Source organism: Eucyclogobius newberryi, unplaced genomic scaffold, assembly GCF_026437365.1.
Source record: "Eucyclogobius newberryi isolate DKJ021-1_F unplaced genomic scaffold, fEucNew1.0.hap1 SCAF_13, whole genome shotgun sequence".
NCBI classification, from domain to species: domain Eukaryota; kingdom Metazoa; phylum Chordata; class Actinopteri; order Gobiiformes; family Gobiidae; genus Eucyclogobius; species Eucyclogobius newberryi.
In genome coordinates, this window is record NW_027315757.1 from 31,105,965 (window position 1) to 31,245,939 (window position 139,975).

At 42.4% G+C, this 139,975-nt stretch overlaps 13 protein-coding genes across 20 annotated transcripts; 11 read left to right on the forward strand and 2 right to left on the reverse strand.

Annotated features, from left to right (window-relative positions):
- Nucleotides 1–9,653: 9,653 nt before the first annotated feature.
- On the forward strand, nucleotides 9,654–15,484 carry LOC140358561 (phosphoinositide 3-kinase regulatory subunit 5-like). The gene is made up of 17 exons (XM_072443475.1): nucleotides 9,654–9,883; nucleotides 10,619–10,719; nucleotides 10,815–10,883; nucleotides 10,954–11,092; nucleotides 11,161–11,230; nucleotides 11,495–11,672; nucleotides 11,877–12,042; nucleotides 12,189–12,257; nucleotides 12,344–13,098; nucleotides 13,368–13,481; nucleotides 13,559–13,690; nucleotides 13,755–13,848; nucleotides 14,522–14,598; nucleotides 14,694–14,787; nucleotides 14,870–14,940; nucleotides 15,020–15,135; nucleotides 15,293–15,484. The coding sequence occupies exons 1-17, from the start codon at nucleotides 9,763–9,765 to the stop codon at nucleotides 15,438–15,440; spliced, it is 2,514 nt and encodes an 837-aa protein (XP_072299576.1). The 5' UTR covers nucleotides 9,654–9,762; the 3' UTR covers nucleotides 15,441–15,484.
- A 2,614-nt stretch (nucleotides 15,485–18,098) lies between these two features.
- Nucleotides 18,099–23,952, forward strand: pik3r6b (phosphoinositide-3-kinase, regulatory subunit 6b). The gene is made up of 19 exons (XM_072443476.1): nucleotides 18,099–18,261; nucleotides 18,324–18,416; nucleotides 19,022–19,125; nucleotides 19,205–19,273; nucleotides 19,415–19,550; nucleotides 19,623–19,686; nucleotides 20,387–20,570; nucleotides 20,662–20,809; nucleotides 20,884–20,973; nucleotides 21,406–21,751; nucleotides 21,897–21,996; nucleotides 22,068–22,187; nucleotides 22,268–22,372; nucleotides 22,791–22,896; nucleotides 22,978–23,045; nucleotides 23,114–23,201; nucleotides 23,265–23,317; nucleotides 23,572–23,672; nucleotides 23,751–23,952. Exons 1-19 carry the CDS (start codon nucleotides 18,246–18,248, stop codon nucleotides 23,893–23,895), a joined length of 2,136 nt encoding a protein of 711 aa, XP_072299577.1. The 5' UTR covers nucleotides 18,099–18,245; the 3' UTR covers nucleotides 23,896–23,952.
- Nucleotides 23,953–26,129: 2,177 nt separating this feature from the next.
- On the forward strand, nucleotides 26,130–28,054 carry mfsd6l (major facilitator superfamily domain containing 6-like). Its single transcript, XM_072443477.1, has one exon. It carries the CDS (start codon nucleotides 26,130–26,132, stop codon nucleotides 27,774–27,776), a length of 1,647 nt encoding a protein of 548 aa, XP_072299578.1. The 3' UTR covers nucleotides 27,777–28,054.
- A 1,010-nt stretch (nucleotides 28,055–29,064) lies between these two features.
- On the forward strand, nucleotides 29,065–31,270 carry LOC140358565 (bMERB domain-containing protein 1). 2 transcript variants are annotated; one of them, XM_072443478.1, is made up of 6 exons: nucleotides 29,065–29,171; nucleotides 29,681–29,801; nucleotides 30,200–30,273; nucleotides 30,733–30,847; nucleotides 30,966–31,036; nucleotides 31,105–31,270. In XM_072443478.1, the coding sequence occupies exons 1-6, from the start codon at nucleotides 29,096–29,098 to the stop codon at nucleotides 31,227–31,229; spliced, it is 582 nt and encodes a 193-aa protein (XP_072299579.1). In that variant the 5' UTR covers nucleotides 29,065–29,095; the 3' UTR covers nucleotides 31,230–31,270. The 2 variants fall into 2 exon arrangements, with proteins under 2 accessions (XP_072299579.1, XP_072299580.1); XM_072443479.1 differs by having other exon boundaries at nucleotides 29,095–29,171; nucleotides 29,684–29,801.
- A 6,625-nt stretch (nucleotides 31,271–37,895) lies between these two features.
- Nucleotides 37,896–47,380, forward strand: tom1 (target of myb1 membrane trafficking protein). Of its 4 annotated transcripts, none has more exons than XM_072443480.1 (16): nucleotides 37,896–38,033; nucleotides 40,080–40,164; nucleotides 40,234–40,312; nucleotides 40,584–40,733; nucleotides 40,817–40,951; nucleotides 41,044–41,178; nucleotides 42,390–42,506; nucleotides 42,655–42,788; nucleotides 42,861–42,903; nucleotides 43,400–43,532; nucleotides 43,611–43,656; nucleotides 43,768–43,825; nucleotides 44,686–44,751; nucleotides 45,036–45,098; nucleotides 45,784–45,823; nucleotides 46,759–47,380. In XM_072443480.1, exons 1-16 carry the CDS (start codon nucleotides 37,982–37,984, stop codon nucleotides 46,851–46,853), a joined length of 1,431 nt encoding a protein of 476 aa, XP_072299581.1. In that variant the 5' UTR covers nucleotides 37,896–37,981; the 3' UTR covers nucleotides 46,854–47,380. The 4 variants fall into 4 exon arrangements, with proteins under 4 accessions (XP_072299581.1, XP_072299583.1, XP_072299584.1 ...); XM_072443482.1 differs by having other exon boundaries at nucleotides 42,658–42,788; XM_072443483.1 differs by lacking the exon at nucleotides 41,044–41,178.
- A 364-nt stretch (nucleotides 47,381–47,744) lies between these two features.
- Nucleotides 47,745–51,903, forward strand: gcat (glycine C-acetyltransferase). The gene is made up of 9 exons (XM_072443485.1): nucleotides 47,745–48,033; nucleotides 48,713–48,843; nucleotides 48,922–49,023; nucleotides 49,286–49,432; nucleotides 49,629–49,783; nucleotides 49,858–49,940; nucleotides 50,416–50,587; nucleotides 51,225–51,346; nucleotides 51,425–51,903. The coding sequence occupies exons 1-9, from the start codon at nucleotides 47,817–47,819 to the stop codon at nucleotides 51,574–51,576; spliced, it is 1,281 nt and encodes a 426-aa protein (XP_072299586.1). The 5' UTR covers nucleotides 47,745–47,816; the 3' UTR covers nucleotides 51,577–51,903.
- Nucleotides 51,904–52,537: 634 nt separating this feature from the next.
- Nucleotides 52,538–57,733, forward strand: mcm5 (minichromosome maintenance complex component 5). Its single transcript, XM_072443486.1, has 16 exons — nucleotides 52,538–52,777; nucleotides 53,470–53,596; nucleotides 53,682–53,810; nucleotides 53,885–54,057; nucleotides 54,586–54,741; nucleotides 54,861–55,030; nucleotides 55,111–55,282; nucleotides 55,383–55,494; nucleotides 55,657–55,800; nucleotides 55,876–55,941; nucleotides 56,014–56,190; nucleotides 56,260–56,372; nucleotides 56,454–56,582; nucleotides 56,702–56,844; nucleotides 56,918–57,045; nucleotides 57,465–57,733. Exons 1-16 carry the CDS (start codon nucleotides 52,605–52,607, stop codon nucleotides 57,564–57,566), a joined length of 2,214 nt encoding a protein of 737 aa, XP_072299587.1. The 5' UTR covers nucleotides 52,538–52,604; the 3' UTR covers nucleotides 57,567–57,733.
- Nucleotides 57,734–57,941: 208 nt separating this feature from the next.
- hmox1a (heme oxygenase 1a) lies at nucleotides 57,942–60,617 on the reverse strand. Its single transcript, XM_072443488.1, has 6 exons — nucleotides 60,511–60,617; nucleotides 60,368–60,417; nucleotides 60,082–60,193; nucleotides 59,552–59,767; nucleotides 58,754–59,026; nucleotides 57,942–58,139 (listed from the first exon to the last, which is right to left on the reverse strand). The coding sequence occupies exons 2-6, from the start codon at nucleotides 60,415–60,417 to the stop codon at nucleotides 57,987–57,989; spliced, it is 804 nt and encodes a 267-aa protein (XP_072299589.1). The 5' UTR covers nucleotides 60,511–60,617; the 3' UTR covers nucleotides 57,942–57,986.
- Nucleotides 60,618–61,924: 1,307 nt separating this feature from the next.
- foxred2 (FAD-dependent oxidoreductase domain containing 2) lies at nucleotides 61,925–66,304 on the forward strand. The gene is made up of 9 exons (XM_072443487.1): nucleotides 61,925–62,133; nucleotides 62,229–62,534; nucleotides 62,634–62,885; nucleotides 63,112–63,420; nucleotides 63,567–63,733; nucleotides 63,988–64,153; nucleotides 65,075–65,298; nucleotides 65,369–65,539; nucleotides 65,839–66,304. Exons 1-9 carry the CDS (start codon nucleotides 61,925–61,927, stop codon nucleotides 66,072–66,074), a joined length of 2,040 nt encoding a protein of 679 aa, XP_072299588.1. The 3' UTR covers nucleotides 66,075–66,304.
- A 447-nt stretch (nucleotides 66,305–66,751) lies between these two features.
- On the forward strand, nucleotides 66,752–69,710 carry ankrd54 (ankyrin repeat domain 54). The gene is made up of 8 exons (XM_072443495.1): nucleotides 66,752–67,327; nucleotides 67,583–67,630; nucleotides 67,702–67,800; nucleotides 68,025–68,096; nucleotides 68,446–68,493; nucleotides 69,166–69,290; nucleotides 69,387–69,494; nucleotides 69,583–69,710. The coding sequence occupies exons 1-8, from the start codon at nucleotides 66,934–66,936 to the stop codon at nucleotides 69,655–69,657; spliced, it is 969 nt and encodes a 322-aa protein (XP_072299596.1). The 5' UTR covers nucleotides 66,752–66,933; the 3' UTR covers nucleotides 69,658–69,710.
- An 854-nt stretch (nucleotides 69,711–70,564) lies between these two features.
- On the forward strand, nucleotides 70,565–75,539 carry hmgxb4a (HMG box domain containing 4a). Of its 4 annotated transcripts, XM_072443490.1 has the most exons (13): nucleotides 70,565–70,656; nucleotides 71,316–71,370; nucleotides 71,456–71,592; nucleotides 71,689–71,764; nucleotides 72,434–72,991; nucleotides 73,609–73,815; nucleotides 73,890–74,065; nucleotides 74,180–74,264; nucleotides 74,337–74,401; nucleotides 74,474–74,585; nucleotides 74,733–74,893; nucleotides 75,080–75,202; nucleotides 75,285–75,539. In XM_072443490.1, the coding sequence occupies exons 2-13, from the start codon at nucleotides 71,349–71,351 to the stop codon at nucleotides 75,327–75,329; spliced, it is 1,767 nt and encodes a 588-aa protein (XP_072299591.1). In that variant the 5' UTR covers nucleotides 70,565–70,656; nucleotides 71,316–71,348; the 3' UTR covers nucleotides 75,330–75,539. The 4 variants fall into 4 exon arrangements, with proteins under 4 accessions (XP_072299591.1, XP_072299590.1, XP_072299593.1 ...); XM_072443489.1 differs by lacking the exon at nucleotides 70,565–70,656 and having other exon boundaries at nucleotides 71,301–71,370; XM_072443492.1 differs by lacking the exon at nucleotides 70,565–70,656 and having other exon boundaries at nucleotides 71,301–71,370; nucleotides 74,474–74,570.
- Nucleotides 75,540–76,180: 641 nt separating this feature from the next.
- Nucleotides 76,181–79,436, forward strand: LOC140358573 (GTPase IMAP family member 7). The gene is made up of 4 exons (XM_072443493.1): nucleotides 76,181–76,283; nucleotides 76,544–76,683; nucleotides 77,566–77,911; nucleotides 78,950–79,436. The coding sequence occupies exons 1-4, from the start codon at nucleotides 76,262–76,264 to the stop codon at nucleotides 79,420–79,422; spliced, it is 981 nt and encodes a 326-aa protein (XP_072299594.1). The 5' UTR covers nucleotides 76,181–76,261; the 3' UTR covers nucleotides 79,423–79,436.
- A 22,205-nt stretch (nucleotides 79,437–101,641) lies between these two features.
- Nucleotides 101,642–102,872, reverse strand: foxd7 (forkhead box D7). The gene has a single exon (XM_072442225.1). The coding sequence runs from the start codon at nucleotides 102,606–102,608 to the stop codon at nucleotides 101,772–101,774; it is 837 nt and encodes a 278-aa protein (XP_072298326.1). The 5' UTR covers nucleotides 102,609–102,872; the 3' UTR covers nucleotides 101,642–101,771.
- Between the last annotated feature and the right edge of the window lie 37,103 nt (nucleotides 102,873–139,975).

Here is a 139,975-nt window from a genome sequence, read left to right on the forward strand (position 1 = left end):
GTTTGGGGGTAATGCAGTGTGGGGGCCCTGCAGTGTGGGGGAACTGCAGTGTGGGACCTGCTTAGTCGGGGATCTGCAGTGTTGGGGACCTGCAGTGTGGAGGACCTGCAGTGTGCGGAACCTGCAGTGTGGGGGAGCTGCAGTGTGAGGGACCTTAAGTGTGGAGGACCTGCAGTGTGGACATGCAGTTTGGGGGACCTGTAGTGTGGGGGACTTGCAGTGTGGGGGACCTGCAGTATGGGGGACCAGTAGTGTGGAGGACCTGCAGTGTGGGGGACCTGCAGTTTTGGACATGCAGAGTGGGGGACCTGCAGTGTGGGGGACATGAATTGTTGGAGACCTGCAGTGTGGAAAACCTGCAGTGTGGGGGACCTGCAGAGTGGGGAACCGGCAGTATGGGACCTGAAGAGTGGGGGACCTCCAGTGTGGGGGCCCTGCAGTGTGGGACCTGCAGAGTGGGGGACCTGCAGTGTGGGACATGCAGTGTGGGGGACTTGCGGTGTGAGGGACCTGCAGTGTGGAGGACCTACAGTGTGAGGGACCTGCAGTGTGGGGGACCTGCAGTGTGGGACCTGCAGAGTGAGGGACCTGCAATGTGGGGGACCTGCAGTGTGGGACCTGCAGAGTGGGAGACCTGCAGTGTGGGACCAGCAGTGTGGAGCACCTGCAGTGTGGGGGCCCTGCAGTGGTGGGGAACTGCAGTGTGGGACCTGCAGAGTTGGGGATCTGCAGGGTTAATGGGCCTGCAATGTGGAGGACCTGCAGTGTGTGGGACCTGCACTGTGGGACCTGCAGAGTGGGGGACCTGCCGTGTGGGACCTACAGTGTGGGGGACCTGCAGTGTGTGGGACCTGTGGTGTGGGACCTGCAGTGTGGGGGCCCTGCTGTGAGGGGGCCCTGCAGTGTGGGAGACCTGCAGTGTGGGACCTGCAGTCTGGAGGACCTGCAGTGTGGGGGACCTGCAGTGTTGGGGACCTGTAGTGTGGAGGACCTGCTGTGTGGGGGACCTGCAGTGTGGGACCTGCAGAGTGGGGGACCTGCAGTGTGCGACCTGCAGTGTGGGGGAACTGCAGTATGGAACCTGCAGAGTCGGGGATCTGCAGTGTAGGGGACCTGCAGTGTGAGGAACCAGCAGTGTGAGGGACCTGCAGTGTGAGGGACCTGGAGTGTGGCGGACCTGCTGTGTGAGGTACCTGCAGTGTGGGGGAACTGCAGTATGGAACCTGCAGAGTCGGGGATCTGCAGTGTAGGGGACCTGCAGTGTGAGGAACCAGCAGTGTGAGGGACCTGCAGTGTGAGGGACCTGGAGTGTGGCGGACCTGCAGTGTGAGGGACCTGCAGTGTGAGGGACCAGCAGTGTGGAGGACCTGCAGTGTGAAGGACCTGCAGTGTGAGGGACCTGCAGTGTGAGGGACCTTCAGTGTGAGGGACCTGCAGTGTGGGGGACCTGCAGTGTGAGGGACCTGCAGTGTTGCGGTCCTGCAGTGTGGAGGACCTGCAATGTCAGGGACCTGCAGTGTGAGGGACTTGCAGTGTGGCGAACCTGCAGTGTGAGGGACCTGAAGTGTGGGGGTCCTGCAGTGTGAGGGACCTGCAGTGTGGAGGACCTGCAGTGTGAGGGACCTGCAGTGTCTGGGACCTGCAGTGTGGGGGACCTACAGTGTGAGGGACATGCAGTGTCGAGGACCTGCAGTGTGAGGGGCCTGCAGTGTGAGGGACATGCAGTGTGGAGTACCTGCAGTGTGGAGGACCTTCAGTGTGAGGGACCTGCAGTGTGAGGGACCTGCAGTGTGGAGGACCTGCAGTGTGAGGAACCTGCAGTTTGGAGGACCAGCAGTGTGAGGGACCTGCAGAGATGAGGACCTGCAATGTGGAGGACCTGCAGTGTGTGGGACCTGCACTGTGGGACCTGCAGATTGGGGGACCTGTCGTGTGGGATCTACAGTGTGGGGGACCTGCAGTGTGTGGGACCTGTGGTGTGGGACCTGCAGTGTGGGGGCCCTGCTGTGAGGGGGCCCTGCAGTGTGAGGGACATGCAGTGTGGGACCTGCAGTCTGGAGGACCTGCAGTGTGGGGGACCTGCAGTGTTGGGGACCTGTAGTGTGGAGGACCTGCTGTGTGGGGGACCTGCAGTGTGGGACCTGCAGAGATGAGGACCTGCAGTGTGAGGGACCTGCAGTGTGAGGGACCTGCAGTGGGGAGGACCTGCAGTGTGGGGGACCTGCTGTGTGGGACCTGCAGAGTGGGGGACCTGCAGTTTGGGGGACCTGCAGTGTGAGGGACCTGCAGTATGGGGGACCTGCAGTGTGGGACGTGCAGTCTGGGGGCCCTGCAGTGTGGGGGACCTGCAGTGTGAGGGACCTGCAGTGTGAGGGACCTGCAGTGGGGAGGACCTGCAGTGTGGGGGACCTTCTGTGTGGGACCTGCAGAGTGCGGGACCTGCTATGTGAGGGACCTGCAGTGTGGGGGACCTGCAGAGTGGGGGACCTGCAGTGTGAGGGCCCTGCAGTGTGGGGGACCTGCAGTGTGAGGGACCTGCAGTTTGAGGGACCTGCAGTGTGGGGCACCTGCAGTGTGGGACCTGCAGAGTGGGGGACCTGCAGTTTGGGACAAACCGTGTGGAGCACCTGCAGTGTGGGGGCCCTGCAGTGTGGGGGAACTGCAGTGTGGGACCTGCAGAGTTGGGGATCTGCAGGGTTAATGGGCCTGCAATGTGGAGGACCTGCAGTGTGCGGGACCTGCAGTGTGGGACCTGCAGAGTGGGGGACCTGCCGTGTGGGACCTACAGTGTGGGGGCCCTGCAGTGTGGGGAACCTGCAGTGTGGGGGACCAGTAGTGTGGAGGACCTGCAGTTTGGGGGATCTGCAGTTTGGGACCTGCAGAGTGGGGGACCTGCAGTGTGGGACCTGCATTGTGGGACCCGCTGTGTGTAGGACCTGTGTGACTATCAGTGTGGAGGGCCTACAGGGTGGAGGACCTGCAGTGTGGAAGACCTGCAGTATGAGGGACCTGCAGTGTGGAGGACCAGCAGTGTGAGGGACCTGCAGTGTGGAGGACTTGAGTTTGGAGGACCTACAGTGTAAGGGACCTGCAGTATGTAGGACCTGCAATGTGAGGGACCTGTAGTGTGAGGGACCTGCAGTGTGGGGGACCTGCAGTGTGGGGGACCTGCAGTGTGGGACCTGCAATGTGGGGGCCCTGCAGTGTGGGGGACCTGCAGTGTGAGGGACCTGTAGTGTGGGGGACCTGCAGTGTGGGACCTGCAGAGTGGGGACCTGCAGTGTGGGACCTGTAGTGTGGAGCACCTGCAGTGTGGGGGACCTGCAGTGTGGGACCTGCAGAGTGGGGGACCTGCAGTGTGCGACATGCAGTTTGGGGGACCTGCAGTTTGGGGGACCTGCAGTGTGGGGGACCTGCAGTGTTGGGGCCCTGCAGTGTGGGGGCCCTGCAGTTTGGGGGATCTGCAGTTTGAGGTACCTGCAGTGTGGGAGACCCGCAGTGTGGGACCTGCAGAGTGGGGGACCTGCAGTGTGGGACCAGCAGTGTGGAGCACCTGCAGTGTGGGGGACCTGCAGTGTGAGGGAACTGCAGTGTGGGTGACCTGTAATGTGTGGGACCTGCAATGTGGACGACCTGCAGTGTGGAGGACCTGCAGTGTGGGGACTTCCAGGGTGAGGGACATGCAGTGTGGGGGTCCTGCAGTGTGGGACCTGCAGTGTGGGGGCACTGCAGTTTGGGGGAACTGCAGTGTGGGACCTGCAGAGTCGGGGATCTGCAGTGTTGGGGCCCTGAAGTGTGGAGGAACAGCAGAGTGGGGGACCTGTAGTGTGAGGGCCCTGCAGTGTGGGGGTCCTGCAGGGTTGGGGACCTGCAGTATGGGACCTCCAAAGTGGGGGACCTGCAGTTTGGGACCTGCAGTGTGGAGGACCTGCAGTGTGAGGAACCAGCAGTGTGAGGGACCTGCAGTGTGAGGGACCTGGAGTCTGGCGGACCTGCAGTTTGAGGGACCTGCAGTGTGAGGGACCAGCAGTGTGGAGGACCTGCAGTGTGAAGGACCTGCAGTGTGAGGGACCTGCAGTGTGAGGGACCTTCAGTGTGAGGGACATGCAGTGTGGGGGACCTGCAGTGTGAGTGACCTCCAGTTTTGAGGTCCTGCAGTGTGGAGGACCTGCAGTGTGAGGGACCTGCAGTGTGAGGGACTTGCAGTGTGGAGAACCTGCAGTGTGAGGGACCTGAAGTGTGGGGGTCCTGCAGTGTGAGGGACCTGCAGTGTGGAGGACCTGCAGTCTGAGGGACCTGCAGTGTCTGGGACCTGTGTAATGGCAGAAAATGGGTCATGTCATGTCATTCTAATGTTGTTTTAGGCCATGACATGTCATGGAATTAATATCTTTGTTGTTCTCCTGTGTGCAGATGGGATAAGAATATGAGGTCCTGATTATACTGAATATCTACTGTCCGACGCCTCTTAATCATCAATTAATGAGTCAGGACCGGATTCAGTGTGGAAATGGTCTTTGATTAAACCTCTGAAGAGATGGCTGGAACCGTCACAGACGTGATAGTCTGGTCTATCTCTTTTTGAGCTGATTTGGGTTGTGATTATGTTATGTTTGTTACCACCTATAAAAGGTGTACTTTGTAATTGTAAAGTTAGGTAGGGACAGAACGAACTTGTCTTAGGGAGAGAGAGGGTGTTTATCCACTGTGCACGTGAATAAACTTCCACCTTTTGAGAGAGACCGAGAGACTCTGTTTCTGCTTCAAGTTATTGCCTGGTTACTCTTTACTTGATCATTGTTTACAGGAAACTGCCGTAACACCTGCAGTGTGGAGGACCTACAGTGTAAGGTACATGCAGTGTGGAGGACCTGCAGTGTGGAGGACCTTCAGTGTGAGGGACCTGCAGTGTGAGGGACCTGCAGTGTGGAGGACCTGCAGGGTGAGGGATCTGCAGTTTGAGGGACCTGCAGTGTGGAGGACCTGCAGTGTGGAGGACCTGCAGTGTGGAGGACCTACTCTGTGAGGGACCTGCAGTGTGGAGGACCTACAGTGTGAGGAACCTGCAGTTTGGAGGACCTGCAGTGTGAGGGACCTGCAGAGATGAGGACCTGCAGTGTGAGGGACCTGCAGTGTGAGGGACCTGCAGTGGGGAGGACCTGCACTGTGGGGGACCTGCTGTGTGGGACCTGCAGAGTGGGGGACCTGCAGTTTGGGGGACCTGCAGTGTGAGGGACCTGCAGTGTGGGGGACCTGCAGTGTGGGACCTGCAGTGTGGGGGCCCTGCAGTGTGGGGGACCTGCAGTGTGAGGGACCTGCAGTGTGGGGGACCTGCAGTGTGAGGGACCTGCAGTGTGAGGGACCTGCAGTGTGGGGGACCTGCAGTGTGGGACCTGCAGAGTGGGGGACCTGCAGTGTGGGACAAAACGTGTGGAGCACCTGCAGTGTGGGGGCCCTGCAGTGTGGGGGAACTGCAGTGTGGGACCTGCAGAGTTGGGGATCTGCAGGGTTAATGGGCCTGCAATGTGGAGGACCTGCAGTGTGCGGGACCTGCAGTGTGGGACCTGCAGAGTGGGGGACCTGCCGTGTGGGACCTACAGTGTGGGGGACCTGCAGTGTGTGGGACCTGTGGTGTGGGACCTGCAGTGTGGGGGCCCTGCAGTGTGGGGGACCTGCAGTGTGGGGGACCAGTAGTGTGGAGGACCTGCAGTGTGGGGGATCTGCAGTTTGGGACCTGCAGAGTGGAGGACCTGCAGTTTGGGACCTGCATTGTGGGACCCGCTGTGTGTAGGACCTGTGTGACTATCAGTGTGGAGGACCTACAGGGTGGAGCACCTGCAGTGTGGAAGACCTGCAGTATGAGGGACCTGCAGTGTGGAGGAACAGCAGTGTGAGGGACCTGCAGTGTGGAGGACTAGAGTGTGGAGGCCCTACAGTGTGAGGGACCTGCAGTATGTAGGACCTGCAGTGTGAGGGACCTGTAGTGTGGGGGACCTGCAGTGTGAGGGACCTGCAGTGTGAGGGACTATCAATGTGGAGGACCTGCAGTGCGGAGGACCTGCAGTCTGAGGGTCCTTCAGTGTGGAGGACCTGCAGTGTGGAGGACCTGCAGTATGAGGGACCTGCAGTGTGGAGGACTTGCAGTGTGAGGGACTTGAAGTGTGGAGGACCTTCACTGTGAGAGACCTGCAGTAAGAGGGACCTGCAGTGTGGAGGACCTGCAGTGTGAGGGCCCTGCAGTGTGGAGGACCTGCAGTGTGAGGGACCTGCAGTGTGGAGGACTTGAGTGTGGAAGACCTACAGTGTGAGGGACCTGCAGTATGTAGGACCTGCAGTGTGAGGGACCTGCATTGTAGAGGACCTGCAGTTTGAGGGACCTGCAGTGTGAGGGACCTGTAATTTGGAGGACCTGCAGTGTGGGGGACCTGCAGTGTGGGACCTGCAGAGTGGGGGACCTGCAGTGTGGGACCTGCAGTGTGGGGGACCTGCAGTGCGGGGGACCTGCATTATGAGGGACCTGCAGTGTGGGGGACCTGCAGTTTGAGGGACCTGCAGTGTGGGGGACCTGCAGTGTGAGGGACCTGCAGTGTGGAGGACCTGCATTTTGGGGGACCTGCAGTGTGGGGGACCAGTAATGTGGAGGACCTGCAGTGTGGGGAACCTACAGTGTGCGACCTGCAGTGTGGGGGACCTGCAGTTTGGGGGACCTGCAGTGTGAGGGACCTGCAGTGTGGGGGACCTGCAGTGTGGGACCTGCAGAGTGGGGGACCTTCAGTGTGGGACCTGCAGTGTGGGGGACCTGCAGTGCGGGGGACCTGCATTATGAGGGACCTGCAGTGTGGGGGACCTGCAGTTTGAGGGACCTGCAGTGTGGGGGACCTGCAGTGTGAGGGACCTGCAGTGTGGAGGACCTGCATTTTGGGGGACCTGCAGTGTGGGGGACCAGTAATGTGGAGGACCTGCAGTGTGGGGAACCTACAGTGTGGGACCTGCAGAGTGGGGGACCTGCAGTTTGGGACCTGCAGTTTGGGACCTGCAGAGTGGGGGACCTGCAGTGTGGGACCTGCAGTGTGGGGGCCCTGCAGTGTGGGGGCCCTGCAGTGTGGAGGACCTACAGTGTGAGGGACCTGCAGTGTGAGGGACCTGCAGTGTGAGGAACCTGCAGTGTGAGGGACCTTCAGTGTGGAGGACCTACAGTGTGAGGGACCTGCAGTATGGAGGACCTGCAATGTGAGGGACCTGCAGTGTGAGGGACCTGCAGTATGGAGGACCTGCAGTGTGAGGGACCTGCAGTGTGGAGGACCTACAGTGTGAGGGACCTGCAGTGTGGAGGACCTGCAGTGTGGAGGACCTGCAGTGTGAGGGACCTGCAGTTTGGAGGACCTTCAATGTGAGGGACCTGCAGTGTGGAGGACCTGCATTGTGGAGGACCTACAGTGTGAGGGACCTGCAGTATGGAGAACCTGAAGAGTGAGGGACCTGCAGTGTGAGGGGCCTGCAGTGTGGAGGACCTGCAGTGTGGACGACCTGCAGTGTGAGGGACCTGCAGTTTGGATGACCTGCAATGTGAGGGATCTGCAGTGTGGAGGACCTGCAGTGTGGAGGACCTACAGTGTGAGGGACCTGCAGTATGGAGAACCTGCAGAGTGAGGGACCTGCAGTGTGAGGGACCTGTGTTATTGTATGTATGATTATAACAATAACAAGAATGTGTGTATAGCATGTTTTCTACTCACATAAACTCAGTATTTCATGAATTTCAGATTTCACACAAACCAAAGCCCTGGTCTACTAAAATAACAGAGTTATACAATGGTTGGCACAAAGTACACAGGGTTCATTTCAAGGTTTAAATTCAACCCACTTTAGCTCGAATCCCAAAGGTCCAAAGGTCATTGATGCACCATGGCCCATTTGGGCAGCTGCAAATTTTGGAACTATTAAATATTTTCTATATTTGGTCACATTTGTGATAAAAGGTAAGAATAATAATAATAACAATAATAGGCTAACAAAAACTGACATTTGTTACTATTACTTAGCTAATACACGTTTTGTAGTGATGAAGAAGGGCCAGATGAGAACGTTTTAAACCAAGAGCATCTCATGACTTCAGCTCATGGTATGTTGTGCCCTGGGGAAGGAGTTAGGCTGCTCAAATGTGAATCACCATAGGCAAAATTCACAAAAGGTGCCTTTATGGTCAACAAATGGTTAACACTTCCCCCCTTCTCTCTTAAATATAGACCAGACACTTGACAGAGTATTGAGAGTAGTGCAATCATTCATTTCTTCTTTTAATGGTGAGGATGTGGCCACTGCAGCGTTTCCTTCTCCTCTGCTCATTCTGGAATGATTGTTGATACACATTTATTGGTAAGACTGGCAATTCCTATAATTTATGCTAAAACTGCAACCACAAAATTACCACAAAATAATCTTCATATTTCTGGCTTTACTAATTTTATGCATCAACTATTGTGCTTTTACACTGTTATTTTACTGTTACTGTGAGCTAAGCGCATTCTATGTGCATCTCAAGATGGGTGCTATTCTCTCATATTAGGCTATTATAAGTCATCTTAAATGTGAAATACCATTGCGGCGGGTATTATAGCCTCATTAAAGTCCTCTAACGTCTAATGTTGCGGCACTATGGTTCAGCACTTTTGCCTCAATGTCAGGTTCATTCTTTCAAATGAACCTTTGGTTTCCTTTGGTGTTCTGGTTTCTCTTCATGTTCTCTCACCAAAACATGATTCTGGTGTAACATTTAATACACAACCCATCATCAGTATTTGATATTGAGTGGATCATGGCTGTGATTTAAAAAATTGTAGCACATTTGACTTCAAGCTTTCAACCATGTTATACTTGTTTTGCCCAAAAAAACCTGGGCCTCATCGGACTAAGAAAACGGCTTTTCTTTCCCAGACAATGGACAAACACCTGCTTCCTCATAAACAGCTGTGACTGGATACGTAACAATACACACATCCTTAAGCGAACATATAGATCATACGTGCAGAGATGGAGTTGCTGAAGGAATACAGAAATGACATGCAATAAAGGAATGATGAAGATAACTTTTTTAAAGGTGCACTCCTGGAATGTTCCTCAGTATGGCACTAAACCTATTTATATTGCAGTTATTCAATTACAGGAGTTTAAATTGCAAAGAAAATACCTTGAAATGTGTACATTCTTACTGTGATCAATGTCGAGTCTCCACAGATCTGGCCCGGTGATCGCATAGTTAAGTTCATTGTCACACTGTGGAACATTCCAGGCACAGCAATAACGTAACGTGGGTACAAGCATGTGGCGTAACATCTACCAGAACAGTTACATAGAGCATCTTTAACATGAATGTGTATAGGCAATGTGGCGAATCAAGAGTTCAGACGTCCACAGTGTGATTTGGGGTCACAATCCACAAGTTGTACTACTTTAATCATCACGCAAAAAAGCATGCTGTAAATGCATTTTAAGGAAAAACAGTAGCTATGTCAATTCCTACTTCCTAATGATCCATTTGGCCCATTTACAATTCAATGTCCTCAGCTGTTTCATCAAGTAAAAACAGAAGTAGTCACTCGGGCCTGCTGTCTGTTCAGACCCGCATTCTGAGTCATGGTTTGGTAAGGAAGTGGCATTATTTCCTGTCCGCACACTTCTGCTGCTCAAGTGTATAGACAACACTGACGCACTGGGTTCATGTATTTTGGCAGCGCTGGTTGAGGTAGTTTGTCAAGGCACTGGATGATGGAGACGCTGGAGCAGACAGAGCCGAGTTCGTGCACCGAGGATCGCATTGAGCACGTTCTGGAGAGATGTCTCTGTGACCTCGGACTAGACACTCCTGATAAACAACTCTGGAATGGTATGTTCGCTCGTGGAAAAACAGCAACAACAGATTTGTTACTTTGATATTTAAAAGTATCCACAGGTTTCTCACAATTCAACAAAATACTGTTAATGTTTCAAAAGAGGCGTGAACTTTTCTGGTGAAGGTTTCGACAGCTGCTTGACTGCACGGAGATGTTAATCGCATTGTCTGGAATGTTCTGAAATGGCATTAAACGTGTATTTCTATGGAGATAAGCAGGTGACGCCAGCAGGTCAAGTTACGGGTCAGATCTGTGGAGAGGCAAGCCCTGTCACTGTGAGAACGCATGATTTTAAATGTGTTTTTATCAGCCTGTATTCAAACTATGTACGTTTTATGTCATACTGTGGAGCGTTCCAGGCAAAACAGGGACATCTTTATTGAGACAAAAAGATGGCGCACCCTCCACCAGAACATGTATATAGTGCACCTTTAAAAAGAGGCAATGTAAAGCTTTAATATATTTGATTATCTGTTCAGCTTCTCAAAATGGCAGTACACGTATTTCCTTTGTTATTATTTTGTCTGCATTCTTTGTGTGGATTGTGTTCCTTCTTCCACCTCGGGTGAAAGAAGGAAGGAAGCAAAAATATTGAATGTATTTAATTGTTAGCACTTATCCTATGTTCTCAGAGTGAACCCAGAAACTCCATGCCATGTACTTTGTGTCTTACTTTGTGCCATGTACTTTGTGTCTTACTTTGTGCTATGTACTTTGTGTCTTTTAAGCTGGACTGTGCATCAACCGCTGGTGCTTAGAGGAACTGGTGAAGAGAGACTCTCAAAACGTTGTCATCCTCCTGAACACAATACTGCAGAAAACTAAGAAGGTCCGACACACACTGCTCTGTCACACATTAGTTATTTTATTTCCTTTTTTGTTTTATTAAAGTGTATTGTATGAGGATCTTTTTATCTGTTTCAGGTATTAGAGCGTTGCGAGTACGACCTGGTGGTGCCTCTCACTCTCCTCTTCTCTTCTACTCTTCTTAAAGTGAGAATACAAACACTAGCTCCATCTCAAATGTTTGTTTCTGTGATATTTGAGTGCCTCTCCGCTCCAGGCTCCTCACGTGCCTGCAGACTGTGGACTGCTGCAGGAGGCTTACTCTCTGTTCCATTGTTTCCTGTCGTGGCCTGAGCCCTGCAGCTCAGCCTGTCTCTGCCTGCTGCTCACCATCCAACAAGAGCTCAGAGCACCAGGTACAGATGCTAGATGGTGTATAAAGTGACATCTTGTGGGGTAGAAGTTACAAGTTCAAACGTTACAGGTATATCCTTCCAAAGACTGGTGAGGACAGAGCAAGGAGTTCCCAGTAACACTCACAGCTCAAAAACGCTGTAAGTATGTGAAATGTTGTTTGTGCAAATTACATGTAACTGTAACTATATAAAAAATATTTCGATATATATTTTTGGTTTGTCTTTTCCTTCTTGATCAAGTTCAGTCAAATCTCAAGTGTTCTGTTTGATAATTTGTTTAAACTATTATAGACCATTTATAAACTCTGTGCTGAATTGCTTTACATAGTTTGGGACAGCTTCTTGAAGCATTAAATTTTCAAACCAACCAAGTTCCAATAAGCATTTCTGTTTTTGAATCAGGACGGTTCTGTTAGTGAGTCCAGATGAGGAAACTCCTCCGGAGGTGCAATGTGCCTCCCTCCAGCTCAGTACTTCCCCATCCAGCAGTAGCAGAGACATCTCCATCACCCTCATCCTCCAGGCTCTGCAGGCTGCACGAGGGGCTGTGGACCTGCCAGCTCTGCACTCAGAACTGCAGGTCACTACTGACATTTTGACAATGGCATTGAATCAAATCTGTGCTTTATTCTGGATTTGAGATTAGGTTCAAACTTGATCACTTAATGTAATTAACTAGGCAATTCTCATTTATGGGCTATAAGAATGATCACCGGTAGTATTATACCCATAAGGTGGATCATCAGTAGATGTTGCCAAAATACATGTTTGGTGATCTTTTCAGAAAAAGTCCACTGAAGAGTTGGAGCAGCTGCTGGAGACTCTAACTGTCAGTTTGGAGCAGAGTGCCTGCACAGACGACTTCTCCAAGGCCAGACGGACCCTGCACCACAACATCAACACACTTCATGAGGGACTCACTGGAACGTCTGAAACCCCCTTCAATACAGGTATAAATAATTACTAGTGCTGGAAGAAGACATTGCTGTTGATGAGTACAAAGTAGATGTGATTTTTGTTTTAATTGAATAGAAGAAAGATTGAATAACTGTTCTTCTGCTGTAAGGATGATACTAATATAACTGCCTCTCATTAGGTACAACTCAGGGTTTGATATTACCTCTACCAAAATGTCACATATGGACGTGGGAAAGCGAAAACTTTGGTAAATAATACTGTTCCGACACACTCCAGAGCAACACTGTGAACGTACAACTCATTGGCCATCTTTTCTCTTTCTCTGTTCTCCAGACTTTCTTCACGACATCATCATTGGTGATGTGTCTGACCCTGATGCCCTGGAGAAGTGCTTCTTGAACGGAGACCTGGACGACGCTATTGTGGACGAGGAAGATGAGAAAGAGGCAAACCAACACCATTACTTTTCAAACAACCGCATCTCTACTGTGTCGTCTACGTCTGGAGACTCGGTGTTCTACGGCCACTCCTTGTCCTCCAGCTGGTCTGTGTCCACTACGTCATGCTCTTCTGGGGTGGACAGCGACTTCAGTGAGGAACGAGGACATGAGCAAACTCAAAAGGAGAGAAAGAAACCCACTAAGAAATCCAGATCATTTCTTGGTGTGGATCGTTTTTCCTCGTTGTTTAAGACTCCTCGGAGCCCGTTGCCCTGTCGCCGGGCTCTGAGTATTGGCTGTCAGACTGACCTCCCAAAGAACAAACTACAATCCAATCCATCTTCCAGACAGTTGCCAGCATCAGCTGGCTCTCCACAGAAGCACCTGTTTATGCGTAGGAGGCCCATTCTGAGCTTTGACCTGACGGAGGAGCCTGAACAGGTGGTTCAGGTGAGAGTGGTGGTCTTTGGAGGGGATAAAGAGTTGGGGAGGCTGGCTCGGGCGTACACAGACCTCCAGCATAGAGACAGTAAACACGGTCCACTCACAAAGAGATGCAAACTACACTTTTACTTTGTTCCTACAAGACGACAAAATGTGGGAACACAAGCGTTTGGAGAAACAGCGGATGAGAAATCAACTTCTTTGGTGAGAACAATAATCATTCATTTGTTTTATTAACTTATAGTAATACTTATTCTATGAGTCATCTTTTCAGTGTGAAAATTGTTGGTTTAACCGTAAGGAAAAAATAACAAATAGTTGAACTTCTGAAGCAGTCTGTAAGATCATGTTGTGCCTTATTGTGTTTTTAGCTGAAAAAAGGGGAATGGTTTTGAACTGGAGATAAAAATATAAACATTCTCTGCTCATTGTTTATAATGCCTGATCTAAGTGTTTTTATTTTCATAATTTAGGATCTCATTCCAGAAAGCAACAGTAATATAGCTCACATGTTGGGAATAGTGGACCCTTGGTACGAACGCAATGTCCTCAGTCTGCTCAGCCTGTCTTCTGACATTCTCTGTCAGGTGATGTTTTATTTGGCAAGTGAAGCAGGGTCTATTAAACATTGTGGTACATGTATAAATGTGTTTTTGTGTTCCAGAGTGCGTGTAAAGATGGAGATGAGTCGGGATGGTGTGGCTCTGTAGCGCGTCCTTCTCTGCTGACGGAGCTGGTTCTGTACTACTGTCGACACGCAGCTCAGACTGTCCTGGTGCAGCTCTACCAGGCTGAGGTTAGACCAGCACTGCACTCTGTGAATGTGAGGACTCCGTTTGACTGACGTTACCTTATCACAGCTGACCCTGGCTGGAGGAGAGAAGAGAGTGGAGGTGTTTGTTCATTCTCTGGAGCTGGGACACTCTGCAGGGACCAGAGCGGTGAAGGCCATGGGTCAGTCAACTCACATGCAGGAACACCATTTTCTCTCAAAGCAAAACATTCAACCAATTGGTGTGATTGCACTGGCAGGCTCTGGTTCATCAGTAAATATGCTTTAATTTAATTTGATCAACTGTATTGGTTCATCCAAGTTGTTTTTGAGTTGCTGTAGGGTTAAAGTTAAACCCCACTGCATGGTGGGACTGGCTTTACTTGCTTGTCAAGTCATGGGTAAGGTCTGTGAAGAAGCAAGCCAGAGTGAAACTTCTTAATTTCTTAATGAAATACTTTTTTTACTGTCTATTTGTTGTCAAAATATAACTAAGAAGGGCTTTGAGGTAATGGGGAACGTCCCAGATCCCCTGAGCTCTTCTCTGTCCTCAAACACCTGACTTGGCTTTTTACTGGGCTGTGGTGGTGAATGTTTTGGTGAGATATAAATTGAGACCGTTATTGTTTCTGTTTGTTCCTAAAAAATGCTACTTTATATTATATTATGTATATATATATATATATATATATATATATATATATTTTTACTCATGAGTCATGATGTTAAAAACCTAGTGGATAATATGTTGTCCCCGCCTGTGACAGTTCACAGGGCTTTTGATTGATACTTGGTGTCCAAGGTAAAGCGTGTGTGTGACTTGATTTTCCATTTTAATTTTCTCTATATGTGTAGGTGCTGTCAGCAAACGCTTTGGGATAGATGATGAGCAAGAGGCTGCACCTATAACATTAGGCATCGGTTACAATAAGGTACTGTTTTTATAAAGTTGCTGCACTAGACTGATTTGTTTCATACATTAAAATCTTCATGTCAGGTATAAATTAATGATCATAAACAATTTCAGGTTACTATAAGCGGCAGAAGTCAGTGGATTGAAGTGGATAAGGTTTGCACATCTATAAACCTATACAAATCCTGCAGAAAATATGAGCAGCTGGGTATGTCACACATCAAATCGATTTCAATCACCATCATAAATTGTTATCAAAATGATGTAAAGAATATATATATTATACCCAGAGAGTCTTCAACTGGTGATAGCAGAGGTTCTGAAGAGGCAGTGCTCCAAGTCTAAAAAAAGCTTCAACCAGGTTAGACCAGTTTCAGTAAATGTAAATAGTCAGTACTTCCTCCTCACATACTGCTCTCATTCATCCTCACACGCTGCAGTTCTGCATATCAGAGACCAAAGTTGATTGGGTCCAGGTACATGCTGGGAGTGAAGGCACTACGTTTGCTGTTTGTCTCGATAAGGATAAGAAGAAGTTCTTTCAAAGTGTTGTCAGGTACATATAAATGTATAAAATAACTAACATAATACGTTTACAGCCCAAATATGTTGAATATAATATTACAGTATTGAATTGTGTGTGTAATATTTTTATGTATTGTATTTTTCAATTTAGCAAATCAAACGAATTGTAATACTTCCCGTTTTTGTAGGTGCGAAGTGTCTCTGTGCAGTAAACCAGGCTCCTTTTCAGATTGGAGGACCTATAAGATATGTCCAGGACAAGTCCAGCCTCTGCACCCGTCCTACTGCTCTCTGCTTTGTTTGCCTCTCTGCTCCTTCTGCCCCTCTCAACACTGATCTGCCCCTCTAAACACTGATCTGCCCCTCTCAACACTAATCTGTCCCTCTCAACACTGATCTGCCTCTCTAAACACTGATCTGCCCCTCTCAACACTGATCTGCCTCTCTAAACACTGATCTGCCCCTCTAAACACTGATCTGCCCCTCTCAACACTAATCTGTCCCTCTCAACACTGATCTGCCTCTCTAAACACTGATCTGCCCCTCTCAACACTGATCTGCCCCTCTAAACACTGATCTGCCCCTCTCAACACTGATCTGCCCCTCTAAACACTGATCTGCCTCTCTAAACACTGATCTGCCCCTCTAAACACTGATCTGCCCCTCTCAACACTGATCTGCCCCCTCTCAACACTGATCTGCCCCTCTAAACACTGATCTGCCCCTCTCAACACTGATCTGCCCCTCTAAACACTGATCTGCCCCCTCTAAACACTGATCTGCCCCTCTCAACACTGATCTGCCTCTCTCAACACTGATCTGCCCCTCTAAACACTGATCTGCCCCTCTAAACACTGATCTGCCCCCTCTAAACACTGATTTGCCCCTCTAAACACTGATCTGCCCCTCTCAACACTGATCTGTCCCTCTCAACACTGATCTGCCTCTCTAAACACTGATCTGCCCCTCTCAACACTGATCTGCCCCTCTCAACACTGATCTGCCCCTCTAAACACTGATCTGCCCCTCTCAACACTGATCTGCCCCCTCTCAACACTGATCTGCCCCTCTAAACACTGATCTGCCCCCTCTAAACACTGATCTGCCCCTCTCAACACTGATCTGCCTCTCTCAACACTGATCTGCCCCTCTCAACACTGATCTGCCCCTCTAAACACTGATCTGCCCCTCTCAACACTGATCTGCCCCTCTAAACACTGATCTGCCCCCTCTAAACACTGATCTGCCCCTCTCAACACTGATCTGCCTCTCTCAACACTGATCTGCCCCTCTAAACACTGATCTGCCCCTCTAAACACTGATCTGCCCCCTCTAAACACTGATTTGCCCCTCTAAACACTGATCTGCCCCTCTCAACACTGATCTGCCCCTCTCAACACTGATCTGCCCCTCTAAACACTGATCTGCCCCTCTAAACACTGATCTGCCTCTCTAAACACTGATCTGCCCCTCTCAACACTGATCTGCCCCCTCTCAACACTGATCTGCCCCCTCTCAACACTGATCTGCCCCTCTAAACACTGATCTGCCCCCTCTAAACACTGATCTGCCCCTCTCAACACTGATCTGCCTCTCTCAACACTGATCTGCCCCTCTCAACACTGATCTGCCCCTCTCAACACTGATCTGCCTCTCTAAACACTGATCTGCCTCTCTAAACACTGATCTGCCCCTCTAAACACTGATCTGCCCCTCTCAACACTGATCTGCCTCTCTAAACACTGATCTGCCTCTCTAAACACTGATCTGCCCCTCTAAACACTGATCTGCCCCTCTAAACACTGATCTGCCTCTCTAAACACTGATCTGCCTCTCTAAACACTGATCTGCCCCTCTCAACACTGATCTGCCCCTCTCAACACTGATCTGCCCCTCTAAACACTGATCTGCCTCTCTAAACACTGATCTGCCTCTCTAAACACTGATCTGCCCCTCTAAACACTGATCTGCCCCTCTCAACACTGATCTGCCCCCTCTCAACACTGATCTGCCTCTCTCAACACTGATCTCCCTCTCTCAACACTGATCTGCCCCTCTCAACACTGATCTCCCTCTCTCAACACTGATCTGCCCCTCTAAATACTAATCTTACACCTTTGTAATTGTCTAATGATGTGATTAAACACCTATTACAAAAACTAAACTGACAAATAATTGTATTGTCATTTTTCTTTAGAAATAAAAAGTGTATTCTCTTAATTGTAGAAAACAGTTAATCCAGGCTACATTTCTTTCAGTTCTAGATTATGCATATAATATGGTGATATTATATGCATTCTACAGTCCTTTATCATTCAGCTTGAAGGTTCATTACAGGAGAAGGAGACGGAACTCACCACTGTGAATTACACCCCAAAGGACGATGTGAAAAGAGAACAGCAATGCATTGTGTTTATTTCTAAAGCTCTCATTGGAATCTTTTCTGAGTATTTAACAAGTTTGTTGGCAAGTATTTGTCAATTAAGATCTCAGGACATTCTTATTTTATAGTGACACTATCAACACGGAGCGAGGGAAAAAGGCTCCGGGCTTATGGAACCAAATACAAACACACTTTAAATTGAATGATTTTATGCATTTTAATGAACTCAAAGCACTGGAGTTAGAGACGACCCACAGAACCAGTGTGTTATTAGGTATTTGTTGTTTTAATGTTTTTTTTTTATGTTTTATTTGCATTTTATCAGAATATCATGCGTTTCTTTTCTTTTTTTCGTTTCTAGACTGTCTCTCTATCCGTCTAATGTCTGCTGCTGTTTTTGCTCTTTTTAATATCACTATTGTAAATAAAAGAGAAAAAGGAAATTGACATACTATGACTTTGCTCAGTTTGTTGTGTCTGCTTTTGTTTGTGTTACATGTGTCACATACGGTTGCTTAGTAATTGCAACTTCCTTGTCTCAAGTTTGTCCAACCAGCTTTGAAAGAATTTATCTTCTCAAAGTCCAGTCATTGAGCACTCGACTGTTTTTATTTCAGTGTCATTCATAACTAGTGCGTCTCAGTTTGTTGAAGTAGCAGACAGAAGCTCATTTGTTACACAGCAACTTGCCAAAAGGGATTTATGAGGTTTGAACAAGTTTGGAAGTTAAAATCTAGCTCAGGTTTTACTTTAGAATCATGGAGAATCCCACAGGTGAGTCGATAACTTTATGTGACACAGATTACACTTATAATAATGTTTGTTTTACTTTGAAGGAGATGTACAGCCCTCGTCTGAGGAAGTCAATTTAAGAAACATGGTACAAGCTTTGTTTAAAGAGAAAAGCCATAGTTCCTCCTCAGAGAAAGGTTAGTAACGTGTGTGTGTGTGTGTGTGTGTGTGTGAGTGTGTGAGTGTGTGAGTGTGTGTGTGTGTGTGTGTGTGTGTGTGTGTGTTCTTTTTAGCGTATTATTATTATTGTATGTGGCAAAGCTGAGCAGGGCAGGGCCTGGACAGGGCCTGGTCGGTACTTGGATGGGAGACCGCTGGAACACCAGGTGCCACAGGGGGGCGCTAGAGGGAATGTCCTTGTGTACTTGGGCCAGACACTTCACCCACATTGCCTAGTATGGATTGTGAGAGTGAATTGTTGGTGGTGGTCGGACGGGGCGATGACGCAGATTGACCGCCTTGCTTCCGTCAGTCTGCCCCAGGGCAGCTTTGGCAACAATAGTAGCCACCACCAAGTAAAGTGAATGAACAATCCAATGTGAAGAGTCTTTGAGTGTCCTGAAAAGCACTATATAAATGGTATGCATCATTAACATTATCATTATTATTATTTAAGAGACCCTTATTTATTGTTCCACTTAAATACAAGTTAAATAGAATTATGTTTTAGTTACATAATTTTAATATCACACTATCCATGTTCATTTTTGGAGATATTATTGATTGTTTGATACTTTTGCAGGAATGCTTCGATGGAATCTTCACAAAAAAGCGCAGACCCATCCGCCCTACACAGTCGCACTAGTCAAAAAAATGCTCAAACAACTGCAAAAGTGTGTGGATAAGGTGTGCGTCTTCAAGTGGGATTTGTTTGTACTGTTGCTGCTTTGTTTTTTTAATGAAACTTTTGCGTTGTGTTTGTTAGCTACAGATGTGTCAGTCCAACGTGCACCTCATTCCCATCCTCCACACGCTCTACTATGTGGTTTTACAGGTACAACCAGCACACACGCCGCGCAACATGAAATACCATTCATTCCTTGTAAATAACGTCCACGGACCTGAGAAAATGCATTGGGTTGATGGCTCTGCTGTTGTCCATGTGTTGTCATGTTGTTGTTTTGCTTGTGCTCAGTCGCCCTCAATGATTTCGCGGAAATACTACCAGGTTATGTACGGCTGTCTGATGAAGCTGCTCATATTACCTCTTCCTCATTGTGCTGTTGCCCTGAGAACACTGAAGAACATCAGGACAGAGTTGTTCACGCCAGGTGCGAATATTTACCTGTGCACAAAACACCAAACACAAAAAACGTCAGTGTTGTGACTGCATTTTTATTCAGGCTCTTTGTACCACAGAAGAGTCATTGCAGAGCAGAGCCTCAAAAAGGACCATTGTCAAGAGAGGTGAGCCATTTGTGTGCATTTTATACTTCATATTAAACACTTTATTTTATTAACCCACTCCGCGACCCCTAACGGGAACAAGCGGTAGAAAATGAATGAATGAATGAATTATTACCTTTATTTCATCCAGGTAAGAAGCCATTGTGCTCGAGACCTCATTTTAAGGAAGGAAAATATGATAATTAAACCATTTGCACATTTAAAACAGATATTTAAACCATAATCGATATTTAAAAGCACAGTTTACATTTAACATTTTGCAAACTTCTTGCTCTTTGTTCATTAAAACCGTGAGACCAGTTATTGTTACCTTAATTATGACTGAAAGGATTTTCCAAGCTGTGGGTGCAGCATAGAAGAAGGCCTAGTCTACATCTATCAGTCTATACCAACAGGTTACAAATTAAGCATAATACAATTTGGAAATGGAGCCCTGAGGAAAAGAGAAGAAGCTCCTGCCAATTTAAAACATTGTGATCAATTTGACAAATAATGAACAAACCAGTTCAAGGCTTGTTCAGAGATGCCATGTTGATTTGGAGTTTTAATCAAAAGAAGAGGGTCAGCGGTGTCAAAAGCCTTCAATAGATCAATGAAAATAGCAACACGATCTTTTTTCAGTCCCAGGGTTGCAGAAAATGCATGTGATCCTCATATTATTTTCCTATGCATCAGTGTGAGTGACTGTCTCTCCTCATAGAGTGTTTCTGCTGGTCGACCCGGAGCTGTTCTCAGGCCCGCTGGAGGCCACAGTGAGGGCAGACCTCGAGGTGGCCAGCTCCCTCACAGAGCCTCTGGTCCAAAAGAGAAATGTAGTGCTGAGATTACTGCAGTTTGGGCTGGGCTCTGATTGTCATAGCCCCACACTGCAGCAAGCGCTTGAGGTGAGCCCTTTGCCCTTTGCCCTTCAGTGGCCACAGAGCCTCATGTGGGAGATGCTGCAACAAACGTGTTCATGTGTTGTGATTGTTTCAGTGCTTAGCAGACCAGAGGCTGGAGGACTTCTTTCAGGAGACCATACTTACAGTGGAGCAGAGCGTGCAGAAGGGGCCTGACGGCTGGACAGACTACATCGACGATCTGCAAATGATTTATGCCAAGATTTTGTCATCCACTGACAAATGTGAGGATACTGTGTGAATGAAAAATGTTCAAAGCAACACTTTTACTTGTATTGTGTATGATTTTTTTTATCAGCAATAGGCCATGAAGACAACACATTGTACCCCATAACCATGCCTTACCCTGAGATCGAGTTCATCCTGTGGAACGATGAAGAAGATCTGTGTAAGTTTATCATTCAACAGTTAAGCCTACTATAAAGACTTTATAAAGTAGTCCTGCTCTCAAAACATTGAGCAAGTAACAAATAGGCAACGCAATGACTCTGAGAAGTGTGTTTCAACAGTAGGACTTTATAGATCTGCTGTCCTGACCACAGGATCTCATCTCTGCTGTTTGCAGATGATGTTGCGCTTCTTTAGAGATAGGATGAGAAGCGTGTTCACTCAGAGGAGCTCAGAGTAGAGCCATTGCTTCTCCACATACCTCCAGGACAGCTCCCTTTTGAAGTGTTAGCATCTCCCCTGGGAGAAGACCCCAGAGTTGAGGTCTTGACCTGTCCATGACCTGTCCCCGAATAAAGTGAGAGAAGATGGATGGAGGTCCCTAGTCTTGATTTGTGTCAGATTTTATTGCCTGTCATTATTTTCTTCACAGGGAATGTGCTGACAAAGTTCACCCTGAGCTCATGCTTTGACTTTGATGGGAAAAGTCGTAGTGCATCACTGCCGTCCAAGAACAGCCACATCGAGGACCTGAAGGAGCACGATAGTGACCCTCCCCAATCGCCTCAGATGAGTACTAACCACCTGTCCAGGAGGAGGAACGCTTACAAGAACAGCAAATCTGGCAACAAGCTCAGTCTGATGAACGACAAAATGCAGAGCCCCATCAATAACTCCCCCTCCTCCTCCAGAGAGCGGTGCATCCGCACGGCCCGCATCGTCGTTATGGGAGACGACCGCATCCTGGGCAAACTGGCAAATGCATACCGCAGCATCCGGTTGGTCAACCATATTGTCTCAACCATTGGACCTCTTTGCCCTGATCTTTAAGTTGAAATAATGCTTGGATTATGTGCATGTCAATACACATCCGTCATTATGTTTGGACTCAAACTCAAAGCAGTTTTCTGGTTTCTCCAACAGGGAAAAGGAGGCCAAATGCATGATGCTGACTCAGAAGATTAATTTGCAGTTCTATTATATTCCAGTCAACGATGTAATGCCATCTGTCACTCTACCGCCAGTGAGTTTCCTTGAGAAAACTAAGTGGCTGTTGAAAAAGTTAACATTTCCTGACAGTAGGACACTTCACAGGACGCCTCAGTTCAAGAGGAAGCCAGGCTGTCTGTCGCTTCTTATTTGGGAAAAGTAGATTCCTGGTATGACGTCAATATCAACATCCTCCAAACTGTCCTCCCCAAAATGGCTGGAATGGTAATAATTGATGAACAGTGATTGTGAACAGTGAGATTTATGACGCCGTTTAAATGATGAATGTATTTCATGTGTCTCAGAAGCACAACAAACCATCCGAGCAGAACCTCTTCTTTCTGGACACTCTTACTTACTATCTGCGCTGTGGAATACAGAGAGTTAACCTGCCGCTTTACAAAGTTATAGTAAGAACATTCTGTATCTAATTAGTATTGTCGATCATATAGTTGACATAATTCTTCAACTATTCTTAAATATAGTTAATGGTGAAACAGATTAGGTTTAGATTTAGAAAGAGTAATTTATGAAGCAAAACATCAGTCAGATTTGATTATCATATTACACTTAAGGAAGCATCTTTTCACATAAATATGAAAATAACTACTTATTCTACAATAACAATGTTAGTCAATAACAATGTCTAGTCAGAATTGACTGAATTCCACTCAAATTCTCCTTAAATCATGATAAAGGTTTTAGTTGTAGCTTCTATTTTTAACCTTTAAAAAGGGACTGTAGTTTTGTTTTGTTGTTTTAGAACTTTGTACAGTAAAGTAAGGTCCATTGTTGTTATTACTGTTTTTGCTTTCCATTTTTCCTCAGATGACCCGCTGTAGCACAGACATGAGCTCAGTCATTGACCAGGTTTTTGTGTCCAGCCTGGAGGCAGTGGTGACCGAGTTTAAACATCTCAAAGACAAAAGTGCCAGTGGGTATTTTAATCTTTCTTTCTTTCCTTCTTTTTCTTTTTCTACTGTATGCACAAGCTAAAATGCATGTGTTTTTACAGGAACATTCAATCGAAGACAAAGGTCAATTCAAGTGTTTGGAGGCGTTATGTCAGTCAGTTACACTCAGGTATGTATTTTTTTTTCTCCAGCAAAATTATTTGCTTTTCATGTTTTTCTGTTTTCTTGTCACGTAAGACATTTGTAAGTAAACGAGAGGAGTTGAAGGGCGTGTGTCCAATGGCGTATAGCACTGCCATCACCTCTGAGCCGTCTGTAGCACACGGTGAGTCTAATTTAAGGTTGCTTTGGTTGTGTTTACTACGTTTTAATGCTGTGTTTTGTGCAGGCGAGGGCAAACTCAGCATCAGATTTAACTCCATGAACCCAGAGGAGAACACGGTAAGGGCCTTACAGTTAAGCTAAATCATCAAACCTGCTCAGTCATATGGAGTTTTGAGGCATTCATTATTTCTAGAACCAACAATAATTTAATGTTTATTATTCTTCGTTATATTGGTTAATCGCGAATTTGTTTTTTATTATCATTAATTTATTTTTTTTCATTAATACTTTGGCCAGATGTAATGTCAATGATTGTATAACCTTCGGATATTCACATATTGTAGTGAGTTATTATTCTCTTTTGTGAATAGAAGATCTTCACTAAAGCCATTAATATCAAAACAATGGAAAACAGGACACTGGTGGTATGTTTGGACAAGGACTCCCGCAGGACATACAGTGACATCCAAAGGTACGAACCATTTCCATTGCAGTGTCATGTGGGGCTTTGTACCCTCTCGTTTTAATAATTAACGTGCCTCTTTCCCAGGATTGAAGTATCGCCTTGTGTGGACCCAGGGTGTAACATCCGGAACCGGTTTAGCATGTCCATGACCAAAGATCTGCCTCTAAGAAAATACGTGGACAATTACTTATCTCTACCAATTAACACCTTCAGTGGTGTGACCAGCTGAGGGCCTGCAAACTATACTTACTGCACCCATTTTAATTCTACACAGTGTACATTTTACCACTAATAAATATGGTCAAGCTATCGACTCACCAGGACGTCAGTATGATGTTAGTGTAAATATGAGCTTTTGTACAGATGAATAAATAAAATACTTGTAAATAGGTTGTGTGATTTTTATTTATTTTATTATGTATTATGTATTATGTATTATTTATTATTTATTATTTATTATTTATTATTTATTATTTATTATTTATTATTTATTATTTATTTTATTATGTATTATTTATTATGTATTATTTATATTTTTATTTATTATTTATTATCCATCCATCCATTTTCTACCGCTTGTTCCCTTTCGGGGTCGCGGGTGACTGGAGCCTATCCCAGTGACTTCGGGCCTTAGGCGGGGCGGGGGGTATTATTTTTATTTTTATTTTTATTTTGTATTAAAAGATATTTCCATGTTGTCTTGTATGTTGTCGTACTGCCTCCTGGTCGCTAGAGGGCGCTTCTGAGTCTACAGCGCGAGGGCAGGAGCCGCGTCAGTGAATGTACACGCGGCAGACGCAGGTGCAGAGGTGAATTAAAGTAGAAATAACACATACGGGTCGAGATGGAACCGAATGGATGATGAGCACGACGAAATACACAGGACTTAACCGGGAAAAGTTAAGAGTTGTTTCATCAAAGCTGGATCTTTTGTTGTATCATCACGTGGACTTTAATCTGCAGAGAAACAAACACGGGACAGGTGAGAGACAGGTGTGCAGGCTGTTTACAACTTTGACATCTTTTACGTCTTTTAATCTAATAGAACTGAGAATTTAAAGCAAGATTCAAATTTTAATGTTGTCAGAACCGTGTTTAATCATAATTAGTTCAGTTATATTCTGATTGATTCATGTTTTTGAGTAATCCTGCGTTGTCCTGTAACTGAGGCTCAGATAATTCCTGTTTTCACCCACCACTTTGTCCTGGCCAGAGCTTCTCAAAGTGTGGGACGCGCCCGTTTTGGGGGGCGGAGACATGTCTGCATTGTGCCTCACATGCACTTCTGTCCTGGTTCCCTTCACGCTCCTCCCGCTCCCTTCTTCTTCTTCCTCTTTGGTGTTTTACTGTGGTTGATATCTATAAATTGTTTCATTACCGCCAAATACTGTTGTTGTACGTCAAAGTATGTGTTTTACGCTATAAAAACAAGTTGAGAGAGTGAGTTGTTGTTGTTGTTGATGTTGTTTTATGGCGGTTGGCCTCCAAGCGTTGCATTACCGCCAGACTTTATTCCTCAGATCTTCTTCCATTACTTAGTGAGTGCGAGAGGGGGGGAGAGAAAGTGAATTTGATTTCTTTCCGCTTTGATCTCATTGGCTTTGAAGACAGTGACATACAAGTAAGTTGATGATTTGCTCTATTCCTCCCTATTTTTCTGTCTTTTTCATTTAAAAAAACAACGGTATAGCGTAAAACACATACTTTGAAGACGTACAACTACAGTGGGCGGTAAATGCACATTTTCAGTTGGCTGTCAACTGCCATTAAAAGTAACACAACAACAAGTAAGCCGAATTAGATCACTATTGCAGTTTAAAGTGGAAAAATATAAAATTATGATTTACTTTGGTCAACTGCATTTAAAAAACATAACATGTTTCCTTTTTGAATAAAGTGCTGGTCCAATCAGCAGGGACTACTATACACACTGTTCAAACTCTCAGTTTTTGCTGTTATACTCTTAACACAAATATATTTTAGAAGTTTACAGGGTTAGATGCCGAAACTACTATCAAAGCGAGAATAAGTATTGATACAGAAAGAAAGCACTTTAACAGGACTCAATTTTAATTTTTTTCTTCTATCAGATTTGTATATGACCACACGGTAACAGGCTTGTGACAACACGAAGTTCAGAGCAGACAGTATCCTCATGTAGAAGAGATTGAATTTAAATGACATTCTAGCATGCCTAAAATCAGTTTATATTCTATCAGCGCGTATATATATAAAATAAAGAAAGATCATAGTTTAAACAAGCATATGGTTAACTTTGCTTTCATTTCTATTTTGATCCCACAGTCATAAACAGTGCTCAGGTCGACAATTATATTATGAATAGATAATAGCCGATCGAAAATGTTGATCCTCCGCAACTTCCAATTCACGTGTCTGTGGTTTTGCTCTTCTGTTTGCTGTGACAGCGGCGCCTCCAGCTCCACCCGCTCCGCCTGTCGCATCATGCGGAGTAACCGGCAGATCAACGTGTCCCGTGCTCTGGCTCTGGCCGCTGCCTTCAACTTCCTGGTCTCGGCGGCCAAATCATGTCTTCTTCCCTTCCTCACGCTCTACCTCCGCCACCTTGGCCTCACCCCCGCGGAAACTGGCCTCGTGATGGGCGCCAAGCACCTCATCGCGCTAGTGTGGAGCCCCGTCGCCGGCCTGCTGGCCAAGCACTACGACAAGAGGCGGGTTTTGATCGTCAGCTGCCTGGCGGTTTCTGCGATCGTTGCCCTGGTTATTCCAATCGTCCCACCCGCGGATGTGCACCAATTAAGTTGCAATACTAGCGTTTTGCGGGTTCGTCCGACTCTAAGCGCAACAGACGGAAAGCAAACACAAGCCAGTTCGACCAGTCGTACAAATCCCGGCGATAATATATCTACGGAAGCGGCTGACTCGTCTCAAGAAGTAGAAAATAGCACAACAATACAAACGAGGACGAGGAAATCTGACGTCGGACCAGAAGACGATCGTGATAAACAATCTAAATCGACAGGCAATTTTGACATCCTGAGCAGCTTAAGCGTAACGGACGTTCAACACCAGCTGTTCTTGCTTATCCTCGTCGCTGTTTCTGTATTGGCGGCTACTCTCGCTCCGTTAGAGTGGACCGTGGACGACGGCCTTTTCGAGTACTTGGATTTTGCGGACGCTTCCGATCGCTACAGTAATTCCAAGACGTGGAGTTTAGCCGGGGCAGCGTTTGGGGTGGGAGGAGCTGGAATAGTCGTAAGTTGTTTAAGCTGCCTTCTAGCCGCCGAGACGCCAAGGAGCGCTGTCTTTTTTGTCTGTTTTTCAGCCGTCGCTCTTGGGACCGTGCCCGTCGCAAGTTTTCTACCATTCTATCTCAACAAGAAGAGGGCGAGGGCTAACGGCTTGGTTAAAGGACTGCAGCTGGTGCGCGGCTCTATCCGTGCTCTGCTTTGCGCTGTCACAATTTTGCTTGTTGGAGTTGTAATTTCAACCGTGGAAAACTTCTTGCTTTTGGAAATGCAGGATAATGGAAGCAACGAGCGACACATGGGGTTAGCGTTAGCACTTGGACTGATTGCCCAAGCGTCATTCCCTTTATTCGTCGTTAAAATATCAAAGATTCTCAATCCTGGAAGGGTGTTGGTCCTTGCCGCTGCCATCGTAGCTCTGCAATGTTTCTACTTTTCATTCCTTTGGGGACCTTGGGCCGTCCTTCCTGCCCAAACGCTGAACGCTCTGAGCTTCGGCGCTCTGTGGTGGGCCGTCCAGGTTCAGTGTGACGACATCGCCACGCCAGGGACTGAGAGGAGCGTCGCCAGAGTGTACAACGCTTTGTCTTTGGACCTGGGGCGAGCTTTGGGGAGTGTCTTAGGAGGACTAGCGGCGCAAACGTTTGGCATCGCGTGGATGTTCAGGGGTGCGGCGCTCGGGCTGATCGTGTGGTGTTTCATCCTCGCTCTGCTACAGGTCAAAGCCCCGAGACAGAGACGGATTAACTATTCGAGGTTGCTAGCGGCTGATGCAAGTGAGGCGAGTGAGTCTGAATCAGAACAAGAAAGAGATTGGTTGGATAAAGCCATGGAGGACGATGGGAGCAATAATAACAATAATGGAAGGAGGATGTACCATTGATGCAACGTGGAAACAACTTGACCAATAGAATGCAAAAGACGTCCCCCCCATCAGGCCAACGTAAGCTGAAGAAGCGTTAAAAAGAATCCAATACTAAAACATGTAATACATATTAGGGCTGCAAGATTAATCGAATCGAAATCACAATTTGACATATCATAATTTCCTCCACAAACCAGAAAATATCCCGTCTTATTCTGCATAAAAACGACTAATCTGTATAAACACAATTGCAATTCTTCCTTGAAAATTGCAATGAGATATTTCCCCCAAATCGTTCAACTAATATGTATTATTTAATTTGTAATGTAGCAAAGGTCTAATTCTCCATGCGACACCTGCTCAGCCATGTTGACTTTTAGCTCTCATTACACTTTTATTTCTGTCTTATCAGGAGCCACGTGCTCAGATGGACAGGCAGATGAGAGAGACTTCTTTCTTCACAAACTCGTATTGCATAAAATATTATTTTCTGATGCAAACAAGGTAGCACTATAGGATATGTTATTCTAATTGTACAAAACAGAATTAAAGTGCCATTAAATGTCTCCATCTCCAGTGTCAAGGAGTAGCATTTAGAGATACATTAGCAACAATGTAAAGTGACTTCATTGAAATGATGAATCGTTGTTGTGTTTGCCAAGATTAATGGCAATAAAGAAAGAAGCCAGTCTTTTGAAACTGTATGCAACTGACCTATGACCAGTGTTTCCTGACTGTTTGTAATTGTAAATGGAATAAATGTGTAATGCTGCTACCTACTGGAAGAAGCTTAATGTAATGAATATATTTATTTGTTTATGTACTATACCTGCAAAGTAAATCTTACATTCTGAATAAACAATATGATATTTGGATTTGCGTGTGCTCGTATTTCAAGTCTTTTATCCTTAACCTAATTGTACCGGCAAAACTATAAATAAACAAATTGATAGTTGGTCTAATAATTTGTGATTTGATTGCTTCTTTTTTCAATTTCTATTACACTTGTGGTTATAATGTTCCTAGTATCCATGACTTTCACACTGATGTAAAACTTTGCACAGTTTCTAGAGCAATTAACAATTCCTCCTGAAAATACATTCCTCAAAATGTTGCCATGGATTCCCTCTTTCCTCCAGCAGAGGGCGCTACTGAGCTTGAGTTCCTCTGAGACTCGCAGATGTTTGTGGAGCGTCTCTTTCTCAGCATCAGCGACACGGACTTGGAGCATTCTAGTTTGCTCACATCAGAATAATATAAGCCTTTAGCTCTGCACAGGGACATGCACTAAATATATACATATACATTTTTAAATATATACATTTGGGTTAGGCTACATGGAGGTAAGAAGATACTCTCAACAGCACGGCTCCTTGGAGAAGAGGTGTGTGGAGAAACATGAGGAGAAACCAGGTGAGTGCCTCAGAGTGAAGGATTCAAATACTCTGAGTATTCAAATACTGTGAGTTGGGGTCTATATGGATTTGTTCACTCATTCTGTGATGAACGTATGAAGTCTGTAATTTCCCATTGTGTGACAAATAGTTTATTTCTTGATCTTAAGTCTGTCCCAGTTGTCACAGTGAAACTGACAAAAGCTCACTATACATTTGAATGATGCTCCCAGCCTGATTGTGGCAGGCCTGTTATATACTGTTTGGTGTGCCCCAGGAGCCTCATGTTGGTGGTGGGCTGTGCATGAATGTACGTGTGTGTGTGGAGCTTTTGCAGTGCCATGGTAATTAAAAGCCACTGACTTGGCTGCTGCATGACTCATCTTGAGGAGAGGAGGGGGTTACTGCAAAACTTGTACACCTCATTCTGTTATGAACTGGGAAATTAATTGTGGTTTGTTATTTTTCCTTCAAACATCTATGTACGGCGTTCTGCATTTTGTCTTCACCCTGTCTCTTGTTTTCCAGCAGAAGACGTGGTGTCAATGGCTGACTCCTCCATCACCATCGTGGACATTGAGGGGGAGCTGTCTCAAATCGAGAGCATACGGAACATCCTGGTACGCAGAGAGTCGGAGCTCCGATACATGTAAGATAATACATGTTTAGTAGTTTAATATAGGTACTCTGCATATTTTGCTGTAGATCACTGGGAAGGGAATGATTATGTCTATGACTGGGTGGAGAACACACTAGAATAAGAGGAGACCTGATGGTGTAAGCTGTGGTCCATTATAACTCTGAGGGGACGTTATGCACACCTGGCTGACTACACTCTTATATATACAGTAGTTATTGAACCTTTTTACTCAGACTTATTGTCAGTGTGAGCATTGTGGTTCTGCTAGAGCATTTTATTACATGTAGTTGATGGTAATAAACTCTGTTACAAAGCAACAAATATGGCAAATGCAGTAATTTGCCTTGACATCACTATAAATGTATATTAAAACATCAATTAGTACTTGTTTTGTGTTTTTATTTCAGGATGGATGATGTTCAGCTCTGCAGAGAAATCACCGAGCTGAAGAAAGAGCTACAGAAGATTATCTCCGTCCCAGGTCACTTTGAAATTGTGTTCGATTTTAGGAGAGAAAGGTCTAAAATTAATTAAACCTTTTTGTAGTGTGATGTGTGTTTAGCCCTGGTTGTTATGGGTCTTGAAATGCACTCCCTCAGATTCCTCCCTTCATTACATTTCGATCACTGCTCTAATAAAGATGAAGGTTGCTGTGGTAACTGCCGAAATCAAGAAGGTTGCACTTTTATATCTGTCACAGAAAACTGCCACGTATATACACCACGAGGCACTAACTTAATTGGTTTTATTCAATGCTTTTACAACATGATTTCTTACAGTATTTTATGATTGATTGTACTATAAACATGTGTTGCTGCTTTATATAGTTTTTTTATTATTAGTGGGTGTAAATCTGACTAATTAAAGTGCAGATTACAGAGGCCTGTTCTGTGTAAAACAGTGGCTGGTGAGAGTTAATGACACTGTCCTTGTTTAACAGAAGAAGATAAGTCCAGGGACAACAGAGAGCGAGAGGAGGAACTTCTGCAGCAGCTCCACAAACTGGTGGAGACACGGGACTTCCTGGTGGAGGATGTGGAGTTTGAGAGGCTCAGGTACAACATTAGTTTGCAGTAAAACTATATTGGCCGAGGACAGTGTAAAACATGTTCTTATTTTATCTGATCATCTAATCATATCTTAATTCACATCAAAACGTTTTCTTCACAACAGAGAACGAGAAGAAGACAAAGAAATGGGTGCCTTTTTACAGTCAAAACTTACAAAGACATTGGCTAAAAAGAGTAAGTCATAGACAATTTCTGATCAATTAAGAAATGTTTGTACTTGTGTGTTCTTGTGTGTCATTCAGATCATTGTCTGCAGAATCAACACGTCCCAACACCACCGTCCCGTCTGAAACCTGGCCCTTATCGCACTAAAACTGGACTAACTCTGCTCAAAGACTGCTGTGGGCTCCGCTGCTCAGTCATGTAACTGCTACTATTAATTACTGAAGGAATTCTCAACATTTATCTACAAAACATGTGCAAAACAATAGTGTGGTTTGGCATATTTCACAGCTCGTCCCGTGTGAATAGCTTTATGAGATTATTTTTGTGTGATATGGACATTTGTGGAGCTGTCCTGAGTGCCACGCTTCCTATAATAAAGTGGCAATTACAGTGTGTTTAAATTATACATTGTTTAGGTTTATATACGCCATATATTACTTTTATACATTCTATGCCTGGGACCTTTGCTGTATAACCTTGTCAAATTCCTAAAATATTGTAATGTTTCAATGTTCCATGTTCTTTTTCTTGCATAATTAGATTTTTTCCTCACAATTTATACATTTAATTGTGCAGAAATATCACCGTGGCTCCAGTGACCGCAAACAGCTGTGCTCTTCCATGTCTAATTAAAGATTCATGATGTCCAGAAATGGCATGTGTACATCGCTATGACAACAGGGGGCGTGCAATGTTGTATGAAATGGTACTGTTAAAATAAATAATAAATAACTATACTAAGCTATTGATATTTTGTGTGAAAGTTTAAATGCTGGGTTAGATTTGTAGGGAAACTGCTATGGATGCCTTAAATTATTGTTATATATGTAGGCCCGAGCGCCACAAGCTGGTGAGAGGCCTATTAATCTCGTAAGGCCGTGCGAAGCACGGCTGCGAAAGTGCGCACGTAGTGCGCACGAAATCGAGCGCAAAGCGCTCGCCCACTTCCAAACACTCACTAACGCACTCCTTCACTCATGCACGCCCCGTGCATACTAATTAGTAGTAGGAAAATGGAACATTATCGTTGTAAAAGGGCGAAGCCTGTGCAAAAGTGCGCACTAAACGAGCACTTTACATTGGGATATATAAAGCACTCATTTGCGCTAAGTAGCTCACGAATACGTTCCCCATATCTTGCATGTCCCGTGCATATAAGCATGTAATGCAACAATTGAACATTATTACTGTATAGAGGGCCAAAAACACAAAGTGGGCGGAGCCCACTCAAAATTAACGAAAGTACCCGTCAGTGACTGTAGCAAGAATTTCAGAAATCTCCCAAATTTTACATTTCTGCCGTTTGCGCAGATAAAGTCCGAATTGCGTCAAATTAGAATCAGTTGTTAAACTCTTTGCCCTAAACCTACTTGAAGTGAAATAAATTAATTTGGAGCCACAGCGCCCCCTACAGATTTTATATGGAGGTTAAATGTTTAGTTTTGCGAAATTATATGAAATTTGACACACAACTCAATTTTGCCATCCCCATCAGAAAAGTCAATGAGACCCATGTCATAATTGTTATGGCGTAACGATGACCGAAACCTTCCATGTTATTCCAATGGGGAAATCGCCAGAACATGTTTACACTTTAGACTTTCACGAACTCCTCTCAGGGCGTTAGCCCTATTAACCTGATTTGGTGAGACTCATCTTCAGGGGTGGACCATCAAAAGTTATCCACATTTTTATTCAAAGAGTCACGGTGTCTGTGCGGCAAAGCCGCACATTTTGCCAAGAATTCAAAATAGAATTGCTTTTTGATGGTAAAACAAAGGGGAGAAGATGTGACAGCGTCACAGATTCAGCAGTAGGCGTACTAAAAGGACAATTGGGGCGCGTTAGCGCCCCCTCCTCTTGCGGCGTGGCGAGGGCCGATCATTAATAATAAATCATATATTTATTATTATTTTCCTTTAAGCTTACTTGGTTAAAAACTATAATGAAAATCTGCTATATTTTGTTTTCACTGCAAAAATTCTCAGTCTGTTGCCTTTTGCCTTCAAAATGAACCCTTTTGTTCTGCATATTTCTCTATAATGCTTGACTTTGTGCTCACATTCGCCGAAACCTTCTTCTCCGTGATGGACTCCATGTCGTTCTGTGGCTGAGGAGGATAATCAGCAGACTCCACATTGTGACTGAAGACACGCCCCCCGTCAACCCCCTCTAATTGGATCCATCTTCTGCCGCTTTATCCGGGGCCGGGTCGCGGGGGCAGCAGTCTGAGCAGGGACTCCCAGACTTCCTTCTCCCCAGACACTTCCTCCAACTCCTCCGGGAGGATCCCGAGGCGTTCCCAGGCCAGCTGAGAGACATAGTCTCTCCAGTGTGTCCTGGGTCTTCCCCGGGACCTCTTCCCGGTGGGACATGCCTGAAACACCTCCCAAGGGAGGCGCCCAGGAGGCATCCAGAACAGATGCCTCCTGCGGGTTGTGGGCCGACGGGAGGGCGGCCCCACGTCGCTCCTTCGGGCTGTGCCCGGCCGGGCACTATCGTGAAAACATAATAGTGTTTCAGGGAATGTCACATTTGACCAATTAAAGACCAGTTTAAGTTTGAATGTGCTTCTGTTTGGCGCCGCTTAATATTGTCAAGCAGAAGACATTTGGTGATGCTCATGCAGAAGCGGCTTAAGAAGTTCATATTTGGAGAGAGAGAATAAATTAAACTAATAAGATAAGATAAGATAATCCTTTATTGTCCCACATGGGGAAATTTCATTGGTGCAACGCAGGTAGATACAGAGGTAGATATGTGCTAAAGAATAAAGTCTAAAGAATAAAGTCTAAAGAATAAAGTCTAAAGAATAAAGTTTAAGACGTACAACTACATTAAGTAGAGGTAATGTTACAGGAGGAGGAGGAGGAGGAGGAAGAAGAAAAATAAGAAAAAGAAGGAAAAAGAAGGAAAAAGAAGGAAAAAATAATGTGCTAAAGTGCCAGTGCCTTTGGTTTTCCTTCGGTCACTTCTGTTTCCTTATCAATCTAACCTGTAATTCATACTAAATATAGACATTTACAGTCATTTGGGTTTATTCACATTTGCAGCGAGATGTTTAACAAACACGTAGCATTTACAAAGTTCGCTTTTTTCATTCGAAGGCCCGGGAATGCACAGTTGGTTCATTTGTGCTTCTCATACTAAAGAGTCGGCCGGCTCCAGACACAATGCACTGACACCCTTCACACGGGCCTCCTTTTGAGCCCGTCTGCTGCTGTCTTTAAGCTGCTCACAAACTACTTCCTTTAGTATGTTTGTGGAGGCACAGAGACCTGTTATTCTGGGGAGAATCTGAAGCTGCAGTGCGAGCAGTTAGGAACCAATAAGAGCCAGATGTAGAGATGTGAATGTTTTGGTAATTGCTAAATAATAGTTGTCACATAGTTTCTAATGACTAATAATGTGTGATTCCCCTTTTGTGTCGTATCTGTCTTGTATAGAAACAACTGAGTCACAACGTCAATTCATGAAAATATAAGGTTGTTACAACTCACAGTGCCTGTTCACACACAGTAAGTCTAACCTGAAGCGTTTAAGATCAGTTCATCATGACACTGTCCTCGTTGATACAATTGTCCTGCCAAAATGTACTGATCCTAACGATAGACTTTACTGTAATATAAAGAATGACAATCTCGGACTCTGAGGACCTCAGGGACCGGCCTCCTGCTGATGCCCAGAGTCAGGACTAAACATGGGCCGGCCTCCTGCTGATGCCCAGAGTCAGGACTAAACATGGACCGGCCTCCTGCTGATGCCCAGAGTCAGGACTAAACATGGACTGGCCTCCTGCTGATGCCCAGAGTCAGGACTAAACATGGACTGGCCTCCTGCTGATGCCCAGAGTCAGGACTAAACATGGACTGGCCTCCTGCTGATGCCCAGAGTCAGGACTAAACATGGGCCGGCCTCCTGCTGGTGCCAGAGTCAGGACTAAACATGGACCGGCCTCCTGCTGGTGCCAGAGTCAGGACTAAACATGGACCGGCCTCCTGCTGGTGCCAGAGTCAGGACTAAACATGGACCGGCCTCCTGCTGGTGCCCAGAGTCAGGACTAAACATGGGCCGGCCTCCTGCTGGTGCCAGAGTCAGGACTAAACATGGACCGGCCTCCTGCTGGTGCCAGAGTCAGGACTAAACATGGACCGGCCTCCTGCTGATGCCAGAGTCAGGACTAAACATGGACCGGCCTCCTGCTGGTGCCAGAGTCAGGACTAAACATGGACCGGCCTCCTGCTGGTGCCCAGAGTCAGGACTAAACATGGGCCGGCCTCCTGCTGGTGCCAGAGTCAGGACTAAACATGGACCGGCCTCCTGCTGGTGCCAGAGTCAGGACTAAACATGGACTGGCCTCCTGCTGATGCCCAGAGTCAGGACTAAACATGGGCCGGCCTCCTGCTGGTGCCAGAGTCAGGACTAAACATGGACCGGCCTCCTGCTGGTGCCAGAGTCAGGACTAAACATGGACCGGCCTCCTGCTGGTGCCAGAGTCAGGACTAAACATGGACCGGCCTCCTGCTGGTGCCAGAGTCAGGACTAAACATGGACCGGCCTCCTGCTGGTGCCAGAGTCAGGACTAAACATGGACCGGCCTCCTGCTGATGCCCAGAGTCAGGACTAAACATGGACCGGCCTCCTGCTGGTGCCCAGAGTCAGGACTAAACATGGGCCGGCCTCCTGCTGGTGCCAGAGTCAGGACTAAACATGGACCGGCCTCCTGCTGGTGCCAGAGTCAGGACTAAACATGGACTGGCCTCCTGCTGATGCCCAGAGTCAGGACTAAACATGGGCCGGCCTCCTGCTGGTGCCAGAGTCAGGACTAAACATGGACCGGCCTCCTGCTGGTGCCAGAGTCAGGACTAAACATGGACCGGCCTCCTGCTGGTGCCAGAGTCAGGACTAAACATGGACCGGCCTCCTGCTGGTGCCAGAGTCAGGACTAAACATGGACCGGCCTCCTGCTGGTGCCAGAGTCAGGACTAAACATGGACCGGCCTCCTGCTGATGCCCAGAGTCAGGACTAAACATGGACCGGCCTCCTGCTGGTGCCAGAGTCAGGACTAAACATGGACCGGCCTCCTGCTGGTGCCAGAGTCAGGACTAAACATGGACCGGCCTCCTGCTGATGCCCAGAGTCAGGACTAAACATGGACCGGCCTCCTGCTGGTGTCCAGCTGTTCCTGAGGCTTCTACTCTGACGATGTTCAAATTAGGGCTGTGCTCAATATTTTCATATTGTGATATATTGTTACGGACTTATTGGCAGTACGTGTATTGAGATGTGTATCGTGATACTTTTAAACAACTTGAAGTCATTAGAAATTGCTGAGTTCTACACTTCTGAACCTACAGAACCCACAGACTGCTGAATCTGAGAAGCTGAAAATGTGACTTCAACATGGGACAGTTGTATTCTCATATTACGGACATTGTGAACATGAAATTCTAGGGTGTTTTACTTTTAACACCGGTTTTAAAGGATATCCATGAATCAGGACGCGTATCGTATCGTATTTATATACACGTTTATATGAAAGAGGAACTTCACGAACGATCAGGACACGCACTGGAATCGCTTTAAATTAACTTGTTTTGACTTTATTCGGCTGGATTGAGTGTTTTCGTCAGGTCGTTGCGATGTGTCTTGGCTCTGAGTCCCCCGGCTCCGGCCCCGCCCCCCGGCTCCGGCCCCGCCCCCCGGCTCCGGCCCCGCCCCCCGGCCGGCGCCGTACCGCGTTTCCACAAAGGAGGAACTCATGAAACTGCGGAGAACAGTCCTCTTACCCGGAGATCGTCACGTTATCCCGTCGCAATACTGACCTAACCTAATACTGATGTGCAATTCTGTCGTATGTGCAATTGCTGTTGGAATTCATGTGCAATTCATGTGCAATTACTGTGAAATTCATGTGCAATCTATGTGCTGTCGTGACACACATTCATGTGCAATTACTGTCGGGATCACATGCAATGGTATTTATTTATTTATTTATTTGTCTATGGGAGTTTTTATTTATTTATAGGAGATCTTCTACTGAAAATGTTTTTCAGACTTCCTATAAGTGATCTGTTCTTCTGTATCTACCTCTGTATCTTCCTGCGTTGCACCAATGAAATTTCCCCATGTGGGACAATAAAGGAATATCTTATCTTATCTTATCAAGTTCCATCAGGATTTGTGTTGTATCGTGGACTCTGTATCATATAATACACATTGTAGTGTGAAGTAAAAGGCAATACCCAGCTCTCGTTTAAATCTAAGGTAAAAACAGTTTTGTTTAGCTGTGCATATGACAGAAATGATTTTATTTGCACAGTCCTCTTTCTTTTCTTTTCTTTCTGTCATGTATGTGTGACTTTGCTGTATTTTTTCCTGTTGTGTGCAGCACATTGAATTGCCTTGTGTTGGAATTGTGCTCTACAAATAAACGTGTCTTGCTATAACAACTATAATAAAGCTGTCAGTAACAATTACAATAGTGGGATTGGGTTATTTTATAAAGGCCTAGGCTAGACCTGATGTAACAGCAGCCTAAACTGAAGATAATGACTGCCTGAACCAGTCGGAACTGTCCTGTTGCGCTCTATTTAATCTGTATCAACAACATGACTAATGGGCTCATGACTATTATGTAATCCAGGAGTAAGCAGTGCATAGGCGTTAAATCCATTGTTATAACAGTGTAACAGGTGATTGATATCCACGTCCTTATTAGAACCGGAGTGGGTCGGACCGGAGCAGCCCTTGGTCCAGCCGCACATCCACTCCTCAGAGGGTCCTCTCCCTTTAAAGGTGACGCAGCTCAACTAGTGCGCGCTGTGTTGTCGCGGCACCGGAGCGGACGCGGAGCGGACGCGGAGCGGAGCAGCGGCGGGAGAAACGGGCTTGATCCTCGGCGGCGTGGCCCGGGACGTCGGTGCAACGCCGGGTCCTTCTTTGTCGTCATCATGGAGTTCTTTCTGGGCAACCCGTTCAGCTCCGCGGTGGGCCAGCTCATCGGTGAGACTCCGCCAGCTGCGCTTAGCTTAGCGTCGCGTTGAAATGAGCAGAGATGCGGCGTTAGCTCCGCGCGGTCGTCTTCAGTGACATTTTGCGTCTCCGTCCGAACATTTTTTGGGTTTATCCGATTACAGTGCAAGATATTTACGTATTAATCAATGCACATGAATATGGTTCATTTTTAAATTTCGAAAAACATAGGAAAAACCCCAGAGAGATGCATCGGCTTATACTTTGATTGGCACGGCAGCTGCTCAATGACATTGCGGTATCGGCGGAGGGGCGGGTCTTAAAGACACTTATTCCCACGCTGATTGGTTGGCTGTTGCAGACCACTTTACCGGCGAAGAGTGGGCGGATAGAGAGGTCTGCATCCTCCTGACCCAAATTAGATTGTTATTGGCATCATGTCGCTGATGAGTGTGGTGAACGCCATTATATGTTAGCTCTATGTTAGCTCAGCCTGCGAGCAAACTGGAAAGAGCTGTTTAAATCACGCTAAGAGCCTAAAGTAAGGTATAGAATTAAACCCAAGTCCTAGAGGTGCCATTAGAAGATGCTTTATTGTCTACAATGAATTTCCCAAATGAATAGATGTCGACTTTTTGAGAGAATTAGATTTATTTTGACACAGTGGCAGAAACAATAGACATTCCCACTGACTGACCGAGGCATCTTCTTCACATTCTGAACACTGCCCATCAGTTAAAAGAGAAATAAATCACGCCAAGAGCCTAAAGTAAGGCTTAGAATTAAACCCAAGTCCTAGACGTGCCATTAGAAGATGCTTTATTGTCTACAATTAATTTCCCAAATGAATAGATGTCGCCTTTTTGAGAGAATTAGATTTATTTTTGACACAGTGGCAGAAACAATGGACTGACCTAGGCTTCTTCTTCACATTCTGAACACTGCCCATCAGTTAAAAGATAAATAAAACAAGCAAATAGCCTTAGCATCTATGTAAATGTAATGCCCTTGGTAGCTTTTTAGTTATTTTTATGCAATGACAAGGCCTGTTTGTAAAGGTGACGCTGGACCGTTGTCGTAAACATGTTTTTTGAGTTGCAGTCGTGCTCATATACCGCAGAGAGGATGACGCTTTGATGTCCATTAGGAGCCTTCTCTTCGTTCTGCTGCTCAGCTATTTACTTGACATATGGCGAGGCTTTGAAATGGCCAATGTATTGTCTGACCATTTCACCACCAACATTAGTTTCTTACAGTCAGTGGGCGGATAGAGTGGTCTGCATCCTCCTGACAGCCTGAAACCCTCCGGTCTCACAAATATAAAGGTGTAATAAATGCTTGAAACCCATTCCACTTCAGCAGTCCCAATGGATCTAATTGTTTCTGATAGAGTAAGCAGCTCATCCCTGTACATCCAATACCACATAAGTGTTTAGAGTCTTCTCTAGTGTTTCAAATGCTCTGTATGTCAGGAAATGCATGCGTTTCATTCCAGACTCAAGTGTTTTTTTTTCTTTGCAGTCAATGGAATGCAGACTGGCTCGAGATAGAATCGTGATTTCTTATCTAAAATGGAGCTGTTTGCTTTTTGCTGTTCTCAGGGAATTTTTCAGCCTCGGTGGAATTCTGCCTAAATTACAAGACACAATTACAAAACAATTCAGTTGCATACACAGGACTACAATGAAACTAATAAACAGATTTTTTTGGGCCCATAGACTTTATTAGACAGGAACGGTGAATGTGAAATGGGGGATGAGAGAGAAGGGAAGACATGCAGTAAATTGTCAGGATTCGAATTCACTTGGACCCTGACAGTCGTGTGCTGAGCCTGAACCACTCGACCACCGGGCAAATAAGTGCTTGATTGACCGACTAATCTGAAAAATAATCACTGTCTAGTCGAATGCTAAACTCTCAAACATTTCTATTTTGGATATTACCATTTCTCACTTTTGTCTCAGTTTGTCAGCGAGCGTCTGCCTTCACTCAGTACAGTGTAATATCATATGACCCTGCATTAAACATACATTCCTCAGCACTACAATCACACTGGTACGTTTGTCTTCCTCACAGAGAAAGCCACCAGCTCCAGCCTGCCCTCAGAAGACTGGGCCCTGAACATGCAGATCTGTGACGTGGTGAACACCGCAGAGGAAGGGTGTGTGGGCTCCGTCTTTACACCTCCATTTTTATACCTTTCCGAGACTAAAATACGATCCCATTCCAGGCCCAGAGATGCCGTTCGAGCCATCAAGAAAAGAGTTGTGGGGAATAAAAACTTTAAGGAGGTTATGATGACACTTACTGTGAGTGACATCCATCCATCCATTTTCTACCGCTTGTTCCCTTTCGGGGTCGCGGGTGACTGGAGCCTATCCCAGTGACTTCGGGCCTTAGGCGGGGTACACCCTGGACAGTGGCCAACTCATCGCAGGGCCAACACAGAGACATAGACATTACAGACAGACATTCACTCTCACATTCATTCACTAGGGCCAATTTAGAGTCACCAATTTTGCCTAAACACATGCATGTCGTTAAGCGTGAATTAACTGCTTGATCGTGTTTTCTTTCCAGGTTTTAGAAACGTGTGTAAAAAACTGTGGCTTCAAGTTGCATGTCCTGGTCACCACAAGGGATTTTATAGAGGGCGTTCTGGTCCGGGCGATAATCCCTAGAAATAACCCGCCCGAGGTGCTCCATGACAGAGTTCTGGGCATTATACAGGTACAGAACATACAAGCATGTGAATAGACTCAAATGACCCGAGAAAGAGAAGGATTGAATGTGGTGTGTTTTTGTGTGTTAAGGCGTGGGCCGACGCATTCCGCAGCTCGCCCGACTTGACAGGTGTGGTGTCTGTGTACGAAGACCTGCGCAGAAAAGGACTTGAGTTTCCCACAGTGGAGCTGGAGGGATACAGCTCACGCCAAAACCACAAAGAGGTGAAAAGAGGGCTGCTTCTTCTCTTTTACTCAGTTTCTGTGCTGATGCTAGTGTTTTCTAAATGTGTTCTTCTCTCGGCGACTTGTGCCAGACCTCTCCGGGGAATGGGCCTACTGTCACTGCTCTGCATGCTGGTCTTATATCCACCAAACTCCCACTGCAGCAGCCACAGAGCGTTCAGCTCAAACACGCCAAAGAGGAGAATAACGCCTACACGCCCAGCCAGGTGAAGGGCTGTCACTGCTCACTTCTGCTTCTCACTCTAAGCTTGGGGAGGGACTCTCAAGTCAGAGCTCTTTTCTCTCTGTCACTGGTTCTCATGTGTTTGTTATTATACAGTAGTAAGATCTGCAAGATCATTTAATGTCCATTAAATCTTAAAACACACGTGATATTGCTTATACCAATCGCTTAAATCCACTTTCCACAAAAATTAAAAAATATTTTACTACTGGCATCAGATGTCTCTAAAGAAAGAAGATATATGCACAACATGTAAATGTTTCCAACTGTAAAAGGTAAAAGTTTATGAGAACAGGAACATTATGTTTTTCATGGCAGTTTGAACAAACAGATGGAATAATGCAAGTACAACATGCAAGCGATTATAGCTGTCCCTCATTTCCTTTTTTTATCAGAAGGAACAGCAATATCAAAGCTTTTTGACAGTACCTCATGATACAATATGTATCCCGATACAGGGTCCACGATATGATACAAATCCTGCCACATGGATATCTCTTGGATGTCTCTTTATACTGGTGTTAAAAGTTTACTAAAAAATATGTTTTGATGACGTAGAGTAACAAAATGCATTAGAATTTCATGTTCACACTAATGACAGAATACAACTGTCAAATGAATAAGTCACATTATCAGATAATCAGATTCAGCCTCTTACCCCAGTCTGTAGGGTAAGAAGCGTAGAACTCTGCCATGAATAATACTTTATGTTGTTTAAGTAAGTTTAAGTATCACGAGGCGCATCGCTGTATCGATACACGTATTGCCAAGAAGTCCGTCAAGGTACCGGTATTTCAAAATATTGATATATTTGCTATTCAGAAAACACTGGGCCTTTTAACTACATGAAACGTCCTAAAGCTGTTGATTTGCTTTTACTCAAATAGTACATGTACATGAGATTATATTATCAGTCTATGAATGAGTCAGATAAGCAATCCTCTTTTTCATATTTAGAATATTTTATTTTATTCTACTTGTATGTATAAAAATATGTATATTTGTACATTTTGACACATAATTTCCTGTTTTTTTCTTCTCTAATTATTTGAAATTGTACTACCTTTCATTTTTGTTGTTGTTATTATATTGTAATCTGTCAGCCACTGTGTTAAAGCAATTTTCCTGAGTTTGTCCATAGTTTGTCCTAGTCTCTACGTGCACCTTTCTGACTGATCCATTGTGCTGGTGTAGGTGCAGCAGCTGAAGACTGAGCTGGCGGTGGTGAGGAGTAACCTGACCACCATGTCTGAGATGATGAGTCAATTGGACCCCGTCACAGTGAAACAGGCCGACACGGAGCTGCTGGAGGTATTACCGCACATACATGTCCACTGTTCTGTCCTCTGTACACTTCACTCTTCTTTTCCCTTAACTGATCTCCCGTTTCATACTACTGTGTCGCATCGGCCCGCCAACGCCCCCCCCGCCCACACATGCTCTGTTATTGTGTCATTAGCAGCTGTACAGTGTTTGCAAGGAGATGCAGGAGAAGATCGTGAAGGTGGTGCCTCGTTTGAGTGAGGAAAGGCTGATTGAAGAGCTGCTGGCAACCAACGATGAGATGAACACCGCCTTCAGCCGCTACCAGAGGTCCAACACAGACCACGCCAGCAGCCATCTTGAAACAAATGCATCACTAATGAGCTATTTTTGTTTTTTAAGGTTTGAGAAGAGAATATCCAATGGCCAACATGAAACACAAAAGGTAAAAATACAGTTTCCATTCATTCTATTGAGTGTTTATTTTACCATTATTATTAGTATTATCTTGTCTTACGCTAGCTGTTTTTATTTTATTTTATCTTTATTTTCCCCCTCCATTCCTTATTAAGAAATGAGAGGTTTTGTCTATAGGAGTTTTTGTTTATAAGAGTTTTGTTTATTAGAGTTCTTCTATCAAAACTATAAAAACTTCATAAGTTATCTGTCCCTTTCCTCTGTATCGACCTGCGTTGCAACAATGAAATTTCCCCATTTGTGGACAATAAAGGAATATCTTATCTTAATATTTTGTGATGACGCTTTCAGCTGTAACTTGTCGTTGTATGTATGTTTGTTGTTATGTTGGGTTGCAGTTGATATTTAGAAATGATTACATTCTAACGTTATGTTTTCATCTATCGGTGTGTGATGAATGGAGCTAAATAATTGTTCCTTTCGTGTGTCTGTAAATGTGTTGTTATGTGTTGCCGTTGTTCCAGGAGCATACATATGTCAACCTTGCAGACCTCACGCCTGAGTCAGGTATCCAATCAGGAGCGGCGTCTGCAGAGAGTGATGGCTCCCTCAGCCAATCACAGTCCGGCAGTCTGTGTGGGCAGATGACGAAGCTCAGTATGAACACCTCTCATTTGCATTTTAGATCCTGAATATGTTGATTTATCACCTCTTTTACCTATGATTCTTTTGTAGGCACAAGTGAAGCAGAAGACTTACATGCATTTTTACACAGAACAAGGTAAATGTCTTTAAGTCATTTTAAATATTTCAACTGGACCAATTCTGTGAGGCCTATTAACTGAAGCAGCATAAGAGTAAGTTCATTTTTGTTTTGTTTGTTTGTTTTTAGTGAGCAGAGTGAAATTGCAGTTGATACTCAAACCAGTCGACTGCGTCCAGGTGGAGCTGTAAGTAAATGAGCCGTAACATTTACAGTTACGCCCTTTAATACGTTTAGTCACAAGATACAATATCAGCATTTACACTAATAACGACTGCTTGTGTGCTTTCTGAACTTTGTAATAGTAACTGCAGATGCAGACTGCGTAAGATTAAGAAACAAAATTAATTCTTATAAATTAAAAAGTGTAATCCTCCAGTTGTCCAGTTGGATCCATAGCAAAGAAAGTTTCAATTCTGTCAACTGGACAAACGTTTTTTAGAGGGAAAATATACTTTAAAAAAAAAAAAATTCTAATTAAATCCACCTTCTTTTGCTATGTATTTCTAGTTACTATTATTTTATATCTGTATCTGTCAACTTTTAAGGCACATAAATTTGATCTTTCTGTAAAATAAAAAATGCAGCGATGCTTGTCACAAAGTCCATCAACTGTACGAACAGGAAGTAAGAAATCTATGACCATTAAAGTCTATTATGAGCCGATCCCAGTGAAGGGTCAGTAATGTATTTACTTGTCTGATATAAAATACAAACATCGGATTTCCCTAAAATAAAATAAAATATCTCTTTTTTGAATTTGTTAAAAGATTATCACTACAATATGCAAAATTATAGATAAAACAAGTTAATGGAGTCTGATGATTAAACTGTTTCTCAAAAAATCCCAAGTACACCTCAGATAGATTTGCTGTTTCTTTTAGCGATGACACATTAACCTTGACTGTTACATTTGGGTTTAGAAACTTAATCTGCATAGCCCCTGTAGTAGCATGGGGTCAGATTTATGAATATACTGACCTGATCAGCCTAACAACTGTTGACGCGATGCTTCCTTTTCAAACTCCTGTTCTGTCTTGCACCAAGGACGAGAGCCCTGTCTCCACCAACAGCTCGTCCCCAAAGTTAGATTGGATGATTAAGAGGGGAATGGTGGGTTTGTTCACTCTGTGTGGCGTGGCCTGATGTCTTCTCATTCACATCCTCTCATCATTTACTTTTGCTCCGGGTGCCTTCTGTTTTCTCATCTTACAGTGATGCACGAGCACTGCAACTGCATGTTTTTAAATGTGTTCTTTAGCCATTGGGGCGCATGATATTTAGTCTGCCACAAATCTTATTTATATTTTTACTCATGGTGGTTGTTTTACAAAGTACAATTTGCATGTTTTTGTTGTTGTTTTTGTACTAAAGCTGATTGTTCACTTCTTTTTTAGATTCCCCTCAGCCAAGCAAATGTGATGGATGATATTGAGCAATGGCTTTCACTAGAAGATGATGTGAGTATACATTTTGGACTGGGTGGAGCTTACTAAGAAACTGTTTTTATCTGTAGCTGTTACTCGGAAAAATTGACAAGGGAAATGGAAAAAGTTACAAAATGGCTTTAGAATTCTTGCCTTACTTCAAACATCAATAAAACCGTCTTGATTCGCTTTTCAAACGTAAACCCCTCCAAGCACATACATTTGTAGTAAACGTAAACATTAGACAGAAGATCAGGATTGTAAATTAATTTAAATATTAATTTACACTAAACTTACTTTTAAAAATCATAGTCAAAAACTAGGAAACGCACTGAAGTTCGACTTGATGAATTTCAAACGATGTGTTTGTGATAGTTTTGGAATGGGACTGGTTTTATTAAATGAATGGATGAGTGAATGCATTAATATATTTGAAATGTATTCTGCAGATTTATTGTATTTGATTGGTATAAAGGCCATTTTTTAGATGAACTTGTCCAGGGACTGCAGATGAAATGAGCAACTATAAACTGGCACTAGCATCTTTCCTGTAGCTCGATGTTTTATGTGCATTGTCCCTGATAAATAAACTAATAAACTAAACTAAACTACTAAATAAAGAATCCAAAGTAGCTGATGTTGAGCTGAAATACTGATACGGACTATTTCCAGCCCCTTTCTTTTGTTCTTGACCATTGTTTCTTCTTTTCATGGGCAGTATGATGACTATGAAGACTCAGATGGTGTCACCAGTGAAGGTGAGTACATTAAAGCTTAGTGGAATTAGTATAGTCCCAGTAAGGATGTATAATAATGTTAGCCTTTTATAATAGTTCAATAATACCATAATGCTTCCAGTAGGGGGCACTAAACAATCTACTGATTGGCAAATAGTGCTGTCTATATTGTAGTTGCCACTTAAAACACCAGTTATTATTCAACTTTGCATGTAATTGATGATGTTGACATGACAATTCAGTTCAGTTTTGAAATATTTTCTACAACACACGTTAGACCTGTTTGCATATTTACAGGCAAAGGCTCACCTCACTGCTGTCGTTCCTACTTCTGCCCCTATTACGTATATCTCATAAGAGAGTCTACGACAGGGCTATTCCACATCAGGCCCAGGGGCCAAATCAGGTCCTCCAAGTGATTATATCCGGCCCACAACCCAATTCCAAAAAACCCTCTTGTTTACAGGTTTAACTCTGGGCTAGCACTAGTTTGGAACGGGTTAGGTCTTAGTTTAGTCCTAGTTTCATTCTGGTTCAGTACTGGAGGGGAAATTTTCCACAGCAATGTTGGTAAAGCAGTTTGTATGTTATTTCTCACTCAAATTCAATTCATCAGTATTTTACTGTACTAACTCAATTTATTGAAACAGTGCTGGCAACAGCCCAAAATGTTTTTACAGTATCTACAATATCTGGCCCTCGGGAAACTAGTGTTGAATAGCCCTGGTCTATGAAGTAGTGTCAATGACAGTGAGCTAACAATGAGCTTACCGGGTGTGGTGTGCACGGAGCCTTTTGTCTTTTCATAGAGAGAAGGTGTAACAATAAAATAATTAATGAAGAGTTAATAAATATAAGACAAAAACTAGAGCTGTGATTTGTTATCAATTGAGAATGAGAAAGTGAAATGTATTCTCAACTTGGGTGTCTTTAAATGCATGTTTTCTCATTTACAGAGTTTGACAAGTTTTTAGCAGAAAGAGCCAAAGTGGCAGATCGCCTTCCGTCCATCCGATCTTCCTCTCAGGACCAGAGCACGTCAGAGTCCTGAGTTCTACTTCTCACTAAATATTAACAGTACGTATGAAGCTCTTGCACTACTGGAAATTAAGACGTGTTTGGATTTGGTTCCAAAGCACATTCGACATGGGCAGAGCCACCCACGAAAGACTTCTGTGAATATTACTAAAAGGAATGGTTTTTTATCTGATCAAATGTGACTTGGTTATGGAAGCTATGTGTAACGCAAACTTTGCACATTTTGTATTGTACATTCCTGCTGATGCTAAACATAGGTTATTGTCGCAAGTTTTAAGGAGTATGTGTCGCAAGTTTTAAGGAGTATGTGTCGCAAGTTTTAAGGAGTATGTGTTATGTTGTGAAATATATTGTTAAATAGGAACTGAAGAAAAGGACCGTGTCAAAGTAGCTTCACTGTCAAGAAAATGCACTTGAACAAACATATTTTGATACTGGTTTGTGCATTGTGATGGTTTTAATGGGATTATGCAAATGTTTTCCTGTAAAAAGGAAGTATGATAAAACAAGTGTAATATTAAACTAAAGTGATTAACTGGATGTTTGTGGCTTTGTGACTGGATCATTATTTCCCATGCAATGCTAAATGTAATAAGGGAACTTGGTAATTTTGCTTTCCTATTTTAAATATAAGTGTATAAGTAATATAAGGTATTATAAGAATTAAATCCAACCAAAGTTCATCTTCTGTAAAATGTGTTCATAATTTCTAAAAGAATAGCGCCTGAAAGCGGAGACTCATCTTTTATGACACTTATAAAAAGCAACACGTTGATGCCTTTCCTAGTGTCAAGCAAGTAAACACTAAGTGCAATCTGATTGGACAGCACAGACCACCTGGTTTCCCCGCGAGTTGTTTATTGGCCAGACTCGCGACGCCCTTCTTACGCACAGTTACGCACAGTTATACCACCCTCATAGTTTTCCTCTTGCGCGTTTCGTTTGTCACCTGAAACATTTAATTTATTTTGCCGTAATGTCTTTTACAAAGGCGGTACGTTTGCTGAAACCTGTCCACGGGGCGCTCCGGCCCTCGGTTTCCGGGTTGTACCGGAGTTATTCAGCGGTAGCACATGCTCGGGATTTGCTGGAGACCGAGCTGGACTCAATCCGCGTCGCCGGGACGTGGAAAGTGGAGCGGGTCATCACCTCCAAACAGGGGCCGCGCATCCACGTGGACGGCAGCACCGGCGGTGGGTTCAGGACAGCTGAGTGGACATGATTACGTGATGATGCTGGTCTGACTGATGTCCTTGAACGCACCACGCTTTAGCTGCATGTGGCAGAGCGTCTTATCTTTGTTTAGGCTCATGTAAGTGTTTTAAGTCTAGGAGTTAGGACCCTTACAGTTCATGATCATGTTTATGTCCATCACAATAACCTTTGTGGTGTTCTTCTGTACTTGTTCTGTAACTTGTATTTAGACAAGTGGCTCTCGTAAAGTACATTGTATTGTACCATATCATCTGTGGTATATAGCTTAACAGTTGACACTTAGTATTTAGCATATTTGAGGTCAAATGTCTAGTTTGTAGATGGCTCAGTGACCAGCATTGTTCTCATGTAAAAGAAAGTGCTGTTTCCATACATTTGCAATAGCATTGTTGTTCAATTATCTGTCCAGCACCAGCCGGCCTGTGTTTACATTTCAGAATTAACCTTTGGCAGATCATTCTGAATGGGCTTTTGGCTCAGGCCATGGCCATAATCTAGTTCAATTCCTTTGGGCCGGGAATAATTGTTTCTCTCTCGTTGTTTCAATGTTTTAAAATGTTTTATTTATGTATTTTTGTAAAGCCTTTTTCATCATTGTTGTCAAGATTACTTTTTTTTACCTTATTTCTTCATAACACTGTGCTCACTGTTACTCAGGCATATTAAATTTCTGCGCTAATAACTACCTGGGCTTGTCCAGTCACCCTGAGGTGATACAGGCAGGAGTGGAGGCTCTGCAGACTTATGGAGCAGGGCTAAGCTCTGTCCGATTCATCTGTGGAACACAGGTGAGATCAATGCTATTCCAAGAACTATCATCCTTGTCATCATTTAAGACTCAGAAAATAATGTTTTATACTTTTCAGGACTTACACAAAAATCTGGAGCAGAAACTGGCCCAGTTTCATGAAAGAGAGGACTGCATCTTATACGCCAGCTGTTTTGATGCCAACGCTGGGCTGTTTGAGGTACTGCTGGTGTCATATTGCTAACATTTAAAACGAGGCTTGATAATCAATACCAGTTTTAATACAATTATCATAGAAACAATCTTTTCACAATAGAACATAGTTTCTGAATTTTATCATGTGGTCTTTGTTCTGATATAGCTCAAGACTATTCATAAATGTATTGTCTCCAAATTAGTGTCTAGTTTTAGTATCAGCGTATACATTTTTGCTAATGCTACTGTATGCTGAATGTATAATTATAACACATGGACATGTCTAGGTGCTGCTGGGTCCAGATGATGCAGTCCTGTCCGATGAACTTAACCACGCCTCCATCATTGACGGCATCCGCCTGTGTCGAGCCAAGAGGCTGCGCTACAAACACATGGATCTCAGTGATCTTGAGACCAAACTCAAGGAGGCTCAGGTGTGTGTGTTTGTGTACATTTAGCAAAAAATGAGAATACACCTTTTAAATCCGTGTGTATATGGTGTATGTGTCACTAAAAGTAGCACCAGGAGTCAATGTTTTAGGTCTAAATGATTGATTTCAGGTGGTGATGTTAATTAAGCTGTGAGCATGACTTGTAACACAGTTAGTCAAAATGTTATGTCCTCCTCAGTCATCCCGTATGCGCCTTGTTGTTACTGACGGAGTCTTCTCTATGGATGGGGACGTGGCTCCTCTATCAGGAATTTGCGACTTGGCAGAGCAGTATGGAGCTATGGTGTTCATAGACGAATGTCACGCCACAGGCTTTTTAGGAACAAGGGGCAGGTATGTGATGAACGTAAACTAGAGTGTCACATGCTTTTTAAAGAGGGTTTAAAGCTGCACTGTTGGTCTTACAGAGGAACAGACGAGCTCATGGGAGTGATGGACAGAGTTCAGATCGTAAACTCCACTCTGGGAAAAGCACTTGGAGGAGCTGCTGGTAAGACATATGTTTCCTGAAAGACTGTGCTAGATATTTATACACACTTCATCACGAACATGAGGTGCCACAGATACCTGGACCCTGTAAAGGTGGAAGAGGCAGTCCAACTCCAGGATGGCACCTCTATGTGCCATTACCAGAAGGATTTGATGAGCTGGCACAACAAATGGAAATTAGCCATCAGCTACAATCTGGTGTGTTTACATTCATGTAGCGTCATGTCTGTCCGTTAACATGCACTCATCTAATCAAATAAATAAATCAAATAAAATAAAATGACCTTTGTGCATTAAGGAAAAGTACGAGTACAGCCAGGGCAATAGAAAATGACGACTGGTGTGATTGTGTCAGATTCCACGAGAGGTCTAAAGACTTTCTACACGCCGTAGAACTAAATGTGGTTTTACAGATGAATGTGATTTTTAACTCGTTATGCAGATAAATCCAAGTTGCATAAATGCTTTGTGTCTAGGTGGTTACACAGTTGGTCCTAAGCCTCTGATTGATCTTCTGAGACAGCGCTCCCGTCCGTACTTGTTCTCTAACTCGCTGCCCCCTCCTGTGGTGGGTTGTGCTATGAAGGCTGTGGACCTGCTGCTGGCCTCCAATGAGATCGCACAGAGCATGACGGCCAAAACTATGAGGTACCGTGGCTTTACACACAGCTTATCAGGGTTTGTCACATGCACTTTAACATTAGAGGCTTCTGTATAATGCATGCGAGTCTTTCATTTTCAGTAATGAACGTGAATAATAATCATGAATCACGTGAACTTAATCATGTGCAATACCATCATATTCATGTGCAATTACGGTTGTACTCGCACGCAATAATGTCATATTCATGTGCATATAACTGATGTAAATAAGAGTGTTTACTTTATCATTATTATTAGTATTATTTGTCTTATGCCAGCTATTTTTATTATTATTATTTTCTTTATTTGAATTTTCTTCCCTCCATTCCCTATTCAGATATGAGAAGAGTTTTGTTAATAAGAGTTTTTGTTCATAAGAGTTCTTCTATTTTTAAACTTCCTATAAGTTATCTGTCCTTTCCCTCTGTATCTACTGCGTTACAACAATGAAATTTCCCCATGTGTGGACAATAAAGGATTATCTTATCTTAATATTTACTGCCTCAAGACTCATGCGCACTGGCCATAATTTCTTTAATCTCGAATTAAAATTACTTTTCTAACATTTTTAATATCATCACCATGTGTGACATAATCATAATTTTTGACTCTGAATGCTCTTTTTTATTTGTGTTTGTTTCAGATTCAGAAACAGGATGACCGCTGCAGGCTTCACTATTGCAGGCACAGCTCACCCCATCTGTCCCGTGATGCTCGGAGACGCACGGCTGGCCTCCCTCATGGCCGACGACATGCTCAAACTAGGTATGGCGGTAACAAACCGAATGCAGGAGTTAAATAGTTTGAATTTATACGATTTTGACTCTTTCTCCTCTTCTGTAGGGGTGTACGTGATTGGATTCTCATATCCGGTTGTACCAAAGGGCAAAGCCAGAATCCGTGTGCAGATATCAGCGGCTCACACGGATGACGACATTGACCACTGCGTCGACGCCTTCATCCAAACCGGCAGAAAACATGGAGTCGTTTCCTGAAAACCAAATAGATTTATGAAATCAAAATGTTCACAGTAACTTGTGACTGTTACTCTCGACTTCTGAACTATTACATGGGAGTAGTTACAACCACAACTTAATAGATGTTACAATGACAACAAGCTTTATAACAAACAGCCTGGACCTTTTTGAATTTGTGTCAATTACTGAGAATAACAAGAGAATGAAGGGTTAGTGTTCTACAGCAGTGGTAAGTCAAGACCCTAACCTGCTAATGCTAAAAATAATAACGTTTGAATAATTATGCTTGATACATTTAATTTGATTCCAGCCTTTTATTTAGAACTTACATGTTGTAATGATATGCTGAGTGGTTTACATGATTGATTGTTTGTTGCTGGTGAAATGCCGCTGTTAAACATTCAGTACTGAGATTTTTTAAAATAAATAAATAAAACTGTATTTTTTTGAACTATTTGAATAAGCCTATTTCTTTATTTGATGTTGTTGTTGTTGTTGTTGTTTTATGGCGGTTGGCATCCAAGTGTTGCATTACCGCCAGACTTTATTCCTCAGACTTTTCGTAGTCCTCAGACTCTGTCGTAGTCCGTAAAAGAACTCCTTCCATTGCTTTGGTGTTACATTTACACACAAACATTTCATTGGGATAAGCTTTTGGTTTGGAAAGACCACGTGAAAACACAATACATCTACTTCCGTTACAGACTGTTTTGTGGAGGGCCTAATGCTCCTCCTACTTTTGTGTTTTTCGCGCCACGACTCCGTAACAAGCCCCACCTCCTCAAATACGCCCCTCCTTCACATAAACTTCTGACCAATAGAGAGAGGTTTGGTTTTCTTTAGCCAATAAACGTCGTGCTTAGAGGCGGGGTTTGGAGCTCCTCGCGGGAAACAGACCGGAAAAAGAAAAGACTTTGCCGCGAAACAGCCTCAGCCCCTCAGACGGACCCGTGTGTTGCTCCTGGTACTTTATTTTAAAGGAAAAACAACTCGTCCTCAGCCCCACTTTTCACCTCAATTAGGATTACCACAGGATCTGTTTGAAAATGTCCGGTTTTGACGATCCTGGAGTTTATTACAGTGACAACTTCGGCGGTGTAGATGGCCCCGGGGCGGATGAAGGCGGACAGAAAAGGGTTCATATCAAAAAGCGGTTCCGTGAGTTTCTCCGACAGTTCAGGGTTGGTACGGACCGAACCGGCTTCACGTACAAATACAGGTAAGTGCCAGCGTTATTGAGCAATGCACTAGATCCCGCGTGCACATGCAGGTCTCTGTGATGAAGGGGCCTAATGAGTGCAGGGAAATCCTTTGTGAATGATTTAACTAGATCATCTTTCACCATCCCTGATCTGTCTCTATCGCTATATATCTTTCTATGTATATCTATCTCTATATATCTATATCTGTCTTTCTATAAATGTATGTACAACAAAATAAAACTTATTTTGAGCTAACTAAAACTGGACACAGACTATATAAACATTGGTAATGAAGAATTGCGCAAACATCTGTGATCTACTGCACACAAGACTGTACTCCATTTACATTTTCTTGTACAGTATAGAGCAGACCTGGGCATTTGTGGCCCCAGGGGCAAGATGTGGCCCTCAGCATGTTTTAATCTGGCCCCTAGAAAGATTTTAGTTTGTGTTTGTCTGTAACATCTGTCTGCACTTGTATCCTTAATAAAGATGACATGAAATTAATTTAATAATAGATCCAATAGCCTATATTGACAGAAAAGTGATATTTTGTTTGATATTCCATTTTTTTCATTCATTTTTTCACACCAATGGTTGCGGGCCGGCCCTCCGCTGCTTGCCTGGATTTGAATATGGCCCTCGGAAGAAAATAATTGCCCACCCTTGGTCTAGAGAGTTTCTAATCATGTTTGATTTTGTTGCACAGAGATGAGCTGAAGCGCCACTACACTCTGGGGGAGTTCTGGGTCGAGGTGGAGATGGAGGACTTGGCCAGCTTTGACGAGGACCTGTCAGACGGTCTCTACAAACTTCCCACTGAGAACCTGCCTCTGGTCAGTGCCAGCACCTGCCTTTTGAATTGCACTGACGTTTGTATCTAGTGTTTTTAGTAGAAGAAACTTAATATGTGTTCTTCAGTTGGAGGAGGCCGCTCGGGAGGTGGCAGATGAAGTGACCCGCCCTCGTCCCATGGGAGAGGAGAACATACAGGACATCCAGGTCATGCTCAAGAGCGATGCCCACCACGCATCCATCCGAAACCTCAAGGTATTTACAAAATGACTGTGATTATTGCAGCAGGTTTTCCTTGGTCAGCACTAACGATTTTGCTTTTTGGTTAGTCTGAGCAGGTGTCCCGTTTGGTGAAGGTCCATGGCATCATCATTTCGGCCACACCAGTGAAGGCCAAAGCCACTAAAGTGTGTCTGCAGTGCCGCGGCTGTCGCGGTGTTATCAGTAACATCCCCCTGCCCCCGGGCCTGCAGGGCTACGCTCTGCCCCGCAAGTGTAACACGTAAGTCTGAACACACGCGCCAGACATGTTACCAGAGTGTCAGTGACGTATTGAGCCTTAGACATTATTATTTTAAATGGGAAAAGATGAAACAATCAGTTGTGACTTACCTGGTTTGCATCAGGTTCTTATTACATTCAACAGTTCAGACCAGGTCTACACCAGTTGTCTTTTGTAAAATGGGCATTGGAGCTGGTTCTCCTCAAATTAAAGGGGACAACATCCCAGTTTACAGAACTAAAGTTGAGGTTTTGGCTGATGTTATTTGATCCATATCCATAAATTTGAGTTCATTCAGGATAAACGGGTTTACAGCAGCCTCCGCAGGTCTCTTTGTGTAAGTTTGTGTTGGTGCATGGTGATGTTTGTTTTTAATTTGACACCAAACCTGAAACACAGGCGCAAACAGAATTGAAAGGAAAATGTTGCCTTTAAGACCTGTAGTAAGACTGAGTTGTCTAATTGTTTGCTACAAAAGTGTTTTTGCTCTCTGTAAAAATGTGACTCACTGTTTGATTGCCTCTTCAGGGAAAATGCAGGCAGAGTAAAGTGCCCTATGGACCCGTACTTCATCATCCCGGACCGCTGCGTGTGCGTGGACTTCCAGACACTACGACTGCAGGAGTCTCCAGACGCTGTGCCCCACGGAGAGATGCCCCGACACCTTCAGCTCTACTGTGACCGGTAAGGCCCACGACCCCCGTTAAGTTCATGCATCGTTCAACCTGCAACTTGTGCTCTTGTCTCCAGTAAAATATAGATTGCATCATTAAACTGGACTTATTTGAGCTCTCCGTTGTCAGATACCTGTGTGACAAAGTCGTGCCAGGAAACCGAGTGACCATCCAAGGAATCTACTCCATCAAGAAAATGGCTGCAGCTAAGTTCAAAGGCAAAGAGAAGGCTGCGGGGGTGGGCATCAGGGCGTCTTACCTGAGAGTGGTGGGCATCCAGGTGGACACTGAGGGCACAGGTACGATAAGGCGTCAAGGTTTTTCCATTAGAGTGCTGTAGAGGAGGATGTTACAGTGTTTTTGTTTTCGCTGTGGACAGGTCGTGGCGCTACTGGCTCCGTGTCGCCCCAAGAGGAGGAGGAGCTGAGGGCGCTGGCGAGTACCCCTGATGTGTACCACGCTCTGGCCCGGTCTTTGGCTCCCTCCATCTATGGTAGCGACGATCTGAAGAAGGCCATCACGTGTCTGCTGTTTGGCGGCTCCAGGAAAAGGTTAGAGATATTCATTGATGCCCTGTGCTTTTGTGAGAGTTGTAGTTGTAGCGATCGCAATATCAGGAAGGTCATTACAATTGCCTCTCTCCTTCTGTAGACTTCCAGACGGCCTGACCCGCAGAGGCGACATTAACCTGCTTATGTTGGGAGATCCTGGAACAGCCAAATCCCAGCTGCTGAAGTTTGTGGAGAGGTGTTCTCCTATTGGAGTAAGTCTTCCATCAGTCTTGGATCAATTATACTTGTACTTAATAGTTGTTTTAATGGAAGAATTCACTGTTGGGCAGAGAATTTCCCAGTCTGACCCCTGTCGTTTGGGCTTCATTAGTCTTTCTGTTGTTTTAATTGTCCCAAACCCTGTCTCTCCTCAGGTGTACACTTCTGGTAAAGGCAGCAGTGCAGCAGGTCTGACTGCCTCTGTTCTCAGGGACCCTCACACCAGAGGCTTCATCATGGAGGGAGGGGCCATGGTGCTGGCAGATGGGGGTGTGGTGTGCATTGACGAGTTTGACAAGGTACAATGTTGTTTTTCTTATGTTCTTTTTATATGTTGAAAAGCCTTCCTATAATGTGAATAATTTGTTCCTCAGATGAGAGAAGATGATAGAGTGGCCATCCATGAAGCCATGGAGCAACAGACCATCTCAATTGCCAAGGTATTCAATCACTCAGAACATTTTACCCATTTTTGTAGACTTTCTCAGGTTCTAATGTCTTATTTGTTTTAGGCTGGTATCACGACCACTCTGAACTCTCGCTGCTCGGTGCTGGCTGCTGCCAACTCGGTCTTTGGACGATGGGATGACACCAAAGGAGAAGACAATATTGACTTCATGCCCACCATCTTGTCTAGATTTGACATGATTTTTATCATCAAAGACCATCATGACCAACAAAGAGACATGGTCAGCTCAAGGAAAAAGAATGTCTTCACAAAGTGTTTTTTTTTTTTAAATTAATGATTTTGTTTCCAGACCTTGGCTCGTCACGTGATGAACGTCCACCTGAGCGCTCTGACACAGACTGAGGGCGTAGAGGGCGAGATCACCCTGGCCACTTTTAAGAAATACATTGCTTATGCCAGGACGTAAGTACCAGTGGTTAATGGCTCCAAATTATTCAAAAGAGATGAGCTAATTTTGTAATGCTCTATTTTGTGCCATTGCAGAAAATGTGGCCCTCGTTTGTCTGCGGCTGCTGCAGAGAAGCTGAAGAACAGATACGTAGTGATGAGGAGCGGAGCCAGAGAACATGAGCGTGAGAGTGACAAGAAGCCCTCAATCCCCATCACTGTCAGGTAAAGCCTCAAAACTTTCACTAATGGAATTCAATATATTTTTCACTTGTCAAACTGTAAATGGCTCAGCCTCTGAATCTAGACTTTTTCCCTGACCCGTGCATGTTTGTCTTTTACAGGCAGTTGGAGGCGGTTGTGCGCATCGCGGAGTCTCTTGCCAAGATGAAGCTGCAGGCGGTGGCAGGAGAAGAGGAGGTGGACGAGGCCCTTCGGCTGTTCCAGGTGTCCACTCTGGACGCCGCACTGTCGGGGAGTCTCTCAGGTGAAGGCTGGTCCTGTTCAGTTCAGGTTCCACTTTTAACATGTTTTATGACACTAAATGATCTACTGTGCAGGTGTGGAGGGGTTCACCAGTCTGGAGGACCAGGAGATGCTGTCCCGTATAGAGAAGCAGCTCAAGAGACGCTTTGCCATCGGCTCCCAGGTTTCTGAACACAGCATTGTACAGGACTTTACTAAACAGGTGAGTTGTAGAGAAACGTTTGTCGTCCTTGTGTAAAACTTTAAAACTCTTAATGTCTTTTATGGTAATAGATACAATTGTTTTTTGGAGCTTGTTGTGTCAAAACTAATGCTCATGGTTTTCTTTAGATGGCCACTTTTTAAATAGTTCTATAGATGGATAACAAGAATATACAAATTTGTCATGAATATATTGAGTAGTGAGGTATTACTTTTAAATATAAATGGGTAAGAATCAGACACATTAATTCTATTCATATTTGTGCAGAGTGAGACATTCTCCAGTTGTTTGTTGTTTATAATTGACCAAAAGATTATACATTTACTTGGGTTTTGCAGTCTGACGACAAAATTATTCAAATAATTTTAACCAAATATATCCTATTATCACCTTTTTTTAACGGTGTAAATCTTGTTCAGAAATACCCAGAGCACGCCATCTACAAAGTGCTGCACCTGATGCTGAGGAGAGGCGAGATGCAGCACCGGATGCAGAGGAAGATGCTCTACAGAGTCAAGTAGAACACGCCCTCAAACCCTGGTCATGTACATAGTTCTGATCTCTACTGCGCTTAATGTGATCCAACTCTGCATTCTTAAGCATAACTAACTAAAAAAGAATGTGTTGAATGATTTTGTATGAAAAAATGTTATTGATGCATATGTGGTAATAAAGTATATGAAACAATGTTTTTTTTTTTAATGAAAAACGAATATCTTCGACTTTTTATTCAGACTAACGACATTTACACAGGCAATATATTTTATTTTCTATCAGAAGCTAAGAAGTTAAGGAGTAGTAATAATATTTGCTATGGCTTTTTTCCATCCAATTGTTTGAATAGCATTTTGTCTTGAATCAAACGGTCAGAATAATTCAAAGCATTTAATACTGGGTCATAATATTTAAAGTGCATTGCGCAGAAATACGAGGGAATTGTCTCAAAAGTTGTACAGTCCAATGCCAACGGTGAGCAGTCCCACACACAGCCCCACAGTGAGCTGCACAGGGGAGGGCGTGGCACTCAGAGGTATTTTGGGCTTCTCTGCAGATTCAGCTGTCACACTCAGCATTTTCTGCAATTCATCAAAAACCTGGGAACAAGAATGATTTCTTTACAAAATGATAATATATGGAAGTAACATTTGGAAATATGTTAAACCATTTCACAGTATCATGTGTGGGGAAACAAGAATTTACATTATCCAAATATATTCATCTTCACATTCATATTTTAGCATAAGAATTAACTATTGATTACAATTCCGACTTAACTATTCTATACAGGGACCTTAACCAGTTTGGGTATTAATGTTTGACAAGAGTTAACCTTCAGACATCTATGGAAAGTGTTTAGTTCATGTTCGTTTACTTACACATTGACACATACACAAATTAAATCAGATAACCAAAAACACCTGATGTGTTTGTTAATTAGTTGTTTTTTAAAGTTCTGTGTTTGGAAGACAAAGTACTATTAATTTTAAAATGGCTCTTTCAATCTTTAACCTGTTCTTTCATTTTTGTCTTTGTCACTTTTTGTCAAATTTTTTGCATACATTTCCTTGTCAAAACATGGGGAGAGCAACCCAAAAAAACTCCGATTACTTGCACCAGATGTAACTGCAATAATCTGATGACTCCATAAATCAGATATTGATCAGATTTTTGGTGTGCATGTGAACATCAGCTGTGATTGGTGTCTAACCTGGATGTTGAAGTCAAAGGCATCCACAGCCTCTTGCAGCACCGCTCTCCTCTGCTCCTCCGACAGCTCGATGCTGTTCATTCTGCTCCGGTACAGCTGTTTGAAGCGGTTGGCACTGTTCACTCCGGGGAAGGAGAAGAACGAGAGGCCGTCCTTGCTTTCCAGCTCCATAGCCTTCTGTGCGAGCTTCCCCAGGACCTGACCACCCGAAAGGTCTCCCAAGTATCGCGTGTAGGCATGGGCCACCAGCAACTCTGGCTTCACCTTACCAATCTGGAAGAAGAGGCATCTTTAGCTTATGAAGACTTGTATGTTTTTTGATACAATGAATTGAACTGGGAAAATTGTATTCTCCTGTGTCCGATTTGGCCTTGTTCCATGCCGGTCCATTCATTGTAATTTATATCATTCAGAGTTTAAGATTCAAGTGAAATGTTGAAGAATTGGCACAGAGAGTGTACTTTCTGGTTGCTTTGAGATCAACCTAGGCATTGAATTTGGTGGGACATGGAAGGACAGACTTAGGAAATTTAAGGTCATAAATTAAAGCTGCATGATTGTTATTTTTGATCAATATCTTAACAAATTGGAATAGCATTAGGGGCCAACATATTTTACAACTCAAAAAGACAGTACAGCCGAAAAGTCTTGATATCTCTAAATTCTCTAAATAGGTGATAATTCCATGTGTTGACCCTTGTTCACCCAAACTTTCACTTCTCCTTTTGTGCAGGGTTCAACTAAGGACTGTTGCCACACTCGTCGCTTCATCACATGTAAAGCACATGCTTGTCTTGCCTCTCGTAGCCTCTGTGCATATCGGTGTGTGGCGGCCGGGACGATGACCCTGCTCCTCCACTGCGGGCCTAAGAAGAACTCCAGGTCCCTCTCCAGCGCCTCTGTGCGGTCCAGCTCCTGAGGGAAGTAGATCGGAGCCACGGCCGGATGAGAGGAGTTTCTGTCCAAAGCCTCCTCCAGGGCAGTGTAGATCTCATACAGAGAACACAGTAGAACCTGTGGTGCAAACATCAGTCACAGTTCAACATTCAAACAGTATTTCAGTATTTCTATTTCAATAAAAGTCCTGAAACAAACTGAAACAAACAAAAGCTTATGATAATTTGCCTTCCACTACACAATTGTGCGTCGTTTTGTGTTGCAAACCACTGTAGATTCAATAGTATAAACTTTGCAGATGCTACAAGACTAGTATGACCTTAACCTTTTTGTGTGACGCTGTTTTCATTTAAAAATAAAAGACTTTGAATCAGTGGAAACAGCTGAACACAAGGACTATGAATGAGAGCAGTTGAGGAGCCTGGTTTTACCTTGTACTGTGTCCGAGTGATCTGTCCCTTCTGGAAACTGGTCATAAACTGTGTGTTCTCCGCTCTCACGTGTGTCTCCTGAGTGGCTGCTTTAATCTGCTCAGACAGGTCACTGTAACATCGACAGACATGTTAGTTAATTTTATCATGTGCCACAATGGTCAGCGAGTTACATACACAGACTACCATTCCCACTTATTCATCTAGTATTGACTGGCATATAAAGGCATCACAATCACAACATAACTTGTCAAAGGGTACAAGCCAAAAAATCCACAGAAAGTACCTGCCAGAGTCCTGTAAGTCCACTTTTCTCGCACTTTTCAAGGGTTCCATCTGCCGAAATAACGTTTTTGATAAGTAATTTAATCAACACACAATGCTAATAATAACAGAAATAACTATACATCAATAAGGAATTCATGTCACCTTTGCCTGGTGTCTCTTCTCCGAGGGTGGGTGTTGGTGAGGATGCTAGTTGTGATTGAAGCTGTTCTGTTGTCTGGTTTTATAGCTTTAGATCAGGCTGCTGACCGGCTGGGGAAGTGGAACTGCTGACTTCAGTGACACAAAGGGCTACATACAACTAAACATGACAAAGCAAACCAGGGGAGGAAGCTCAAAGCATGACACAGCTATCAACAGTCAAATACTAGTCAGTGATTGTTTTGTTTTTTTACGTAGTTCATAATTGACTATAATACAAAAGACACAGTTGTGGGTGCAGATCTAGCTCTAACCATAACTTTCTGTGCTGGTGTAGTGACTGAATACATCAATAATGTAATGTCAATCTACTTTTAAGTGTCCAAAAAGCACTGGGCTATACACCAGTGGCGTCCAAATTATGGCCCAGGGGCATCATAAATTGGCCCATATTATTATTTAATTATTACCATTATAACCTCACTAACATCTTGGTGAAAACAGACCTGAGACACTCGGCCTGTTGCCCTCTGTTTGATCCATTGTTCAATATGATGCCCGTGATGGAACAAGTAACCGGTGCACATTATATATTTAATTATACTATTAAGTATTTCACTGTATACCCCGTTGACTCGTCACTTCCATAAAGACCTTCCATATCGCCCTGTCATTTTTTTTCTTCTAATTTTAAGCATCTTTGTTGAGTCGGGCCTACAGTTAGATATTGATTCCTCCAATGAATGGCAGGTCTTTGACATTGTCTTTTTGGAGTAAATATGATGTGGTGCATGACGTCAGCTCCATCTGCGTGGGACATGTGACTTTTCGGGGGCGGAGCTAATTGGGGGGCTACATAACAAATGTGAGCTTCTTATGTAGTGTCCGGTGTAGTGTGTTACATGTTTATACCAAACGCTTCTGCAAAGACCAGCAAACATGTAGCAGAGTTCATGGAGAGTTGTGCAAAAAGGACTCTCCGGTCACAACAGGTAAAGCTCTTCTTCCACATCACATCTGGTGCTTCAGAGCATCAGCTAGCTCCGCATCAGCAGCAATGCTACAGGCTAACTCTGAATATCACCACGATGCATGTGCTTTATGTCACAATACTTGTCTTTTAGCTAAAGCCTAATGTCTATGCCACAAACCATCGTTTATTAAACTGTTCTGTCCGGATGCTATAAGTCTCTTACACTGTCTTAAGTACTTTACATTTTCTTTTAGCTACACTAAAACATATGTGTACAGAACAGTGCTAAAAGTGCATAATAGTTTGGTTCAAATATATTCCAAATTGCATTATTGTGTTCTATTATTATCAAGTTGAGGCTTACAGTAATAAGCAAATACATGTTGATAGACTAATGTGTAATACCCTGAAATACTGCTCATGTTTACTGTGTTTACTCCAGGGATGGATCCAAACTCTGTGTATTTGCTGTGTGTCCTGGTGGGCTTCATCATATGCTCACCCCAGCAACACCCCAACAACACCCATCACCATGACTACTGTGTGCTGGGGGCAGGGCCGGCTGGACTGCAGATGGGACACTTCTTATCCAGAAACCAGAGGGACTACATCATACTGGAGAGGAACGCAGGCCCAGGGAGCTTCTTCAACAAGTAAGACACTGTTCTTTCATCATCTTTTGCGAATCTCATACAGCACCCATTCAGATTTGGCTTCCAACATGGTCCAATATATTTTTCCCCCATAGATATCCCAGACACAGAAAGCTGATAAGCATTAACAAGATCCACACAGGCAGTAATAACCGTGAGTTTAACCTGCGTCACGACTGGAACTCGCTGCTCAGTGATAAACCTGACCTGCTCTTCAGACGAGTGAGCAGTGAGTTCTACCCTGCAGCCGACGCTTTCCCACTGTACCTGTCCCTGTACGAGCGGGAGCTGGGGCTGAGGGTCCGATACGGGGTAGACATCGGACACATCAGAGCCTTTCCATCCGACAGTGGGAAGCAGTATGTCCTCACTGAAAAACATGGTTCTTCATATTTCTGCAGGTACTTTTTGAGTGGTTGTGTGGTTGTTAAGTAACTTTTGTCTGTTTTGATTGTGTAGTGCATGTTGTTACTAACTATAGTCTCTATTTTGTTACACAGAGTGCTGCTGTTAGCTACTGGTTTGTGGGTACCTCAAACTATTGAGTTTGTGGGCTCAGATCTGGTGGAGGGGTATGAGTCCATCTCTACGAACCCAGAGGACTACAGGAACCAGGCTGTTCTAATTCTGGGGAAGGGAAATGCTGCCTTTGAGACAGCTCAGAGCCTGTTGGGAAGGGCCAGTCGAGTTCACATGGTCAGCCGCAGCCCTGTCAGACTGGCCTGGCAAACACACTATGTAGGAGACTTAAGGTACCAGCAAAATAGCATCCATGCTTACAGCAAGAACGTTTTGCTATCCAATTCTGAGCTCTTTCAGATTATCTCTTTGGTTATTGGGAGTAATATGCTCAAAAAGTGTTGAAAATACCATTATTATTATTATTATTTTTTGCATAAATAATGTGTGTGTTTTTGTACAATATTGGGGTCTTATAGTTTGTAAATTTGTAAATGCAGCTTCCTGTGTTTTCTTTAGAGCTGTGAACAATGAGGTCCTGGACACTTATCAGTTGAAGTCCCTTGATGGGTTAGTGGAGACGCACCTTGAGGAGATTGCTATCACCAAACGAACTGTGGAAGGCAAACCGAGACGCAAACATGAAAGAAACAAGAAGGATAAGCTGTACCTGACGTTAAATAAGTTCATGCAGAATGGAAGCAGTAACTCTAACTCCAAAGCAGAGGAGCTATCTGGCTTTCACATCGACAACTTCTCCATGAGGAAACCTTACGACCGCGTGATTCGCTGCTTGGGTTTTAGATTCAACTTCAGTATATTCGACAGGTATTGCTCTAATATTCATATGCACGTTTAACTTAAGTACAAGTTGTAAGTACAATCCATGTGGCTCAGAAAAACTTAAGTAACTGGTTTCTACGTATATCTTTGAGGCTTTTGTACTTTTGTAAATTTTCAAATGCCCCTACTAGGACTGCGTGCCCACCCAACAGTGAGAATGCCAGGGGGAGGTTGCCTGCGGTGACAGCCTGGTATGAAGGGAAAAATACTCCTGGTTTGTTTGTGCTGGGAACGGCTGCCCACTCGAGAGACTATCGCACCTCTGCTGGAGGCTTTGTCCATGGCTTCAGGTACACAGGTACGCTTTCACACTTGTTGTCGACACTACACAAAATGTGGTCTTGTTAGTTTGGACTGGTGTGTGTTTTATGGTCCAAATACAAATACCTTACTGACTCGCATCCCATTCTTAGCAAAGTAATGAACAATATCTTATTCACATTTAGATGTGTTTCTGTATTCTGTATACGCTGGTGGTCGTATACAAATGTCGTCTTAGTATTTTACATGCACCATCTGTGTGTGACATTTAGTCCTATATTTTATCTCTAGTTCAAGCTGTACATCGTGTTCTTGAACATCGGTACCATGGACAACTGTGGCCCTCCACTAAATTGTTCAGCACACAGCTGCTGCCCTGGATCCTGAAGAGGGTCAACGAGGCCTCTGGACTGTACCAAATGGTCCAGGTGCTGAGTGACATTATACTTCTACATGGGTGAGTTCAATCAGAATCAGAATTACTTTTATTCATCCTTGAGGAGAAATGTCCTTTGTTGCAGACATGCAACCGCCCAGCAGAAGAAAATAGAAGTTATAAAAATACAGCCATATTTTCTTAAAATAAGTACAATATCAATAAAATAAATGAATACATTTTCACTTCAAAAAATATCCCCTCACCACATATCTACATATTTTCATGAACATGTACAGTTTTTACAAGTGAAGTGAACTTTATAGGAGCACCGAGTTCAGGAGTTTGATGCCACTGGGCAGGAATAACTTCCTGTGTGTCTCGGTGAAGCATCGTTGCAGTAACAGTCTCCAGTTGCTCTTGCAGCTCACCAGCACTTTGTGGAGCGAGTGAGAGGGAAAATCCAGATTAGTCATGATTTTGGACAGTTAGAAAGTCCAGCTCCTCCACAACATGTCCAGTGTTCTTATTAGTGTCCCTCATGCGCAGACTGCTGCCCCAGCTGACAACAGCGTTTGATCGTTGATTATAACTATGGGCCTTAGGAGGAGTACACCTTAGCAGAACTAAGATACACAGACTTTCCCACACTCCTGTCACTGTCGGGCAGTTTACCGGTACTTTCACTATTTTACCTTAAACATGGGTGTTTGTGGAGTACACAGAGAGAACCTGCAGTAGGCAGAGGTCATGGAGACACCAGTGTCCACAAGAACGAGGCTTCCCTCCTAGTATCTACATTCTGTATCTATTCTGTATCTGTATGTATTCTGTACATTAGGCATTCTGTATCTACCTCTGTATCTACCTGCGTTGCACCAATGAAATTTCCCCATGTGGGACAATAAAGGAATATCTTATCTTATCTTATCTCTTAGAGTTTATCTCTATCACTAAATATGTATAATACTGTTATTAACGTCTTTGCATTTTCATCCATAGCACTCACTGTACATACCTGGAGGAGTTTCCACTTCAAGCCTTGCCTCAATTTTCTTCGCTGTCTGGCCACAAAGTCACAAATGGACTAATAGTCCTTGTTATGCAATATGGTAAAAAGAAAATGGACTATTTAGGTCGTAATAGAGCTGAAACAGACTGGACCAGAGCTTGGAAATCCAACTTTCTTCATCCTGTTTTATACTACTATGACAGACTTCCTACTGGTGAGTGTTATAGTTAACTTGATTTGTCTTAACTCATAAGTCAGATGTAATATCTGTTCTACGTTGATAGAAGAAGAAATGAAGCTCCGACCACATGGCTGGCCCTTACCAAGGCCAAAGGCTGTTCATCACATGATAGAGGACTTCCTCACTGAATGGGATGCTCCTATATCTCACATCCAGCCACTGCAGCACTTCCTCGAACATTGTGTCCAGACTGATCTTAGACATTTTTATGCAGGTATGATCATGATCATCCTAAAATTGCCCATGTCTTGTTCGTCTAATTTTTTTATTTGGCACTCGGCACAATAAATGTACAAAATTATCATTGCTTTAAAATGTATGATGTACAGTGCAATTGGGGTAAACATTGACAACACAAACACATTTTAACCATTGAAAAACACATTACTTTAATAACTAGGCATCTAAAACCGTCAGCAGGAATCGCTGATACACATATGGCCAATGTCTCAAAAATGTCATATTACCATTTTAAATAATAAGCATGTTTTGTTTTGCTGTCTTTTGTTGCAGAAGCATGTTTTCGCCTGTCTTTGACTCATCGCCAGCCCCCGTTGTCTTGTCAGCATGAGTACCTGAGGGGGCAGGGGCTTTCCCAAAACGGACAGTTAGGACAAAAAGCCTACAACACAGTGGTGATGTCTCCTGGAAAAATTGAGGATAACCCACCACAGGACAACTTTAAGTTCTCCAATTATCTGACACAAGCTGGAATCCCCGTGTCATCAGGAATCCAACATGAACTGTGATTATTTTGTTTACTTTGAGCTGGCTGCTGCTTTCTCTTCTACCTCCAGCTCCAGAGTTAATAATTAACTGGAATAACTACACAACATCCTATCGCTGAGAAAGTAACACTCAATTCTTGGTAACGTTATAAACTCCAAAGTAGTTCAGTTAATTAATGTGTTCCCTGCTGACAATACCTGGTCATTTTTGTTAACTTGTGCATATCAGTGCATATCAGATGACACAAATGACAGGCGCTGTGCCTCCGCGTTGTACTATCAATTCAAAGTCCTCCTCATTTACTGTCCTTTTGAACAAAGCATACAGAGCAAAAAAAAACATTATTGCATATCGCTAAACGGTTATTGTTTTCCTTATTTTGTAAAAAAATAATAATAATAATAATCATCAACCCTTTGTGTTACTTTTACCTGTTGGTCTATTCCTATGTTAGGGAAACATGTATGAATTATAGTACTTTAAATTTAATCATGAACTGTGTATTATTTTCTACAAAAGTTGATATTATATTGAAAATATTGAAGGTGTAAGTTATGTTTTTAAAAAAAAGTAAATTACTTATTTGTTAAAGCACTGCCCATGCGTGGTTCATTCTTGTATTTCTCGCGCTGCCATTGGACAGTAGCAACGCAAAAACGAACACGCTCATTGGCTGAAACCTGTTACTAACTACAATAGGCGTGTCTTTTACTAGCTATCTAGAGAATGTGAGACGGGATGTTAGTGCTACACGAATAGCTTCAGTTATCAAGAAAATACAGAACAATAATGCGCTTTCTTCAAATCATTCCTCTGAAGTGGAAAACATCTAGAGAAACCACAGCGGTCTAAACACGTATGTTGTGATCGCGACAGACTATGGACGGGTGGAGCCCCATCGTCGCTGCTACTGTCTCTGACAACGACAGGTCCAGCTCGGAGGGGGAATACATGCTTGAGCCGGGAGCCGAAAACGAAGCGCGAAAGGCGAATGAAAGCGAGCAGCAGCACCGGGGCGCTGTAGATGTAATGGAGGACGGAGGGGCGGCTGTGGGACTCGGCTTGAGTGGAACAGGAGAGGGCAAACTGCTGCTGGGTCGAGTGGGACAGATGGACGAGAAAGAGCTGCGGTACTTGCACTTGTTGTGGCAGCCAGGCCGGGCAGAGGTGAGCTCTGGGGAGCAGAAGAAGCTCGGGAAGGTGCTGAGTGGCAAGTCCAAGAGGCACCATCGGGCAGTGCGCAGTCTGGCCCCCATTGGCAAAGATATTTATGGTAATGGCCATTGTGCTTTCACTAACGCTAGCAAATAGTACTTGAGAGTCAAATGTTAAGGTTTAACTTCATAATGAGATTACATTCCCATTTTGATGGAGTTTGATCATGAACAAATAGATTTCCTCTACCTCCCTGATTCTTTACTTTCACACACACTTGGATTGGGGCAAAAGCCAGTTCACTTTTTTCATTATATAATGATCTATAACTAGATATGATTTGCGTAAACTCAAACTTTGCATGTTTTTCTAGCTATGAAGAGATTGCGAGAAGCAGCCAACAGCAACGACATTGACACAGGTATGAGATCTGTGATCTGAAATACTGGTAACATCCTCTAAAGTTGTTTTATTGTTTCTGTGTTGGATCAGTCCGCAGGCTCCTGGAGGATGACATAGACCCATGTGCAGCCGATGACAAGGGAAGAACTGCACTCCATTTCTCTTCTTGTAATGGCAATGAAAGCATTGGTAAGTGAATGGCTACTGTTGTCACAGCCAGTGATAATAGATGCTGTGTAAACACACATGTGATGATATTCTTCAATAAAGCACTTTAATGTACAAAGTCAATGAGAATATCTGAGAGAACTTTATGTGGATAGAAATGTAATCATAACATCATTCAAACACACACGACAGGAGGTATAATATGATATGATCTGTTTTTGCTTTTCTTGTATTCTGTATTGTAGTGCAGTTGTTGCTGAGCTATGGTGCTGACCCCAACCAGCGAGACAGTTTAGGAAACACACCTCTACATTTGGGTAAGGAATCGTACTTACAATGTATGCTGTCCGTATTCACAATTTTGACTTGGGCATGGCATGTTGCCTTGCCTCCATTCTACTCTCCTTGTATTTATTAATGAAAAGAACTGGGTATAGATGGCCAGGCAAATTATTTACCTTAACAATGACGCTATACCATATATTTTAATTCTGTCCCCGTCTTTACACGTTTCATAATGTGGTGACAATATTGCACTATAATACTCAAAAGAAATCATTGTAACAAGAACTGCTATATCTACATTAGGCTTTAGTATGGAGGGGAAATTGGGGTTTTGGAGATGCTGATGTTTTCGTTCATTATCAATGTATATGTTTTTTGCAGCTGCCTGTACCAACCATGTGCCTGTAATCACCACACTGCTCAGAGGGGGTAAGAAACTCATGTCATGTCAAGTGGTAGACAACTGTCCATCCACCTACATTGTTTATAGCATTTTATCAATTAAAGGTGCACTACGCAGTTGTCCCCAATGAGGTGTTATGGCGTTGCCTGGAATCATTGTCAATGAACAGAATTAACATAGGAACTTGCTTTGGTCATTTGGTGCAACATAAAACGATGAACAAAGACGGCACCGAAACGCAGAGGCAGCCTTCAGCGGAGCCATCTTGCATTATATTCCACAGTATGGCATTAAACTTATCTACTATGTACTTATTCAATTACAGGCATATTATTGCCCCAAAAAAGCATTTTTATTAAATTATAGGACTGGTGGCATCACCTGGCGTCTCCATGGAGGTGTACGTTTAAGGTCATACAATGGACAATTTTAAGAAAACAAATAACATATTTACAGAGATGAGCAAATGGCGGACCCTCCAACAGAATTAGATTAGAAAGCTTGAGTCCACCTGCTTGAGAAATGACAATTCATACATTTCATACAAAGGTATTACTTTTTTACCTGAAATCTGCATCAACACATTTTTCAAAGTGATCAATTCATCAACTACATTATACTGCATATCATAATCTGTGAAACTCAACAAATTAATTGAACAAGCTTTAGTGTTTTTAATATAATTTTGTGTTTATCAGGCGCCCGTGTTGACGCCTTGGACCGAGCCGGCAGGACGCCTCTACATTTAGCTCGCTCCAAACTCAATATTTTACAAGAAGGAGATTCTCGCAGCCTTGAAAACCTAAGGGGAGAGGTCACTCAGGTAAAAAAGAAATACAATAGAACAAATAAAATAATCAGTTTAAAAACATGAACTTGCAGATTATATTTTTCTCTAAAATATTGTTTTTTCCCCCAGATTATTCAGATGTTAAGGGAATACCTTAATTTGATGGGTCAGAGTGAAGCAAAGGAGAGACTTGAACACATATCAACACAGCTGCAGCACACACGCACTAAAGAACAGGTTTGATGTTTGTCCGACTAAGATTTGTTCACTTTGAATTTGTATTCATGAATTACCCTAATATATAGTTTTTTTTTTATTTCCATAGGTTGATGAAGTGACTGATTTGTTGGCCAGTTTTACATCCCTCAGCTTACAAAAACAGAATTTGGGAGATAGGTAGAAAATACATGTGAAGGTTTGGTTTCTCAGTTTTTAAATACATATTTAAAGGTATTCATTGTGTGTAAATTAATATTTTATGTTGATCAGGTAAACCATTATGACCACTGACAGGCAAAGTCAATAACACAAGCAGTATTATATCTCCACCATGGTGGGATAAGATAAAATGATCTACTTAATATTGAAAATATAAAAAATTGATCCCAAAATGTGGCTAGAGTCCAATCATCTTAAACATTGCTGCAAAAGAAATTGATACACCACAACATGCTTTGACTGAAGGGAACCAATAGGGTTAAAGCTAATCGAATAGTTTCAAGACAAACAAACAGTACATTTCTTCTCTGTTTATCAGTAATCCCTTTTTAACTCTGTATTGCATAGGCTGTACATTGTATCTGCAAAGGTTCTTGAGTTTTTTTAATGGTTAAACAGGTTCTCACATGATATGTATGACTTTGTGTCTTATTGCCTTCTTATTTGTGCTGTATGTTAAGTGTGGAAATTGATATGTTTTTGTGCCTAACAAGGATATTTGAGACAATAAATCTGTATATTTCAGTGTATATTGGTTGTGGTTGTTTTTAACTAGGTGCATGCTTGTAAATGTGTTCAATCCTAGATACTTGGGAATCTTTCAGGACTGATCTATAACCTATAAATCAAAGCTAAATGGGTGATAAAAACTAAACATTGGAGGATTGAGTGGGGATTAGCAATATGAATTAACAAATTCTGAGGGTAATTTAAAAACAAAATAAATGCATTATATTTCACATTGTAAAGCAACAAAAAACATGTTGAACCACTGACTTCAGAGGGATTATGATTATTATATTATTATGGTCCTCGCAGTCCGTTGTAGTCTTCTCTGCTCACTGATTGGCTGTTTTACCGAAGCTCCTCCCATCTGCAGGCGTGTATTGTTATCGATGAAAACAAAGATGGCGACTGGCTCTGCGTAAATTGGATTTTTTAAGGTAATAGAGCAGAATAACTAAATCCTTGCTTTCCTAAATGTCGTAGATTATTCCCTATACAACTGCAGTCAAAATGTAAAATAGCAGCAGTGTTGAATGCATGCAGGACAGGGCGCGTTCTTATCTTGTTTCATCCGAGGCCTGGTTAAGTGCAGAAGCCTCGGTGTAGCCTGCACCTCTGTGTCCGATCAGCAAAGGCCCTCCTGGGCTAAGCACACACAAGAGGCGATTATAGTGAAGTGCCAATGGTCTGAATGAACTGAGAGGGGGTGTGTTTGTGTAGATGTGCGCAAGAAGGCGGGAGATGCTTTACAATTACCTTTCTACAAATAATAGTTAACTTGTGAAAGGGAATTGTATGCGTTTTACAAGTGTAGTAATTTTCAACACTTTTGAGAGTGCTGAACACTGCAAACGCACCCTTGGTGTGCATAACGTGTAGAGTATGTATTCCTATTACTTTGGAGATTACCACATGTTAAAATGAGGGATTTTAGAAACATTCATCACATTCTATTGTGTAATATATTATTTATTTTGACCAAATACAAGTAAACTAATCTGAGATAGTTACATGCTAATTATGGCATTATTAAGTGTCAGCCAACTTCACAATTGCAAATCAGTTTATTTCCAAAGCTAACATGCATTTTCTCTTCAGCTGATAATTGTAGACCCTTTTGTGACATTAGCACACAACCAGGAGGACATGGCATTTGAAGAAATTAAAGGTAATATTTAGTCACTTTCGAAATATATTGTACATAAACACGAAAAACGTCAATATTGCTCATATGGCCCTGGTTTGTGTTTCAGATATGGGGATGGATGGTGATCGGGGGCTAGTCGCTGGGCGCAGTCAAAGAGAGAAAAGAAGGTCCTACAAAGATCTGCTGCGGGAAGAAGAAGAGATGGCAGCTGAAGTCCGTAAATCCTCCAAGAAACGTCCAAAGGTAAAAGTATTGTATCTTTCTAACTAAACATCTAATGTCACTGCAATTTTATCTTTATTTAAATTTATGAAATTAATAAATGCTGTTTACTCTTAGGATGCTGATTTGTTCATGATGGGGACTGACTCTCACAAGAAGAAGAAAAAGCACAGTGATGACTATTATTACAGAGGTAATACAGTACATTTACTCAAAAATGTTTTATATTTTACTTATATATTATTGAATATTTGAAATATTAAAGAGGTACAAGACCAGTGTTGGGAAGAATACTTTTTAAATGTATTTAGTTACAGAATTCTGAATAGCGGCATTCAAATGTTTTTGTAACGTTTTCTGATACATGGTCCAATCAGAGAACTGTATTCTGAATACTTTTACATTGAGTTGCGTTATATTATAGTGTAAAACAAAACATAAGATTAAAACAGCCATTCATCTGTAATTAGAGGAAAGAAGAATCACCCATTCACTCACCTGAAGAGTTTTTTTAATTTTTTCTTATTAACACTGTAATAATTTGAATCCTAAATTACACGATGAAGTACTACCTTGTATTACTTTGATTTTAGGAAAGTGACTGTATTCTGAATACCACTGAATGAAATGTACCGGAAAAACATTTACTCAAAATTAGTATTCTGAACTGGGGTTACCTCTGCTGGTACCTGTGTATTTAGTTACTTCCCAACACTCGACAAGATGTACATATATCTACTAAGTTACATTGTTTTATTTAATACACATCAATATCACATTAAATACTCAATATCAAAAGGAAAAATGTAGTTGCAGTCTATTATTGAAATACATTTAGTTCAGGCATCTTTGTCTTTGTTAGACTATGATGGCTCTGGACCTCCGCCCCACAAGAAGAAGCACAAGTCGGTGGACCGCTCCCCCACACTATCCCCCTCCTCAACCGACACAGCCATGGGTCTCCTCCAGGCCATCACCTCTCCTCTGGCGACCGGCTCAGACCCCAACCCGCACCTCCACAAGAAGCCCTCCTACCCCTCCTTCTCCTCCCACTCGTCCAAAGAGCGTAAACGTGAGGGCAGTGGTGGTGGAAGCAAGAGCAGCCACGTTTTCTCTCACTCCCGCCCTCCTTCCTCGTCCTCAAAAAAGCACTCCTCCTCTTCCTCAAAGTTGTCTCTCTTCCATGGAGGACTGCCCAAAGAAGAACCGCTGACACTACGGGAAGCAGACGGCCTCAAGATGAAGCTGATCATGTCACCTGAGAAAGAGGAGAGTGATGGCTTCATGTACACACAGCACTCTAAAGGAAGTGTGAAAAAGGAAAAAGACAAAGACAGGGGGCAGCAAGGAAAGTCAGCCAAAAAGAAGACGCAGAGTCGGGAGCCTCTGCCAGTGGTGGGCAAAGAGGTGGAGGTTGAAGGTGAGAAAGACATTTGTATTTGGTTAGCTTTGGGGTGCATACATCCAAGTACCGTAATGTTGCTGATATCAGCACAGACTTACAGTATTTCTAAAGGCGCAAGGCTTTGTTTTTTCACATTTCACAGTTTAAAATCTTCTATATGAATGAAAAAGCAAGTCATTTTATTTTTGATATCTGGTTTCCGGTAATTGGTTCTGAACACAATTTTTTTTATTTTATTCATTGTACGCCACCATATGGATCTAGGCAAGGCAGAAGGCCGGTCCCTGAGGTCCTCAGAGTCCGAGATGGTTCATATCTACTGAAAGTGTTTTTCAGACTTCCTATAAGTGATCTGTTCTGTTCTTCTGTATCTACCTCTGTATCTACCTGCGTTGCACCAATGAAATTTCCCCATGTGGGACAATAAAGGAATATCTTATCTTATCTTATCTTATATGGCATTAACATGCCCGAGATGTACTTTGGTGCTAGGCCATGGAGAGACTTGTACACAAGCAGAGCTGCTTTAAAGTCTCTTCTCTGAGCCACAGGGAGCCAGTGCAGAGACCTGAGAACAGGACTAATGTGATCGTACTACACATTTTTTGTTTACATGTGAACTATGCTCTCAGGTCACTATGGAGGAGGGCTGGGGGACGACAGCTCTTCATCCGGAGGTGAGCTGGAGGCAGGCGAACTGGTGATCGACGATTCTTATAACACACATATGTCCAAGAAAAAGAAGAAGAGTAAGAAAAGCAAGAAGAAAAAGGACAAGGAGAAAGACAGAGATCGAGAGAAGAGCGGCAAGGACAAGAAGCACAGCAAAGGTTTTGGAGGTTAATGTCAATACAAATAATCACAAATACACTCTTTTTAAATAGTTTTAAATTTGGGATCTTCTTTCCGCCAGACGCATCAAGACACAGCCACTCTCACCCCACAGTCACCCATAGTGCCGTCGGACCCATGTATGCCATGAGCGCACCCCTCCCCCCGCACCACCACCAGGGCTCTGACGCAGTACCAGAGAAGAAGAAGAAGAAAGAGGAGAAGGATCGGGATAAGCATGACAAGAACAAAGACAAGGTGCGATCAGAAGATTTATACTGTACAATTATTCCCGCCCCCGATTGAAGTGAGGCCAACCCCACCAGTACATGTTTTCTTTCTTTGTATTTTATATATTTGTTTTTCTCCTAGCCTAAGAAAAAGACCACAACTACTGCTTATCAAGTGTTTTGTAAAGAATACAGAGTAAACATCAATGCAGAACAGCCAGGATTAGGTAAGTTATAGAAGAATATTTAAGGCAAAATGGAATTCGCTTATTATTTGACCATATTTTGTGTGCTGTTAGTTTTTGGTGAACTGAGTAAGAGGTTGGCAGAAGTGTGGAAAGCAATGCCGGAGAAGGACAAACTGGTGAGTCTTTGTTCATGTTTACATTATTATCAATGCTTACAAAAATGACATAAATATATGGTTTGTGTCCAGGTTTGGAGGCAGAAAGCTCAGCACCTGCAGCACAAACAGAACAAAGCTGAGGCCACAACAGTCAAACACAAAGGCTCGGCGGATGGCAAAGGCAAAGGTCGGCTCATAAAAGGTGTACTTGGAAACGCATGTTGAATAACTCTCTTTATTTTTTTGTCATAGATTAAGTTGCAATGCTAACTGCACTGTAAGGCCACAGGGGATGGCACTGTACACTGCAGTTGTGTGTCTAACCCAGTTCTGTTTGTGTTTACGATAGGGAGTGGAGGCTCTGTGGGTATGGCATCCCCTCACAAAGCCCACAGCGTGTCCCTGTCTCCAGCCCGGGTTCCAGAGGTGGATCCCATTGACGCCGCGGCCCATCTGCAGCTGCTGGGCGAGTCTCTGTCTCTGATAGGACACAGGCTGCAGGAGACAGAGGTCTGTATGAGCAACATTTTTTCCATTGCTCTAAAAATAATGTAAATGACTCAATTTGATATATTTTGAATGGTCCTCAACATATCACAGGATGCTGAAACCCATGAATTGTTAAAAAAAAAATGATGGTAGCAAAATGTAACACTTTTTATGCATTTTGTGTTCATCTTCTGTTTTGTTTGATAGGGGATGGTGGCAGTGTCAGGGAGTCTGTCCGTGTTGTTGGACTCCATCTTGTGTGCACTTGGCCCTCTGACGTGTCTCACAGCACAGATCCCACAGTTAAATGGCTGTCCACGAAAAGTCCTGGTACGACGATGCGTCACATTTACTGTCACTGATTTATTTTCAGATCGATTTGATATTTAAAATGTATTTTGACTTTTTACAGTCAAATACATTGGACAACATTGCCTACATCATGCCTGGGCTCTGAGGGACGTATTTCCATGACCTGATGTCTGATAACCTGGACATTTCTTATCTGTAAATGTTTTTATTGACTGTATTATTTTAATTGGGAAAAAAATATTTTACACAAGCATTTTAGCTCCCCCTGTTTTTTAAAGTGGATGATGTATGAATAAGTGTGGATGAGGATTTGTCAAATAATAATGTATGATTTTATATTTTGTACTGAAAATGTTTAAGAAAGTCATGGCATCTTTCAAAAAAACACATTATTGGTTGTCTGTAGGTCAAATAGGCTGCCTATTGATGACCGAATGCAATAATCTTTTCTGGTTATAGGGCCTAATAAAATTCTAAATGCATTTTACTATGTAATAAATATTACCACAAATTGACTGTTGTCCTATGCCAGGTATAATTATAATTTGTTGAAATTTATATGTGTTAAGGTAATGTGGGTGGCGTGCCACATGTGTGTATAAGACTATAGTTACTGCCACACACACAACTGTTCTGTTTGTTTGCTTCCATTCATCTTCATCTTTGGCTTTTCGCCTATCTTCACTTTTTCATCTGATGCAGCCCATATAAATAAACAACATTTTTGTAAGCATGTAGGCTACATTCATAAAATGTACCTTAGTAGTTCCTTATTCATTTTGGATTGTCTCCTTAAATTCAACACAACTCTTCAGTTTCATGCGAACAGAATATGTTATGATGGCATGCAATCACATCCGTCTGTATGTAGAATGTTTTTATTTTCAAGTCAATGTGTGTAGACCTATATAATAATGTGTAATCTAGAATTAACCATTGGGACACGCGCACGTCCGGTGCTGCTGCGCCTCCTCCTCCTGAACAGCTGCTTCATGAGTGAAGTCACTGGACGAACAAGGAAGTGGTTCTATAAACATCACACTTCATCTGTCAAGAACTCAGCGTGGATCTCCGGGAATGTCTGCTCCTAGTCTGTCCGGTAGGATTTGAAAATAGTCTTTATTTGAAAAGAAATGTCTTGCTGGAGGCGTCAGACTGCGCGGATGTTTGAGAAATGTAGAGTCAACCACACCTACTTTGAAACTGTTTCCACTTCGTCCGTTTATTGTGATTCTCCTTTTATAACGTGTCTTTGGCCTTACAAACGTAGACTTAATGTTTGGCTGAGTTTCTGTTTGGTAATTACCACAGTTTGTTGTAGCCTATAACAAGAAATGCGCCTGACTCTTGTGCGCGCAGAGATCCGCCTGGTGGTGCTGGGCCGCTCCGGGGCCGGGAAGAGCGCCACCGTGAGGACCATCCTGGGCCTGCAGCAGGACAGCGCAGCTCTGCGTCACGACGAGTGCAGTAAACACACGGGCCAGGCGGCAGGCCGGCAGGTGAGACCCTGTCACAGGCTGCGGGCAGGCAGGTGAGACCCTGTCACAGGCTGCGGGCAGGCAGGTGAGACCCTGTCACAGGCTGCGGGCAGGCGAGACCCTGTCACAGGCTGCAGGCAGGTGAGACCCTGTCACAGGCTGCAGGCAGGTGAGACCCTGTCACAGGCTGCGGGCAGGCGAGACCCTGTCACAGGCTGCGGGCAGGCGAGACCCTGTCACAGGCTGCAGGCAGGTGAGACCCTGTCACAGGCTGCAGGCCGGCAGGTGAGACCCTGTCACAGGCTGCGGGCAGGCGAGACCCTGTCACAGGCTGCAGGCAGGCGAGACCCTGTCACAGGCTGCAGGCAGGTGAGACCCTCTCACAGGCTGCAGGCAGGTGAGACCCTCTCACAGGCTGCAGACAGGTGAGACCCTCTCACAGGCTGCAGGCAGGTGAGACCCTCTCACAGGCTGCAGACAGGTGAGACCCTCTCACAGGCTGCAGGCCGGCAGGTGAGACCCTGTCACAGGCTGCAGACAGGTGAGACCCTCTCACAGGCTGCAGACAGGTGAGACCCTCTCACAGGCTGCAGGGATATGTTTATAGGTCTACTTACTGAGCGCAGTTGAAGTGGTCTGAAGACAATATTAAAAGACAATAATAAAAGGAAGGACTGTAGACTAGTGATAGTTAAGAGGTCATTATAGTCGGCTTCTGACATTGCTAAATAATATAATTTCACAATTTATCATTTTGATTGCTATAATGAATGCATGGCTGTTTGGTAAGTGCACTCGCCTCATATTAAAAAAGTCCTGGGTTTGATTCCCTGACTAGATGTGCTCCTCATGATGCACATGTGTTTATAATAAAGCACTTGCCTTTACCTCTACCTTTACCAGGTGACTATAGTGTCCAGCAGTGACTGGTTTGGTTCTGGCTGCATCCCAGAAGACAGGAGACGACAGCTCTCTTCTCTGTTAGCTCTGTCCAGCCCTGGGCCCCACGTCTTCCTCCTGTGTGTCCCCCTGAACCAGCCGGCTGATGGAGAGGCCAAGGCAGTGGACGTTCTAGAGAAACTCTTGGGTCCGGCTGTGGTCCAAAACAACACCATGGTGATGTTCACCAACACAGAGGAGCTGGATCAGGAGGAGGGGCTGGAGGACTACCTCCTCACGTGGAGGAAAGACCTGACTGAGCTGGTGAGGAGGTGTGGGGACCGCTACCACACACTGGAGACACAGCCAGGTGGGTCTAAAATAATACAGTACTACTGCTGGGAAGTCTTCTAACCATATGTATATTATACATACACTGCCTGTCCAAAACAAAAGTCAGAGAAAAAAGGGGGCACAGGTGATAACATTTGCGTTTAGCTTTGATTACAGTGCATGTGTGCTGTGACATAGTTTCAAAAAGATTCTGCAATATTAAAAGTACGCATCCAGTGTTGCATTATCTTTCATCAACTCATCTTGTATTGATGATGTGCGAGAGTGACCACTGCATAAAGCCTTCTCCAGCTCATCCCAAAGACTTCACTTGGGCCCATATCTGTAGTAGATTAGTTTCTGCTTTTTTCTGCTTGATGACAATGGTTTGACTCTTCTCAAACACGCTGACATCTTTCCCATGACCATGGGATTTGTCTTTCCACATGGTTGTTTCAGAAATGAGAAATGTGAAGCTACTTAGTGCATCAGTCGGGTTTAAATACCGTGTTGCAGCTGAAAGACCTGCAGCAGTTCTCCAGCAGGAGGCTGGCAACTCCACATGGTAGTGCAGCAGTTAGTGCTTTCGCTTCACAGCAAGAAGGTCCTGAGATCGATTCGGTGCTTGGCCTTTCTGTGTGGTTTTCTGGGTAGTTTGCATGTTCGGGGAGTGTCTGCACAGGTTTCCTCCAGGGACTCAAGTTTCCCCAACTAAAAACATGTACAATAGTACATGTCTGCTGGTGTATGTGTGTGGGAGAGTGAATGCAGGACGACGGATGAAAATTAGCCCGTGGCTACAATACCTTGTATTTCAAGTATGTTCATTAACATACACTGTCCCGACCTGTCCGGTTTGCTTAGTTGAATCCAAGAGACAACTTTTTTTTGGACAGGCAGTGTGCATATATAAAGACTCCCCTGAAGATGAATCTCAATGAGAATATCCTGGTTAAATTAAGAATAAATCAGTAAATATAACAAAACCTGTTAAGATATTGAAAAGGCCATCTTTAAATGTTTAAGTCCATTCACATACTGAAAGTTTGAATTGGTTATTGAATTAAATGTCCAGGTAGAGCAGAGCCCGAAGAAGTCGTACAAGAGCTACTGGACAAAGTGGATGAAGTCGTGAAGGAGAGTGGGGCGGAGCACTTCAGCTGCCAACTGTACCAAGACACAGAGGAACAGATCCAGACAAGACAGAGGGAGATCATCAGACAGAGACAAGCAGATGGTGTTGACTCTGAAGACCTGGAGGGCGTGAGGCGGGAGGCAGAGAGCAGCATAGGAGACTTGGATCTGGATATAAATGCTCTGTTCCCATGCAGTGATATGCCTGTGTCTCCAGCTCGCTCCTTCTTGAGGGGGCTGTGGGAGATGCTGACCGGCTGGGTGTGGAAGCTGCCTAAGCTGGTGAGGGGAGAGGCCCTGCTGGGGGCTCTGGTCGGGCTCTTTGTCGGGGGACCAGTGGGCGGGGCGGTAGGGGCCACAGTTGGATCAGTGGCAACTGAAGTGGGCAGAAGGAAAACTCAGAAAACAAAATGAAATGCAAAATAAGAGGTTAAGGATAAGAAGTTTGGATCGGTTGCACCTTAATGTCACGTCACTGTTACTGAGCACCTCATCAGCTGTGGCCAAAGATGTAACTTACTTTTCTCTAATGCTTTTGTTTGCTGTAGTGTTAGGAGAATGTAACCCTGATGTGCCTCAATGAATCATCTGCTGTTCCAAATAACGTGACACAATAGGTGTCGTCAGCTTGGTGGATAAAACCCAATCAATGGTATTTCTGCATTTAAACATTGGCACACTAGCCTCTACAGTTGTATTTGCACTTTCTTTATGCTTTACTGCAGTGTTAAATACAGTACTTACTTTTGATAGACCTAAATGATCCAGTTTACTCAAGATTGCAACATGTATTACAAAATAAATACTAGTATTAGTTTGCAGTTTGTTTTATGAGTTGAGCTTAAGTGACTGTGTATATTTCTTTACTTCTAACTTGTTTGAGACACATCTTGAGACACACTAAGTGTAGGAGTTAGGAGGCTTTGTTTAGTACACATAGTCACACATTATCTGATGGTGCAGGTCTGGTTTCTGGAGCAGTGAACATGTCACTTCTGAATGTCCACATGAGGGAGACATTCACCTTCAGATCAACTAAACCGTTATCTGCATTTTGTGTTGATAAAAAGCACTATCTTTCAGACTCTGAACTGTGGAAGACTCAATATTAGTCTAGTGAGCCACAGAAGACATTAGTACATGAATATATAATGCAATAAAAGTTACAAATCGTGGTTGGGGTTTGAGACACTTCTCTCTGGAAAATTTAGAACACAAATACTACTTTTAGGTGCTGCTGTGTAGTACTTTGAGCTGCAGAGAATATGCAGGAGCACTTGCCATGGACCATCTCGAAAAAGGATATTTTGAAATAATTATGTTGTTATTGTTTTGTTTTTTCTTGTGATACAAATGTATTTAAAAACTCAACTTGGCATAGTACATCTAAAAATATGAGTCCATCTGGAAAATAAATAAACATTTACATTGAGCATGTGATCACTCTAATCTAGGTTTACTTGTGTTTGCACAGAAAGGAGTCTAACACTTTCTGGCCATTATAAAGAAATCAAAGTGGTGTAAACACATGAACTATCCTTTGAAGAAATGGCATGGACCCTGGTTCACACGGCTGCAGGTCTAAACCTTGCTTTTCTGTTTTATAATCGAGCAGATGACACATTTAAATAAAATCACCTTGTACAGGCTGTGGGATCACATTTGACTGCATATCATAACTGCTATTTGACAAAGAATGACATATTTCAGACGCTAGATTGTTGTCATTAAACTGTGTCTTTTGGCCTGTGTCTGTAGCTCCTGGTGAGAAGGATCAGGACTGTATGATCACAATAACAGGTTACACTGTGACACGGCGGTAATGAATACTCAGCTCAAACTGCTCACCCATCCTCACGTCCCTTTCCCTCTCCACCTCGGTCTGCTGTCTCTGCCTGCGCCGAGAACTGCAAGGCGTTTCCGAATGTGGGTGGTCCGGCTGTGCGCTGGTGGGTGGGAGGTTGGAGAGCGAATTAGCTCTGCTCTCATGTTTCCCTGAAGAAGAGAGAGTGAGAGAGAGGCAGTGAGAAGTACATCTGTCTGCCAGATGTGGGCTCCGCTGTTGTATGGAAGAGGGGCAGAAAACAGGTTTCAAAAGTAAAGGAGAGTTGGTGCTAAACTTTTTTTTATTGTCAGGGATTACACATGCAGAATGTTTAGGCCACTGAGCGAGACTTCATGCTTCTCTCTCTTCTCCTGGTGAAACGTCACACCAGCATAAGCCCGTGTATGTAGCAGAGCACCTGTCCAAATATTATTCAGACCTCACCGGTTACACAATGGATAAAGCCGAGTACAAAGATGAAGCTGGCTTTATGCAGAAATTAATGAGTCTTTTTTGGAGACAAAAATGTTTCTCTGGGTTTAAATCTGTGGAGATGACGACAAAGGGCTGCAACGAGTTAAATAAATTATATAAAAATGTACTCCTTTAAACAAATGACTTTAATATATCATTGTTTACCGTGCTGTTGCTATCACTACACATCTACTGTTGTGACAATAATTCAAAATCAATGCAGAGTGCACAAAATGCCTAGTACCAATTTTGAACGCACAATGAAAACACTTTAATAAACATTTATGGAGAAGACTTTAGCGATATACAAATTAAATCTGATTTTAAATTGATTTACAGTAGTCTTCTACAGACAACCCCTGGTTTCCGTGCCACCTTTATATTACATTTCATCATAATTACGATGAGGTCATACTACATCTGAGAAAGGTCAATACCATTCATAGTATTAATACTGGTTTTAGTATCAATTAGTATTTTTTTAACCACACTCTTACCACTTGTAGCTCTTCTAACTTGCTCCAGTTGCAGTTTGAAGATTATAAACTGTTCTATGTTCTAACTCTTCTCTCAATGCTTAGAAAATAAGTCAGATATTTTAATCAAAATTTCTCACATCAGTATTTTTTTACTCATTTTGAATCTTGACTTGTATTTTCTTTTACATGTACTTGAGCAGTTCTCAAGTACTCTCCCGTTCATCCCTAACCCTAAGGTCACAAATCAAAGTGTGTTGTGTGTCCCTCAAGACGCAGACAGCAGAGGCCTCGCCTGCGGCAGTAGAGACAGTTGATTTGTGCCAAAACCAGGATCTGAACAAACATTGCAGGGACTCACCAGTGGGCCATCATTAAGGCAGCGTTGGGTCGGGCTCGCCTCCTCACTCGGCTCTCGTGTTGTTCTAAGGGCCCTTGTGGTCCCTCTGAGGACTTGGGGCCGGCCGCCGTGAGTCCAGCTTTGGGTTTTCGGTGTTATCGTAGCGCCCTGCAGAGTGGAAAAGACAGCACAGAGAAAGGAAAATAAACAGAGATGACACAGACTTTCCTGAACTGCACATGGAGGAATCAATGGACTACTGCATGTGGGGTGTGACTGCAGGAGCATTCATTCAGCCCCAGCACCGCCAGAGAATGTGCAAGAGGAAAACCATGGAGCTGGCTCAGAAATCAAATCAATGTTACTAAATATGTCTGTGACAATAGATCAGTGAGACCATACATCTTTAATATTTAATACATTAAATTAGAGGTTTTAAACAAGTTGAAGTACATTTCTAATAATGCAGGTAATCAACATTATATAGAATAACGTGGCACAATTACATGTTTTAGTTCGTTTTTGTACGAGGATAATAATAATAATTAATTAAAGTGGTGGTCACAATGAGTAAAAGACATTCCCGTTAGACAAGACACAAATGAGATCATAGCAGATAATAGTAGAGACTGACAGAAGAGGGTTTACTTATGTTGTTTGTTGAGATTCAGTTATTCTGGATGGGAAGCACTATAATTGAACATATATGTAGGAATCAAAATGTAAAGTTGTGTACGTTGTGTGTGTTGCTGTGAGACGAGCAGCTCCTGTTCTTTCTCTCTCTGGGCGATCTGACTGTAAGCCGCTCATCTTTTTCCCATTACTGCTGTTTTCATGCTTCTTCCTGTGCGAGCGTGTGCCCCTGCAGTTGTTTATTCACTCATCTTCCGACTGTGAAGAAGAAGAAAAAACGGCTCATAAATGAAAATTGCTTGACTTATAAAGAATTTGTTTTTAATATTACCCACGTAGATAAATTATTAAATGACATGCTGTGCTTGTTGCATTATTGAGATGTAAATCCAAAATTAGGGCAAAAATAGAAAAAATTATGAAAATAAATATTATGTTTTATTTTTTAATTATTATTGTTAATTAAATGTAGACCAAATTATCTTTGTTAATTGTCTCTATATAATACCTAGTATTTGTACAATGCTGTCTTGTATTTCAACAAATATTGATACTACAATTTTTTTATTGTACTGCACAATTTAAATGTATATCTATATATATTTATTCACTATCATTAATTTGTTAAAATAAGTTTTCTGATATTAAGCTAAAATTACGCCTCACTAAAATGTCAGTAATTTAGTTTTATTGTATGATGAATTAAAATAGCAGAAGTAATTATATTAAGTTAAACAGCCAATATGATGATAAAACCTATATCTTCATTTAATAATGTATTCAGAATAAACAAAGCATAAAGAAAAGTTATTGTTTTGATGATGTGTATCTTCATTATCATTATCATCATATTTGTTTTATTTCCCGCTCTCCTCTCATGTCTTATGCCTTATAAAGCCAGTTAGACTTCTGGCATGCGCAACATTTTAAAGCCTATTCATATGGGACGTAAATATTATGATATTTATATTTTTTACACAAAAATTGCCTCTGACTCCGGCTTGGAGCTATTGTAATTGATTCAACATGACACGCAGTGCAGTTGCTGGATATGATTAATTGGGACCTCCCTGAAGTATTTTACATCCATCACTCTGTTAATACACTAATATTAGCCTCACTGTTTCCATTTTTATCTAGAGATAGTCAAATAGGGTCTGTCGACCCTGAAGTTGGACAGCACGGGATTTCATATGGTTAACTAGTTTTACGTTTTAAAACGGAATATTATAGCCCATGCTTTATCAACAATTTCATTTAACAAGCTATTCAATATGTATCTGTTCTTTCCAGCACCGTTGGAATAAGGTGAATGGGATATTAAGTAAAACAAACCTACCCTCATACATTTGAAATATGAATAAGATACTATTCATTTAAGATATTATTCAGACAGAAGGTCTTTTACATCATAATCTGACTGGATTAGATGCTTTGGGCTCATGAAGAATGGTGTTGAAAAGGGTAGAAAAAGTAAGTTACAATGTAAATTGTACACAGCTGCTGAGGAAGGGACTGAGTCCTGCTTTATTCCTGGATTTAGTCCATGAGAAAGTCTTTAGAATGAGAAGACGATGTGTGGTCTCTTCCTGCCGTCATCTGCCTCTTAGAAGGGAAAACCAAATATGGTCGCCACATTTGTGGCATTTATTTTCACTGCTACAACCTGAACATACGTTTTGTCACTGGAATACCAAAAGGCAGTGGGGCTTGACTAATGGCCCCTGGCAACATGTCGGAGCGCGATGACAGTAAATGGTTTTCTGTCCGGCTCAGTTCTCGTGCCAGCGGACAGATGCGATGTGCTCTGTGTGAGGGTGAAGGTGCCTGTGCTGCAGGTGTGTGGATTAACCCGCTGCGCCGGGTTTCCGGCAACACTCACTTTATAGATGAAAATAAAAGTGCAGAGGATGGATGAGAATGGCCATTTGCTTAGGAACAAGTGAGCTCAAACTTGTTCAGTAGCTGGATTAAGACTAAAGTGGAACTGCACAATTTTGGCTAAATAAATAAATACAATTACAAGTATTGCGATTGTGTTTAGATTTGCATGTTTAAAAAGTAGAATTCTGTTTTCTATAAAACAACAGGATGTTTTGCTTTAGAACCTTTTATGATCTAAATACTTGCAGTCGTTGCGATTTGATAATTGTTCCAACTCTAATTGTGCCGCCCTAAACTGAAGTCTGCAATGACTTAACAAATTAACAGTTTTGGAAATTTGCTTCAGTCCTTGGCCTACATGACCCTCTCTTTACATCAATGTCTTTCATACATAGCACAACTAGGATTTGTACCTTTTACAGTAGATATAGTAAGATGCGTTCCCATCTGCATCTTATTAGTATTTTATCAAAGCCTAAAGGAAATGCGTCTTGTCGAAAACACACATAAATGTGATCTTGGCAACTCTAAAAGCAAAGCTCCACAGCAGGAGTCCAGGCGCATCTTAAAAAGTCAGATACCCCTCTTCTTGTGACATGTTGTGTGAGCTGGTGGTCCCCACAGCATATGGGGACTGTGAGGTCTGAGGGGGGCACTTCACTCACAACACCAGACAACTCTGTGGTGGGACACGGATGGCCCCTGAGCCCACCATAATTGATGAATAGTGTGGTCCACATTAAGTGACATGCGCCGTTGGCTGTAAGTGGGTGTGATGATTGGAGATCCTTTTGAAGAGGGGGCCGTGCGCTGTGTTTGAACCATCAGAGCGTCCCCCCCCCTCTGTAAAGGACACCGGGCTGTGGTTTGGTCGCAGGCTCTCACACACACAAACAATCAGCGGGTTTGGGGGAGGTGGCTGTATTATTCCTGCTGCAACACGGACCTAATCAGAATCAGATCTGACCCAGGCCCGGTCCGCTCCTCTCCCCTCTATTGGATCAAGTAGTAATCCCTGCTCTTACCACATGAATGGGAGTCACAAAGAGGCCTGCGCTCACTCCTGCCATCACCGTGGATTGTCACTCAGGCCCATGTGCTGTCATGTTGGTTATGATGGCCGTGTGATGGCTGAAGGGCTTAACGCAGGCCTACAAAGAGACGGACAAGAGAGAAGATTATAAACATGGCTCAGATGTAAAATTTTATTTGAAATGGATCTGCAGTTGCCATCTCCACTTCACAGATCCTTAAGTCCACACACATCCTTCTGCAGAAGCAGACCTTCACTTTAAACAACTTTAACATTTTACAGACGGACGCCCCAACTTAAAACATAAGTCCAAGAACAGTCAAGTGGGTTAGACTCATACTGGAGTCATCCAGTACGTTCAGCAAATAAAGGAAATCTGGACAGATGCTGATATATTTGGTTTCATTTCCTTCTTCTTGGTCAAATGTAAGATTTTTTGTTTGGAACCATATCACCCTGAAAATCCCTGATCTCATCTGATCTCAGAAGCTAAGCCTGGGATGGGAGACTGCTGGGAAAACTAGGCAGCAGTGGCATTGTGTCCTTAGGCAAGACACTTCACACACTTCAGCCACACTTCCATCAGTCTAGCCTACAGAAGTAAATAAATCATTCACATTCAGTGAGCAACTTCGAGTGTATGGAAAAGCTATAGAACTACATTTAATTTTAAGTAGCACTATTTCTGTTGCTCAACCAGCTCTGATGTGTAATAATTTGGAATATATCTTTCTATGAAGGAAGAGAATTGGTTTTCATTTTGCAGATATAAAGTGTGTAGAGTGTTCGCAGAGCCACAATAAGTATTGACTATCAAACTAAAGCAGCTCAAAACAAAAGCAGGACACATGCTGTTTACATCACAGCAGCAGAAAAGCCCTGGTCTCAACATGTAATTCACCAGACACAAAATAGAAGAGAAAATATCCGGCCTGTTCCCCATTTATTTGTGGATAAACCATAGAGAGCGTGGCAGTGGATATTGTAGCTGCTATCACTAGACACTTGAGGTAAATATAGGCAAATGAATTTTAGATATTAAAACACATGATTAATAAAAATGAACAGTAAGTTTCAGGCTCATTATTTAAGATTTACATAAAAGGATCTTTAACCAGAACCACTGCAAAAATGCCAACAATCTTCATTGCACATAAATTTTTTGTTTTGTTTTTTCCTCTCTCGTTTATTTATCTAGTTGAGCTTATTATTACAGCAATGTGCTTTTTCTTTATGAAAATCCATAAAATATGCTATGTTTCATTGAAATAATTATAACACTGTCAATATGTGGATGTGGGTTGAATGAGGATAAGAAGCATATTTTCAGGTTTGGGCGCCACAGATTGTGAGGACACTTCTCTATTGTCTTCTCTATACAATATTAGATTCTGTATTTAGCTTAGATCTGAATTATGTTGGCATTGTGTGTTCACCATTATTTTGATGGGTAATGTCATTGGGTCTCATATGGTGCCCCGGCTTAGCGCTCTCTTTTTTCCCCTCACGCTCACAGACTTTATATCGGTGTCTTCTTTTCAAAAGTAGCCAAACCCAGAACACGCAGTGGACTCACACACGCGACCTTGAGCTAACAAGGGCTGCAGTACGGTCTGTGGGGCTTTTCCAATAACTGCTCTCTGCAGAGACATCAGGAAGAAGAGCCACTTGTGGTGGGCTTGCCGTTTGGTGCGCGCCATGGTCCGGCTCCCGTGCGGTGGAAACACAGAGGCCCTGAGGCGGCCCCTGATCCTCTCTGACGCCCAGAGCCTTCAATCTCCATGTGAAATGAGAGACAGGCCATCGGTGCACCGGGAAGGGCCTCTGATTTGTTCTGTGGTCCCTTTGAACGCATGCATCCCGCAGAAAAGAGCAGCGCGTAAACATGACAGGAAAAGGCAATGAGATGAAGATGTGCAGCTGCTCTGTCTTTACTTCAGGCTGTGTGGAAATAATCATCCTGTGTATTTTGACATGCAATGAATCTTGTGTTAGCTCATCATTATAGAGGCTTCAGACATTGTCTGTCAAAACCTGTACAATAGATACATGGTAAGCAACTCTTCAATGTCAGAAGTATATTTGGACTCTTTTGGGGTGGAAAACTAACCACACAAAAGTGATCAAAGACGGTTTAGAATGAATCTCTAACAGTCCAATGTGTTTCAGCTTGTGCATGGTTTGTGCAGAGAGAAGACGTGTGTGAGAGACAAATCGCTAGAGAAAGCTGACAGATTGTGGTGGCTTTGAAGTCCACACAGTCCTCAGAATAGATAGGAGGTGGAAAAAGCCTGAATGCAAGGACAAATGTCTGTGTGCAAACCACTACAGTAAGTTGTGGGGAGTTTGGTGCTATCATCTCAAAGGGCTTGCATGCACTCATTCGTGCATGAAGACTTTCTACATGTCAATCACTGACTGGTGACAAAGCAGAAAAGGAGTTTTGCTCAAATAACCCCAAGCAAGGAAAACAACTGACATGCTTTAAAAAAGAAACAACGCAGCTCGCACCACATCTAAATCTTGTTGTATTCATCTGAGATCAAAACACAGCCACCAATATGTTCCCCATATGTTCCACTTCATGTTTTTGAGGATTGGCTTAGGATATGTGTGCATTTTCTCCTGAAATGGTGGAAGTCAGTATAAGACAGCTCATCACTGGCACCGCTGTGATTAGTTTCATCGCTCAATGTTGAAGCAGGAACATCATCTAAACTGAAAAGAAGGGACTCAAGCAGCTTGGCCTTGTGATTAAAGCAGGCAACAGTTGGATGGTCTTTGCAAAAATGTATTATTCTTATAAAGTCATGGCATCCAGCAGTGAATGACCACACCCGGGGATCCTTCTCCACATCTGAGTCAGGACCATGGTCAGGACTCAGGATAACCCAGAAAGAGGATTCATTTTACGCTTTGAAACCTTAATTTTTAATTCAACACAGATCTTCACTTCTCCATTCAACTTTGACAATAACCCCCTGCGATTACCTCCAGAACCAGCAGATATGAAGCACAAAGTATTATTTTTCCATTGGAATATCCAAGATGACTTCATACAAAGCTGCACGCCAAAGCCCAGTCACAGCCAACATCTGAATACACCATCACTCACTGAAACATTACAGACGTCACGCAGACAGCGGCGTTTTAAAAATAAATGTGTCTTTTCATACGACCAGCCCGATAATTAACGGATGCGATGATTCAGTGCAGTGATTATCAGAGGACGCTGTCATATTTGCTTAAGCAAGATGTTGAGGGGATTGGGGTCCTGCGTGCCGTCCGGGCGTGGGGGGTGCTGGGTGTAGCAGGGTGTAGCAGGGTGGTCCTGGAGCTCTGTCACAACAACATGAGCCCTTGACAATCTCTGAGACTAATTCTGGACATACAAGCAGTGATGGGGTCTGAGGTCTGGCAGTGTTACCAAAACATACAAAGCGCTGGGACAAAGTGGCCATTGACTCGGACCTCATCCTGTCATGTCCTTCACCACCCGAAAATTCAGGCTTATCAATTTATGTAAAATATTTGAAATGCGGGTATCATTTATCGGGATGGTCCGATATATAGATTTTTTGAGTCAGTACCAATGTTACTGTTACCGACAGCAATATTGAAATTTTAAATACGGAGACTCCATACTGAGACCAAAAAAATGTATGTTAAGTTATGTTCAAATTCACAAATCATCTTTTCACTTTCACTGTGAAATTTTTTTTAAAAAGTATTTGTCCGCATGGGATATTAATAATTTGTTGCATGATTGTGTTAACATACATATATAATTCTATCCCGAATTGCTCTTCTATTTCCATTTTCAAATTGAAGGAAAAATCAATAGATAAACTGGGCACACAAAAAAAAATATCTAGCCAAATATCTGAATTTTTTGGGATCACCAATACTGATAATTGATATAATATATGGGTATACTGATCTTTTCAATTATTTAATGTTTGCGTGCACATTTTATTCCCTTCTTGTTTTGTTAAAGAGTTAGTTAAAGTCATGTACAAAATAATACAGGGACTAAAATGTGCAATAAATTCAGCCCTTTAGAGTATATCAGCTTCCATGTAGCACTTTTTAAATGTGTTTGAAGAAAAATAACACAACAATGACATTTGACACATTTATGAACTTTATTCTGAAATGAAAGAATTATGAATTTCCACCTAATGTGAGTCCTCCTCCTGAGATTGTGCTAAAGAATTGCTCCTGTCCTTCCCTATAGTGTTCAGTCTGCTGTTGGTTGTTGTAATTATTTTGTGATCCTACGTGAAGCTATTGTCATTGGTCCTGAAGTGTTTTTTGTTCTACTGTTTTAGTCATTTATGTGTCACATTTGACTCCTTTACACCAGAAGAAAACACAAAGTACATGGCAACAATGGAACTATAGGAAAAAGTACACATTAAACAGGAGGCAGGACAGCAGCAGTGCCACTGACACTGACCCTAACCTGGTCCGTCCCATGCGTCCCGCTCAGGTCCTCCCGCTCCATCATGGTTAGCTTCAGGTGCACTGCTCTTCTGTTTCCAATTACCATGCTATGAATTAGTGCTGCTCTCTTCTGTCCTTTGTCCAAACATTGCTGTGTGTTCATCCCTGTCGACCCTCCACGCTTCACTCCGGCTCTGACCTCCCGCCTGGACTGTGCCGTCACATAAATCCAACCCCTTTATGGCTCTTGTCGGCAACCTCTGCACTCCCTTAACTCATGCTTGCTGTTGTTAATGTGCGCCCGGTTTGGTATAAAACCCTCCATTTTCACTCAATGAGGGTATAAATCCACAGCTATATATCAAATTTGGAAAAGATTACAACTTCTGGTTTCACTGTACGTCTGCTTAGTGTAACAGAGATATTTCACAGAATACAAGGACGAAAGCCTGACAGAATGTTGCTGTATGCGGCCCCGTGATAAGGTAAGAAACTGCACGTTTATATGGAGCGAGAAGGAGTTTAGCAGAGGTCAAACTGAAGTTGCTTTTTAATACAATCTCAATGCTGCAGCATGGCCAGGACGGGGGTGAGTGCCAGAGCACGTTTGTTACGTTTGTTGTGTCTTTGGGCAAAACACCTTGTTTGTTTGTGTGTGTGAGGAACCACAGGTGCAGAGTCGTATATATAGTAGGGTTAGGTATATATAGTAGTAGTGTTTCTCAAATGAATGTTTCCTTTGCAGTAAAATGTCATAAATAAATGTAAAGATGGAATATAGATTAAAACTTTCCTGGTGAAGGGTAGCTACCTGCTAGTCTCCATGGAGATGTCTTTGCTTTGCCCTGAATGTTCCATAGTATGGCATTTGACTTACATAGATTGCACTTATTCAATTACAGGTGCTTGAAAAAAACTTTAAAAACATGGATTCTTAAGTGACTTGCCTTTTCCACAGATCTGACCTGCGATTTCTTTCACTTCTTTCCACAGGGATGGATCAATTTAATGCCGTACTGTGAAACTTTCTAAGGAGACAAGTGGGTGGCGGACCCTTAGCTAGAAATGCTACATAGTGCAGCTTAAGTAAGTCAACGTAAGTTCCCCTTCACTTGTTTTCATGGCACAAGTTAAAAGGATTCTCTGTTACTGATCGTGTTTTGAATGATGCATCTCTTACCTCAGGAATGCTCAGATTGATTTAAGTGTTTGTCTACTGTAATTGATGGTGCTGTCATGCCCACAATTAATCGCTTGGCATTAATGAAATAACAAAACACTAGAAGCATTACCCACCCAGTAAGTGAGCCAGATCCACATGGGGTTTTATAACGCTAACCTTCTTTTTCATAAGCATATATAGAGTGGGAATGAAGCTATATTCCAGGCCGTAGCCGGCTTCCATGGGTCATTCTGTAAAATAGAGCGTTATTTTTCCAAGGCGGAAAGATCAGCCGCAGTGTAGCCAAGTAGGTCCTGAGGTCAGCGCTGGCACTGAGAGTTCACATCTGTTCAAATAAATCTTGCACCGTGCCATCAGCAAAACACACATGTAGCCTACGACCAGTGTGGGCCCAGGATACAACAAATATGCCTGTGTTTATGAATGAAACATGCTTCTGGCACTTCGAAGACAAAGACGTGTGGTGTATAATTGTTTAGAGAGTTAATAAAATAAGCATGTTACAAAAGTCGTCAGATTAATTATTTTAATGATGATGGACTAACTATAAATAAAAAAACATGTTCATTGTATTAGCTTGATTACAATATACTGCTGTCTGTTTTGAGTGTTTTTTTTTTATTATCCTTAATCTCTGACATTTCCCTGTGTCTGCAAATAAAAGTGGAACAAAAAATAAAAGTGCTAATATTTTATCACAGACTTCGTCCACATTCCTGACCCTGGCACCTGTCATGTGTTTTCTTTTTACAAGCTGTGGCTGCTGTTGGAGAACACAGCAGACGGGAGAGATTTACAGAGCGTGTCCTCCCCAGGCCATGCACTGTTCACAGGGATTAAGTACTCCCGAGGTGTACAACTTTATACTGCCGCATCACCAGGGCTACTGCCACGGCCCTAACAGAGACCTCACAGAGCCCTCCGAGTGCACGTTTTATGAGGTTCAACTCATCCCCCGACTAACAGAAAAAAACACCGCTTTATGGGACTCCTGGGGAAGGACAGGGGAAAAAAATGAGCTGAAATTTGAAGCAGTCAGTTAGAAGTCTATTCGGTGAAAGATGGCAGCGGAGCGGGTTACAGAATGTTACCTCGTTTACTGCCCCTCTGACCTCTAACTGTCTCCAACATGTCAGCCAAATGAGAAAGGTTAACGCTCCACAAAAAAGATGTGTTTTTCCAAGTATCTGTACTGTGCATGGCTAATACAGAAAGTGTTTGTTTTGTTAAATATAAACCGCAGAGAGTTGCATGTCATTGTTCAAAACCAAATAAAAATGCAGTTACTATAAAATGATTTGTGATTCCAGTTGAGGTTATAGGCATCATATAAGGATCTTCCTGGTATTCATATTCAGACGATATTTAGTCAATCGAACAGTAATAAAATATTATCTTTGAATGTTTTGGTTAAATGTTTCTGACAATTGTGAAAGGATTGTAAAATTACCCACAAAAAATGTATAATATTACATTATACTCTTGTTTCAAATACTATATATAAGTCTGTCCAAAGTTAATTTTGCGTTTTTATTCATGTTAAAAATAAACATTCACAATATTGTTGATAATTCGACACTACCCACCATCATACCTTTGTTAAATCACAAAATTAAATGAATATGCCTTAATAACTGTCTATTTCTCCTGTTTTTGCTGCCATAACATGAAGACAAGACAGACGGCATTAACTTTCCCAGCGGGGGAGCTAACTTATGTGGGCACCTCCTCTGCAGGACTCCTTAGTCTCAGAAGATAAACATTGAGTTTCTTTGACATCTTTCACCCTCTCCCCTGACCTCAGCTCTTCCTGCCCTGTCCACTGTCCAGCCTGCGACGCGGGTGTCTCCAGATGTTTGGCCCGGGAGCACCTCATACACAGGACCTGGAGCGAGCACAGATCTCCAGCCTGGACTGGAATGCTGACCTCTCCATCTATCTCCATCAGCTGAGACCCATTTGTTTGACTTGAGCTGTGATTGTGTTTTCTCTTCCCCACACCTGCAGCTTCCTCTGAGCTACGATCCATGACACGGCCCCCCTTCCACTCGCCTCTCTAGACTCGTACTGATCAATGCGTTTAAGATGGAAAAACAGTTGTGCAGCTGCTACTGATTTTCTGTGTGGGTCAATACATTACTTTAATATAAAAACTATTTGAGTTGACGGAAAAGTACTAATAAGTACTAATTATTACTAATAATAGTAATAAAGGTGTATTATCCCCCCAAAAATGCTACATTTTCAAGGGTTATTTAGAAAATTTCCCAAATGCAAAATATTCCCCATAGTCATGGTCCGACCTAAAAATATCTCAGTATTGAAAATCCCTATTTGTCTGTTGGGACATCATAAACAGTGAGAATAGAGTCTTCTGAGGTTTCTCCTCAGTTTATGTCTTCCGTGGGCTCTGAGTGCATGTCAGTGAGGGAGTAGCTTCCTTATCGCAGGATATATATATGAAAGAACTGCCCTCCCTTGTTGTGATGTCTCTCCCACCCAGAGCTGAGCCATTGTCACTGTCAACAAGTTGTGGTTGACTTAGACCACGCGTTCTTCTCATGTTTTGATCCATCTCACTACAGGCTTGGCCTCATTAGTCATTGGCCCTAAGCAAACATGTAGTGTCTAATTCAGCGAGGCCGCCCAAACTTATCACCCTTCATTTCAACATGGTGGGCCGCCCCGCTCACTGCACTCCTCTCAAGATGTGCCAGACATGTGACAACAGCCACAGTATTTATCTACTTCATTTGGCTCCCAGGGCAGCCTTTACAGTTCCCCGGAGTGATACTGAGTTCATGTCGAACTGTTCATTGCTAGTGAGTGTTTCTTTGCTCCTCCTCTTTGTAGCTGTTAAGTGTTTAAACACGCGGGTAATGACGTACTGTTGTGGAAGTGGAAAACCATGTGGAATGAAAAAGAAAACATCCAAGTGAGCTGTTCTCTGAGGAGAGAGGAACCACCGAGGATGGGATGAAACCAGGAAGATGCCATTAATCAAAATGAATGAAGGCCTCGGAGGGCTTCAGAGCTGACGAGGCCACAGGGGACACCCACAGGCCCTGCTTGGAGCATGGGGTGTAAAAACACATCCAGACACTTCTGATGTGTTAGAAAGTTAAATTACATGAAAATATAGGGGGAAAAAACAGGACTAGACCAGAGCGAAAGCAAAGGATTAACCAGTGTCTTTCGTGAGATGGAGTAAATGACTTTGAGGACAATTATACAAGTTAAATATTTGGATGGGTGCCTGTGTCTGTTTGTCAGTGTGGTGACCAGCTGACCACTGCTCTATGACGTTCTCTGCCAGTAGATGAATGAATGAACTGTCAGAGTATGAGAGTAATACTGAAGAAGACAAAAGACACATCAGTCTCACTTCTGACAACTAAACACAAACGAATGATTGCAGGAACGCTATTCCAATTAAACTGTTTACAGTAAAGTAATTTGATTGGAATTTCCTAAACATTATCACCATTATTTTATTAGCGCCATGATTATATGGAGTTATGGCCAATCTTACTAAACATTTTTATTACATAAGGCTTGAGGCTTATCATGTATTGTTTTTTTTTATGTTATTTAGCTCAATTCATCTGATTGGATTTGGATAGTTTCTCACCGCGTCTCTCGTCTCTCACAGAATACGCCTTCAGTATCCAGCAGCTTTTTCAAATTTGGGGCTTGTGACACTCAGCCAAAAGCCGCAAATTACCCCCCTCTAGCAGCAGTGAATTAGGAACAATTTTGTGTTAGCTATAAAAGAGAGAAGGCAGAAGGAGAAGTGAGGGGAAAATATAGCTTACACCAGGGACCACCAACAGAGGCAGCATGGGATGAACGGCTCGTTGGGCCCTACAGTTTGGGTGGCAGGGCGGTGCTAGAAAGCAGTCCCCGGCAATCAATCCTATCATATCACATCTACATAGACCAGCACAACAACCATTAGGCGACACAAAGGCCTGAATTAGTGGATTTGCGCTGCCGTTACAGGATGTTTGCAAGGCTGGGGATTGGCTTTACATGGACCTACAGTGTGGATAAAACGTGGTGCGCTGACTCTCACAGTGCTGTACAGTGTTTTTCACTCCGGTGACACCCAAGGCACAAAGGAGAGCGGTTTGTATGAGGTGACAACTGGCCGCCTGGAATTGCCATCGTTTGAAAATGGGTGGGATTTTTGATTATCCCGCTCTGTGGTTGGTCCCCAGCTCCGAGCATTAATGTAAAAAGGGCTCTTTTTCTTGTTTCTTACAAAGCGTGAGGTTTGGCATGCCCACATAATCTGCCTCCATAGAGCCAATCCATGTTTTTCCCATTCTGGCACCGCTCTCCACTCCCCTCTTAAAATCCATTTCCAAGTTGTAATATGCCACTGCAGATGTTATAGAGAATAAGAAGAGAGAAGTTGCTATTAACTGGCTCGTGTTCAGATGTGCTCAGATGTGATGGCCATGGCGGGTGTAGAAGCAGAGTTCATCTTGGTCAGTCCCGGTAAGTGAGTCATTAGAGAAGAGTCTATATTACAGTAACGAGCCCATGCGCACACCCTGACCCCTCTTTAACACGTCTTGGACCTTAATTGTACTTCCTGGTTGGATTTTGGTGAGATGACAGAGAGTTATAAGCCCGTGTTTGCATGGCTAATGGCTCTCATTTAGTGCAATAAGTGGGTTAGGGGCTGCTGTGGGTGACATCACATTCATACTGCCTTTGATCACAATGGGTCTGTAAGTGGAGAGGAAAGTTTTCTCCAGACCTGAGAACAAGGAGCAAACCCCCTTAAAGCAGTCTTTCAAAAAGTGTATAAGATAAAACATTTCCAGCGGTAATGAAGTAATTGGACGTATTGATCTGCATGGGTGGTTCATGTCTGCAGCTGCACTACAGCTCTACGGCTTTAACACAACTAAACTAAATTAAGGGGAAATAAAAAGACAAACCAATATTTTTCACCCATGTATAGGTAAAATAATGTATTCTGTGTTCTGTTCTTCTTAATGTAACTTAATAGCTACTGCTGCTACTAGATTGTGATTATTTAAGTGACAAAATAATCCTAAGAAACATGATAATAATTATGACAATATTAAATAAGAACAATTAAGCCATTTAAATTCATTCAATGAATCAAATCAATAAGCCTACTGTAAATTGTTTGTGTCACAATAATCATATCTTTCAAAAAGCTTTGTGTCATAACGATTGTCACACACAGAAATGGTGATCTAATTTGACATGTGAATGAAAGTGAGTTACGGCTTTCACTTGTTCACTGATATTTTTTCTCACAAAATTATAACATCAAAATTCAATATCGTGTCATTCCTACAAGAGATCTTAATACATGGATTAGATTATAATATGTAATGTTGAAAATCAACACATTAGGCCATTGATTCTTCCCCATGTCTGGGTGTGTTCACTTTATAAACCCAAAACAAGCTTCCATAGGTCAAATCCTCCAGCTACGATTGTCCAGCTAAAATAGACCTGACCAAGATGAATATCTGAGATTGGTCAGCGGAATCTGCTCCTGACAGGTTTCCCCAGTGGCACTGGAGGATGGGTCAAATGCAGAATTCTGTCCTCAAAGGGGACAATAAAGTGTACCGTATCACTACTTTAGGCTGTGCACTTGAGCTTTTTATGTAAATTCATCACTGAACCAAAGTTATTTTCCCCTAATTTATTTTATTATATATTTTTCAGTATGTAATCTGACACATTAACTGAGGTTGGAGAGCTCTGCCCTACATAAAACCCAAATTACACTGTTGCTTCATTCTCCAAACAGAGACATGAGGTTGCCAGGTGGGAAGCAGCAGGGGACCAAAGAGGATGAAGTTCAGGTGGAAGCGGTGCCACCTACTGAGTGATCACTTGAGTGTTTTACTTTCTAAAGATGGCTGTTTATTTCCTCTTTCTCATTGTTTCTTTTTGGTTTGGATTTGACTGTTTCCTTAACCCCCAAGTGCACAGTCTGTGAGCGCGTGGCTGAGGTGTGAGCTCATTCTGCTTCTTGGGTGGCTCTCCTGCTATATGTCACAGTCATGTGTTGGCACGAATGATACAAAAAAAAAGGTCCCTTATCCAAAAAAAGAACTCTTTACTTTGCCAGGGTGTACTAAACTGTTGGGCACAAGACCTGCAGCAGTGTGTTTTACTATGCTTGGCTGCAGGTGAAGCAAAGCCCGATCAGAGAAGGGAACCAAAGGGAGAAAAACGAAAAGGAAAAAAGTTGGAGGATTTATAATTGAATAACTCCCTAAAGCAGGGTAGCAGAGATAGACGCTGCCAGGAAAAGCAAACACCAAGGAGCAAGTGCGGACTGTGCAAGTCAGGCATTAAAGTGAGTTCTCTAGCTCACCTAAAGGTGTCAGCTTCACATACTTCACACATGATGATAACCTGAAACCACAAGACCCCAGGACATATTCTGTCCAAGCACTCAGCTGAGCCATCTCACAAGTGAAAAACAGAGACAAATTGGTGGCTGGCAAAGCAATGATTTGTCAGGCAGCCTTCTACACGCACGAAAAAGAGAGGAAAATCTTTCAGAAGTGTTTCAAATGATGCGTTTAAGAGCATTTGAAACAATACAGATATTGTTTTTGCTTGGGTAGGAGTCCTCCCAGAATGCAATGCACCGCTTACCCCAACAAAGACTTTTTTGACAGCAACGCTACAGAAACAATTCATTTCTTCTTTTTCTTTTCGATTTTTAGCTGGCATTGCAGGAAATCATGTGGCTCAATCTTCTTCAACCTCTTTTCTCAAACCAACTCACTTCACAAAATCCATAAATCTATTTATTCTGGGCCTAGTGCTGTCAGCTCAAAGGTTTTCTAACATATTATGTGTTTATTCATCAACAGTACAGTGTGTGGACATATGAACACTCAACACATATGATATTATTGTCCTTCCACTGTAGGGGGTGATGACACAGGCCAGATAACAAGCACTGATCTGGAGGTGTACAATAGTGCAATTTAGTTCTAAAAGTCTCATCCTTTATGTCCAAATCATCTCTTTCTAGCCCTTCTGATCCTTGTTATATTCATCATCATCGTCACTCCCACACAGAATCTCAACATTCTCATCACTGTTACCTCCAGTTTTGCCTCTTGTTGCTCAATCCATCTTTCTCCGACCCGTGTATCATCTCTGCCTCCACTACTATCCCCTGATTCTTCCTGAGAACGGGCGCACTGTGGCAGGTTGATACTAAATCACTCAGGCTGGCATTCCTGTTGAGTCTGATGCTACAGAAAGTCTCCAGGAGTGTCCTTGGCCCATATTGCTATAGTCATCATGATTTTATTTTACTGTTTGAATCTAGAAAAGCAGAGACACAGCAACTGTAAGATCTAACTCTTTTCTTCTGCAAGATGACAGATGCATTCAGTTTTCAGTCAAACATTTGCCAGGAGTTTGTGTTTCTGGGAAGAGACGGCGGTGCTCAAGTGATGAGTTTGTCCTGCCTGTTTGGTTTGGCGTGGGCACTGGAGAATGAAGTACTATAGCACTGTTCAGCTTGAGAGGACTTCAGACTGAGTCCTCACACTTTTCCCAGACAGAGCTCCACATGAGAGAAATATGAGTTATGACGACTCATAGATGACGTCCACGCGGAGGCACAGAATGTGGTGGAACATGCTACACTCATTCTCACATTAGACCTTTATTCATCTCATCAATCACACCTTTACTATCAGAGAACCTCACACCGGTGACGAGCAAACACAATGACATTTCAGACCGTCGTAACCGAATGCAGTGAAGATCATAAAAAGTTCTACCTGAGCGTGGTGTTTTGTTGCTTGTTGAATGAAAACTGATGTGCTCTAGTCCTTCGCCACACACAGCCCGAGTGTGTGCTGTGCTTATTTTATCAGGTGCACGGGCTCCCCCTCCCCAGACGCTGACCCCGACTCCCCTCTCTGGCTGCCAATCAGTCGCTGTTACAGTGTTCAGTGTTTATCCATGTCCTAATCCTAGCCTTCCAGCACCTCAGGAGACTTACTTCATCAAATGTCTTCAGAGCTCATTAGAAACAGTGAGGTCTCGCTCACAGCTCATCTGGACACAGTGAGCAGTGTGCGCTGCGGCTTTTTTTTTACCAACACTCTGGTATACTCCCCAATGAAGCTTATATTGGCACATAACAGTTTAGAACAAATGGTATAAAAACAGAATAGCTTGATTGGGTCAAGTAATGATCATCCAATGCCAAATGTAAATGTGATTTTCAAGATAAACTAACATGGGCATTATATATTTATTTTCAGTTCTTTAAAAAATATATGGATACTGAGGAATAACTCCTATTTTAGTTTGAAAATAAGCAGTAGAAATTTAATTGTCATAATCACAACATTTTCCAAATACTCACTAACATTTATATAAGCAGACAAAATTTCCATTCCAATAAAATATGTATAATTGCGTTGGAAGGAAAAAGTCAAAACAGGTAGTAAATAAAGTAAGCTGTTTGTTTAATGGGTCACGTGAAAAAAGACTGTAGGGATACGGGGCGATCGCTGACAGCGAGCCTCCTGTTTGATACATTATGATCATGTATGTGTATTGTCAATTATTCAATATCGTTAGCAGCGTTGTACCATTTCGGTAGTGTTAGGGTCAATGCTGAGGAGCATAATGTCAATTTGTTGTCAGGATAAAATTATGTGTGTGTGTGTGTGTGTGTGTGTGTGTGTGTGTGTGTATGTGTGTGTTTGTGTGTGTGTGTGTGTGTGTGTGTTTGTGTGTGTGTGTGTGTGTGTGTGTGTGTTTGTGTGTGTTTGTGTGTGTGTGTGTGTGTGTGTGTGTGTGTGTCTGATTTTACGTGATTTTATGTGTTTCTAAGCATACGGATTCAAGCAGCGATTGAATTATTTATTTGCAAGTCTTTGCCTCAACCCATCATTATTTAACTGTGTGGGTCTTAAAGATGCTAAAATAATAGTATCAATTCTGTTATATTTATCATATAAAAGCTATTTGATGAATCAAAAACGATTTATGGTTTCCAGAGAACAGTATTTATGCTATTATTCTGTATGATATCATTACCAATCTGAATGATTAAATTTGAGCTCTTCAAACCACAAAATCTGAGAGAATAAGGCCAATTCTGTGTAAAAAAACAATGAAACTTCCATCAGTTGATCTTCTCTTCATTTGGATAAAGTTGAGCCTCTGCACGCGTGTGGTGTGGACCAGCTCAGTAATCCAACTAAACCAAGCTCAGGGCAGAATTAAAGAATACTTGCTCCACAACATATCATTATTGGACTACAGTCTGAACTGCGGAGACGTAACTAGAACATAAATATAAATATAGCACATCCACCAAATCAGGAGAGGGACAAAAAAAGTTTTTGGGTTACATTATTTTATGCTGTTGTATGTTTGAGAATTAGACTCAAACATACTCAAACATTAGATTAATTAGATTTTATACAAAATCTTGTCTCTTTTAGATTTAAATCTATTGTAGATTTACCAACCACTTTTTAAAGTTGTATGGACTTTGAATTGTTCATTTTTAAACTTGTTTAATTTTTTTTAGTTGCCTGAATTTGCATTTAAGAATATTGCAAATTTAAAAAAACATTGTTTTGCTCTCTATTTGATACTCAGACACGCGTCTATGCAGACTTAAAATAAACTTATTAAAATGAATAGGTCTATTTCAAGAGAAAACCTCACCAGACCTCGCTGGTTCATTGAAGTGCGTGACAAAACCACCGTGCAATGTATATTTTTGTGCATTTTTCATTAGTATTATTATTATCATTATCATCATGATTATTAATAATGATCATAATAATAAATACACATGTTTTTTTTTATATAGTAGGCCATAACCAAACAGAAATAACTAAACAACAGTAGGCTGTAGAACACCAAAACGTGGTTTGAAAATAACTGGTAAAAGCACATTTGGCCCCAGACTGAAGGCCCCGCGCTGAGGCCACACTGAGCGCAGCATCAGGATTTCACGCGCTAATCCACTGGAACCAACGTGCACCTGAAGGTCACGTGTCATAACGTGGCTATTGTGACAGTCAGACAGAAGACGTGCCCAACCAGGTCAATAAAACAGCTTCTAAATATCAGGCTTCACAAACAGGCCTGATCTACATTATGCACACAGCCTGTAATTGCAAAGGCCAATCCAACTACTTTAGTTATAGTTCTATATTGTTCACACGTTAATAAAAAAACAAGATGGACATTTGTGGCTCACGTGCAAAATAAATCCACGATGAGAGTAAATTAAGCTTTAATATTGAACTTTATTATGTTCCAGAAACGGTATTTAAATATGTAAAAAGAATGACGTCAGATGAGTAACACGGCAGTGGAAAAAGTCTGAATGTACATTGTTCACGACGCGTTAACGGTCCATAAAGTCCGTTACCTGAGAATTGTCCGTGCGCGCGCGGGGATCATTGTTTTGTCAGAGCGGCCACAGCGCGCTCCTCCTGCAGCTTGTGATATTCCTGCACGGTCAGAAGTTGAGGAGCCGCGGGGGGAAAGAGCGGACCGTACCCGGGGCCCAGTGGAGAGTACGCGGCGCACCGGGCCACGGGCTGCGCGTGGAGCAGCGCCTTGGCCGAGAGCGCGCCCCGGGAGAAGAAGCTGGACAGCGCCGGCAATAGGCTGCTGACGGGCGGGATGGACGCGGCGCACGGAGAGGCCGCGTGCTGGAAGTACGGGTACAGCTCCAGTCCGGGCAGCGGCATGACCCCTGCTCCGAGTCCGTAAGCTCCGTGCGTAAAGCCCGGCAACACACTGGGCTCCAGATGCTGCTCCTTCAGCGCCTCGAACCGGAAATGTTGCCGCTTGAAACGTTTACGTCGGCGCAAGAAGCTGCCGTTCTCGAACATGTCCGCGGAGTTGGGGTCCAGGGTCCAATAGTTGCCTTTGCCCGGGTTCCCAGGCTCCCGGGGCATCTTCACGAAGCAGTCGTTGAGCGATAAGTTGTGCCTGATGGAGTTCTGCCACGCGGGGAACTTCTCACGATAGTACGCGAAGCGGTGGCTGATGAAGTCGCAGATCTCACTCAGGGTCAGTCTCTTCTTTGGACTTTGAAGGATTGCCATGGTGATCAGCGCGATGTACGAGTATGGCGGTTTGACGGACGTGGGACCTTTGGATTTTGGCGGTGCGCCCCCGGGAGTGGGGCAGTCACCGGGAACCTCCAGGCTGGACTGGTCCTGAGCCCCGTCCTCCGCGGACTCCTTCACTCCTTCTCCCACAACATCGATCAGTGCGTCCTCCATGAGTCCAGACCAGGCACATAGTCGATGCTGGGACCAGCAGTGATACCTGCGGCAGGTGGGTCACCACTGCAGCCCCCGAACACGTTTACACACAGCGCTGCACCATCACCAAACCATTAAGCAAGAGTTCTTCACTCTTGTGTTGCCACGTGGACTGCACACGTGTGGCGTCGTCCCGTTTAAAATCCCTCAGAATTAGTCCTGGTCCAGAATGAGCTCGTGAGTGTGAAGTCTGTGCGCGATGAGGAGAAGGTGCGTCCTCGGAAAAAACCTTGCATCCTTTGAGAGTGCGCTGCGTGGCTGAGGCAGGAGGGCTGTGACGTCACAGAGGCACGATGAAGAGCATCCTGACCAATCACACTCACTCAAGAGGCAAAGAGGCCTGGACCAGCACGAGACTAAAGCTGGCATCAGCCTCTGGCTGTAGAGGCTTTAGCACGCACGCTCTGGCGTGTTTTGTATATTCATAAACAATCAGCTTAGGCTCTAACTGTAGGCTACTGTTCAACGTCAATATTTTAGAAGACTCAAAAATAGCCTTTAGGGTGAAGCAATGTTCCCTCTTGACTGCAGAAGAATTCATGAGAAGCGCAGGTTATAAGTCAAATGCATTTATTGATTTTTGGAAAGGCCATAGCTAATAAGAGGTATCTAAACAATATAACTGTTCGAAATGTCCCTGGAACACGCACTGATTAAAGCTCCTTTCACTGGTCACCGTCAGTGAAAGATACAGCTTAATTCATTAAATATAGGCCTACACAATAAATACAGGTTTAGGCCTATGAATAAATACTCATGCTGTGAGAATATTTCCCTGTGGTTAATATGGCCCAGCTCAGTCACTGATACTGGATCAAAGTGGGATTTTCACGTGTGAGACTTGAAAGCGCGTGGTGCGGGACGCAGAGGCGTGAGCGGGGTCGAGCGGGGCAGAGGGCTATTGTCGGGAGTCTTAAGTTTATTTGTGTTTAATGATGGAGCCCTTTGTTGGGGATTCCCACATTTCCTGCCTCTAATCGCAGCGATGGCCCGCGGCGCAGGTCTGGGTCTGGGTCTGGGTCCGGGTCCGGGCTGGGTGGCCAGGACGGGACCGGAGAGCTGCACATCATTTTCTAAATTCATCTCGCATATCCGCAGATTTGAAGCAGGCCGCGCGCTGTGTGGCTCCAATGCACCATCCGCGTCACAAAACACGCACAGGCTCCAGGACAGACACCGAGCAAGAGCAAAGGCTGTGGGGAAATTGTGTTTGACTTCAGGAAGTAAAGAAGACGAGGCAAAATGATGTAACAAAGGCTGAACTTGGAGCCTGGCATGTGTGCTGCCGTCTTAACACTGCACTGTATCTTATTTATATCAAACACAATGACAGAAAACTAAAGGGCAGTTCAGGCCAGCACACACATTTGCAGCCCTAATTTAAATATCCATAAGACCAAACAGAAACCAACATTTCAATCCTGCAGTCATGACTAAAGCACTATTCTGTATAGGACACTTTGTTGTCGATCTTCACACTTCAATTTAAATCCAACAGTTCAACCTAATTCCATTATATGCAATTTAACAGCAACAACCTCAAAACAACTCCTTGACTGAGGCTCTATAAACCCCATCAAGTAGATGAACACCATATTGCTGACGCCAATGGTCAAATGGGAAGGTTATAACCATTTAGTTCTAAATACCTCAGCTTCACTAAAGATCCCATCAACATTCATCTACATTGTGCAATGTGGAACTGTTCAATGCAGCAGCCGTTTTGACCTAAAGAAATGTTCAGTGCAACAATCACATCTTTTGTGAAGTTGTTTTTTGTGCAGAAGGATGAGTGGAGCCACCAACAACAAGAGTATAAAACTAAACTGAAGGGAACCAAACAAGCCTGAGGGAAGAATGTGAACAGAGAACCTACCTCAGTACATACTTTTGGAGAACTGAACTTACCTCACTGAAGGTCAAAGTCAAGGCTACTTCAGTTAAAATGTTTTCTTATTGGAGCCTCTTTGCATGATTTGGGCTGTGATAAAAATCCAGCCAGTTGTTTTTGGTTGGAAAGGCTGAGGCATGCTTCAAAGCGTGGGGTTTATTTTCACTTAATGCCCCCTCCTCTCATCTTGATCCTCTTAAAGTCTTGGCAGCACACCGGACAATAATAATATGTGTAATTTAAGGTATCATAGTTGTATGAGAAGCAGGAAGAAAAGAGGAGCTGGACCCAGGCACACACAGAGTTTAAGGGAGGACGCTGTGTGCATTTCACAAGCCGAGCTGGTCATTAACAGCTTTTATAAGCTCACAAATGACACTTGCATAGATGTAGTCTATTCACTGTGCACCATATAATTAAAGTTGGACAAATATTACAAATGTGTAAGATGTTAAACTGACCAAATGGTCAGTTTAACATCTTACACATTTGTAATGCGAGAGAACCTAAAACTAAATTAAACCTTCCCTAAGCAGTGTGATGTGCTGGAGCACGGCCAGGTCCACGGCTCAAAAAAAGTCCTTAAAAGACACTAAGCACTGATTTAGATTTCAATGGATTTTACATGCAGTTATGCAGATATTTTTTACAGGATTATATATATATATAAACTATAGTAGTGTTTGTTTCAAACATGATCAAGATTGTACAATTGTAAACTCTAAATACTGGACTGAGATCAGTGAGGCTTCAGTCTTCTACACCCACATTCCACTGGACTTTAAAATATGTATTCACAGATGTGAAACTCCAACAATGGAGGTGATTGAAGGATACCTGTGGAATGCCCTTTTGGCTGCAGCAAAAAAGGCAATGACAATAAAGTGAATGACGAGGATGAAGCCGATGATCAGGGACTGGACCTGGAATAACTCTGGCCATTTGAAGAATGGAAAAATTGACTTTTAATTTGATTAGACTTGGACATATTAAAGAGACATTGGGACAGATGAGACAGTACAACAGGGGACACACTGATTTTCTTTGGATTACTCTTTTTTTCTTTATTTTTGCTCTCCGTTTCTAATTCTGTTTGTTCTTGTTATGTGTTGTACCGTATCTTTCAAAAAACAATGAAAGACAAAAAAGAGAGAAAATGTTTTTGTTCATAGTAAATTGTGGGTCTGAAGCAAACATGATGACAAAGGGTGAAACCAGTAAATAAAGCTTGACAAGTTCTACACCAGACTATGACTTCTGCGCTCACCCCGTGAACACACTTTAAAAACATAAGCAAAAGACCTTTTATAAAAAAGAAAGCTGCATTATTAAATCAACATGTCAAAAACACACATGTTTTATAAATATTTTCTAACTAGAACCCTTCATTCACCACATTTACAGTTTTATGTGCTTAAAAATGCACTCAGAAGATCCATGTATAGAAAACGTATAGAAGAAGTAATTGTTTGACTAGTCAGTTAATGTAAAAGATTATTACTGAGTAGTCGACTACTAAGTACTACTGCTGCGACTGCTTTGTTAAGTTAATAAAATAAGGCTAACCAAAATTGGGACGCAGATCTTCATGAGCAAGAGGGTTGTGAGTTGTTGTAATCATAATAATCATAATCATATTATTATTATTATTGTTATTTGTATTATTATTATTAATAATATTAATAATAACTATAATAATAACAATAATAACAACAATAATAATAACAATCATAATCACAATCGTAACCGTAATCATAATCATAATAATAATAATAATAATGCTTATTATCTTATCTTCTTTTTTAAAATCGAATTATTGTTGTGAAATTAGCTCAGACAAATACAATGTCATTAAACTAGATCTGAATCATTTTAAATGATTACAGACATGTCAACTTACTTTTATTTTAAGGTCCAGCCATGAAAACTTTGAGAACCTCTCAAAAGTACTCTACTTACTCTATGTATTTCTTGAAAGATGAATACATCGCCTCATGGGCGACATCTGGTGGTGAATGAAGAAACCGCAGAGGAACAGACGCTCGTCAAAACAGAAAACTGTTCATAATGTTAATAAAAAAATAAATAAAAGGTCATAAAATAAGCAAAGACATAAAAATCAAACAAACAAACACTTATATGACATCATGAGTAACACAATGTAAATTTCAGATATATATTTTTCTCAGTCTGTATGCTATCAAGCTACCGGATGTTACCATGGATCTATTATGTTATCGGATGTTATTATTAGGATGTTACCTAGCTGAAGATATTTAATGAAGGCTTTTTTATTTCACTCATTCAATGCTATTATATTATTATTATTAATTTATAATAATTTATAATTTATAATCTATTTTCAGTGGTAATTGATGCCCATTGACCATAAGCAATAATAAACTACAATAGATGAGCAAGACTAAAGCAGCTTTTGCTTTAACGTTACCATTGGCTTTTGGTTTACTTCTGTTCTTCTCAACAGGAAGTTTCACCAAAGGCAGAGGAAGTGTAGCCCTGGTGTTTTAATCCATCACGTGAGGGCGCTATAATGCAACTACAGATCTGAACATGTATCATTGTAGGGCCCTAAACCGCCCACGGGCCAAAGATTCCCCAAAGAATCAAAGCCGACCCCCAAATATGAAATTCAAATTCAAAACCTTTAATATCATATTGTATTTATTTAAGTGCTTTGCTGTGTAAAAATAAAACAATGCTGCTTCTAACAATCAAAAGATAAATTAAATACACAGTTCTTCCAGACATGACACACATGATGCAGTTACTATGCAATAAAGGCTTAATACATTAAATGCACATAATAGCTGCAGTTTATAGGGTACTCTCAGCTGGATTGTTTTGTTGCATTGTTAAACAGACTTTATGACCGCCTCAAGTGTTTTGCCTTGTTTTTCAGCAGTTCAGTGAACAGAAAAATCTGTGCTAAACAAAAACATTTGGTTAACGTTTGGCAGGTAAATACAGGTCTTTTAATTTCATTGCTTCCTGCAGCGTTTTACAACCAAGACCACCTGCACTAATGAATATGTTTATGATTTTACACTCATTATCAAGAGTTCATGAACTTTTGCATCAAATAGAAACATACAACAGGTGTTATTTTATGCACAAAATGTCCAATACATTTGTTGTTGTTTCTCCGCTCGACTGGGAATTTTAGTGTGGGAAAGAAACTATTAAAACACAACTTCTGGTCATTAATGAAAAGGGTCAGAATGACATAATCTGCATTTTAAATACTGTCAATCATGTAGAAATTAGGAATGGTTTCCTTTCCCAAGTGGAGACACTCATAAAATGTCCTTGTTCTTTTAATGCACCTCAGACACTCACATGACACAAAAGAAACAAAAACAACAAAGTTAAGGGGCAGAAATGACGCAGGAGAGATTGTTAAACATGTATGTGCACTGTATGTATGTGTGTATGCTTGTATATTTGTGTATGTATGTGTATATGTATATATATATATATATATATATATATATATATATATATATATATATATATATATGTACATGTATGTATGTGTGTACATGAATACATATACACAATGACAATGGGTGGTGGTATATGGTTATTGCTATTTTAAAAAACGAGACTACATTTACATGTACGACAACAGTAGCATGGTGAGAATGGTAATAATAATATTTAACATTTAACATAACAACATAACATTTTTACTCTGTTTTTCAAGCAAACTGAAACACACACAAACACACCTACACACACACACACACACACACACATTTTTTGTTCCTGTTTAGTATCTGTAAATAAATAATAATAACAACAACAAAATATGGAATGCTTTCCTAGATATGTTATTATACATATATGTATATATGATATAATCTAAAAGCGGAAGAAAATGAATGATATGCCATGATATGATATGTTATGATATAATATTATACATAAATATATATGTACTGGTTTGATGATGAAATAAATCATTTCAGAACATTTCCCACCTTTCTGCGTTTCAGTTTTATGCAGCTAAAACCTGGAACAGTCTTCCTGAAGATGTGAGACAGCCTTCTACTCTGACAATGTTCAAATCTAAGCTAAAAACTGTTTTGTTTAGCTGCGCATATGACTGAAGGGATTTTTCTTTGCACTCTTCCCTTTTGTCTGTGATTTTATTAGTTTAGAAAATCAGTTGGATTGATAATTTTTAATTTAGTTAATTTTATTGTAGTTAATTTTTATCGTTGCACTCTTCTCTTTTGTTTGTGATTTTATTAGTTTAGAAAATCAGTTGGATTGATAATTTTTAATTTAGTTAATTTTATTGTATTTCTGTAATTTCTTTGTGATTTGAATGCATTTTTTCCTGCTGTGTGAAGCACTTTGAATTGCCTTGTGTATGAAATGTGCTCTACAAATAAACTTGCCTTGCCTTGCCTTGCCTTTAATATGACCTATGACCAACCTGTGTGATTCAGTAGAAAAAATAATTAGTTTGCATAAGTCTGCACATTATTAACCTTATAACTGGAGATGTGACTGTGTTCAGAATCACTCAAACTCATGTTAAAGAAGAGTCAGTACATCTGCCTTCATTTGAATTGCCTCCAATTAACTTTAAGATAAGATAAGATAATCCTATATATATATATATATATATATATATATATATATATATATATATATATATATATATATATATATATATATATACATATATACATATATATATATATATATATATATATATATATATACATATACAATTCACATCACACACACAATTCCAGCAGATGGAGCTCTCACCTTTAAAATAAGAGGTGGAAAATTGCACTCAAGAAATGAGACAAGTCAAGGTCAGACTCAGAGTTGTTTATGATTCTGTACTTTCAGAATCAGTACTTTTCTTTCACATCTGAGTTGACTGTGGACTCGAGGTTGGACTGGACTGTAGATAGTGTCAGAGAACTGCTCAAAGAGGCTAAACATTTCAAAATTCTCTTTGTTCATCGTCAGGTCCTTTTGAAATAATGGAGACTTTGGCCTTTACGCGTCGCTGCCATGGATGTATTATATTATTATATTATCAGTCGCTGCACAGTTATGACAGTTATGACACTGCAGACCTCATCATGTTTCCTTTCTTGTTTTGACACAGACTTCACCAAATGAAGAGATGGAGTGAAGTTTCCAGCTGCAGTCTGTTAGGATGCAGATGTTATGGTTCTTATCGAAGAGCACGTACAGTGATGAGTGATACTGAGGGTCAGGGATGCAGGGTCGCCATGACGACAGAACAATCACACAGGCTTCAACATAGAACAGGTTACAAAAGGTCCTCCCGCACAGAAAGTGAACTGAAGTTGAATGAAGAAAATAAACACAGTCACGCCGTGGTAAGGTTCAAATGTGCTACTTTCATTGTTATTTTAAGTAGTCGTGGAAGTAGTAGTAGTAGTAGTGCAGTAGTAGTAGTAGTGCATTATATTTGCAGCGGTACAAGTACACATGTTTGTATGGGTGGATCTGGTTTAAGTCAGTTCTGTTGACATTGACCAAAAAGTGAGGCCAAGTCGGGCACCACCCAGTTATTAGCGAGGTTCCCAAGGGCCCTTCTCGAAAAAGTTTGTGTTCGTTGCAAGAATGTTCTTCTGAATGAAAAACACATGATGTAAATTGTTGTATTTATATGAAAATAAGTAATACTGCAAGCACAACCAAGTCATTGTTTTTCTTTCACCTGTAAACTTGATTTATGGCAAAATGTTCATCACAAAATCACTCGTTTATGGCTTTCTTTATTTTATCTTTTCTTTCTTTCCAAACACCAGATTCCTCTTGACACGCTCAGAAGTTGTTTGTACTTCTCTAGAAACCTTGTGGCATTTTGTTTAGGCCAAAGTGCTAAAGACAAGACCTCTACGGTGTAAACGGGCCTTTTAACTCCTGAAAATAAAGCTTTAGACGCGGGTTGTAAACATAGATGCAGGATATATTACGCACATATTTGCAGTACTTTTCACAGAGTCGGGCCCTCCAAACAGCTGCCACAAAAGTAAAAGTAACATTCGTTGGCACATACTCAGAAATCCTTCATGTCCACACATCAAAGTCCAGATAACGTTACGCTCTGGACATTTGCTGATACATAAAAGGAGCCGCAGTAAATAATTTGCTGACATCTGAAGCAAGTGGCAGGCACATGCTTTAACCTTTGACCTCTTGCGGGTAAAGTAGCAACTGGTCCCTCGGCAGACAGGGGATCGTGACCTCTGGTGTGTATTTAGAGCGAAAGGTGCCGCGTTCGGGCCATGGGAATCTTTCAACTTTCAACATGTGAACTTGTAGAATCCGGACAAGCTCAGTTCATAGTTAATGCCTCTAGAATCAAAATACAGTCTTTTTCTGTTATTTCCATTTGTCCCCCTGAAGAATTTTAAAGGTTTTGCAGCAGTTTTGTCCCTTACACCCCCTTTGAGCTTTTCTCTACTTCCAATAAGCCACTTAATGCATTTTTAAATGTATTATAGAAAGAGGATTAGAGGCTCACAGGGGAAAGTAGGATGAGATCGTTTGAGTGCAAAAGTTTTCAATTGCTGTGAATGTCTTAAAAAAATAAATGTAAAAAATTAATCTCATCTTTTATTTATATTTTGTTCCCTTTCAATGTGACTGATAAGACAAGTAGAACCAGTGTACCTCCAGTTAACTGTAGAGTGCTTAGCCCACTGCGCTACAGTTTCCATGGTTATAATAAGGGTCTGTCAAGTCTTATTCCATCTCAACTGTTTTTTTGCTCCTCCTTTTTACATAATCAAGCTTTATTTGATTTGACATGCGCCTTTCAAATCCAGTTTTACCACGACAGCAATTTCAACTGTGGGTAAAACGTTCATAACTTTCCCTGTTTGTCCCGACACCTCCAGCTGCAATGTCCCGTGTCACATTCCAGGGGCGGTCAGAGGGGGCAGGTGCAGCGCTGACAGGGGCATTCCAGCTCAGGTGTCCGAACAGCACCTGGAAGGGCCTTTCAGCCTCCACATGTCGGCCCCTGAAAGGCTCTACACGGCTCCACACGGCTGTCACAGGCTCAACAGATCCTGGGGCAAAGGTTTGACCGTGTTACAGGTCAATGAAGAGCAGTTACGTTTATACAAGCAAAACGCCGGCTTTATTAAGTACACAATATGTTATGTGTTGGACAGCACCTTGGGCCAGGTTTATATGTGTTAATTAGCATGACGTTATTCTCATGTTATGGCTGGAAATGACTTATAGTAAAGGTTTAGATATTTATTTCCAGACCAATGCTGATAAAACTCTTACAAACAATATATTTTTACCCAAATTGGAAGACAAACCCTTTCACAATCATGATGAAAATTATGCAAATGACGGCTCTGCATTCATATTTCAGGTAGTTTATTTCCAGCCAACAAAATATAGAAAGTTAAAACCTACTTCTAAACATTCTCCATGGAGACAGAGACAGAGCTAAAGGAACAACATGTGGAAACAAGCAGGAGGCTCCCCATACAGTACGAGTCAGGTTTGTGGAAATTAAAGTCCTCTACACCCCCTTTGAGGTTTTCTCTACTTCCAATAAGCCACTTAATGCATTTTTAAATACATTTATAGAGGCTCAACAGGTCCTGGGGCAAAGGTTTGACTGTGTTACAGGTCAATGAAGAGCAGTTACGGCTTTATTAAGTACACACTATGTTATGTGTTGGACAGCACCCTGGGCCAGGTTTATATGTGTTAATTAGCATGAAGTTATTATCATGTTATGGCTGGAAATGACTTAAAGTAGAGGCTCACAGTTAGGACATGTGTTTTCTATGTTTTTCAGTGCAACAAAAACATAAAAAATTAGGGGAAATTGTTTTTATTTCAGTCAGTGTTGTTTTTTATGTTACATTCTTTAAAATAAGTTTGCATTAATCTGTGACAAGGCCAGCACAGAGACAACAGAACGTAAATATCCAATCAGAGGTCAGAACTGTTTAAGAGAACAACATTTTCCTCAACGACCAAATGTTTTCAAGAGTAAATAAGCATTTTGCCTCACTACACGATGTTTTGTCTGATTATGGGAAAAATAGTATCACGTGTCTGGCTCTAGTGTTCTTGAAAAAATGACGGTTAAAAATAATTGCATATAGACCATAAGTTGCAATCGCTAGAGTCACTATTGATCATATCCAGCTTAGTTAAACGTTTAGACCTGAAATTCTACATTGTATTATGTAAACACGTTCCATTCATGAAATTTGGTAACAACTTCACAAAATCATCATATTTCTGCAAGTTTGAACATGAAAAGTGGAACAAAGTTGCCGCAAAAATGCACATAACCAAATATGACACTCAGGCCCTAAGCTAAAACCAGAATAATAATTATGTGAATCAATTATTTTACGCAGTATATTTTTTGTTTTGAACCTCACAGATCCCAGCACAGTCGAAACAGTTTGTGCACATGAACTGCGGGTCATAAAAGTACTTTGATCAGGAAACAGTTGTAATGCTTCAAGCTGCTCGACTGGTTTCAATGTCTTGGAAATGTATTTTCTTTGGAATATTACAATTATCTCTGGGGATCTGCAGATCACTCAAAGGGGCCGGTCAGATCACTTACAGGGGCCAGTCAGATCACTCACAGGGGCCGGTCAGATCACTCACAGGGGCCGGTCAGATCACTCCTGTCAAACTCAGACTGCGACGTCAGTTGAAGTCGTCTGCAGCAGGAGGTGCACACGTTACTCTGACCAGGGGCTGTAACTCATGTGTGAAGCCAGAAATGTTAAAACGTGTAGGGAAGTATTGGGGATTGTCCCGAGAATTCCTGCGCTGAAGGGAAACAGCTGGGACTCTCAACTGGAGGAGAGAAAAGCATTCTCAGCATTATCAGTGTGTGAGGTGTAGATGTGTTTATCTGAGTGGGACAAACACACTGACAGGATGCTCAGACATGGTGTAGTTTTGTGGTATAAGAGGAGGTAAATGTTTCCCACGTGGCTTGAGAAGTCCATTATAATGTTAGAGGCAAAACAAACTCTGATACTGTACGTTTTTGTAATATATTGCACCCTGAAAATAAAATACAAAATATAAGATAAGATGCAACTCAGTAGATACAGAGGAAAAGGACAGATTATAGGAAGTTTCAAAAAAACACTCTTAATAGAAGAACTCTTATGAACAAAACAAAAAACTCTTATTAACAAAACTCATCTCATATCTTAATAGGGAATGGAGGGGGGGGAAATAAAATAAAATAGATAAATAAAATAAAAATATAAAGATAAAACTAAGATAATAATAAAATAAAATAAAAATAGCTAGCATAAGACTAGATAATACCAATAGTAAGTAAGTAAACAAAAAAAACACTCTTATTTACATCAGTTGTATGCACATGAATATGGCCTTAATTGCTTGTGAGTATGACAGTAATTGCACATGAATATGACGGTATTGCACATGGTTAAATCAGTATAACAACTAACAAAATAACAAAAACTATCAATCAAAATACATTGAATTATCTACTGATCAGAACAAGTTCACATGACATCGCAACATTCTACAATGCCTATATTTTTTAAATGTGTTGGAGCAGAACTACAGTTTATCACGGAATTTTCTGTTTCAAGTGTCAGATTTGTTGACCTGGTTTATGGTTCATAGCGCTGTAATTACTGGGCCTATCGGCGGCACAAACTTCAACACCTCTGTCAGCACAAACAAGCAGAACTTAAATTAAAGCCGCAAGCGGCATCCAACGGCCCTCGCGGGCCGCCGGCCTTCCGACTCTGCACTTTCGACTTGATAAAGATGGCGCCCTTATTGTGTGTTGAATAAAAAAAGAACTTGTCAGACGGCGACACATTGGACATGGCCAATCCAGTGCAAATCAACACAAGTGTCAGTCAAATTTGCTGCGCCGCCGCACAGAGACCGTAGCACTTAAAATCAAAATATGGATAACTTTTGATGCCCCGTTTGTGTAGATGATTTTCCCCAAATATGAGCTTGATCGGGCAATCGGCCTAGGAGGAGTTCGTTAAAGTGTGAAGCGTAAAAATGTGGTCATTTTAGAGATTTCGCTGTTTTCCCATTTCTGACATATATTTGCGGGTCCGCCACACAGAGACCGTAGCACTTAGAATCAAAATATGGATAAGTTTTAATGCCCCGCTTGTGTAGATGATATTCTCCAAATATGAGCTTGATCGGACAATCGCCCTAGGAGGAGTTTGTTAAAGTGTGAAGCGTAAAAATGTGGTGATTTGAGCGATTCTACGATTTTCCCATAAGGATAACATGGGATGTTTCTGTCAACGCTACGGTTACGCCGTACAAAATATGACTTTGGCTCTCATACTTTTATGATCAGGATGGCAAATTAGAATTTTGTTCAAAATATCATGTCATTTGGAAAAACTCTATTGTTTATAGGCCACTCTGAAGGCCAAATAGTCAGAATTCTGGGAAACGTTTGCGGCTCCGTCGCACAAAGACCGTAAAAGTTATCCTTAAAATTTGGATAACTTTAGATACACCACTTGTCTAGAGGACGTACACCGATTTTGAGGTTGGTGGGCAAAACGCACTAGGAGGACTTCGTTAAAGTGTAAAACATAAAAATGTGGTAATTTGAGAGATTTTGTGGTTTTCCCATAGGGATAACATGGGAGGTTTCTGTCATCGCTACGACTACGGCGTAAAAATTTTGGCATTTTTGTGATTGGCTTTTGTGATCGGGACGGCAAAATAGAATTTTGGGTAAAGTTTAGACAATTTTGGTAAAACTAATTTTTGACCTTCAATGTTAATTTAAAGGTCACTCTGTAGGGGGCGCTATCACTGCCATTTCAATTTTGTCAGCCTAAACTGGTCCAAACTAGAAAGTTTAACAAATGATTCAAATTTGGTCCTAATCGGACTGGTTTTGATCAAATGGGAGCAATTTTTAGACCTGCAATATTCCAAAATAAGTTGTCCAACTTTGCGGCTGCGCCGCACACAGACCGTAAAAGGTATCTCAAAAAATTGAATAACTTTAGATGCCCCACTTGTCCAGAGGACGTACGCCGATTTTGAAGTCGGTGGGCAAAACGCCCTAGGAGGAGTTCGTCAAAGTTTGACGTGAACAAAATGGCTAACACAGCGTGTTTTCATTTTCAAAGGAAGATGGTGGCCATAGGGTAAGTCTGGGGGCGTGGCCACAATAATATTTTTTTTTTGTCCTCACAAGAGGAATGCGTGTCCCGAATTTCGTAGCTCTACGACAAAGTTGACCTCGGGGCGTCTTCCATAGGCGCAATGTATTTTGACTTTTGTCGGTGGCGCTGTCGCGCCATTTTTTAACGCAAAAAAAAATGGCCCAGAAAAAACAAAATTTTTTGCCGATTCTGAATTTTGGGCAAAGTTTGGTGAGTTTTTGAGCATGTTCAGGGGGTCAAATTAGAGATCAAAGCGCTGAAGAAGAACAAGAAAAATAATAAAAATAAAAATAAATATAGCCGCAAGCGGCAATGATCGGCCCTCGCCACGCCGCCGCCACACTGCCGCCACGCCGCAAGAGGAGGGGGCGCTAACGCGCCCCAATTGTCCTTTTATTACGCTAAACATAACTAAACATTTAACCTCCATATAAAATCTGTAGGGGGCGCTGTGGCGCCAAATGAATTTATTTCACTTCAAGTAGGTTTAGGGCAAAGAGTTTAACAACTGATTCTAATTTGACGCAATTCGGACTTTATCTGCGCAAACGGCAGAAATTTTAAATATGGGAGATTTCTGAAATTCTAGCTACAGTTTGCGGCATCGCCGCACAGAGACCGTGAGAGGTATCAATGTAATTTGGATAACTTTTCATGTCCCACTCCTCAGTAGCATTTTCACCAAATTTCAGCTTTTTAGGGCCAACGCCCTGGGAGGAGTTCGTAAAAGTACGACGTTTGGAAAAACTCCGAAGTCATGTTTAGCCATTTTTGAAGCAATATGGCCGACATTTGGTTGGGCGGACGGCATTGCCGTAATAATATTTTTTACTTCTCTTGTCACCATCTACCTCTGCGCCAAATTTCATGATTCTACGATCAGATTTTTTTTGGGTCATTTCCCATCTCTCAATGCATTTTTGGTACATTTGGTGGCGCTAACGCGCCAATTTTTTTTTATTTTAGAAAAGGGAAATAGCCAGAATGTAGAGAGGCACGATTTTTAGAGGTGTGCAAATTTTTGTGACTTTTCGTCAATGTTCACTGGGTGAAAAATAGGGGGGTTGGTCCCGAGAAGAAGAAAGAAAGAAAGAAAGAAAGAAAGAATAATATTCCGATGCGAAAACAATGTTTCCCATTTTTCAAATATCATAAACTATACATTTTCGGAAAGCGCTCGCGCTTTCCTACCTCATGGTGTGGGTCCCTGGTCACTGACGGGTACTTTCGTTAATTTTGAGTGGGCTCCGCCCACTTTGTGTTTTTGGCCCTCTATACAGTAATAATGTTCAATTTTTGCATTACATGCTTATATGCACGGAACATGCAAGAGATGGGGAACGTATTCGTGAGCTACTTAGCGCAAATGAGTGCTTTATATGGGGATCCCAATGTAAAGTGCTCGTTTAGTGCGAACTTTTGCACGGGCTTCGCCCGTTTACAACGGTAATGTTCCATTTTCCTACAACTAATTAGTATGCACGGGGCGTGCAGGAGTGAAGGAGTGCGTTAGTGAGTGTTTGGAAGTGGGCGAGCGCTTCGCGCTCGATTTCGAGCGCAATACGTGCGCACTTTCGCAGCCGTGCTTTGCACGGCCTTACGAGATTAATAGGCCTCTCGCCAGCTTGTGGCGCTCGGGCCTAATAATCTTTTCACAATAGTTTCAGTAAGTACTGCCAATTTTCAAACCCCAGCAGCGTGATTGTTGTGGAGCCGATCCCAAACAAGCAACGATGAGCTCTTACATTTGTGGATTTCTATTTAGTATATAATTATGTCAAAACCGCCCTGAGATTATGACCTCATCAAATTCATGAAACACAACATATTAAACCTATTATATCTGCTCTCGTTCTGCCACTCAACATCTGGAGCGCGGCCACTTTTCTGACCTGAACGGGCTTTTCATCAAACATGTCATAGAACAATACGGAACAAATAGTACGGGTTAGGTTTGACAGTGCAGTGATTACAGTGAGTATGGGCCAAATAATTGTGATTATTATAATTTTAATCATAACTGAGCAGCCCATGCATCACAGTAACTTGTCTAACTTTGGACAAATAGAGCAAGGAAAAATCTGCCGCAATTAAACCTGATGATTCACTGATGAATTGATGATTTTATTATTATGACCATTAACAGAGGCATGACAGATGAAACCTGCTGTGTAAGTTCAACTGACTCCGTGCCATAACTCTCAGAATCCGGTGCAGGAAGAATGTGCACAAATCTGTAAACTACGTCAATACAAGTCATATGTATCGGTTATTTTGTGTCTGCAGCCGTGCCGGTAAACGCTGTGACCTGCACGAGCCTGCACGGGTCATTGTGGCTGTGGGTGAGCGCGTGTGAGGGCCCTGGCTGGTGACCGCAGTGCTTCCTGTGTCTTATAATGGGAAGTGCAGGTCACAGCCGAACGTACCAGAGGTAAAGGAACATTCACAGAGCCACAGTTGACAGCCCAGATCAACCCGAGTCGTGAGAAGCGCTGGACCCACGTGAACAGGGCAAACGTACTTCCTTGCTCCTCAACTGTAACTGTTTAAACAACCGCTGTCAGCACTTAAATGGCTTTCTGTAAAACGGTTATGGGGAGTAAATTATCGTAAAAGTGCATATCTTTTTTTGGCGTTAACTGACAAGTGAAGAAATAACTGTTGTTTTTTAAATAGTTGAGCCCCGCCCTGCTTACAATGTGATTGATTGATATATTTTAAACAGGACGTGCTATTTCAGTCTTTCCTCATAATTGGCATATTCTCATTCTTTTCAATTATGTTTGAATAATTCTGCATTGTCCTGCGTTTGAGGTCTGAGCGCGTACACTTTTTCACCCACCCCCTACCTCCGCCCACTTCTCTGTACTTCAATAAATCATAAATCAAACTGTGGGTACATGATGTAGTGTGCAAATTTGTCACAGAGCAATTTTCAACCACAAAAACAAGTATGTAAACGACAATTCGCTGCATGTTACAGGCAAATGCCACTTTGAAGGAGGCGGGGCTTCTGAGTTCTGCAGTTCTGAACATGAAGTCAATGGACCTGTTTCTTGGCAAGGCAAAGAAAGGCAAGGCAAGTTCATTATGTAAAGCACATTTCATGCACAAAGTGAGTCAAAGTGCTTTACAGAAATAGAACATTAGCGTTGCCTTCAAAAGAGAAGAGCAGAATATCAGATCAGACAATATTTTGTGTAGATAAACAGACCTGAGTCGAGGCCTCGCTCACATCTTCTGATTTAGATGAGTTTATTTGACAGGGGACAGTGCAATTTCATAAAACACACAAATAAACACGCGTAAAAAAGACAAAATTAGCCAAAATTAGAGGGGAAATAAAAGGTATTAACAAGACAAAACAGACACACTGAACATGGTCAAATGTGGAGAGAAACAACAGTAATAAACCAAGCAGAGCTACAGTACATTAAATTACAAAAACATACAGTTGATACAACGTACACGACAACAGGGGCTAGTCTTGTGTATGTACAGTATTCACCAGCCATTCTCTCAGATGTTTACTAAAAGCCTTATATGTGGTTTGTTATCTATCAATCTATTTTGCAGTTTACAATGAACAAAATGTAAAATAAAGATCTACCCATGATATAGTTCAATACTAAATACATGAGAAAAGCACATTACGTCTTCTTTAGCATCAAAATATAACTCTGTGATGTGGAATGACAGTAAATGAGTTCAGGATTTAGGGTTTTTGTAATGTAGTTTAATGTAAATAAATATGAATCTCCCGCAATCAGGGACTATGAACTCTGCAGAGCATGTGTGCACATTGGTTTACATAACTAAATAGAACTTGTATGATGTGATCTAATCGTCATGATTGTATTAACAGTATTGTTTTCTTTATTGGTTGTATCTTCTTGAACTTTATTAGCGCAGATTTGAGTGATAAATCACAGAGACATCAGAACGATACTTCCTTTTGGCCTCTCCATCTCCCCCTGTGGCGCACACGCTCGTCTTTCTCACGGTGTCACATAATAACAGAGTGAGAACAGGTTTCGACAAGCTCCACCCACCGGCTTTAACGACCTTACAATGTCAACTCCAAACTATAATGCTATTGACAGCTACGAGCGAGGATTTATGGTCATTTACAATTTATTATGATTAGCGACTTTGGAAATGACCATAGAAATGTCAATAATAATCTTTTGGCAAGAGAAACACGAGGGGAAATGGAGACAGACTTATCGGTTGTTTGTTCTTTTTTGGTCATAATATTTCAATCCAATTTGGCCAGTGTAAAACTATTAGTCTTGGCTGCAGTAAGTATGCTGCAGAAACAGTCAAATCAAAGGCTGAGCGGCGGTGGAGTTATTATTGCTTTAGAAAAATGATTAAAGATAACATCATCCAGTATTATTTTTGTATTAAACTGTATTTTCTTTTGCACAAACAGAGGACTCGGATCCTACTGTTCGACGCCAAACTCTAAACACGAGTAAATATTATGTTAAAGCGATAATGTTATCATTCATTGTCACCAGTGATTACCAGTTATTTTTAAAAGACTCACAGCAAAATCTTAAAAAAAAACAAATCTGTGACTTATTTTAGTTGGCTTGTCTGCGGTGTTTCTCCAGTTTGTCCCAAAATAGTCTAATAACCAAGACTATAAGGAATGAACTGTGACATTATGAGGTTATGAGTGTGTCATACGTATCTTTGCTACAGTTTTAACAAAGCAGATGGAATATATAAAAGCAGAACCGTGAGGTAAACACATGACACTATATTCACTGGGCTTATAGCTCCAGACGAGGAAGAACTCATTAAAAAAAAAAACATAAACGTGACATAATGAGGACGTGGGAAGTGAGCAGCTCTTTGTTTTTTTACATTTCTGTGTAAAAGAATTGAGATGTTTTCAACGGTTGTAGATGCAGTGTCAGAAAACAGACTCATTGTATTTCACACTCACATGGATTTCAGAACGACTTGGACCTGAAGGACTCGTCTTTCTCTTGTGAGACAGAAAAGTTGATTTATTGCAAACTCCTGAGCACACAAATCAATCTGACTTTATGATTGCTCCCAGACAGACATTACTTGAATGATTAACACAAGGTATATATATTTGTTTTTATTATATCTTAACATTAACATTCAAAGCATACAAACGTGTTCTCAGTAAGAGCCTCCAGTAGTTACACCTGCTTTGCCCTTTAATCCCTCAGACACGGCGGCAGCAGCACGTGTTCTCCACACAATGAAGACATTCAGCACATTGTCCTGGTAACAATAAATCTCTCCATTTACCAGAAGGATTTACACTTCACAGGCACAAAAATGACCTCAGCTCTTGTTCTGTCACTACATGTCTTGATTGAGGGATAGGGATTCAAGATTATTAGGTTAATAGTGTTTATTAGGTTAATAGTTATTAGGTTATTAGGTTAATAGCCATTAGTTATTAGGTTAATAGTGTTTATTTAACCATTATTATTTGTATCATTTTGTCTTACGCAAGCTGTTTTTATTTTATTTTATCTTTATTTTTCCCCTCCATTCCTTATTAAGAAATGAGAGGTTTTGTCTATAGGAGTTTTTGTTTATAAGAGTTTTGTTTATAAGAGTTTTTGTTTATAAGAGTTATTTTTCTATTAAGAGTGTTTTTAAACTTCCTATATGTTATCTGTCCTTTTCCTCTGTATCTACCTGCGTTGCAACAATGAAATTTCCCCTTGTGTGGACAATAAAGGAATATCTTATCTTATCTTAATTGATAACGTATTTGTAAGAACTGAAAAATGATGATGATAATTTTAGACAATTAAGTACTTTTATTTTCCAATTTACGGTCCAAAAATTCATCTAAATGTAGAAATTTTCTGAAAGCTAGTTAGACCATGAAAATGAAATAACTTGAAGTAAAAGGTTTTACTGTTGTTTGGTCATAATCTCAGTAAGTAGGAATAATCATTAAATTATGATGTTTTTTCTCACAATAATCGTTACACAAACATCATCCCTAGAGCAGAAATGTCACTTTATAATGATCTCACACTGAATTTAGAATTTTGGAAAAAATAAATACAAATTGTTAATCTGTTCTGTAGTTATATTGTGATTCTGTGAGTTTCCATGTGACGCATCTCTGTGTTCAAACACCTCGGGTACGCCTCCTCCTATTGGTCAATATGAGAGACAGATGAATTAAACCAACCACAGTCAAGTGCCTCAACCGCTCAGAACTTTAAAGAGCATTGCTGCAAGAGCTTTTCAGAAAACCACATAAGAATTCCTCCTTTTATGCGACTTTTCTGTGCAAATCCACTGAATCCTCTTATGAGTTTAAAGAGCAGAGTCATGTGAAAGGGGAAGTAAACCAGACTAAGTTCAAATACACCCGTTTGTTTGAAGTAATAGTGCCTTTAAATCACTGTGCCAACGCAGAATGTTTCCCTGCAGTTTGGTGAGGTCAAAATGACGGTTTATTCCCTGCGGTCTATTTAGGGGGTCGCTCTCTGTTTCCTCTCCAATCCCATGGCAAATCCAGCCAGTGAGGTTAGTGAGAACGTGAATGTTTTAGCAGATGAAAGTCAACAGTGTCTCTCATTTGTTTGTGAGATGATTAGAAGTGGGCCCTCTGCTTCTGTGTAGTGGGTAAAACTGTGGAAAAGGGCTGAAGATGCCTAGAATGTGTAATGTTTTAGCATGTGTTTCTTCTTAACCGCATTTCACGTACACGGTCCACTTTGGTCGAAAACAACACAGAATTATACGATGCAAACTCAAAAAAGTGTGTGCGCGACTGAGAATGTTCTGGTTGTGGATTGATTTTTCCGTTGCTGAACCTGGTTGAAGTCTTGGGTCGGTTAAGAAAGCAGGACATAGACCCTGTGAAATACTTGCCTGACCCGCCAGCCCCGCCCACTTTCATTTCGAATGCGTGAGGGTCTGGAACCCGAGTCAGAGCCAATGAAGTCGTCGGTAATCCATTTACCGATCCAATCCCAGTCGGAGGTTTTAACGCGTCACACTGAGATACGGAAGTAGTTCTTCACCCCCGTTCCAAAACATTCAAGATGGCGGACCCGGCTCGTGACCCGGCTCGTGACCCGGCTCGTGACCCAGTGTTTACTTCTGCTCTCACTTCGGTTTGAACAATCAGGAAAGTCCGCTCTACTCGCCGTGATGAACGTGCGTTAGATGCGGTTATATGAAGGGCGTCATCACGATTCAGGAGACATTTTCTGCGTTCGGGGGCGAATAACGCGTTTTTTGTGTCACTTCTGGGTTTAAGTGATTGATTCTGTCTCTGCTCTAAACTCCGCCCTAGAAATTGAAACGCAGCGGTCGAGCCCCAGACCCACACATCGTTTTGATAAGTAGTCTGCCAAAACGTGTTGGGAATGGCTGGTCAGGCAAGTCAAATACGATAGCAGGAGAATGTAGTAGAACTTTTGGAATGGAGGCAACTGTAGGCAAACACTAGCTTCACAGTAAGAAGGTCGTGGGTTTGACTCCTGGGTCTTTGCATGTTTCTCCTCGTGTTTTCCTCTGGGCTCTCCTGTTTCCCCCATCAACCCGAGACACGCACATTAGGTAAAAATCCTCCAGATACAGTAGTCCTGACCAAGCCCAACACAAAGATCTGCAGATGGATCCCCGAGCTGCAGCGACCACTGGCCCTGAGGAGATTCCCCAGTGACACTAAAGTTTACCTTAACCTTAAACCATAAACACTTTGTGACATCAGACCTAAATACGAACGATTTGAAGTCTCTACAACAAAAACTAAAACAGCTTAGCCTTAAAATTGTATCTGGGCTTCACAAAAAGTATACTGTGGTCAAGTAGAATGTAGATAAAATGCTTGGTGTCTTTAATAATCTCATAATAAATAATCAAATAATGTGAAATACAATAGAAAATGTTTTTAAACCAGGTTCCTATGTCACTCACATTTACCCCCTAGATTTTATAAACCATAATTCTTAATATTCTGAGGTTAATCCTATTCATGGGTCCGAAGTGACGTCACACTTTTGTCACTACTGTCAGTTTGAGAACAAAAGCTGCACGCTCACTCCGTCCACCAGAAAAGGATTACTGTGGTCAGGAGGGACCAGTGACTTTTAGGGGGTCCACACACAAAAAAGACGCACATTTGTTTGCTGGTTGTCAAGGTAAAGTAGCCATACTGCAGAGTTTCCACGTTTTTCATGGATATCAGGCTACAATATGAGCCAATATACTTAAATTGGATTTGGCAGAGTGAAAATGATGCCGGACTAGTTATACAGGACTAGTTATACAGGACCGATTAAAGGGTGCCATTGTCCCCCCCCCAGGCCACGACACCCTGTTATTTCCCCTGTCCGCCCGTGCTCTCAATGGCTGGGCGTGTGTGTGTTACCTCCCACGTACCGCCACAGGACCCGCACCCGCACACACACACACACCACCGGCCCCAGCGACTGTGAGCAGAGGGCGGGAACCGTGAGCTCACCCCTCAGGCCTCCGACAGCAGCCTCCCAGCACAGCTCAGCAGATTCCCCCCTCACACTGTCAGGCAGATCTCCAACACGCTCTGTCCGCTGCCCGCGTGGAAGTCCTCAAACTGGAGGGTTCGCAAGGTCGAGGCAACATCTTCAGCGCACCATTTCCAGTCAACCTTTCACACAATAAATTCAACTGATAAGGAACCAGGACGTGGATGATTTGTCATTTGAGGGGCTTTCCTAACCATTTGTAAAGCGATTTTTAGCAATTTAGCAAAATCCTATTCACAGAGGTGAGGCACAATGAACAGGCTAAAGATTTACATCCGGAGCAACCGAATAAATGATAAGAAGACCAAATTAACCTGATTGGAGAATGTATTTTACTTATTTGCTGTATGTGCAATGGCATTATGAAAAACAACAACAGTGCAATAGTTTTTTCAAGAGTCATTATTATAGTGACATGGATCATTTGTCTTCAAAATTTGGGGATTTTCTTGTTTTTCTTTCTCCCTTTTTTCCCAGCCACATAAAGGAACTAACAAAACTAACAAAGTTGTGCCCTATTTAGCCAAGAGGCCCTGTGAAGAAAAACAGAGGAAAAAACTATAAAAATCACCCGCTCAAGACGCTCAGAATGGACTTTAGAGTTAGTCCATTTCACTTTAAAGAGAAGCCATACTGAAGGGTTAAGGGCCATAGCAAACAACATTGTAGCCCTGCTGTCTGTGTGAGAGCTGACAAGAATGTTAAGACTATTGACGTGTTAAGGTCAAGAGTTTTCAGGCCAGGAGCTATTCAAACTGCACAAGAATGACAACAAAGCCTGCATGTGCTCACGGAAAAACAGAACCAGCATTTGAAGATCTTCTTCTTGTCAGTTACATTGAACAAACACTCCAATCTGGGCTTCTTGTGAAAATGAAAGTCCAGTATCAGGACTTTCAGTTAGTCAGAACCCTGTGGTGCCAGATTGTGTTGTGGTCAGAGGATATTTATCTCAAACGCATTAGATTAACGACCTGGAGCTTTAGTATATTCATTAGCATGCTAAATAGTAGGTTTACTACCTGGGGCACTAGAAGCAACACTACAAGACTCTAACGTGCCTTAAGGGAAATTCAGGGCATAAAGATGAAGTTAATCAATCAAATAATCAATCAATCAAATAACTAAAGGCAATTTAAGATTTAACATGCCATGAGTATTTATAATTATTCAGTTCCATTCCCACTCAATCTTTTGTTTACATTTTTGGCAGTGCAGTTTGACTCTTTGACTGTTTAGTTTCAATATAAAGTAGGTGACCTATATTGCAAGTGTTGTTCACAAATGACCCCTGAATACTTAGTGTTTACAGACACTGCGTTTAGGACACACCCGCCGTCTATTTAGGCCTTTGAAAGAGCTCTCATCAGTCTGATAATTACAGCTTGTGCGGCGGATGGATACTACACTGTGCTCAAGTTACAATTTATAAGGGATCTTCTCAAAATGGGTTGAAGCTGAAAAGACGTAATTTTTTTCGTCTCTCTCTGGACCCCCTCCCCCCCTCAAAAGACGAAAGACTGGCTTCACATAAAATGTTAACCCGTTGATAAAACGATAGTAGCTTGATAGACCCTGCTCACCTTTAGTCCCTGAACATCCTTTGGTAAGTTTATCAGTAGAAGTTATGAATTCTCCAAATAATGTCACCTGTCGCGCATGTTTGTTTACTCAATCCACATGGTCCACGGCGCGCCGTGTCCAGCGCGGGGAGCGGGGCGGGTGGGTGCTCCCTCTCACGGGCCACTGCTCGCCGTGATCACAACGCACCGTGCGCACAGGCCGCGCACAGGCCGCGCACGGGCCACTGCGCGCCGTGATCACAACGCACTGTGCGCACGGGCCGCGCACGGGCCGCGCACGGGCCACTGCACGCTGTGATCACAACGCACTGTGCGCACGGGCCGCGCACGGGCCACTGCGCGCCGTGATCACAACGCACTGTGCGCACGGGCCGCGCACGGGCCGCGCACGGGCCACTGCACGCTGTGATCACAACGCACTGTGCGCACGGGCCGCGCACTGGCCACTGCGCGCCGTGATCACAACGCGGTGGGCGCCGCGGTGCGCGCACGGGCCGCGGTGCGCCGTGCTCCCCGTACGCACTCCCCGTGCTCCGCCCCGCACTCGCCGCCTAATGTTGGCCTAAAGAGTTTTTTAGCGTTTCAAAACAATTACTGCCACAACGATGTATTGAAGCATCGTTGTGCCAAGACGAAAAATATTACGTCTTTTCAGCTTCAACCCATTTTGAGATGATCCCTAAGTGTGTTTGCATCAACTCCTGAAACTTCAATAATTCTTCAAACTTCAAAAATAAAGAGTGCTCCAAATGTCACATGTAAGATAAGATAAGCTAATCCTTTATTGTCCACACATGGGGAAATTTCATTGTATTGTTGCAACGCAGGTAGATGCTTAATGTTTAAAAACACTCAAAAATAAAAATAAAATGAAAAGACTAGATAATACTAATAATAATGGTAAAATAAACACTATTTTCATCAGTTATATGCACATGAATGTGACACTATTGCATGTGAGTACAACAGTAATTGCACATGTGTATTCTTTTTATTTCATAATATTCTGGGTGAAATGTGCTTCCTCTTGGCTCCACTGCCAACCTTCTGCCGCTGAACGTGTAACAAATAATAATTCTAAACACCAGTTGAAATAATGCATAAGTTACAGTATGTGGGAAAATGAGTATTGCAGATGTGTTTGGCTTTCTCTCACATCAGTCTAAGTATGTGTACGAGGTATTTGAACCTACTCACACAAATGCAGATTCCAAACCGCAGGCTGCGATGGCACGCTGTCTGCAGCCGGCTGCGGTGCCGTGTCGCGTGGAAATAGTCATCTGGGTCAAACCACAGCCTTTGCCCCATGCGCCCAGCCAATCACATCCACCAGCACAGATAAGCGGGCGCTCGCTTGGATTCTCAGGTTCAGAGGAAATTTAAACTTCAAAAACAAAACAATACCATGTCTGACAGAAAGCCCAACAGTTCAGTCATTTGTGAAAGCTAAAGAACCTGATCTAAACCAGCCAAAACCTTTATTTAACTCTGTTTTAACAGACTTAGACTTACCTGTGCTCTTCCGTTGGGTTGAATTCTCAAAACAGTTAACTGTAAACTTAAGAGTCTGTGTTAGTAAAATGTCAAACTCAATGTCAATACTAAGGAAAAGACTGAAGTGGACACTGATGTTGATACACAACAATAATAGAATATGTTGATGGTGTTTGATGGTGTTAATTATTTCATTTAGACCAAAAGGATGGAACAACAGCAACAAAATGGAATTATGGAGTGTGGACTGACTTAATCTTCCTTTTATACATAAATCCACTGTTTCCATGTACTTTTCTGTGTAAATACTTGTTTTTGACATGATCAAAATATATAAATAGTTTTGAGCTTTTGCCAGTTTCACTTCACAGTTCTGTTTTAGTCTAATAATAGATCGGCAGGGCTTTCTTAAGTCATATTGCGCCCTATTGATGTCACTAGTATCAACATTGATTACGATTTGGGCATTGATTTTTTTGACAACCACAGCGCACTGCAATGATACCAACAAGATTTTGCCACATACATAGCATCCCCATTCATTTTCCCAGCTCCTCCTCCTCCTAAGTTCCCCTCATGCTAGTTATCCACTCTTTACTGGAGAAAGTAATCCTCTTATTTACCAGCAGCACTTTCCCTGCTGTGTTATTCCGCCTGCCTCTGATACAAGTGATAAGCGCGACTGCAGCCACTATCTTATCGTCCCTCACATTCTCTGCTCAGTGTCTGCAGAGCATCCACATCTGTACAGCAAAAGCACGTGCAAACCAACCTGTTTTCAATTAGACTCAGTGCAATGGTTGTGTTTAATGAGAAATATAAAAACGTGTAAAAGGGAATTAAGAGGTACCCAGCAGTGAGCCTGCACTTTACAAGCACAATAAAACCACTCACTACACGCTAGCTCCAAACCAGGTGAGGGCAAATAAAAGGTGATTAAACTATTTACAATTACAGTTCGGCGTGTGTGTTACAGGCAAAGGAGGAAATCGCTAAAATGTAGCTTTCTACTTCTGCAAGTGAGGGAAATAAAAGCTCTACAAGTCAGATGATATTATGTCATGAAATGTGTTAAAACTAGTTTTTAAACGTATTAGTTGAGGTTTAATTATCACACAAATGTAAAATAACTATAATATTAATCACATAATCACATCTTATACTCTTATTTGAAAGAACATAACTTTTTAAGCATATTTTACGATAAACGATAATTTAGCATATCTTCAAAATAAGACTCCCAATCTTATCTACATATTATATCTTTAGCTAACACCTGCATCGAGCGCATCTGCACCTCCTTAAACCCAAAGTGCAGAATCAATCAGGGATTTCACCGACACATAAAATCATGGTTGAACACGTTTCCATTCCATTGTTGTTATTTCTGCAGAACAGCGAGTGCTAGTAAAAAGAGCTGATGAATGACGGATCTGTAGCCGTCAACAGAAGCGACACACAGCGTGTTCACTCGTCCCGTTACAGCGCCGATCCCAGCAACAGCAGTCTGGTCTTTCCCCTGACCCCGGTGACCCCGCCCACGTCGTCACACGGCCCATCGCTCCGTCCACATCTGAGGCTGCAGAGGTGGCCCCAGTACCCGGAGGACTACTTGTTCCCATTGATGTTGTGTGAGCCGCAGATGGTGGTTCTAGAAGGGTTCCCGGTTCATTACCCTAGGGGCACTTGTCGGTCTCGGGGTGACGCAAAGCCGAGGTTGTACGGAGTTTATATCAGCAGCTGGAGGTTGGCCTTTCCTCTGGGACAATGTGAGGATATGAGTGTGAGATGGCAGCAGGGATAAGTGTGCGAGCGCGGGGCAGTGTGGGGTTAGGGACTGGGACGCACTGGAGATTCACTCACATTTTGTATTTAAAGCACATTACATCTTATTGATGTGGTCCTCTTGAAAATTCTCTATTAGACAATATCAGCAAATAGGACTGAATGAGCTTAGAGTGGAACAGCCGTTGAGTTTCATCTTGTAGGACACATTAACTTCCTTTTAACTTCAATAAATCAAATGTTTAGCTTTTTAAAACTGATCTAATGCACATGTTTATTGATCAAAACAAGGATGCTTTGATTTATGGGCTTATAATTTGGTCCTATTGTAAACTAGATGTTGGCTGACCCCAGGTGTTGTTTTCCTGGTGTGTGGGGCATGTTTTTTTCTATAAATCAGAAACAATGACATGGCAATTGTGTCCAAGACACAATAGTGGAAAAATAATGAAACCTTTTACATTTTTTTTTGGAACAAAATAGTTGATAATGTTGCTGCTACAATACACAAAGCACAATCAGTTTCATGACAAATTGTGTCCAGTTTCCAGGTGATTTTAGGCAGAAATGATCAGATAAAAACAGAAATGTCCCTATGTCACATGCTCTGATGAATATACTTTTATTCACAACTCGGTCAGGAGTTTCCATTTTTGATTCTTCTCCATCTCGTTTACCAAAGTTACATTCTAATTATTGGAAATTCCGTACAGGCTGTTGTCAGATGTAGTCGTGATGTGATGTAAAACACATCATCTGGATGTTTAAATATGACTCTGGGACTGGCGTATGTCAAATACTTTGGTCTTATTATGATGATTAAGGCTGATTACACCTTGACATTCTGACAAACAGACGAAATGTCTGTGTTCACTGATGGTCAGATGTGTTTCTCCTCTGACGGTCTTCAGTTTGTTCCTTCAGGGCAAAAGTGGAGTTTGAAATGAAAGTAAAAGAAAGTTTAAACACTATTGTTTTACAGTTTTACCCTGCGTCACGATCCTTCCCGCTCTCTGCATCCCACGAGACAACCTCAAAACAAACACTGTCTGTTTAGGAGCTTTTATAGGCCCCTTCTTTCAACTCAACCCTCTGATTCACTACTTTTACTCTGCATGGCATGTGGGTTTTTCCTGTTCTCTTCCATGACTCAAACCCCTCAATCGCTCCCTGGACACCACATACCTGACCATCTGTACCTGCCGCACTTCCGTACAACTGCGGAAAGCTGCTGCGCTCATCGGTGATTGGCTGCGGACATGTGTTTCCTCAAAGTCTTCCAATAGACTTCCTTTAGCTGCATCTTATCTCATTCCAGAGCCCACATCAAGGTCTCTCTCTGTCCGCCCCAAACAATAGGTATAGGAATCCCACTTGGCGCTCGACGCAACAGGGACAAGTCATTAAGATAGCCATATCACAGCGTCTAGACACCAGGCATGCGGCACTATCAGACAGAGACAATGCACTGTGAACGTCTCTTCAGGACGCTCAGGTAGAATGCAAACAGAGCTGAAGTAAACACAAGAGATTTGGATCTAAAGTGTGATGGAGCGGAGATGGGATCGGTTGTGTTGCGACGGTGGGGGAAATGTGACCCGGGGCAGAATTGTTTTTCCAATCAGATTATGTAACTGGATGTTTGCGTGACTCAGGCAGGTGAGATAGCCGGGATCTTGTTTGGGGAAAAGATCATCAGTAAGAAAAGTGGAGGTGACATGGGCCAGGCATCCTTAACACGAGCCTCCACTGCGGTTTTCAGCACCGTAATGTATCACTAATCAGTCAATCCACATTTATTTGAGACTGTTAACTGATAAAACCTGCAGCAATAATCTAGCTGGGGCCAGGTTTGTGTATTCTAGCAGGACGGACAGCTTTTATGAAAGGTTTTACCCATGAAGCGAACTGCGTGATGTCCTAAAGTGCTCCTCCGTTGTTCTTAAAGTTCACACACATTCACCAGGCTCATTCTAATAATTGCAGTGCTTAAATAGCATTCACGACATATCCAAACAACACAGCTAATATTTTCATCTGCTTCACTCCTTTGTTTTGTCTGCAGCACATGGTCTTTTATGCCATTATAAAGAAGCAGATGATTTTCTTATATGCATATTTTAAGTTACACGATTGAAAAAATGAATTCATGAAAAGACATAATGATGCATATTACAGGCTCTTTAAGTGTAAATGCTAAAAAAATAAAAAGTCTTTCTGTGGTCTAGGTTTGAGAGAAATCAACATGACTCACAACATGACGGGACATGGGAGACATCAGCCCTAAAATCTCTCCAGTCCTGGGACACCCACTCAATTCCAAAGCAGTAAATAATAACTTCCTGTGAAAGCGCACTGTAAGACTGTGAGGGGTATTAGCCTTTCCGTTAATTCTCCCCCACATCTTTCATCTACTACGATCGCTCCCAATGGATATATAAACAGATTTGAGGTTGTGCAGTGCTGATTTTTGCCTAAACATCTTAAGTTTAACAGGAGAGGGCAGGATGGGTGGAGCCGGTTTAAAACAGACCCAGAGGAAGAAAAAAAAAGGGATTTTGGTTCTATTTTCAGTGGCTGATTCTATAGTTTTCTCCTTCTCTACAATCTGTTGCCGAGTGAGAATCTTTATGTGGTTAACCCTTCATTACTGTCTGCTGCTGGGCCTTACAACGTAGTGGAAAATCCAGTCTGGGAAGGCTAGAATTACAGTATTTCTCTCTATAGAGGAAATTACCTTAATGTGTGGCCACGAGTCTAATGTGAAACAGCTTAAACCAAATGTACTTTTTTGGGGGGGGTCAGATTCATTAAACCTTTTTTTGTAGTTATATTGGCTTGTGAGTGCCATGAGTGCAATGGCTTGGAGTATTGGCTATAAAAACCCTTCCAGCACAGATGTGTTTAGAATAACTGCACACACAGGTCAAATGAACGGGATAGAAATAAAAATAAATACATGAATTTTGCCGTTTGAGGGCTGTTCAGTCAAGTGGTTGTTATTTATACAGTTACATTGGTCAACAAGTATTCAGTTAACCCTGCGGCGAGCTGGCCCCTGTCCAGGGTGTACCCCGCCTAAAGCCCAAAGTCACTGGGATAGGCTCCAATCACCCGCGACCGGAACAAACGCTAGAAAATGTCCAGTTTGTTCATAAAGTACAGAACAGAAGTGCTCGTAACGTAGTTTTTTGTGGTTATTGATGTCACTACTGCAATCAGATGGAATGTGTGTCTCTGGTTTGGAGCGATACAAACACAAGCTTTGTTAAATCCGTGTAACTTACAGAGCAACGGAACACAGCCAGTATTTCAGTGATGTCACAGCCTGCGTCTTTGGTGTTAAAGATCGGCATGTACGGTCAGGAAGCCCTCCCCGCGACGCTCTCCCAGTCTTTCCCTGTGACGAGAGGCAACAGCGACGCGGGAAAGAATCTATGGGCCTATATGCAACAGGAACAATACAAACGTATGCTATGACTGAATGCACTGTACTGTTTGGTCACAGGGCAGTTTTGTAGATTAGATTTGAGTTTCAACACACAAAATCATGTCTTGTCACAAAAGAATTATGTTGTGAGGTTTGAACTGTCTAACCTGCAGCTGCCGGGCCACCCTTAACCCACTATTTACCCGCTGTTGCAACTTGTTCCACACATGAAAGTATAGTGTCCGTCCAAGGAGAAGGAGTCTTGATCAGCTTTGTTTCATTGTTGTGTGTTTGTTTTCCCTCACACCTCAGTCTGAAGGAGAGAATAAAATAAAGCGTGTCTTGTACATGATATGGATGAAGTGGTGGTAGTGAGGTCTTCTTGTGCAACATATCAAAGAGCACACACAGAGGATTTATGTGCATGGGAACACTTCATGGGACACGTTACTGGACAATCAATCCATGGCTGCACTTTGAGGTCGTGACCCGAAATATAACACAAGAAAGACATGTTTGGTTTCGAGGATGTTAAAAATAGACTCGAGATGTGGGAGTCGGCACAACCTTTGAGACAAATTTAGAAACGGCTGGAGGGGGCAGTTCTTACAACTGCTCCCAGACTGTAATGTTAGATCTACTGCTTTCATTGTAGTTATACGGTCTGTTATAGGGGTGGCAACCTGAGTAACCAATATTTTATTACCACATTTTAGTTAAAACACTCCACACAGCCACAGATGATGGCATTATTCATAATAGAGTCTGATTAAGCCCTATTTCAGCTCAGAACATCAACATGGGCCGAAGCTCTAACCCTGGTCTACAGTGTGGAAATGTGGAAAAAGCAATGAGAACTAGGTCTTTTGTCTTTTCACCACCACTAAATCTAATATTGAGATGAAAACTTTCTGAACCTTACTTAAAATACTAAATTAGAATAACATTGAACTATCTAAACAATCTTCAGGCATAATAAACAAATTAAAACTATCCAAAAGTCAAATAAATCCAACTCTGCATGTGCGAACTCTGAAAAATATGATTAGGGTTTAATCAAGCTGAGTCTTGTTGCATGTGTGTGACTTTGTGAAATTGAAGTTGCAAACTTAAATTTAAATCACGAAGCTTCTTGTTGTAATCAGGAGAGTCTTTATTGTTTTGCCAAGTCAAACTTGACAACAAGGAAATGTGGTTGGAGCCTAAACATGACGGCGGCTGAGGAAACGGCTCAAAAACAGGAAACTTAAAGCAAATTTTCAACCTAATCCATCTCTGTGTATTCTCTGTGTATTCATCTTAGTTTCTCTTCTCACTTGAGTGAACATAAGAGCTTCTGCTAACCAAAGTGAGATGTCAGAAGTTCCTTGTGGTAAACACCTGCTCCGCCCTGCGCTATTCTTGAAATAGACCTGAACTAAACTTCTCACAGGTCTGTGTTGGGAACTGTGTATAACAGCTCATTGTGTTACGTTTGTCTTTTAGATATTATAGGTCAAATGAATTGTAGCACTGTAAATTTCACTTGGAAATGCAAACAAATAAAAAAGATTGAAAAGACAATAAACTGACTACAATAAACGTATTGCAAATCCTTGTCTTTTGGTTGTTGTGGACGTGTGGTCTACAGTGTGCACGCAGAATCCTGCTCCCTCCGCTGACGATCAGTTATCAGGAGGTATTTGCTGTGCCGTCAGTGGCATTATGTGGTTTTTGAGTGTGGTTTTTGTAAAGATCATAACGGGGAAAGAGCAGAACTCTGACAGGAACAAAGTGTCGCCCCTGCAAAGCTGACATTTTCACATCGACTCCAATCACATTCAGGACTAAAAAGTTGTAAAAGGTTGTTAATTTGGTGAATAGGTTAACTTTCCTCTATCCTTTTTGTTTTTTGTTTTAATTATTTACAGCAATGTGACAAATTATATTGAAATTTGGCCTGGTGACGTCATTATATAATATATATGTGGAGCGATCTGAATTGGGTTCTGCCTCATCAATCCGGGCAGTATCTGGACAAAAGCAGTTGGGAAAAGGTGTAACACAATGAAGGAAATTTGAATTTGTTTGTCAAAGCGTCACTACTGCAGAACAAGCCAAGAAATCAAATCAAAGTTGTCAGATCCAGTCAGAGAAATGCACAGACTTCTTCCCTCTGTCCTCTACAAACCACAACGCTGCGCTGTGATTGGTCCGCCACTCAGCTCTAGCAGCGTGAGCCTGACCAGATCGATTCTTCTTTTTCTTCCAGTGAATTCGAGCAGGCTGTGCGCTCATGTGCATAACGTTGCTCTCCACAGTTCGCATGTGAGTTCCTTTACATTGGTGTATTTAAATGAAAAGTGCTCCCTATACGACTCATGGTCCATTCTATCCTCCACTTTCTGCCTTCTGCCCATCCCTTCTTCAGCATGACATCTCCCGAGCCTCCCGAGTGACATCTATTATATGCAGGAATGTTTTTTCTGCCCCCAAAAATGACTTTGATGCACTCACATTTACTATGCCCAGGGGCCCTCAGGAGGACTCTGATTGTTAGAGCAGTGCACACATTTAGAGTCTACGACATGATCATTCCCCATTCCACACCTTTGCTCTCCCTTGCACACAGCGGCCACATGTCCATAGCCCTGAGACAACTGAAGCACCTCAAAGGCCCTCACACAGTTACACAGACATCCTTCATAAACACTTACATTCTCAGAGCACTCGATAATGACTGAACCGCTCTCCCGTGTCAGTGTTCAGGCGCGTGTCATTTGTCCACTTGACAAGAGCAGTCTTAGTGCCGTGATAAGGTCTAAAACCTGATTAAAAAATATCAAATGAGTTGTTTATTGAAAAGAACGTACAGTTACTTCATCTTGCTGATTTGCAACGTTAATGACTCCTTTGACAAACCGCTGTGCGCTGGATACTTTTCCCACCATGTAACTGTTCACCACAAATACCAAGTAATAAGACAGCACTAAATCATGTCACATAGTCTGGCTCGCCTTGTGCAGAGCGATGAGTGGAAGACATGGAGACTGTCTGTGGGAGAAATATGACCAATGACCTGCAGACGTCCAGCTCCAGATTCCTATTGTGGCCCTAAAGTCTTTCCTCAGCAGATAAACACGTGCCACACCACCACATGCTGGAAGAGAAGACGTCAGATCATACTGTAACTGTCCAAACAAGACTTTCCTTCATAATCCCCGCCTCATTACCCGGGCCCGGTGCTATTTGATGTGAGTTCAAGTCCCAGACCACAGCCACGCAACGGTCGTGATTAGGGCTGGATTTGAGGGAGGACGGGTGAATAAACATGTGACTCAGAACGGCTTGAACAGAGCGGAGAAGCCATTTCAGAGCATTAACTTGAATTGATACAAGATGATGACAAAAAAGCCAAAAGCAGATGAGACTATGGTGTGTGGAATCTCTACGGACTAAATCACAAAACAGCAACTATGTGTTAAAATAAAAGAAGACCTACAGTGTCTGCAATTATGACCTGACACAACAATGACATGATGCAATTAGCCTACCGGTCATTTAGATTAACTATATAAAGTCATGTTTAAAGGTGCACTCTGTAATTATACAATTATTTATACAATCTGTACAGATCTGGTGATATCAACAGCCTGTCTCCTTAAGTCTAAAGCCATACTGTGGAAGATTCTAGGCAAAGCCTTCACATCTTCATGCAGACAAGCACCTTTACATGTTAGTGTGTTAATTTAAATATTAGTGTATTAACAAGCTTCTTATAGCCTGTAAAACACATGTGACTTGTTTGGCATTTGCTCATGCTGTTAGAGGTTATGCAGAGGACATCACAACATTACAAAAATGCAATCATTGGTGACTGATGACATTTTCTCCCGTAGGAGCACAAAAAACAACTAAAATGTAAAAAAAAAAGATGCTTCAGTCTAATAACAAATTTAAATGTTATATTATTCTATTCTAAAAGAAGAAAACCAAGTAAACTTGTAGAATACCAGCAACGAGCAAGAGAAACACTGCAGCTGCGCTCGCATTCCTCACTGACACAGACTTTGGGGTCCGACACTGTAAAACTGATCACCTTTCTGTCCTTAAATCAGATGTTTCTGACTGTTCCGACAGTGTGTTAAGGAAAACAATTGTGGGGCCATGGAAGTGTCCTAAATATTCAACTGCTGATAGCAAACAAGCTGAACACTGCAGTTAACAACAAAGGTGAAACTTCTGTCAGTGTTGTTTTGCTGTAAAAGTAAATTTGAGAAAAACAAAAGCACCACAGACACAAAAAAACGTTTTCTCTGTCGTCCATAATTCTGCCACTGAGTCCAAATGTTAAGGAGCAATTTACAAATTAAAGAAAGTCAGTGCATGACCTATATTTCTGGCCTGCGTGGGGCCTGCTCAGTTTGCTAGGCGCATGTCTCAATTTGGGATTCTTCAGACACGATGTGGTTCGAAAAAACATGCGATCAAACCCACTTTTTCTGTCCATTTTCAGCTCAACCTGTTGTAGTTGGTAAAACCACATATGTTTTTCTGTCGACCTCTCCAGATGAGGTGTGCTCCGGATGTGCAGCGAGCCTTTCCCATGCAGCGCTCTGGTCTTCAGGTCACACGTTTGGCTGTAAATAACATGGGCCCTGTTGGCGTTTACAGTGACATAACTTGCACAACTTTACAGCTCTTGGTAACAGTGCCAGTACTCATGTTCCCGAGGGCCGGGGTCCTGTCACCTTTTACAACACACGCAACGGCAACTGCGGTCCAGCAACTGGCCTACACCGCAGCCGATGGTATTCTGTTTTTATTTCTGTGGTTATAGTTATACCAAAAATGTATGCTTGAACTTTGGATGACTTTAAATGTATTAATTTTGTATTAATATGCAGATAATAATCAATAACAGAATAAATAGTGTTTATTTTACCATTATTATTATTATTATTAGTATTATCTTGTCTTATGCTAGCTGTTTTTATTTTATTATAATCTTGAATTATTTTTCCCCTCCATTCCTTATTAAGAAATGAGAGGTTTTGTCTATAGGAGTTTTTGTTTATAAGAGTTTTATTTTTAAGAGATCTTCTATTAAGAGTGTTTTTTAAACTTCCTGTAAGTTATCTGTCCTTTTCCTCTGTATCTGTGTTGCAACAATGCAATTTCCCCATGTGTGGACAATAAAGGAATATCTTATCTTATCTTATACCACTGCTCATTGAACACAAGTTTAACTATGATTTTTACTGTGTTAAAACGGTGCATGCATTTCTTTAATCACAACATTTCCTTCCTTTACGTCTTTTGAATTGTTCTGTGAATTGTTGTTCGGCATTTCTCATTCCATTTTTGGGACAAAAACACACACTTGAGAGGATGAGTATCGCCATGGAGGCCTCGAAGTGCCAAGAAAGAGACACAGGTTGGACAATAAAATGATTCCTCAATTGTCAGCACAGCAGAGTGGATAGTGGACAGAAACAGTACAGGGTATTTTAAAATCACTATTGTTACTACTGTAATTAGACTTATTTAGTTGCAACTGAGTAAAGCTAAATGACCTTTTGTATGATCGAGTGAATAATGTGGGTCTTTGCAACCAGCAGCTCATGAAATCAATGCTAAAATAAAGCAGTTGTACTTTGAGTCATGAATAGGTTGGTATTTTCCTGCTTTCAGTGCATGAGTTAGATGTTGGCAGACGTGAAGCGTGTGGGTGTGAGAACGCACTCTGCTACTCGGCTGTTAAATACCGAAAACTGTTGCGTGTATTCAACACAATTATGTAGGCGGCCACAGTAGTTTCACAATAAATGTTATAACTTTTACAGGATTCTTCTTTGCATTGTTTGTGAATAAATGCATCTTACGTATAATGTGAGTGCAAGAAAGGTGTTGCTTAGGAGTTTTAAGATCAAATACATGTTTATACTCAACCAAATCACACATAACAAGCGTTCACATTGCAACACGCTCGGTTTACGTCTACATTATGATACTTCACACTTCGTCATGCGTGTGCCAGTATGTGCGCCAAGCCAAACAGGTCTTAATAGGTTCCAGAGTGTGGACATGTCGGCCAGTAAAAACACAAGAACCCACCAAACGTTGAGCAGTTCACTTCCTGCACAGAGAGTTTCACCAAAGCCCAGAGTGCCCCAGACAAATGAGCCGTTCTGCCTCTCGTGTACAATAGGTTAGCGTGATTACAATAACATGTTCACACTTTCACCAGACACAGAGAAGGAAATTACCCCAGAAATATACAAAAGGACATGTGGTGCCCCTAAAGTTTAGAGTGTTTGTAACAAGTCAGACCCGTCTCCAGATGCTGAGCCAGTTTCATGGTTTGAGCCTCTTTTACAGGTTGTTTAAGTTTATGGGGAGAACTTATCCAGACCCAGATACACACAGGACGTTACTGTCAGAGTAGACCTTACCTTTACCAAATATAACAAGTTCATTATTCTTGCCAAATCAATAGCGGTTAGAAAATGTAAAACGTTATGTCGCCAAGACCAGAGAACAATGGACAATACTGTTATAGTTCATGTTCTAAATGTGTGTGCAGATGGTAAATGCATGTGGTAGTTCTTAAACCCAGTGTCAGTAACATTGAACTATTTCATTAAAAACACTCTTACTATTGTTGGACCGTTGATAAACATCGTGTGGAAAAACTCTCATCCCTCTGATTGAGGCGTACGCTTGATTTAAATGTTATTTGACAGAAATCTCTGCAAAAGCATGTGTTTCTTGGGAAGTGGACACATTAGATGAGTTGTTATTGTGACAGTTTGCTTTTTAAATAACATCAAACTAAATTCTATCTATGATCTATTCAATAACGTTACTGATTGTGTGATGTTGATGGAGAATATTTGAGTTTGAACAGTGTTGTGTTGGGTGACCACAGTTGGGACGGATACTTGTTAAAATGCTACAAAATACTGAACTTACACTGCGACTCTTTGATTTGACTGTTTTTTGAATACCACCACTGTGTGGGGATATCGATACTGTCAAAACTGAATTCTCAATATGCATTTTCGGTACATGTTCCTGTTACTTCCGACGCTGTGTGTAACCAAGCCTCGTATATCTGAGCATCTGAAATAGTTCCTGCTCCAAAGAAAACAAAGCCTGGACTCCTCACTTCCTCTGCGACTGCGCTTGAACTTCAGTGACATCAATGGGTCCAGAAAAGGTCCCGCTGCTCGCTCGTCTTTACAGGGCTCCAGTGAAACCAGAGAGGAAAGAACAATACTTTGGTTTGGGCTAAATACAGGATCCGGACTCAGAGCCGGCCAGTAATGACCAGTTGGACTCAGCTGTTTTTGGAAATGCACAGGAACAATGTACGCACAGTAAGGATTGACTTCAAAT

Coding starts and splice junctions, on each gene's coding strand:
- LOC140358561 (XM_072443475.1), top strand. CDS start 9,763: ATGATGGAGACGCTGGAGCAGACAGAGCCGAGTTCGTGCACCGAGGAT. Junction 9,884..10,618: donor TGATAAACAACTCTGGAATG/GTATGTTCGCTC, acceptor GTGTCTTTTAAG/CTGGACTGTGCATCAACCGC. Junction 14,941..15,019: donor CTAAAAAAAGCTTCAACCAG/GTTAGACCAGTT, acceptor CACACGCTGCAG/TTCTGCATATCAGAGACCAA.
- pik3r6b (XM_072443476.1), top strand. Junction 20,810..20,883: donor TTTGTCATCCACTGACAAAT/GTGAGGATACTG, acceptor TTTTTTTATCAG/CAATAGGCCATGAAGACAAC. Junction 23,673..23,750: donor ACATACAGTGACATCCAAAG/GTACGAACCATT, acceptor CCTCTTTCCCAG/GATTGAAGTATCGCCTTGTG.
- mfsd6l (XM_072443477.1), top strand. CDS start 26,130: ATGCGGAGTAACCGGCAGATCAACGTGTCCCGTGCTCTGGCTCTGGCC.
- LOC140358565 (XM_072443478.1), top strand. CDS start 29,096: ATGGAGGTAAGAAGATACTCTCAACAGCACGGCTCCTTGGAGAAGAGG. Junction 30,848..30,965: donor GTGGAGTTTGAGAGGCTCAG/GTACAACATTAG, acceptor TCTTCACAACAG/AGAACGAGAAGAAGACAAAG. Junction 31,037..31,104: donor AAAGACATTGGCTAAAAAGA/GTAAGTCATAGA, acceptor TGTGTCATTCAG/ATCATTGTCTGCAGAATCAA.
- tom1 (XM_072443480.1), top strand. CDS start 37,982: ATGGAGTTCTTTCTGGGCAACCCGTTCAGCTCCGCGGTGGGCCAGCTC. Junction 43,533..43,610: donor TGGGCAGATGACGAAGCTCA/GTATGAACACCT, acceptor ATTCTTTTGTAG/GCACAAGTGAAGCAGAAGAC. Junction 43,826..44,685: donor GACTGCGTCCAGGTGGAGCT/GTAAGTAAATGA, acceptor TCTTGCACCAAG/GACGAGAGCCCTGTCTCCAC.
- gcat (XM_072443485.1), top strand. CDS start 47,817: ATGTCTTTTACAAAGGCGGTACGTTTGCTGAAACCTGTCCACGGGGCG. Junction 48,034..48,712: donor CGTGGACGGCAGCACCGGCG/GTGGGTTCAGGA, acceptor ACTGTTACTCAG/GCATATTAAATTTCTGCGCT. Junction 49,433..49,628: donor CCAAACTCAAGGAGGCTCAG/GTGTGTGTGTTT, acceptor TGTCCTCCTCAG/TCATCCCGTATGCGCCTTGT.
- mcm5 (XM_072443486.1), top strand. CDS start 52,605: ATGTCCGGTTTTGACGATCCTGGAGTTTATTACAGTGACAACTTCGGC. Junction 53,811..53,884: donor CATCCATCCGAAACCTCAAG/GTATTTACAAAA, acceptor CTTTTTGGTTAG/TCTGAGCAGGTGTCCCGTTT. Junction 54,742..54,860: donor CTTCAGCTCTACTGTGACCG/GTAAGGCCCACG, acceptor CTCCGTTGTCAG/ATACCTGTGTGACAAAGTCG.
- hmox1a (XM_072443488.1), bottom strand. CDS start 60,417: ATGGAACCCTTGAAAAGTGCGAGAAAAGTGGACTTACAGGACTCTGGC. Junction 60,194..60,367: donor GACTTACAGGACTCTGGCAG/GTACTTTCTGTG, acceptor TCGATGTTACAG/TGACCTGTCTGAGCAGATTA. Junction 59,768..60,081: donor TCACTCGGACACAGTACAAG/GTAAAACCAGGC, acceptor TTTGCACCACAG/GTTCTACTGTGTTCTCTGTA.
- foxred2 (XM_072443487.1), top strand. CDS start 61,925: ATGGATCCAAACTCTGTGTATTTGCTGTGTGTCCTGGTGGGCTTCATC. Junction 65,299..65,368: donor CTATGACAGACTTCCTACTG/GTGAGTGTTATA, acceptor CTACGTTGATAG/AAGAAGAAATGAAGCTCCGA. Junction 65,540..65,838: donor TCTTAGACATTTTTATGCAG/GTATGATCATGA, acceptor CTTTTGTTGCAG/AAGCATGTTTTCGCCTGTCT.
- ankrd54 (XM_072443495.1), top strand. CDS start 66,934: ATGGACGGGTGGAGCCCCATCGTCGCTGCTACTGTCTCTGACAACGAC. Junction 69,291..69,386: donor TAAGGGGAGAGGTCACTCAG/GTAAAAAAGAAA, acceptor TTTTTCCCCCAG/ATTATTCAGATGTTAAGGGA. Junction 69,495..69,582: donor ACACACGCACTAAAGAACAG/GTTTGATGTTTG, acceptor TTATTTCCATAG/GTTGATGAAGTGACTGATTT.
- hmgxb4a (XM_072443490.1), top strand. CDS start 71,349: ATGGCATTTGAAGAAATTAAAG. Junction 74,586..74,732: donor CAAAGGTCGGCTCATAAAAG/GTGTACTTGGAA, acceptor TGTTTACGATAG/GGAGTGGAGGCTCTGTGGGT. Junction 74,894..75,079: donor ACAGGCTGCAGGAGACAGAG/GTCTGTATGAGC, acceptor TTTGTTTGATAG/GGGATGGTGGCAGTGTCAGG.
- LOC140358573 (XM_072443493.1), top strand. CDS start 76,262: ATGTCTGCTCCTAGTCTGTCCG. Junction 76,284..76,543: donor GTCTGCTCCTAGTCTGTCCG/GTAGGATTTGAA, acceptor TTGTGCGCGCAG/AGATCCGCCTGGTGGTGCTG. Junction 77,912..78,949: donor CACACTGGAGACACAGCCAG/GTGGGTCTAAAA, acceptor TTAAATGTCCAG/GTAGAGCAGAGCCCGAAGAA.
- foxd7 (XM_072442225.1), bottom strand. CDS start 102,608: ATGGAGGACGCACTGATCGATGTTGTGGGAGAAGGAGTGAAGGAGTCC.